This window comes from Setaria viridis, chromosome 8, assembly GCF_005286985.2.
Source record: "Setaria viridis chromosome 8, Setaria_viridis_v4.0, whole genome shotgun sequence".
In the NCBI taxonomy this organism is placed as follows: Eukaryota; Viridiplantae; Streptophyta; class Magnoliopsida; order Poales; family Poaceae; genus Setaria; species Setaria viridis.
This window is the reverse complement of record NC_048270.2, coordinates 772822-907638: the sequence shown is the minus strand read 5'-3', so window position 1 is coordinate 907638 and position 134817 is coordinate 772822. Positions and strand designations below refer to the sequence as shown.

At 46.2% G+C, this 134817-nt stretch overlaps 24 protein-coding genes, 1 long non-coding RNA gene, 1 other non-coding gene and 2 pseudogenes across 59 annotated transcripts in view; 9 read left to right on the top strand and 19 right to left on the bottom strand.

The window, feature by feature from the left end:
* The first annotated feature begins 2563 nt into the window (after positions 1 to 2563).
* Positions 2564 to 4406, top strand: LOC117834712 (methylesterase 17). Its single transcript, XM_034714239.1, has 4 exons — positions 2564 to 2788; positions 3152 to 3292; positions 3739 to 3867; positions 4143 to 4406. The coding sequence occupies exons 1-4, from the start codon at positions 2564 to 2566 to the stop codon at positions 4404 to 4406; spliced, it is 759 nt and encodes a 252-aa protein (XP_034570130.1).
* LOC117834711 (mannan endo-1,4-beta-mannosidase 8-like) lies at positions 2744 to 7592 on the bottom strand (annotated as a pseudogene).
* A 332-nt stretch (positions 7593 to 7924) lies between these two features.
* On the bottom strand, positions 7925 to 8717 carry LOC117834710 (uncharacterized). The gene has a single exon (XM_034714238.2). The coding sequence runs from the start codon at positions 8533 to 8535 to the stop codon at positions 7990 to 7992; it is 546 nt and encodes a 181-aa protein (XP_034570129.1). The 5' UTR covers positions 8536 to 8717; the 3' UTR covers positions 7925 to 7989.
* Positions 8718 to 13419: 4702 nt separating this feature from the next.
* On the bottom strand, positions 13420 to 16085 carry LOC117833311 (root phototropism protein 2). The gene is made up of 3 exons (XM_034712759.2): positions 15710 to 16085; positions 15526 to 15595; positions 13420 to 15206 (listed from the first exon to the last, which is right to left on the bottom strand). Exons 1-3 carry the CDS (start codon positions 15859 to 15861, stop codon positions 13614 to 13616), a joined length of 1815 nt encoding a protein of 604 aa, XP_034568650.1. The 5' UTR covers positions 15862 to 16085; the 3' UTR covers positions 13420 to 13613.
* A 1021-nt stretch (positions 16086 to 17106) lies between these two features.
* On the bottom strand, positions 17107 to 21634 carry LOC117833310 (putative BTB/POZ domain-containing protein At3g08660). Its single transcript, XM_034712758.2, has 4 exons — positions 21142 to 21634; positions 20371 to 20437; positions 18521 to 19666; positions 17107 to 18048 (listed from the first exon to the last, which is right to left on the bottom strand). Exons 1-4 carry the CDS (start codon positions 21225 to 21227, stop codon positions 17476 to 17478), a joined length of 1872 nt encoding a protein of 623 aa, XP_034568649.1. The 5' UTR covers positions 21228 to 21634; the 3' UTR covers positions 17107 to 17475.
* Positions 17837 to 19868, top strand: LOC140223650 (uncharacterized). The gene is made up of 2 exons (XR_011899012.1): positions 17837 to 18356; positions 18527 to 19868. It is a non-coding gene; the product is annotated as an uncharacterized lncRNA (long non-coding RNA).
* A 6999-nt stretch (positions 21635 to 28633) lies between the features above and the next one.
* Positions 28634 to 30783, bottom strand: LOC117834147 (uncharacterized). Its single transcript, XM_034713774.2, has one exon. The coding sequence runs from the start codon at positions 30145 to 30147 to the stop codon at positions 29200 to 29202; it is 948 nt and encodes a 315-aa protein (XP_034569665.1). The 5' UTR covers positions 30148 to 30783; the 3' UTR covers positions 28634 to 29199.
* Positions 30784 to 40156: 9373 nt separating this feature from the next.
* Positions 40157 to 43478, bottom strand: LOC117834007 (uncharacterized). The gene is made up of 6 exons (XM_034713614.2): positions 43185 to 43478; positions 42599 to 42781; positions 42334 to 42459; positions 42047 to 42241; positions 41308 to 41475; positions 40157 to 40805 (listed from the first exon to the last, which is right to left on the bottom strand). The coding sequence occupies exons 1-6, from the start codon at positions 43239 to 43241 to the stop codon at positions 40440 to 40442; spliced, it is 1095 nt and encodes a 364-aa protein (XP_034569505.1). The 5' UTR covers positions 43242 to 43478; the 3' UTR covers positions 40157 to 40439.
* Positions 43479 to 43578: 100 nt separating this feature from the next.
* Positions 43579 to 46206, top strand: LOC117834006 (uncharacterized). Of its 2 annotated transcripts, none has more exons than XM_034713610.2 (3): positions 43579 to 43803; positions 44341 to 44467; positions 44540 to 46206. In XM_034713610.2, exon 3 carries the CDS (start codon positions 44553 to 44555, stop codon positions 46086 to 46088), a length of 1536 nt encoding a protein of 511 aa, XP_034569501.1. In that variant the 5' UTR covers positions 43579 to 43803; positions 44341 to 44467; positions 44540 to 44552; the 3' UTR covers positions 46089 to 46206. The 2 variants fall into 2 exon arrangements, with proteins under 2 accessions (XP_034569501.1, XP_034569502.1); XM_034713611.2 differs by adding an exon at positions 43911 to 44108 and having other exon boundaries at positions 43583 to 43803; positions 44341 to 46206.
* A 544-nt stretch (positions 46207 to 46750) lies between these two features.
* Positions 46751 to 51058, top strand: LOC117834005 (cytochrome P450 714C3). Of its 3 annotated transcripts, XM_034713608.2 has the most exons (8): positions 46751 to 47644; positions 47740 to 47837; positions 47912 to 47987; positions 48157 to 48352; positions 49333 to 49559; positions 49642 to 49889; positions 49964 to 50321; positions 50397 to 51058. In XM_034713608.2, the coding sequence occupies exons 4-8, from the start codon at positions 48250 to 48252 to the stop codon at positions 50820 to 50822; spliced, it is 1362 nt and encodes a 453-aa protein (XP_034569499.1). In that variant the 5' UTR covers positions 46751 to 47644; positions 47740 to 47837; positions 47912 to 47987; positions 48157 to 48249; the 3' UTR covers positions 50823 to 51058. The 3 variants fall into 3 exon arrangements, with proteins under 3 accessions (XP_034569499.1, XP_072151851.1, XP_034569498.1); XM_072295750.1 differs by lacking the exon at positions 47912 to 47987 and having other exon boundaries at positions 47747 to 47837; XM_034713607.2 differs by lacking the exon at positions 47912 to 47987.
* A 238-nt stretch (positions 51059 to 51296) lies between these two features.
* LOC117834009 (uncharacterized) lies at positions 51297 to 55140 on the bottom strand. 29 transcript variants are annotated; one of them, XR_004635651.2, is made up of 6 exons: positions 54245 to 55140; positions 53981 to 54105; positions 53497 to 53592; positions 53222 to 53271; positions 52794 to 52996; positions 51297 to 51666 (listed from the first exon to the last, which is right to left on the bottom strand). XR_004635651.2 is itself a non-coding variant. In XM_072295751.1 (4 exons), exons 1-4 carry the CDS (start codon positions 54635 to 54637, stop codon positions 52933 to 52935), a joined length of 678 nt encoding a protein of 225 aa, XP_072151852.1. In that variant the 5' UTR covers positions 54638 to 55128; the 3' UTR covers positions 51297 to 52932. The 29 variants fall into 29 exon arrangements, 5 of the variants coding, with proteins under 5 accessions (XP_072151852.1, XP_072151853.1, XP_034569506.1 ...); XR_004635652.2 differs by having other exon boundaries at positions 52794 to 52910; positions 54245 to 55139; XR_004635650.2 differs by having other exon boundaries at positions 52794 to 53151; positions 54245 to 55137.
* A 1047-nt stretch (positions 55141 to 56187) lies between these two features.
* LOC117833020 (uncharacterized) lies at positions 56188 to 62982 on the top strand. The gene is made up of 9 exons (XM_034712361.2): positions 56188 to 56668; positions 58135 to 58323; positions 58685 to 58777; positions 58963 to 59145; positions 59261 to 59363; positions 59451 to 59636; positions 59717 to 60816; positions 61135 to 61619; positions 62327 to 62982. The coding sequence occupies exons 1-9, from the start codon at positions 56459 to 56461 to the stop codon at positions 62379 to 62381; spliced, it is 2604 nt and encodes an 867-aa protein (XP_034568252.1). The 5' UTR covers positions 56188 to 56458; the 3' UTR covers positions 62382 to 62982.
* Positions 62983 to 63114: 132 nt separating this feature from the next.
* Positions 63115 to 65652, top strand: LOC117833186 (cytochrome P450 714C2). Its single transcript, XM_072295508.1, is given in 3 exon segments — positions 63115 to 63890; positions 63893 to 64008; positions 64155 to 65652. Coding segments are annotated over 3 exon segments (516 nt in total). The 5' UTR covers positions 63115 to 63763; the 3' UTR covers positions 64428 to 65652.
* A 2146-nt stretch (positions 65653 to 67798) lies between these two features.
* On the top strand, positions 67799 to 67882 carry TRNAL-CAA (transfer RNA leucine (anticodon CAA)). Its single transcript has one exon. It is a non-coding gene; the product is annotated as a tRNA-Leu (tRNA).
* A 410-nt stretch (positions 67883 to 68292) lies between these two features.
* LOC117833391 (uncharacterized) lies at positions 68293 to 69623 on the bottom strand. The gene has a single exon (XM_034712859.2). It carries the CDS (start codon positions 69288 to 69290, stop codon positions 68607 to 68609), a length of 684 nt encoding a protein of 227 aa, XP_034568750.1. The 5' UTR covers positions 69291 to 69623; the 3' UTR covers positions 68293 to 68606.
* A 735-nt stretch (positions 69624 to 70358) lies between these two features.
* Positions 70359 to 73284, bottom strand: LOC117833390 (cyclin-dependent kinase B1-1). The gene is made up of 7 exons (XM_034712857.2): positions 72790 to 73284; positions 72277 to 72338; positions 72076 to 72187; positions 71866 to 71959; positions 71502 to 71571; positions 71019 to 71157; positions 70359 to 70678 (listed from the first exon to the last, which is right to left on the bottom strand). The coding sequence occupies exons 1-7, from the start codon at positions 73144 to 73146 to the stop codon at positions 70586 to 70588; spliced, it is 927 nt and encodes a 308-aa protein (XP_034568748.1). The 5' UTR covers positions 73147 to 73284; the 3' UTR covers positions 70359 to 70585.
* A 756-nt stretch (positions 73285 to 74040) lies between these two features.
* On the bottom strand, positions 74041 to 78469 carry LOC117833389 (uncharacterized). The gene is made up of 4 exons (XM_034712856.2): positions 76590 to 78469; positions 75268 to 75483; positions 75084 to 75175; positions 74041 to 74982 (listed from the first exon to the last, which is right to left on the bottom strand). Exons 1-4 carry the CDS (start codon positions 77925 to 77927, stop codon positions 74268 to 74270), a joined length of 2361 nt encoding a protein of 786 aa, XP_034568747.2. The 5' UTR covers positions 77928 to 78469; the 3' UTR covers positions 74041 to 74267.
* A 2472-nt stretch (positions 78470 to 80941) lies between these two features.
* On the bottom strand, positions 80942 to 84242 carry LOC117833185 (bZIP transcription factor 29). Its single transcript, XM_072295639.1, has 2 exons — positions 84097 to 84242; positions 80942 to 83618 (listed from the first exon to the last, which is right to left on the bottom strand). Exons 1-2 carry the CDS (start codon positions 84240 to 84242, stop codon positions 82676 to 82678), a joined length of 1089 nt encoding a protein of 362 aa, XP_072151740.1. The 3' UTR covers positions 80942 to 82675.
* LOC117833765 (uncharacterized) lies at positions 81026 to 82045 on the bottom strand. Its single transcript, XM_034713365.2, has 2 exons — positions 81869 to 82045; positions 81026 to 81556 (listed from the first exon to the last, which is right to left on the bottom strand). Exons 1-2 carry the CDS (start codon positions 82043 to 82045, stop codon positions 81026 to 81028), a joined length of 708 nt encoding a protein of 235 aa, XP_034569256.2.
* A 2316-nt stretch (positions 84243 to 86558) lies between the features above and the next one.
* Positions 86559 to 87950, bottom strand: LOC117866953 (protein LURP-one-related 8). The gene has a single exon (XM_034751262.2). The coding sequence runs from the start codon at positions 87753 to 87755 to the stop codon at positions 86877 to 86879; it is 879 nt and encodes a 292-aa protein (XP_034607153.1). The 5' UTR covers positions 87756 to 87950; the 3' UTR covers positions 86559 to 86876.
* Positions 87951 to 90006: 2056 nt separating this feature from the next.
* LOC117866812 (protein LURP-one-related 8) lies at positions 90007 to 91218 on the bottom strand. Its single transcript, XM_034751095.2, has one exon. The coding sequence runs from the start codon at positions 90890 to 90892 to the stop codon at positions 90245 to 90247; it is 648 nt and encodes a 215-aa protein (XP_034606986.1). The 5' UTR covers positions 90893 to 91218; the 3' UTR covers positions 90007 to 90244.
* A 6881-nt stretch (positions 91219 to 98099) lies between these two features.
* LOC117834736 (bifunctional bis(5'-adenosyl)-triphosphatase/adenylylsulfatase FHIT) lies at positions 98100 to 100213 on the top strand. Its single transcript, XM_034714261.2, has 4 exons — positions 98100 to 98409; positions 99176 to 99322; positions 99467 to 99565; positions 99651 to 100213. Exons 1-4 carry the CDS (start codon positions 98161 to 98163, stop codon positions 99765 to 99767), a joined length of 612 nt encoding a protein of 203 aa, XP_034570152.1. The 5' UTR covers positions 98100 to 98160; the 3' UTR covers positions 99768 to 100213.
* A 1054-nt stretch (positions 100214 to 101267) lies between these two features.
* On the bottom strand, positions 101268 to 103488 carry LOC117834735 (protein LURP-one-related 8). Its single transcript, XM_034714260.2, has 2 exons — positions 102884 to 103488; positions 101268 to 101942 (listed from the first exon to the last, which is right to left on the bottom strand). The coding sequence occupies exons 1-2, from the start codon at positions 103145 to 103147 to the stop codon at positions 101448 to 101450; spliced, it is 759 nt and encodes a 252-aa protein (XP_034570151.1). The 5' UTR covers positions 103148 to 103488; the 3' UTR covers positions 101268 to 101447.
* Positions 103489 to 105434: 1946 nt separating this feature from the next.
* On the top strand, positions 105435 to 108018 carry LOC117833184 (uncharacterized; annotated as a pseudogene).
* Positions 108019 to 121468: 13450 nt separating this feature from the next.
* LOC117833182 (uncharacterized) lies at positions 121469 to 122428 on the bottom strand. Its single transcript, XM_034712603.2, has 2 exons — positions 122120 to 122428; positions 121469 to 122038 (listed from the first exon to the last, which is right to left on the bottom strand). Exons 1-2 carry the CDS (start codon positions 122426 to 122428, stop codon positions 121469 to 121471), a joined length of 879 nt encoding a protein of 292 aa, XP_034568494.1.
* A 1980-nt stretch (positions 122429 to 124408) lies between these two features.
* LOC117833799 (protein LURP-one-related 5) lies at positions 124409 to 126864 on the bottom strand. The gene is made up of 2 exons (XM_034713398.2): positions 126374 to 126864; positions 124409 to 125561 (listed from the first exon to the last, which is right to left on the bottom strand). The coding sequence occupies exons 1-2, from the start codon at positions 126728 to 126730 to the stop codon at positions 125142 to 125144; spliced, it is 777 nt and encodes a 258-aa protein (XP_034569289.1). The 5' UTR covers positions 126731 to 126864; the 3' UTR covers positions 124409 to 125141.
* Positions 126865 to 129656: 2792 nt separating this feature from the next.
* On the bottom strand, positions 129657 to 131172 carry LOC117833412 (uncharacterized). Of its 3 annotated transcripts, none has more exons than XM_034712883.2 (2): positions 130214 to 131172; positions 129657 to 130113 (listed from the first exon to the last, which is right to left on the bottom strand). In XM_034712883.2, exons 1-2 carry the CDS (start codon positions 130305 to 130307, stop codon positions 129779 to 129781), a joined length of 429 nt encoding a protein of 142 aa, XP_034568774.1. In that variant the 5' UTR covers positions 130308 to 131172; the 3' UTR covers positions 129657 to 129778. The 3 variants fall into 3 exon arrangements, with proteins under 3 accessions (XP_034568774.1, XP_034568775.1, XP_034568776.1); XM_034712884.2 differs by having other exon boundaries at positions 129657 to 130110; XM_034712885.2 differs by having other exon boundaries at positions 129657 to 130107.
* A 145-nt stretch (positions 131173 to 131317) lies between these two features.
* LOC117833411 (ethanolamine-phosphate cytidylyltransferase) overlaps positions 131318 to 134817 on the bottom strand; it is a 5296-nt gene continuing 1796 nt past the window's right edge. Inside the window, exons 3-9 of the mRNA XM_034712882.2 lie at positions 134483 to 134664; positions 133963 to 134034; positions 133651 to 133718; positions 133080 to 133200; positions 132310 to 132375; positions 132090 to 132212; positions 131318 to 131783 (exon numbers count right to left, since the gene is read on the bottom strand). Of these exons, the coding sequence (XP_034568773.1) occupies positions 131712 to 131783; positions 132090 to 132212; positions 132310 to 132375; positions 133080 to 133200; positions 133651 to 133718; positions 133963 to 134034; positions 134483 to 134664 (704 nt within the window). The 3' untranslated portion in view covers positions 131318 to 131711. The remainder of the gene's footprint in view (positions 131784 to 132089; positions 132213 to 132309; positions 132376 to 133079; positions 133201 to 133650; positions 133719 to 133962; positions 134035 to 134482; positions 134665 to 134817) is intronic.

Below are 134817 nucleotides of genomic sequence, written 5' to 3'. Positions count from 1 at the left end.
TTTGACCGTGCTACATGACCTGGACCTCCACTGATTTATGACCATATATATGCTAGATTGCACAGAACTACTCCAACGATAACATTAGAGTGTGTTGCATGATACCTGAAGAAATTTTCTGGCCCATGAACTAGTTCAAGATTATCTAATAAATTTGTTGTTTTGGGATTAGATGGAGAGATGCAAAATAGCATTCTCATTCGTACAGTTAAAAATCAAGAAAGCATACCGTTTATATTTCTTTCTCCTGAAACAGCATAGTGCTCTTCTAGTATTGTGAACTGAGATCTGAATGGGTTAGTGTTGCCTTCGTTTGCTCGAGGGCGGCGGGGGCGGTCGGTGGCGGACGAAGGAGGAAGATGGCAGCGGATGACGGAGGACGATGGGGCCGGCCAGCGGAGGACAACGGAGGAAGACGCGCCGGCGGACGAGGGAGACGGTGGCCGGGGCGGCCGCCGGGCTCGAGGGCGGGAGGGCGGCTGGCGGCGGACGACGGAGGAAGACGCCGGCGGACGAGGGAGATGGTGGCGGGGGCGGCCGCCGGGCTCGAGGGCGGCGGGGGTGGCCGGCGGTGGACGGAGGAGGAGGACGGTTGCGAGATCTAGCAACTGGGCGGTGCGCTTGCGAGAATGAGACGAACGAGCGAGCCGGGCGATCGAGCAGGCGCGGAACCAGAGGAGCGAGCGAGCTAGCCCCTGCGGAACCAGAGGACGGAGAGGAGCCAAGCGAGCGAGGCGCGCACGGAGGCGTCGATCCGCCAGCGGACGAAATCGAGACGGGGCCGCACAGCGATGAATTTGCGGACGGTCCTCACCTAATTTTTTTTCCCATCATTTAGGCCTGTTCTGATTGGATTGGAGTTTTTCCTTTGGAATTAATTTCATCAAAGGGGATTGCCATTCCTTTGTTTTGTTGACACCATCATCATCATCATGTCCGAGTCTACTTTTCTTGGCTGAAACCCGAGGCAAGTGAGAAATTTGAGAGAAAATGGAGGCCTGGCCGACGTCTTGGGACCGCCAGCCGCCCGTCAATGCAAGGATATGGATTTTGTTTTAAGACATACACCAATGGTCCCACGTGCAACAGGCCGGGTTAAAAGAAAGGAAGAAAAATGCAGCAGATAAAATTCACCACTAAGCACTAGAGTCGACACAACATCTTCACGCAATACTTCAATTGACACTACTGTCTTGCTGAGGAAATAAATTGATGTAATTAATTTTGCAAGTAACGTAGGGAAATCAGTTTTGTTACCGACTGGTAACTTAGATATACATATGCCTCTAATGCCACCGTTGTTTTCAGGTAATCTAAGTAGGACACAACAGCGCAGGAGGACTAAGCGTGACCCATGCGATGCATTTGTTCACAGACAAGATCAAGCAAGCCATCTTCATAGCAGCAGCCACGCTCCCGTTTGGCTTCCAGACAGAACAAGACACCAAAGATGTGATTCAAAATTCCCCAGATGCTTTCTAACAACAACTTTGTTTAAATATCCCTCTTATGTCTGCGAGCAAACGGTAGCATGTCCTAATATTTGACTGAAAATCAACAGGGAGTACCTGATTTTTCAGAGTTTGGGGATGTGTATGACCTCAACTTTGGTCTGGGAGAAGATCATCCACCTACAAGCATGGCACTAAGAAAGGAGTACCAGCGCACAATTCTCCAGCTCCTTCATTGTTAACATCTGTGCAGGACTCCACACTTGCTTCCATTCTGCTGCGCCCATTTCCAGCCGTGCTTAGCACTGCAAAGTTTGGTTGCGTCGATGATGATGTCGAGAGCCCTGTAAACGCAGTCCATCGCGTGTACATAAAAATGGCAAATGACCGTACGTTGAAGCTGGAGCAGCAGGAGGCCATGATTCATCGTTGGCCACCAAGAAAGGTGATGGTCATGGACACTGACCACAGTCCTTTCTTCTCTGCACCAGAGCGTCTTTTGGAGCTGATCCTCGAGTCACTGTGACCGGTGGTGGTGAACCGTATCCGCAATCCCAGTGGAGGCTTGACCTGTTCATTAAGTTATGTTATACGCCAATTTGAGTTGTCGTATATCAACAGACTTTTTGTCAGTTGTCCACCACAAAACATAATTTTAAAGACAAATTAGATAAATATATGTATACATTGAAAAGGAATAAGTGCATGTCTTTGTCATCTGTATACAGTACAAGGTTTTTGTGATGAAGCATGAACTACATTTGAGCCTTCAATATGCAACGAGCAACTGGAGTACAGAAAGATAACAAGGAGGAAAAAAATTGATCAGGCCAGAAAGGCCAAACACCAATAAGTCACACACAACGCAATGCAAGGAGAAAAACTAGCTGGTCCACACAATTCATCCACCATCATCTACCATATTTGGCTATTTTGCATGCCAAAATCGTAGACATCGCTTAAGACCCCTCTATTTAGAATAGAACTCACTGGATGCCTGCTTGGTTTGACATTTGGAATTGGCCATGCAAATGCAGTCACCCTGCTGCATGTCCATCATATAGTTAATATCCATGGTAGAAAACTTAGATTGATAGGAAAAGGCCAGACTAATGGGCATGGCAAAGGAACATTTTGTGCTTGTTCACGGTGAAGGTCATGGAGCCTGGTGCTGGTTCAAGCTGCGGTGGCTCCTTGAGGGCTCCGGCTACCGTGTCACATGCATTGACCTTGCTGGAGGTGGCGTTGATCCTACCGATCCCAACACAGTCCGGTCGTTCAAGCAATATGACAAGCCGCTCATAGACCTCATCTCAATCTTGCCAGAGGGGGAGAAGGTATGTGCATTGTTATTCCTTTTTGCTAGGAAACTTATGTTAAATTATCGAGTAATATCTTGGCATATCAAAAGCTCAAATGATTTGTGCTATTTTGAATAAAAGGCATCAGATCAGATTACATGAAAGCAGGTGGAGCTGGTTTCAGCTAAATCTTAAGTGCACTTAAGTATTGATCCTTGTTGTATCTAGAATTATACCTGACGAAATTACACACTTGCTGTACGATATGAATACATGTCAGAAACTATAGTTGCTCCAGCAAAAATGCTTAAGGTAGTTAAGGAGCTTTTTACGACTAATGTTCAAATTGTGAAGAATAGAATTAGAGTAGCATGCTAACTCATTTCAATCTTATTCCAGGTGATTCTAGTCGGACACGGTGCTGGAGGGCTGAGTGTAATTCATGCATTGCATGAATTCGTTGACAGGATCAGTCAAGCATTTTTTGTGGCAGCTACAATGCTACCATTTGGTTTTCAAACTGATGAAGATAAGAAAGATGTAATGTTTTGGATATTCACTTTGTTCTCTTCTTAAAGCATAGATCCCCTGGCAACTGATGATTATATAACCCGTAAACTATACAGCAAATAAACATACATATAGAACAACATGAAGAACACAAACATTAAGATTTTTTTAAAATAAGAAATGTAATAACTCATATGAGCATCACGAAATTGCAATAGCTAAACTGTGCAAGATAAAAGACAGGGTAGATAAGGTGAACACTGTAAACAAGGCACCCAATATTTCCTAAAAAAGCTGACTTATTCTCAGCAAAAACATTTGCATGATAGATATTAAACAGAAAGTACATGAAATTTTGAAAGAAATCTGGAACAGCTATATGAACTTACCATAATACGTGATGAATTTACTATATTTAATTTTCTGTTATAATACTATGTGTAACTAATATATTCTTTGCCATTAACATGTAACAGGGATTACCAACTTTGCCTGAGAACGAGATTGAATTGACATTTGGTGCAGCAGCAGATGATCCTCCAATAACCGTTGCCTTGAGACCAGAATTCCAGCGTGATCGACTATCCCAACAAAGCCCTGAAGAGGTATTATACATGTATATTGTATGAAATGTGCCTTGCGAGAAAAAGTCAACATTTCTGGGCGTCTGCTCATCAAAACCCCTCCTTTACTAAACTCCTGATTATATCACCAAAATCTAAATGCAGTATTACAATAATCCAACTTCTAAACGGATATTGTTCATGATTTCTCGTTCATATTTCTTGAGCAACCATTTCCTGACAAACCAGACATCTGCTCCAATGAAGAGGTGAATACAGATGTAAAATTTACTTATACATATTATTTTATTTGGTAGGAATCAGTCCTTGCTTCAATGCTGATGCGACCGTGGCCTGCAACAGCTATTAGTAGTGCAAGCTTTGAAGGAGATGATGAGAGATTAAATCGAGTCAAACGAATTTTCATAAAGACAGAGCGTGACCATATGCTGGACCCTGAACAGCAAGATTCCATGATCAAGAAGTGGCCACCCAGTGAAGTTTTAGTCATAGATACAGATCACAGTCCCTTCTTCTCTGCACCAGAACAACTCTTTAATTTAATAGTCAAATCACTCTGATGCAAATATGCAGAAAGCTACAGACTAGGCCTTCCTGAATTCTTGTAACATTATCAACACATAATAATCAGCATTAGATTTAGGATCTCACATTTGTGAAACATGTTTCTCAGTAAATATTCAAGGTACATGTAAATCTGAATAAATGGTTTAAGGTTGCAAGTAAAACATGGTCTAGTTCCATTTTAGACATGCTCACATGCCATTAAGATAAAAAAAAAAGCAAAAATACAAATGCCAACTTAGACGCGGTTTTAATCGCAGAGGATTGAGATCCATATAATTTTGGCTGGTCTGTGTTAATCTAACAGAGGGGGTCTTTTATGAATTCTTGCTGCCCTGAAGAACATACGGTTTTATGAATTTTTACATACCTGTAAGGAAGCATTCTGACATCTCTAAATGTCCTCAGATGATGCCATGATCGGCAACAGAACTTTCACTTCAAACAATTTCATGACAGACAACCAACTTATGGTATATAAATGATGAAAAAACAGTCTGTGTGTAAACAAGAGAGTACTCCATTAGGTACAGATATCATTATAATGCAGTTAGGTAAATGCATGATGGAAGGATGGAATTTCATCACACAGTTTAATATTTACCTTTTGTTTACATGACAGAATATTAGTTTCGAGACCAGAGATATCATCAGTGCCTTACAATTTACACATGTAACATTCAAATTTTCAGAGAGATCTTTGGCTTGAAAATAGAAAACTTGGAACATGGACTGTAGTTGGGGAAAAGGGTTTCGCATGGCACCCCCACTTTTCGTCTCACTGGTTTCAGACTGTTTTAGCATGTTTAAGTGAGGATGGTGAATTGGGGAAATGGCCCAGCCCATGAGTATAAAGGGCAGCCCATGTAAAGGTCGGAAGGTCTAGTTGTAAATTTTGTACCCACCAGGGGCTTAGGGGCTAATTGCCACCTGCATCCTCCTCTATATAAAGGATCCATGGGGTATTGAGGAGGGGACTGACCTTGAGCACTCCACACTTCCCCCTAAGTTGTGACTCCACTTCTCCATTATGTCTCTCTTCTCCTGTCTGGTGGAGTCAAATCCCCAACAACTGTGTCATATAAGTAGGGAGGCAGCACATTATCAACATTCCAGACTCCTTAAGTGATTTGCAAGCACATTTAATGTGGATGGTGATTTTGCGAAAATAACAGCATAACCATCATCCATGTGCTCTGCACTTTCAGGAAAGAGCTGCCAAACAAGGCAGCCTCCTCCAACCACTTCACTCTTCCAAGAGCTCAAGAAAATTGTGTAGACTGTCGCCATGAAAGATTCACGGAACTCGTTGCCAAACCTCCCATCCTTAAGTGATACCCCAAACTCACCGATCAGAATTGGCATCCCAAGCAAGTTGGCGGCATCATCAATATGTTATTGCATCCAGGTATTCACAAATTGGAGGTGACTGTCCTCTACAGAGTGAGGCAACCTGGGAAAAGGATCTTGGTCATGATAATCAATCTCATTTCATGAAGTGGCCATATTCACATTGGACTGAACCAGATGACTTACCAAGTGTCAGAATAAATATGAACAGAAGCCAAATTGATTCCCAGTGCACGATGGTTCCTGATAAAGTCTGTTCCAACAGTTCTAGAATAAGCATCTGGGTTCACATGCAAAAGTTCTGGAGTGGACGGACCATAAAACCCTTCAACACCAATCTCCAAAAGGTGCACAGGGTCTATAGACTTCACATAAGACGCCATCTCTTCTATCCATGCCTATGAGAAACGCCAAGTGTTAAAACATGTGCAGTATAAAGAATTAAAAGGAGAAAAAACAATACCAAACTAGTAGAACTAAAGTAAGGACCTGCAATGTGTCGCCCGATGGATCTGAATGGCATCGTGGCTCATTAATCAGCTCCCAAGCAAGAATTGTAGGATCATACTTGTAGACCTCATTTGTAATTGTATTTATTCTTGTCAGAACAGCCTAGGGAGTGAAAGAAAAATGTAACTGTCACGGTAAAGACATGACAGAAGGCGAGAAAACAAAACACAAGAAAATATATACAATTGCCGTAGCAAATTAGCTTTTATTAAAAACTCGAATCTTGAAGATATTAATATAACACGGCCCACTTCTCAATTTTGAGCCACGCGAGCAGAAAGTTTACCTTAACAAAAGCTTTGTAGTAGCTCTTAATCGTGGAATCAGAGAAGAAGTCGTCATCAGAAGTAAGATCCAGCCCAGCCTCCTTTCCCCACCTTACATACTGTCGTTTACCTCCGTAATCTTTCCAGTTATTACACAGCGACAGTATCAACCTCATCTTATGCTTTCTTGCCTCACTGATCACAAAATCTAATGCCTGACAGAAGTGGAGTTCTAAGGTCAGTTATCACTTATTAGTAACTACTACTGCATAGAAATAAACCTTTTTTTGAAGGGGATAGAAATAAACCTTTGATTGATAGATACAGAAAACATAATACAAAACCCCACGCCATGCATACTAATTGGACAAGGGCCATTAACTAAATCAAATGCAAATGCACAGCATGCGCATGAGAAGATTGCCAAATAAAGTGACAAAGCACCGTCACAAACACGGCACTCGGCCACGCATTTCATCAAACAAGTGCCGTAAACATCGCAAGGAGCCCGCGCTCACCTGGAAGACCCTCCTCGTCGTAGGAGAAGGGCTTCAGCTGCAGCGCGCGGTATCCCCCGTCGTTGAAGGCCCAGGTCCGGCACACGTTGAGCCCCGCGCCGGCGGCCTCGGCGAGGGCGGCTGTGACCGTGGGGCGCGTGGCGGGGTCGGCGGCGAAGTACATGAGCCAGTAGGTGTTGAAGCCGTGGACAATGAAGGGCCGCCCCGACGCCCGCAGGTGCGGGCCTTGGCGTTCCACCACCGCCCTATTCCCGGCGTCGTCCGGCGGCATGACGGAGATGCAGGAGGCGAGGAGGATGCAGCAGCGGATGAGCGACACGCGCGGCGTTGCTGGAAGCGGTGGCGCCACGTGGCGAGGGCACGTCGGATTCCACGGCGATTCCATTTCCATGGTGTGGTCAATGGTCAACGCCTCATCGGCTTCTCGAGGCTGTTTATTTGGAGGTTGACAGGTGGGGCCAACAACACAGTGGCAGAGGCCCAACCGCCCCAGGGAAAAGCGTTCATGGCGGCGACGGCGGCGCTCCGCTGCTGCTTCCCTGGCTCATCCCCTATCGGTAATGGCTTCGTCGTCAAGCCCTCCTCATCCAGGCGGGGCTGGTGCGCATATTCACATCTACCTGTAACCTGAATGCTGAATTAACTGAAGATGGGGACATAGCAATACGATTGACACCACCTGAACTGATTGTAGTTGCATAATCTGGTGAACAATCCATGATTGCAGTTGCAAAGGCAATTTTTTTCATCGCATGGCTTAAACTTTCGCTGGATTTCACAGGCACGACAGGATAATAGCAAGGCACAACTCGTCAGATGACATTGTGACCAAAATTGATTCGGCTCACCAGTCACCACCGCCCCAAAACAAAAACGAAATAATTTTTTTTGACAGTTGACACGATTTCAAGTAGCAAAGCTATCGACTAACCAAACTAAAGACGAAAAATTTCCGGCTCCGGCGAGAATAGGTCGTCGAGATCGCCGAGCTCGCCGAACTCCCACTGTCTCGCCGTCGGCGCCGGCGGCAGGCAGAACTCCAACAATTCGAAGGGCTCGTCCTCGAACCACCGCATCCCCGCCACCTCCTCATCTGCATCGACCACCGACGACGATTGGGTGGACGGAGGAGAGGCCGAGGAGGTCTCCGCCTGAGAGGATGATTGCGCCGGAGGAGGGATAGGAGGGATCGTCGTCGAGCCCGCCGGCGACGGCGCGGGCGAGACGGCGGAGGAGGCCACCGACGATGAGGAGGAGGATGTGGAGGCAGGGAAGTTGGTGACGGCCCGGCGGCCGCGGAGGCGGATCGCGGCGGCGTCGTAGACGGCGGCGGCCTCCTCGGCGGTGTCGAAGGTGCCGAGCCAGATGCGTTTCCCCAGGGTGGGGTCACGGATCTCCGCCGCGTACTTACCCCACGGGCGCTGGCGCACGCCGCGGAACCGGCGGCGACCCCTCCCCTGACCCGGCCGATCGTTGTCCATGGGCGACTAGAGTATGAGGTGAGCACGGCGCCGGCGGGATCACGAGGAGTGGAGGAAGGGGAAGGGAATCGGAGGAGGAGCGGGGGTCGGTGGTTTTGGGAGGGTTTTGGTTTGGTCGAGGGAGACAGAGGGTAGGTAGGAATCGTGGGCCGATATTTCACCCACAGGTCAGAGACTCGGGCTGAATTCTTCTGCTGTTGCGGTCCAGCTGCTCTCCGCGTCTCTTCCACGTGATTTTCACTGATTGGTAAGGTCTCGGATAGTTTACCAAGATGAGGTCCAACACTATTATTTGCAGTAAACGATAAATTAGAGATGCATCTTTTTTTTAAATAATAGAGATGCATTTTATACCTCATCTTATCTCCACCCGAGCCGAGTTGACAGAGTCAACCACCAGCGGAAAAGAAGCATCCAATCTTCGAATTCCACCGGATCTATTCTTCCCAAGGATAAATAAGAAATAACCGACATTCCTCACCTTTCTTTACTTGTTTCTATACTTTGTCCACGATCATTTCTGACTGGACTTCTCGAGCATCCATACCAACTTTACAACATATTGTTATCCAAAAAAACTAAACACAGAGCTCTAAGCGCACAACCCCATACTAGAACAAAGTCACTAGGATTATGAAACAGAAACACAACCACAGTGATCATAAGCTTTACATAACAAACCACTGATCATATTACCAAAGGATCCTCCTCAAACTTCACCATCGGTCACTCATACCAATAGTAGACCATCTTTCATTACAACGGGGTGTTTGAAGCGACACCGTGAACATAAAAAAAAAGTATCAGGTACCAACGGGCAAGGCATTGTTTTCATGCAACTCTGAGCTACTGATATCCAAACACATCTGGCTTCCGTCATAGCTTTTTTTTTTAGAAACACATCACTACATGGAGATTTCTTTTACCCTTTCTAGCACTTCCGCAGAGCAGTAGAAGCACTAGCAGCACAAGCTCCTCAACATGGAAGCATCTGAGGATCCTCTTTTTCAGCATCCACAATTTCCTGCAGATGCTCCCCTGCTGCTTGCAACTCATCTGTCTTACCTGCATTTCACAAAACAGAACAAAATCACACGGTGCTTGTGCCTCTGATGGCCAATAAGGCTTAATTCTTCATAACAATTACCACATGTTATACTACTGTTTAAAGTCATTTTTTTTCTTAAGGTTGCATTGATGATTTATCCTCCAAGGTTAAAGATATTTCAAGAAAACACGTTTCCATCAACATATCAATATCATATAACGAGAATGCAGTCATCAAGAAAATAAGGGTGACTTCATTTTTCACAAGATTGTGGAAATATGAGAATGCAGCACTCAAATAACCATCAATATTAGGTTATCTCGCATGGGCCTTTTGCTTTGATGGAAGAAACGCTCCATATTTCAATATGATGTATGTGTTTTATTGCATCTCTGTATGTATAAGCACATTGAGTTTCAAAATAAGGATATTCAAAACCCTGCTTATATATAACTGCACATGTGTATCCTTTTGGTGCTTCACATAATTTCAGACTCTAGTTATCTACTCAAACATTTAACACCTGAGTAAGAACGTACGACTGTTCACAATCTAAAAGAACTAATTCAATTTTGCTGAGAAAAATATCAAGGCACTTCATTTAATATGTTGTTAAAGGCTGCAAGAAAAATAAAGTGTGAACGTGAGTACCCTGTGAGAAAAGCTAGGTTGTTGGGACATCTCCAATCTTCCATGATACAATAGGCAAGGGCGAATAGACCTTCTCATCTTTCATGTCATACACTCCACAAGATGTAGTTGTTTTCTTCCAAGACCAGTCGGTGTAATCATATGTGAAGAAGAGACAGTCACGTGAAAGATCATACAGAGACACACTGAACAGGTCTTGAGCATCCTTGCCTATCGGGGATAAATCCCCAGTACCCGCAAGGAAGGAAGAAGAGTGGGGGTGGGTGGTTTTGGGAGGGTTTTGGTTTGGTTGGACACAGAGGGAGACAGAGGGTAGGAAGGATTCGTGGGCCCATTTCGATATTTTACAAAGGGTAGGAAGGATTCGTGGGCCCATTTCGATATTTGACCCATAGGTCAATGACTCGAGCTGATTCCTTCTGCAGTTGCGTCTCTTCCACGTGATTTTCATTGACTAGTGGGGTCCCGGATGGCTTACCAAGGTGAGGTCAAACGCTATTATTAGCAGCAAATGATAAACCAGAGTTGCATTTTTTTTATAAATAATAGAGATGCATTTCATATCTCATCTTATCTCCACCCGAGTTGACAGAGTCAACCACCAGCAGAAAAGAAGCACCCAATCTTCGGATTCCACCGGATCTATTCTTCCCAAGGACAAATAAGAAATAACCGACATTCCTCACCCTTCTTTACTTGTTTCTGTACTTTGTCCAGGATCACTTTTGACTGGACTTCTTGAGCATCCATGCCAACTTTACAACATATGGTTATCCTACAGAAAACTAAACACAGAGCTCTAAGCACACAACCCCATACCAGAATAAGATCACCAGGATTATGAAACAGAAACACAACCACAGTGATCGCTTTACATAACAAACCATTGATCATATTACCAAAGGATCCTCCTCAAACTTCTCCATCAGTCACTCATACCAAACGTAGAGACCATCTTTCATTACAACGGGGTGTTTGAAGTGACACCGTGAACATAAAAAAAAAAGTATCAGGTACCAACGGGCCAGGCATTGTTTTCATGCAGCTCCGAGCTACTTATATCCAAACACATCTGGCTTCCGTCATAACTTTTTTTTCTATAGGAACACATCACTGCATGAAGATTTCTTTTACCCTTTCTAGCACTTCCACAGAACAGTAGAAGCACCAACAGCACAAGCTCCTCCACATGGAAGCGTCTGAGGATCCTCTTTTTCAGCATCCAAAAAATAGAAGGTATGATCAGATGATGAATAAAACAAGGAGACAGGTGAGTAAGCATAGAAACAAACACCTTACGGGCATAGAGTGAAAGCAAACCAACATTTAATTAAACCCTCTATAATGGCTCTAATAAATGATAGTTCATAGCCTTTTGATGCAATATATCAATCTCACATACACATCTTCTTCAAAGATCACAAGCGCACAAGAAAAAAATAATATAATGGAATCGGGAAGAAAATTTTTGAGTGCATGTGCTGAAGAGACACCGACCACTAAAACAGCAGAGCCGTTCCGATTTCAGACACCGCACAGAGACAACTTAGTGAACAAAGGGAGATGGGGGCTAGGGAAGAGGCGAGGTAGTTACCTGGGGCTCGGCGGCGGCGACAGAGGTAGAAGCAAGTCCAGGACTATAGATGGCAACGGGCACATTACCCGTGGGTAAAGGGTTTACAAACCCGCACTCGTGAGGCAAACCCTATGCCCGCACCCGCACCCACGACCCATCACGGGCACGAACTTGAACCCGCGCCCGTCACCCGTGGGCACACCTGTACCCGCCAGCCAGATCACAGATTCACAATTTCTCAAACCAGTATCCAATCCTTTGAACTTTGATCCGATCCATTCATTTTGTCCTGGATTACTAGGCCAGGATCATCATCCAAGATGCTAAGGAATCCGATTGATTCCTTTGATGGATTCGGCGAGGTCTTGGTACGACCGGCTGGACGAAGGCGGCGGAGCAGAGGAGGGGAGCAGCAGTCAGGTCGCCGAATAGGAGGAGGCCCTGCGTGCTGGACATCTACGTGCACCATGTGCGTGGCATCCACAACATCTGCATCTATGCCAACCAGGACATGTACGCCAGGTTCGCGCTCACCTCGTCGCCTGACGACGACGCGTCCCTCTCCACGCGCGTCGCGGCGAGGGGCAGCGCCAGCCCGCGCTTCGACGAGCGCCTCCCGCCGCTCTGCATTCGACTCGGGAGGGTCAACGTGCTCAAGTGCGAGATTTGGACGCACAGCTGCGCCAGGCGGATGCTCGACGACCAGATCCTTGGCTTCGCGCTCGGGGCGCTCGGGGCGCACCTCAATGACCGGGACTTTGAGCTCGGCGGGGAGGTGGGCGGGTGGAGTGGTGGCAGCGGGGAGGTGGGCGGGTGGAGTGGTGGCAGCGGGGAGGTGGGCGGGTGGACCAGTGGCAGCGGGGAATGAGGGCGGCTGGCGGCCGGCGGGGAGTGAGGGTGGACGACGGGCGGCGCGAAGAGATGGCCGACGGCGGGCGGCGGGGAACTGGCAGCGCCGTCTGGGCGCAAGGCGTGGGGTGGGAGCGGCCAAGGTCGAGCGGAGGATAAGATGCGGCACGGGTCTGCGGGAGGCCGGGAGTGGATTAGTGGAACCCTTTATATACTTGTACATAAGGGTCCACATGTCAGGCGGGTTCACGGGCACGGGTACGGTATTTTTATACCCGCTAATTTTTTACCCGCAGGCATAAACTCAAACCTGCACTCGTATCTGTGGGTATAAAATGGCACCCGTACCCTCGTCCTACCGGGTTTTTGTCCGCGGGCACGCGGGTAATTTGTACCGTTGACGATGGGGTTCCGTAGTTGGACGATGGGGCAGTTGGCACTTGGGCTGATTGTTTTTTTTTTAGCAAAATTTGGGCTGATGATATGGAACGGAACTGTGGTGGTTGGGCTCGTAGCTGCAATTGAGCTTCGAAGCCCAGCCAAATTACAGCCCACACAAAAGAACCTCCTACTCTCAAACAAAAACACCATGAAGTCCCTTAAAAAAAACATCATGAACTTTTTTCCACCTTGGACCGATTCTCCCTTTTCCAAAGTGAATGGTGAAATTACAAAAGTAAAATCTGAAATAAAATACAACAATCTATACAGGTCCGTCCTTAGTCTTCTTCTCCAATGACAATTCGATGAGATAGATCAATGGCTAAAAACTCACAAATGTGATCTTATATGACTCTAATACAATATACATGCAATTTTTGTGCTTTGCTTAAAGCAAGCACACATGGTATAGACTTGTACTAGTATAGCACAACATTAAATAAAAAACAAACGTAATAGTGAAACTACAAACCACACTCTCCTAAGTCCTAAATCAACATGACCAGATGATGATTAGCTTATGGAGAACCTCCTCCTCTTGGGCCTCACAACATGCATCTCTTTCCTGCCGTCACATCCATCGGCGACGCTGGCCGTGTCCTTGGCCCACCCGCCTTTGAACGGGTTCAGCCGGCTCAGCGTCCGCGACACCGACCCCAAGAAGCTCGTCTTCTTCGCCGCCGGCGACGGCGACGACCCGTTCCCCCTGCTGGGCTGCATCCCCGACAAGTACGCCCGCATCCGCGCCAGCTCCGACCGCAGCGCCTCGTTCTCCCGCGCCAGCGACGCGTCCGCCCTCGCCTGCGCGCGGGCCTTCCCGGCGGCCGACTGCGTGTCATCGTCCCCGGCGCCGGCGGCACTGCGGAGCTTGAGCTGGTCGTAGTAGAGCGCGCTGAGCACGGCCTGCAGCGGCAGCCGCTTGTTCTGCGACGCGTGGAGGCGCGCCTGGTACGAGAGCTTGAGCGGGTCCATGACGCTGCACACCTTCTCCCTCTCGATCTCGTCCAGCTCCGGGTGTGTCTTCAGGTAGATGTCCACGGCCCGGTACAGGCAGTCGTGCGACGCCCGCGCCTCCTTGGGCACCGCGCCGGCCACACCGACGAACTTGGAGATCGCCAGCGACTCCTCCGTCGCGATCTCCGCCGCCAGCTCATCCACCATCTTGGCGACCTTCTCCATCGCCGCGCCCGAATCGAGCTCCGCTCCGCCGGACAGCGACGCCCGCCGGCTCCGCCCGCCCTCCGACGCCGCCGCCTGCCGCTCCACAAACGCGGCAATGACGCGACGCACGGTGTCGGTGTTCCGGACGTGCTCCCCGGCGCCGTCGAGCGCGACGCCGATTAGGTCCCCCACGGTGGCCTGGTCCAGCACCGCCGCGACGCGGAGCTCCAGGTCGCGGCACGTCTTGGCGGAGGCCTCGGTGGTGACCGCGGTGTGGAGGAGGCTGCAGAGGAACGCGGCCGGGATGGGCGCGTCGGCGGCGGAAGGGAGCACGTCCACGACGGACTCGAGGAGCGCGCGCTGGTCCTCCCTGTCCCGGGGGTCGGCGAGGACCTCGGCCAGCGCGAGCTCGGCGTAGGCGCTCGCCGCGCTGGCGAGCACCTGGGGGTCCGCGTGGCGGCAGCGCAGCGCCGTGACGACCTTCTGGAAGGACGCCGGCGAGAGCGCGGCGAGCTCGGCGGTCCACCACCCCGGCGGCGACCTGGTCGGGAACAGCGCCTCGTTGCAGATCCTGAGCGCGACGGCGTCCGCGGCCCGCCGCACGACGCCGAGCTCCTCGGCCGCCGGGAGGAGCGCCTCGCAGGAGCGCAGCACGGTCACCGCGGTCGGCAGCGCGCGGAGGCCGGCCTGCGCGAGGAACTCGTCGACGCGGCGGGCCAGGTCGGCCGGGTGCTGCATGTCGAGGAACGCCGCGGCGCAGCGGAGCGCGGCGGCGTTGCGCGCGGTGATCTCGAAGTTGGCGCCGTAGCAGTAGCGCGCGGCCTTCTCGAACGCGTCGGCGCCGCCCGGGAGGGCGGAGAGGTCGAGCTCGACGGCGGCGGAGGGGTCCTTGGTGGCCGCCGCGACGGCCCGGCGGATGTAGCCGCACCTGGGCACCATCACCGCCTGGGAGCAGAGAAAAGCAGAGCTCGTTCACGTCAGTCGTTAGTCCCTGATCGTGTTCCATTGAGACATAGTATTGTTGTGTCGATCAAAATCCGAAGCAGAAGGCTCTAACAGCCTAACTCCTTTCCTTTTATGCGCGAAGCACGATAACCAAAATTCAAAGCAGAGTTTGATCACCGTGATCATCTAGGTGTCGTGCTCAAACGTTTGAAAATTTTCTTTTTGTTGAGATGAATTGTAAATTTACAGAGGTTCATGTGTTTCCCGCCATGGAATGGTGGAATTCATTTTGTGATATGAAGAGCAGCGTAGTAAGTACCTTGTGGAGAGGGAAGATGGAGTCGGCGATGCGGATGGTGAGGTCGGCAGGGATCTCCTGGGACGAAACCCTGCAGACAACACATCATCAACATCACAAGCATCAGCATGATCGCGTTCACCCAGGCCTGGATTATATATTGAAGCAAGCTTGCATGAGTTAGTTATGAGATTGCGATGCATACCACTGGGTGATCCTGTCCATGGCGGAAGCAGAGATTCTGCTGCTGCAGCTGTTGGATGGCGGCGGCTTGTATGAGAGGAACAGAGAGCAGGTCAGAGCATGAGCTGCAGAGCTCACGCTGGAGCTAGCAGGGGCAGTCTCTTTTGGATCCATCTCATCTCATATATAGAGATTCCATTCCGCTCCATGCTCTCTCTTTCGGTTACAATATTACGTATTTTAGTACCAGTAATGGATTTGGGAAAGAAGAAGATCCAAGATCTCATTGGGTCCTACCAGGAATTTTGCATGGCTGGTGTTTATTCGAGCTACTAGTCGACTCGATGGGCAGCTAAAAATCAGGCGTCCTGGTCTTGTTCATCAATGTCTCAATTCTTGGACGAGATGAGCAGACAGGCCTCCGTCTTGATGGCTGCATTCCCAGTGTCTCGTACAGTACCACTAAATCTCCTCACCTTATCCTGCGGCTACGAGCCGTCTGGAAGTTACGTTGTTTCTCAAGAACGCTGTTTCTGTTTGCTTATTAGGTGCAACATCATCATCCAAAGTTAAGGCAAACAGTGCTATCCAGTTGGTTATTACATACATGGTCCCAAATGATTTCCATGCACAGATTCAGAAGGGGGGAAAGGTGATCATGTAACATTGTAGTTACAGCACTATTGCACTAACCTGCAGCTGCAGCCTCATCACACAAACTAATAAAAGGATCGCTACCTTGTGTTTTCCATTCTCAGTTTTTGTTGTTGTTGTTTTGCAGGCTTGCAGCTGCATGAACAACTGAACACGTCAACATCAACGCCAAGTACTCTCGAAGAAAATGCCATCTCATCCATCCAAAGCAACTGAATACGTCCACAGCTTCCATGCTTTCGGCAGCGAAAGAGCACAAGCAAAGCTTCGTATTAGTCTGCGGCGGCCGCGCAAATAAACAAGCGACGCAGCTTCGCTCCGGCCCTACGCCGACGAGACCTCTCGCCGGAGACTCTTCCCTCGCGTCGGACGATAACGCTGCGGGCCCACAAAAATCCGGCCTCCGTACGCTGCGCCAGTGGGAGGTCGCCACGTCGGAGCCACCGGCATCTCGGGATGCAAATGATTTGCACGCACAGTAGTGGATCGGATACTGATTGCTTCAGCTGCTGAAGCTTTCTTCGTTCTTTTACTGGAGGCAGCGCAATCAGATACTGATTCGGGTTCTCTTTTCGATCAGTTCGTCTTCCTTTTTTTTAAAGGATAGCAAACACCAATATTTCGGGTCAAGTGCACCTTAGTATTCACCCTTCACCTTCAAGGCCTTGTTTGGGAGGATCAATCATGACTCCAACCAAAATATCGACATGCAAGTATGCAATAGGATACAAGCACACGAGATACAAACAGCAGTAGAGTGGAATATAGGACCAGATACTGATTGCTTTGGCTGGAGCTTTCTTCTTTCACTAGATGCCGAGCAAAGCTCAAAAATCATGCAATCCAGTGAAGGTGCTACATTCTGTACCTAGCCATGCATTCAGGCAAAGGGAAAACGCATACCCCTATAGACTGCTACTAGTAGTATTACAGTCAAGTACTCGTATGAAGATGCGTACAGGTGATGTTACATGCCATGATCCTGCAGCATTTCCCGCTAAAATCTCGCTCACTACCTAAACTTTATCTCGATCTGCCCTTCCTAAGTACTATGAGTGCTCAACTGAAAACCAGCAGGCATGTACTGCCCCCACCACTGCTATCTGCTACTACCAGTGTTGATTCCAATCTTCTTCAATCGTATGCGAAGGATGCCTTCTGCCGCCTCCGGTTCTTCCCCTCCGAGCCCTGCGAGCTCCTGGAGCTCTTCTTCCTCCTCTTCTCCGCCGCCGTCGGCCCACCGAACATGGTTATCCGCCCAAACCCCCTCGACAGCGACGCCAGGAACGCCCTGCCGTGCTCCCCGGGCCGCCCGTCCCCGCCGCGGATCCCCTGCTGCTTCATCAGCCCCTGCTCCCGCTCCAGCTCCGTCAGCCGCACCCTCATCCGCGAGATCTCCAGCTTCAGCTCCCGGTTCTCCCGCCGCAGCGACGCGTAGTTGTCACGCTGCGGGGACACGCACGAGCTCGGCACGCCACTGCTGACGATGAACCGCTGCGACAAGCCGCCGTCGCCGCATCCGCCGGAGCCACCGCCCGAGAAGGACGACTTCAACCGGAGCTGCTCGAAGTAGAGCACGCGCACCACCATCTGGATCGGGAGACGGTCGTTCTGCGCCGCGTGGCTCGACGCGTCCTGCGACAGCTTCTGGCAGTCGATCAGCTTGCACAGCTTCTTGCACTCCGATTCCGTCAGAGACGGGTGTGCCTAAACAGAGGATATGGTCAGATATAAAAAAAATTGACCAAGCAAGTTTTAATCATTCAGAGAGCAATGTTCTAGTGATCAGCTAAATTTATTCTTTTTGATCGTATAAAAATAGCACTTTTCATCATTGACGACAACGGCAGTAGTTTTTTTTATGCAATTTGCCTTTAAACTTAAAGATTGATCCAGCAATGTTAATCGGACAGAGATCAAAGTCCCGTGATTACCTAGAGTTCATTCTATTTTGTTGCAGATACATTTTCATCAAGAGTGAATAATGCTGTCTATATATGGTAGTATTTACTTAGGTGGGGAAACCTGTCTACTCACAATATGGAAAATCAAATATGCATTCTTTTTTTTTCTCGAAAAGTTGGCAGGAGCGCTGCCATATCAAATATGCATTCAAACCTCTGCATTTCCTGAAACAACTACAAAAATGTGACATTTCTAATCTAATGCCCTTTATTACCTTCAGGTATATGTCGATGGCACGATATAGTCCATCATCAACAATGCGTGCATAATCCGGCAATAGTTCAATAAGAGCCATGAACTTCTGCAGCTTCAGATATGGATCTGGAGCTATCTCTGCTAGATAGCCATCCATTAGTCTTCCAACCTTCAAGACTGAACTGTGACTTGGAGACTTCAGTCCATCTGAATCATATCCACAAGGTGACAACTCTCCTGAATCATCTTCGTCGATCCTTTGCAAGAAGTTCACCAATATGCGATGCACAGTGTCAACATCAAACATTGAGTCGCTTGTCTGCGTCGAGGGGATCAGGAGATCGTCTAGTGATGCCATCTCAAGCTGGAGACCAATCCTTTTCTCGACTTCGATTCTACAATCTAGACTTGCATCAACTTCAATTGCCATCCTCAGCATGCCAAACAAGAATGACAAGGTAACCGTCGTAATATTTTCAGCTGCCAACAGATCGATGAGTGTTTCGACTATCATTCTTTGATCATCTCCGACAAAGGGACCTGAGTCCCATACATGGCGTCTTTCAACACCCTTTAGCGATGTCTGGGCATAGTGTGTAATAGAGGTGCCAATACTCTCTGGCCTCACCCCATTTCTCCTCATTGCAGCAATCACACGCCGATAGTGGTCGATTGTCAGTGCAGAAAGGTCTTCAACCCACCAATCCTGGGAGTGCATATGCAACTTTCCAGATCCCACATTACATTCCAAGTGCGCCAAGCCTGAAACCAGCTGCTCCTTGCTTGCATTCATCGCAATTGCATCAACACACCTATCTACAAGCCCGACTTCCTCCACTATCGGGTCCAATCCAGCACATTTACAAAGAACTTCCAGGGATTTATCAAGGTTCTTGAGCACAATCTCGTTTAAGTAGGTCTCTGTCCTAAAAATGAGGTTCTCCTGTTGATAGTCCTCTGTCATTTCCAAGTACTCTGCAACGCATCGGAGATGAGCCACATTTGCTGTGGTTATTTCAAAATTGCTACCATAACAGAACTTGGCAGCAAGTTCGAATGCAAAAGCTCCCCCTGGTACATTTACAAGCTCCAGCTTTAAGAGATCTGGATCCTTGGAGTCTACTACCATTTTTCGTACTCGTCCACACCGAGATACTAAAGGAAACTGCAAAACAAGTACAGGGGCTTCAGTTTATGTAGTCTAGTAGTCAACATGGACTATGCAGGGGCTTCAGTATGATGAAAAGCATAAAACTTTGCTTCAGTTAATGTAAGCGTTAGTCAACAAAAATTTCCATAGTTTTTGAAAGGTCAACAAGCATTTGTAACATAATTGAAAAAAGAAATATAAAAGGTGGATTCCCTGATGTTTTTGTTAATTGTTTACTTTTCAGCCATTAGAGAAAAGCTCATACTTCAAACCTGTTCTTTTTGCAAATAATTACATTTATGAAATTCTTGGAATGAACCACTAACAGCACTACAAGAACTCTGCTTATATCACTACCAAATTTGCAAGGAAAACCCAATTCTGATGTACTCTGTTTTTTTTTGGCAAGACATTTCTGACATACTTAATTGATAACCAACATTCAGTTCAAACCTCACATTGGTTCTTTCATCAATTTACTGAGAAGTGGCATGCCCGTTCAATCTGGAATTAAGTTTGGCACATCTATTATCCAAAAGTGTAACTTGGGATTCAATTGCTAGGGAAGAGAAATACAACCACCCAACCGAACAAGGCTATACAGGCTGACAATTAAAGTTACTAGATTCACAAGAAAAAACAGATTAAATAAATGTTCTATTAAAAAGGAAACAGTATATAAAGGCGATGAATAAGAAGAAAAGCTATTAAAACAAAACCTTGTGTAGTAGGAAAGATTGTCCGTCCACCGATACCGTTACATCCTCTGCGACATCTGAAAATATCCTGCACAACAGGCAATGTTCCAAAAGTTTCAGGCAGCAAGATCTGTATTTGAATTGGCAATATGTAAACTTGAAGCATAGAGTTTTTAACAACAATACACCACTTTGCCTTTGCTATACACTCCTGAGAACACCAAATGCTGAAGAAACAACTAATGACAACAAATCATTCCAGTCAATGCTGCAAGTACTTGAACTCTGCTTGTACCATAATACTGTTGATGAATTTCTCAAGAAACTTCTTAAATCTTGTGACTTTCTAGGGAGCACAAAAGATTAGGAGTGCATCTGATGACCCTTCGAGGAGCAAAAGCATTTTCAGAGTAGCAGTTTTGTGAGTCCTTCCAAAACCTTCAACCGGTTCAACTTTCACTTGGCTGCGAAAACCCTGAAGATGGCATTTTGCCTCCTCCCCGTAGTTCCGTTCCGGCGTTCCGCTGAATGCGGCGTGTTCGTAGAAACAAACTGGTGGGTGGTGGCGCTAGGGCGGCGTCCAAATCAGTTGAGATTTGAGAATGGAATACAGACTTGAGCCATCGCAGCGAAAATAAAAAAAAATCTCAAACAAGAAAAGCCGCCGCCGCCGCAAATGGTGAGGTGATCTAAGACTATGAAGGCATTGCAATCTGTTTCTCCAAATATGCAAAGCCGATTGAACTCAGGAAGGAAAAAGTGGAAAATGGAGCAGGAGATGGGAATCATCACCTCCTATGGCTGATGGGGTTGCGGAAGCGCGGGGACGTCGTGGTGGTAGCGAAGGGAAACACGGCGTTGTCGCTTCCCATCCCCATTGCTCTGCCGCTGATTCTTCTTCCTTCTCTTCCTCTCCCTCCCTCCCTCCCACTTTCTCTCTGAAATGCGAGCGATGTGGAGGAGAAGAGGACGAGGAGCAAGAATAGTCGGCTGGTCGTCGGCGCGTGGCATTAACAAATTCTCAAAGAAAAGAAAGCAGCAAGGTGAGACGACACGACAGAGCATTCTTGTGTCTTGATGTGGGTGGATTAGCTGAGGAGGAACAGAGAAAAGTGACTCGACGGAGGAATAGTTGGGTGACTAGGGAATAACCCCTGCTCCACTCCACTGTCAGCTTGTGGCTGCTTCATCATTGAAGCCTTCAAAGGGGACTTGATCTTGTGTGGCTGCTTGCTTCGCGTGAATTATGTAAACACAGTAGTTCTGCAGAAACTGTTTAAATTCTCCGAGATTCCTAATAATCATACACTTTAGGAAGAGGCAACTAATGGTAGCATACTTGTTCTATACTCCCTTCATCTGTGTTTACAAGGCATAGTATGACTTGGTACGGTCTTCCAAATAATACTTTGACTATTCATTTATCTCATATTCTATTATTTATGATTATAAACTTATAATCATTGTAGAGTATATTTGATTACGAATTCAACCATATAAAGTTTATATTATAAAAATAAAATTTTAATAGTCAAATTATTGATAAAAAGATTGCAAAGTTTGAATCTTAATATGGGTGTACACCTTGTAACTAAAAATGAAAAATGAAGGGAGTAATTATTAGGGTCGGATCGGGTATCGAACCAACGAGGCTCACGGTTTGGTTACTCCAATACTCCACTCGGTCATGCCATCGGTTCAAAGCGGTTAAATAAAAGTATATATATTTGACACGAATCACAAGCGAATATAAGGTCGGGTGGTGTGTTAGAAAGTCGCAAAATCCAAGTTTTGAATGAATACGGTATGGACCGGGTCGGTCCTTCTGCAATTTTTATTTGATTTGAGAAAACCAATGTTTTAATTTATCACCGGTCATTTCTCGCATATAACAAGTGCAAATATGGAAACAAACACTACAATATAAAAGTTTAACACCTAGTATCCAAACGCCTCCTAAACATCAAACACCACCTAAACATAGCTAGCACTAAATCCACGAAAGCATGCAAAACAAATAAAGTAGCGGTGGTAGTAGTATATTGTGCTACAGAGTAGCTAGGGACTATGGAGTATGGAGTCGGGTAGAAGGCTGGCTGTCTGTCGGTAAAGAAAGGAAATGATGGTGAAGCATGTTGGCTGGCTGCTTGCCCACCCATCGAGGCCGAGAGTGAGAGGACAGTGGTACGCTTTTCCGCTTTCACTTTAGCAGGCCTGCCATCACCAGGAGCTAGCACCCGCGAGAGGTGAGGTGCCAATCAGCTTTTGCAGTTTGGCTCGTGAGTGATCGTTCCATTCACAGAGGGCCTCCTTGGTAGGCTGCTCCACCACCGGCTTCCTCAGGAGCCCTACTTAACGGCACTTTGCAAAACAGCTCCGAGGTCGAAATCCACGTGGAGTGGAGCTCTTTTTTTACTACGCGCAGGAAGCTGAAAAATATGGCTCCCCACAGCTCCTCATCTCAGCATGCACAAGTAAGCAGTTGCTCCTCGAAATTGCAAATACTACAGCCAAAATGCCACTCATCGGAGGAGTGGCGCGCTGAGGCCGGCCACGGGCGGTCCGTGCATCGAGGGAGCAGTATGCCGGGCGTGGAGCGCGGCGGCGGGGAGGCGACATGTCGGTGCCAAAGCGCGGTAGCTGGTCGGCGAGTAGCGGTGGATTTGGCCCACCGCGACCCTGTGTGGCTTGGAGCAGCGTGACAGCTTAAAGAGCGGCGTGTGAGGTTGGAGCAGTGCGTGAGGTCGCCGATCGAAGGTCGGAGCGACGCAGCAGGGTCGGAGCAAATCGATGGGCCGGGTGATAGAGAGCGGCGCGTGAGGTTGGAGCGGTGCGTGAGGTCGCCGGTCGCAGCAGGGTCAGAGCAAATCGACGGAACGGGCGACAGAGAGCGGCGTGCAAGGTTGGAGCGGTGCGTGAGGTTGCCGGTCGGAGCGGCACAACAGGGCCAGAGCAAATCGACGATACGGGCGACAGAGAGCAGCGTGCGAGGTTGGAGCGGTGCGTGAGGTTGTCGGTCGGAGCGGCACAGCAGGGCCGGAGCAAATCGACGGGACGGGCGACAGAGAGCGGCGTGCGAGGTTGGAGCGGTGCGTGAGGTTGCCGGTCGGAGCGGCGCAACAGGCCCGAGCAAATCGACAGGATGGGAGACAGCACGTCAGCGCCTGAGGATAGGGATGTTTGATGAGATTTCGTACAAAATCTTTCAAATAGATAGTGTCTGGTACATTGGTATGAGCTCATATACGGGCGATATGTTCGTGCTATTAAAGAAGATAAGAAATAGAGAGAGAAGTTTTGTATGTGTTAGTTTCATATACGTACAGTTGGTACAGCATCATCTAGTGGCCGGGGAAAGGTACAAACAAACTACACGTATACACGTATCATCTCGATCAACTTGGATGGCAAGCAAATAAAACAACGACTTGCGGATACCGTGGCGTCAAACAAACCCGGCGGCGGCACCCTGGCGCCCCTCCCTGGGTACAGCTGCCTACTTCCTAGCCTATAAAAGGAGGCCTCATGCATTTTTTTCTCTACAAAAGAAACCTGATTTGGGGGGGGGGGGGGGGGGGGGGGGGGGGGGGGCGGCGATCTTGGATCGAAGGAAGAGCCCAAGAAGAAGGGAGCCAGGAGGCCCGGCGTGTTGGAGAGGAGGCGACGGCGGCCGCAGAGCCGCGCCATGGAACGGCGGGATCTTTTCCCGTCGGCAGGCAGCCGGCGAAGGGAGGAGCTGGAGCTCTCATCCATCCATCTAGGCACCCCCAAGACCTACGTGTCCACGAGGCCGGCGGCGCCCTCCACGTCCATTGTCACCAAGCTTCATCCACCGTCGCCGCGCGCCAGGAGCCAACGACCGCGCCGGAGTCAAGTCGAGGCCGGCGAGCGCAGCAGGAAGCAGCCATGGCACCTCTCTGTTCATCTTCGGTGCTTCAGTCGGACGCGCCCGAGATGATGAATGTCAAGAGGGAGCGTGAAGTCTTACATGTGATGGAAGGCACGGCGCCCACGGCCGGTGACGGCGCTACCGCAAGCTGCCGGGAGCGAGGGAGATGCCGCGAGGATGACGACGAGGCGAGCCGGCGCAACGCTGGTGCGCGCCCTCCCCACGCTAACGGCCGTAGGGTTGCCGGAGGGGGTGCCGAGAAGACGATGACAACGCCGCGAGGCTGCCCCGGCGACAACAAGACGGCGCCGCGAACGATGGTGATAACGTCGCATGGCTGCCGAGATGCGCCGAGGACGACAAGACGATGCCATCGACGGAGACGACATCACGAGGCTGCCGAGACGATCACGCTGCTGCCGGAGGCGCCGTGGAGACGACGAAGATGATGCCGCAGGCTGCCGGGAGTGACGGAGCAAGGCGCCGGGGACACCAAGACAACGCTACCGCCACAAGGCGACGCGTGATCGTTCAAGGAGCAGGCGAGGACGGTCTTTGAGCCAGCATCGTCAAGCAAGGCTCGGGAGGCAAACTGGCGATGTCTGTGCACTCGTGCATTTGCATGGGCATGCACTTACAAGACTTTAATAAGCAAGCAAGTAAAGTCCATCACTTGGACTTGGAGACATCACGAGTGGAGCATCATCTGATTGCCCAGCTAGCTCGTGCTCATGCGGTTCTCTTACCGTTCGCAGAGACCGTCCATCTTTGAACACCACTTCCATGACCACACTGTTGATTGCGATTCGGCAATGGCCTCGGCCTCGACGACCAAGCTGCCACGACATCGACTTGGTCCAGCTCAACCTACCTCTACTACGACAACTACATCCTTCGACACCGGCAAGGCGGACGATGCGGGAGGGCGAGCTGATGTTCCAGCTGCACGACGCCCTCTCATGGGCCAGCGAGGCCTCCTTCTTCCGCAACTCCTACCTCGACAATGCTGCCGAAACGTCCACGGCGGTTCAGCTACACATCTTCCTCGTGCATGCTCTTCAACTACTACGACTACATCACCGTTCGTGACCGACGAGGTCGGACGGCATGGTGGGCGGAGCTGATGTCCCAATTGCGCTATACTGGCTCATGGACACCAACGAGGCCCTGGACGACGCCGACGCCCACATCTACACCAACACTACACATGCATGGAGGACGTGAAGCGAAGACTAAGATGACGACCACAACTGCGAAATCGGGATGCTCTGCAAGCTAGACTTGCAGAGGTAATTAATCGAGAGCCTTTCGAGACCCCGGGAACTAGAAGACCACATCGTCCAAGTTGGATTTGCCCAACGGCACGCTATGAAGCGCACATGTGTATTAGGGAACATTTTGTATTTTATTAAATATGAATAAAGTTTCTGTTTCCCTAACTTTGTCTATTTATTTTGTGTACTTCGTACACTGGCACGCTTGCACTATTTCCAATGTTAGAAAAATCTTCGTGTGATTTTTCTCCTCAAACAAGAGACAGGGAGAAAAAGAAGGATTGGATAAGGGAAAATGGAAAGAAAAAGGTTGCGGTACGAAAGAAAGAATACAAAAGAAAGAATGGAACATGATATTGAGTAAAAAAAGATGGGTTTAAAAAATAAATGGTATAGAATAATCTATAATTTTATTCGTTATTTTTTATTACATAGTATAAAATCATGTTATAATTCTATTTTTTATTTTTTTAATTTCAAGTGCATAATAAATCATAAATTGAGGGAAAAATATAAACTTTCATGAGCATATTGGACATTTAACCTCTTCTACCGTATTATAAAAAATAGAAGAAGTCATTTTGCCGAACGTTTTCCATAACAGCTTCAGCTCCACCAGAGAAGCTGCTCCACCAAAAGAGCCGGAGCCATTATAAACCACGGCCAGAGCTCTGCCAAACTAGCCAAAATCCCGTGGAGTGAGTAGTTAAAAAGCGGGCATATGTATGACGAGTAGGCCAAGGAAGCATGGCTTGCCATAGCTGTAGTAGACCACGTGGCAACGTTAGACGACTTGCGTTAGCTGCTTTGTCAACCGTACGTTGCATTTTGATCAGCATCGATGCGCAACGACTTCTGCTGGTGGTAGGAAAGGGCAGGGATAACATGATGATCGAGGGCAGGCAACGTGACATGATCACCGGCCCGGCACAGAACTCGAGAAAGGGTAGTGAGTGCTGGAGAAGAGGCGCGCTTTTAATTTTCTCCTTGTTGCTGTCCCCATCGCCCATCGATCGGCATCTCCTCGCCCTCTCGCGCCCAACGAACAGTTCTTGCAGTCAATGTGAATGCAGATCTCTCCGGTTGCTTTCAGCCTTCAACCCTTTTGATCTCGTTGTCGCCGTCAAGATTCTCGGTTACCAGCATTGTGCATTTTTTTTACAGCTCGGGATCCAAGATTAGGAACACATGCATGGTACGACTGGAGACTCAAAACTTTGCGAAATGGGCTGCTTCGTCGTAGCCCATTCATCAAAGAGAACCGAGGAGGAGCCCAAGTCACAAGGCCCATTAATGCGCCACCAGCCCACCTAGTTGGGCTGTGGGCCGGCCGTGCTGTGAGTTTGTACAGTAAGTGACCGACACATGTACGTCTCCCACTAATCCATCTGCCTTTGCACCCTCTAATTTCCTTTGGTATCCCACTAATCACTGGAGTATCCACCTTGATGAGAATGAGATGATGCCGGCACTGGCACCTCCAGCCTGCACGTGGCCTTCAAACCACCGACCTGTTTATTTTTCTTGTTCCCGCCAAATCAGCTCAAACGAATCTACCACGAGCTCGCAGCTGCCAGCACACATGACCTGTGACCTGGCTCCGTGCATGCTGACAGCAAAGATTCCACTACAATGCAATGCTGCCAGCAATATCAAAAGCCTTCACACAAAACAACCAAAACTTTTTACCCCGTTCCCCCAGCTCCTCATGCCGCTGGCTTCTTCGTTCTCCATCATGGAACAACCTGTGACTGTGATGTGAAGAAACAGACAACGGCAAAGCCCAGGCACCGCAGCTGCTGTTTGATCCAGCCAAGCAACCATACGACACTTGGTTTCCCCTTCCCCATGATGCCCACAACCAGCACTCTGTCTGTTCTACCTACAGCTGAGAGATACTACAAAATCCATTCTGGCTGCCATCCTTGGCATCACCTGTCCAGCTAGGTATCATCACTCGCTAGATGCATACACACGCTTGTGATTGCAGCAAGTGCTACTAATTTTACTAGTGCTACTCAAGGTTGCTTCACATTTCAGCACTATACCATGTTCCTTTAAATAAAGGAACTCAAACTTTGAGACACCACAGCATGTGTACCAAATTCGAAGTGGCAATCATATTCCCAGCCATAATAAGTCCCAAACTACAATCTACACGTGCAAGCCATATCTCAGTTTCCTCATGCTCCCATGATTTCTAAAATGAAACTGAACATGCAACAACAAAGTGCGCCCCCCCAAAAGAACAGTGCGTGCTCAGAAAGTGAGCGGCTTAAAGCTTTTGGCCAGCTCACATATTGATACCTATCACAGATTGTTCATGCCTTCACCATATGCAATATTTTCGACGAAACAACCTAGACTTTAAGAGAATCAGAAGATTCATGCTCCGACTAGAATTTCAAAAGCAAAAGAAACAGCATGGAATTCCATAGGTAAAGGTTCCTTTTCATTACTCAGTATCAGTAATGTTGTTCGCACAGAAAATTCTGTAACGAGTTCAAAATGACTCAATGTATAAATGCATGCATCTACTTTTCTTTGTTGATAGTCTAGGTCCCCACTGACAGCTCTACATTATAAGTAAAATATTTCTAACCAACTTGATGATTGACGACCAAGCCTGAATACTACCAGAGAAAAAGATAAGCTTTGGAACTTTTCTAACAGAGTATTTTTTTAATCCTTCTGTTCAACTCATATTTATTTAATTATTTTGCAAGCTGCTCATACTCGCATCTTTTCTTCATTGATCATCTAGGTCCCCACTGACAGCTCTACATGAAACTCGCAATACTCATAACTAACTTGACAATCGATGACAAAGCCAGAATACTACCAGAGAGAAGAAAAAAGGAGGAGCTTAGGAATTATTCTAACAGAGCATTCTTGAATTCCTCTGCTTAAGTACTATTTATTTTGCCAACTGGTTATGCTTACACTAAACATATCTTCTAGTTCCTACATTTCAACCACTAAAAAAATGGAATTTGACAAAACTGGCATTAACAAGAGCGATGTCAGATCATGAAAAGAAAAACAATTATAAATTAAGTTGCTTCCCAAAAAATTTGCCCGAAAATACACGGTGGATGTAAAAACAAATGACCATGGAATCTAAATTATCAGAATCAGATCAATTACCACAAAACTAGATAAGCAAACATGTACATCACTGCATCATCTTAGCAGTTGTCTAAACATGAAATGCAGAAGGAAAAGAAATGAAGTCAAATTGAAACTGGATGAATGAATTTCTCCGACACAGCATGACGCAATGTGCAATGAATGTTACCTCAGCTTTATTGCCAAGCACATTTTCTTTTGGATACATCAAACCAAAAAAAAATATCTGAGGCTTCCAAATCTGACACGACAAACGTTTCCCCTCCATTGCTTGCTTGGAGATGAAAGGAACTCCCCACATATGAACATGGCAACTATGAACATGAACAATAGCCATTGCTTGCAGTCCAAAATGCAACCTTCTGAACAAACCCACCAAAAAAATGTGCTGAACCCTCATGGAGCAGAACCTGAGCTCTGAAATTAGCCGTTAGCATCACCTTCATGGATATGGAAAATTTGCTGCCTCAACCAACCGATGGATGACCCCCTTGCTAGCCATAACTATCAAGCCTTTCTGTTACTAGACTAGAACTCTGCAAAAAGCTCAAAAGAATACTATGCAGCATAATCGTTCTCAATCACCGGTTGTGTCCGTGTCCCTAAGGCCACAGGTGCTTGCGTCCGCCCAACTTGAGCCATCCGCAATGTCTCCCCAACCTCTGCATTCCGTTCCATAACCTCCAACTTCTTATCCTTTTTGTACCTGACCAAACACAACAAAAGCGCAGCCAACAGCCCCAATGCTACGGCAGCCCCAACCACGCTGACGGCAATCTTCCACGCCTTTGAGCTTCCCTTCTTATGACCTCCCTCTGTCGGTATCGGAGGGGAAATTGTGCCAGGTGGAGCAGGAGCCGGAGCAATCTCACTGGAGTTCACCACAATTGAGATGTGCCCTTGGTGATACGTCGAGCACAGATTGGTTGCCTCCAGGTCCCGGAACTGCGGCACGCCATTCAAATCGAACACCACACACCGCGGCGCCGCACTGCCTGCCGGCACCGACCTGACATCGCTGAAAGTCACAGAAATCGGACTCCCTGACGCGATAATGTCCAGCTCCTGCAGACCCACGGCCGACAGGTTGGCCGCGTCGTAGACCAGCAGCCCGAGCACCGGCGCGAGGTAAGTGTACCCGGGGAGCGGGTAGTAGCTGTCCGACGAGTTGCCGAGGTTGTGGTAGACGAGCACCACCCGCTCGACGTGCGGCTGCACGACGACGCCGGTGGGGATGCCGAACTCGAGGTAGTCCGCGAAGCCCTTCCGGCGCAGGCTGCCGCTGCGCAGGCGGACCGCGGAGACCGCAATGCCGGTGAGGTTGGTGGGGAGGGTGGCGTTGTAGACAATGCCGGTGTGCGGGCGCACTAACGCCCGGTACGCGTAGTCCTGCAGCGTCGCGTCGAGGATCCTCGCAGGCGAGAGCGGCTGCGACTGCGCCGCCACCCCGGAAGAGGTTGCCAAGAGCAGGAGCTGGAGGAGGCAGGCGCAGATCAAGAAGCCCATAGCAGTGGGGCGGCTCCCAGAGCTGAGCCGCCGCCGGAGAGCCTGCCTGGGCAAGAGTAGTCAGGACGAATTTGTCATCTCTGGCTACTAGGATTAGGGAGCGTCGAAGAATCTTGTCCTGCTCTTAATTGGGGGGGAACAAGGACAAGATTTGGAGCGGAGAAGGCTGGGATCCTCCGCACGGACGGGCATTTACGCCTGGCCGTGGCGAGCCCCGACCCGAGCCGGTCCAAGAAAGCAGGCGGCTTTAGCAGAGAGAAAGGGAGAGCGGCAATGGCGATGGAAGCGAGGAGGACAGGTGTGAAGGACGGAGTCCAACAAGAAGTGGTGGGATGGCACCAAATCGGGAAGAAGCAGACGCGACCCAGATGGAAAAGAGAGAAATTGGGAGGAGAAGAGGAGGGAGGCGATTACTCAATCCTGGCGAAATCCAAGCGGAGAGACTGGACGCCACAGAAATTTGGGAAGGGGAGGGATTAAAGCACACCGCAGCACAGCGCCCCCACGAATGATTGCGACGCGGGCGAGAGTGAGAGTGGAGGGGGGTTTGGTTGGGGATTGAAGACGAGGAGGGAGCGAGATTGCAGGGCAGCTAGAGAGAGAAACAGGAGGCTCCTGGGGAAGATTTCCCTGTAGGCGGAACGAGACAGAGCCAAGGGTTTCGATGGAATTCCTTTTTTTTTCAGGGGTTTTACTGGAAAATTTTATTTTCCCGGGAATAAAAGACACGGGCTTACAGTTGGCGCGGCACGCGGAGTTACCGGTTTGCCCCTGGGCGGCTGCTCCGCGTGGAGATGACCGTTTCCGGTCGCTGAAAAGTGGGCCCAAGGAATTATGGGTTTCGTTGTCAGTGTCTGAGAGAGGAGCATGCCTATTGCCTTTTGCCGCTTTTGTCCTGTCACGTCCTCTTTCCTAACGTTTCGATTCTTGCCAGGGGCCTTTTTGCAAGTCAAGCTCCTCTGACTTGTGGGCCCGTGTGCGTGGCAGCTCCTCAAGCGTCCTGCCAGCAAGCTACTCATGCGATGCGACAAGCTCACAAGTCGACATGGCTCACAAGTCACAAGAAGGGAGTGCCTTTCACCTGCCAAGTGGGACTACACGGCTGTGCCCCACCGGCCAGTGAGCACTCACTGACTATTTGCTGAAAAAAAGGCTACGGGGGTTTCCGACAGAGAAACAACTTCAAAACTTTTGTGCAGTTTTTCCAATTTCTTTATATTTATCTATATTTTCTTCACCAATCTAGTAATTTCTGCATCTAAATCCTTTATGAGGGACCATTTTAATTGGTTCACGTGCATGATCCCACTAAAAAAAGAGTCATTCCACAACTCTTATTTGCTACATACTGTTCCTAATATGTGGATTTGATGATCGATGAATAGTACAACACTAGCAACAATGTTGGTTTAGGGAAACTGCTGAGGGCTGTTCGTTTGTGCTACTTTGCAGCGGTTGAAGCTGCAGCTGCAAGCCCAAGTAGCTGAGCTGAATAGGAAAAAACATAAAATATAGCACGGAGAAATCAGGAAAAAAAATCAGAGGATTCAAAATCATAGGAAAAATGTTGAAAGAGGTGTTTGGAACGGAGGAACATAGGAACGCCAAACTAAAACCTGTAGAAATAATTGCAATTCAAAAGTTAATGTCAAATGGGGAAAAAAATATAAGCCCCAGCAGTAAGACACGTAACAAAATGCTCCCATCCAACAATAGCACAGTTCCAATTTTTATCCGTTCGTCTGTGCTCGTGGTGCCGCATCTCTTATTCTCTCTCCTCGCTGTTCTTTCTCCCTTCGCTGCTGTTCCTATTTCATCCATGGCACAACGCGTGATGACGATGGATGTCTAAAGAAATGTTTTTGCTCGTTGATTCGCTTGTTGCCTTGGACTTCCACCAAAACCTGAGATCGGAGTAGATGTTTTCGTTCCCGTGAAATCAATCGTCATAGGAAACTTTCCTCCATTTTACTGTTCGTAGAAAACTTTCCAGAGGAATCAGTTCCTTTACAATTCCTCCAAAATTCCTTTGATCTAGACGGGGCCTTATGAAGGACCAGCTTAGTTGGCGCAAGTACAGGATCCCGCCAGGCAAGCGAAAATCTCTAATTAATTGTTAACTACATTACGTAATGTATGACTCTGCACTAAGATGGAATTGATGACTAACAACAATACAAAGATTTCCCAAAAAGAAAACTACTAAAATTTGGGGAATATTCAATTTTTCAAATTGATTTCTAGTGGACACTGCTTTTTTCGCCTTGGAAATGGGTCATTTTGACGGGCGCTTGTGCACAAGCGGCCAAGCGGGCGATGTAGATGCGCGCTTGCTGCCTCTGCAAATGGCATTTAGCTACCTGTAAAAATATTTTTTTGTTGCAGTGTATAATGTTATATAGCATGACAAAATGATGTTAGATATGACGCGATCCATTTTATTTTGGTTCATTATTATGTGTACTTATGTAATGACTAATATCCCCTTAGAGCTCAAGGGATGAAAAGAGCATCATCTAGAAGAAGTGTCAGGGTCATAGCGCGGTGATGGTCAGTGCCCCATGGCTCATGCGGATTCAGTGAACGGGAAACCCTTACAATTATCGGATATTATAGTGTGAATGGTGATTACACGTGTGAGTGCCTCCAACAATACCAACTCAACTAGCTAAAAGGTGTCAAGATGACAACATATGGATTCATGTCAGTTTTGAAGATCGCGCTTTAGCTAGATCATTAATTTTATCAGTATTTTCCCAATAATAATGTTTGCAATTATAATCAATAGTGTACGATAATATCTGCCTTCACCTGGTCAATCAATGCGATTTTAAGTACCAAATCATTTTTCTCAACAAGAGCAATTATATATAGTCCTTTTGGGAAAACACAAGAGCAGTTCTGATAGTGACATTCCAATAAAGGAGATGGTCATATAACACACAAAATGCAAAAACAGCATGTACTGCCTTTTTGTCCTGCTGAATCTGATATGTAAATAGTAAATTGTGCATAGTGCAAGATGGAGGCGTTGTGACTTAATTATGTAACACTTTCTCCTTTTCTTTTTATAGAGTGTATTAAGATTTTTTTTTAAAAAAATCTCCTGAGTATACTTTGGTCATTGATTTTGCTCACGATATATCATTATCAATTGTGACAAAAATTATCATACTAAAAGGTGTGTGTGAAGTACGAATATATGGATGCATTCAAATTTTATACACTAAATATGCATGTAATTTAACTAATTATTAGTAAAAAAATCTAAGATTAATCTTTGCAAACCCTAATATCTCACTATTGAAAAAAGAGGTGGTATGCGTTAGGTTAAACACACAACAAGTACTCCCTCCGTTCCAAATTATAATTTGGAACGGAGGGAGCAGAGACAAGACGTTTTCTTCAAAGATGGCATCCATATAAAGGGGAGGTCATTGGAACTGCCTTTTTCTTGTATATCTATAAAAGGTAACTATATGAAGGTGTAACTATGGTACTATGTACTAAGTTTCCCCCTCTGATTTTCCTGTGGATCGAACTGGTCGTCGTCAAATGCATACAAAGGTAGGTAGAAATAAAGGAAGTCAAGATCCTAATCGATGGGTGCATGCAAGGCATCTAGTACTGGTCCTATATGTTTGATGGTGGCATTATTGCGCTCATCAATTTGGCATGCATGCATCCCCCAGTGTATCGGAGATGTTTCGTTTGTCTTCTTGGCGACGGCATGCTGGCAAGGACCATGACACATCTATTGCAATTTAATTTAATTTGCAAGGAAATTTATAATTCAAATGTAGGAGAACGCTTCTCCTGGCTGGCAGCTAGTTCATTGTCGATCATCCCGTGCATCTCCTCCGTCAAAATGAACAATAATACAAATATACAATTTCGTCTCTCTTCGGAGGTATTAGCAAACCAGTTTCAATTTCCTCAAAAAAACAAACCAGTTTCAAATTAAAGGTTGTTCAGAGAAATGAAATATGGCTAAAAGTTATTTCATCTAAAAGTTTAAACAGGAACAAAGCAGAGATTACTCGTGAAAAAACAAAAAGCAACGAACTGGTTACTTGTGCACCACTTCTATAATACATGAAGAGAGTTGCATGTATAACTGTCCTTGTTGGATCTTAGCTAGCGCAAGGATCCATCCTGTCCCACAGCCACAAGTTGCATTGTATTTCCACTCGGAACCTTGCTAACCCGTGCTGTTCGTTGTTTGCCACTGCTAGGCCACCATATCTGATTTTGCTCAAGAGTGAAGGCAGCTTCTGCATAGCACTACTACTCCTTTATTTACACATCATCATGACGTGATGATGTTTTGGCCGTGACGTACGCAACATAGGTGTCCCTTTCCACTTCCGTAGGCTTTGTTTCATTCCATACTCCATATACAGTAATGTGTTTGTGCATAGCCTTTTTAATATCATTATTAGTAGCTCTCTTAGTGTTCAAGTGATAAAAAGGCATAGCACTAGTAGCAGCTATCTAGAACTAGAAGGAATGGAAGGAGCATATCTGTAATTAGTGATGACGGGGGACCATGGTCCATTTGATCGACTTGCATTCCATGAACGAGGAATCATTACGCAGTCACCGGAATGTTTATGCTTGATAATCATGATTACACGAGTGTTGGATGATGATCTATGGTCAAATGCAACCGGCCAGTGCAGGCCACAATTCATATGCATCGGCAGATGATTTTGTAGAGCCCCACCACTTTTCTAATAATTTTTTCAGTATTCTCCCACCAATAATAATGCTGTTTGACAATTAATAAGATATCTCATATATATGGTCCTTTACATGGTCAATTATGGCTACTTAATCTTAATACCATACCATTGTACTAAAGAAGAAAAATCATAGTGATAGTGACAGTGCAATAAAGGAGCTGGTCACACACACACACACACACACACATGCCGCAAAAAGGAAAACACCAGGTGCTACTTTTGCCGACTCTGGTGAACCTGAATGAATACCTTATCTGCAAATAACAAAAAGGATCATGGATACATATACGAATGGAGGTAGCATATATATGTACGGTTTATATATTAAGCACAAATAAAATGAACAAGATTTTTCATGGTACACAAAAACTACTATACATCCTGATTAAATGTTACAGTGTGAAGTTGGGTATAAAATGCAGACGGGTAGAAAGTGATGCTGCATATGCGTGGTCCTTTGGGTGAGAAGAAGGGTTGATGGAGGCATAATTTCTGCCATCAATGTTGTCTCCCCGTTGGATGCAATCATCTGTATGTTATGTTTGTCGTCTTGGCCAAGGGATTGCTGCAGGGACCATGTCCGGGGAGACCAAGAAAAAATAAAATTAATTCAGATCGACTTTCTACTCGTTCTTCATGTTTCATGTCATCTGTCAAAAATGCATCCCCTTTCTCTCTAAAAGAAATGCATTTAGTCCCTTTATATTTTGGAGAAATTTTAGAGTGTTGGAAAAAAATGAGAGCCGTCCATCCGGTGAAATTGAACGGTGGAAACAAAGGAAGTACCATGAAGTACCTAAAGAGAAGTACCAATTTGATAGGACCAAGTAAGTGAGAAATTACTATGATGTTCTTTTAAATTATGTGTAAATATATTTAATTCTTTTTTGTAAGAAGGATAAGAAAGGAAAGTACCTACAAGTACCACCAATACTTTTAAAAGCATTGTGACAAAGCTCTTAGATTTTGTATAAAAAAAGTTATCATCATTTTGGAACCTAAGTAACTCTCACCCCACCAAAAAACATGAAGCGCAGATAATGAAAAGGCAGCAATTCGATAATGGTATCTTTACTTGTACACTAGTACCATGGGCCAGCTGAAGCATGCAGATGATCCACGTAGATGCAATTGCAACACGTGGCACAGTTAATTCTTCAGTGATGAGCACTGAGACGGAGCCGGCTGTTGGAGCTGCTCCAGCTATTTAGCACTCAGATCAGATCATCGACCTGCAGGCAGGCACTCGTTGGGTGGAATGGAAGCTGGATGCACCTGCAGCATTGCAGCTGGCATCTGTTTCTTTTCCTTTTTGTCTGATCCAGCCGCGCTGACAGCGACACATTAGTTGGGGACTGGAAAATGTGAGGCACAAAACAACAAGATCGAAAAGTTGTTGCTTGCCAAAGGATTTTTGTCATTGTCTTGGATCTTGCATTGCTTCACCTAACATGGATGAATCGGAGAATGGCCTCTGGGCTCTGGCCTGTGTCATGAACTCATATGATCGTGTATCATCTGAATGCAGGATTGCCGCGGCCCATGGTTAATCCTCACCAACGAACTGTCTGGTAGGTGGACTGAACACCATGAACGATCGGTCGCTTGCATTGCATCAACCCATGCAGCATGCAAAATGGTCCATTCTTTCTTTAATTCTCCGATCCCTCTCTCGTTAATGCAGTAATGCAGCTCGCGACGTCGAGCACGCAAGGAACTTTGATAAATTCATCGCCACAACCATGCAACCGGCTCATTTTGAAGCTCTGCGTGATGTTTTTCCAGCCGCAAGAGAACTGACTGATAATGATCTATTGCAGATTGCTGGCCAAGCAGCCGGTGCCTGATGACTGACGCCGGAAGCATCATTGTCTTGGGTTGCTGTCTATCTTCATGCAAGATACAAACCAGAATGTCCTGGTTTGGAACGTGCGTGGGTTGAACGCACGTTGCCGACGAGACGTTTTGCGTGATGTCTCGCGTGAGGCTAGAGCCACGATCGTCTGTGTTTAAGAAACAAAACTTGCTGCAATTTCTCCATTTCTTGTATCTGAAATGCTTGGAAGTTCCTTCACCTCTTACACCTCCGCACCATCAATTGGGGCTAGCGGGGGGATATTGACGGCATGCAAAGGGCCAGACCTGTCTTGCACCACACTTCACATTGGGCGTTTTTCGGTCACTGTCACCATCAGTACGACTGGCTCTTCCGACCACTGGTGTCTCACCATGTTTATGGCCCACAAGCTGAAGCTGACAAGATCGATTTCCTCGATGAACTTAGAATGGTGCATACTATGGTCACGCCAATGTGGGTTATTGCAGGGGACTTCAACATGGTACTGGAGGCCGAAGACAGAAACATAGAAACAACAAACCGTAGAACATTGGCAAGATTCAGACGCCTCCTTGATGACCTACAACTAAAAGATGTTTACCTACGCGGTCGGAAATACACATGGAGCAATGAACGATCTCAACCCACCATGGCGAGGCTTGACCGAGTGATCATTTCAGTTGAGTGGGAAGCTAACTTCCCCTCCTCTTTCCTTCAAGCTCTCTCTTCAGACATGTCTGATCACTGTCCCTTGCACCTTGCAACACACTCACTGTTCACCAACAAGCGCAGGTTCCATTTCGAGTCTTGGTGGCTAAAATTACCTGGGTACCTGGAGGCCGTGGCTAAAGGGTGGGTCTGCCCGTCAACTGTTACTGACCCTTTCTTCAAAATGCTGCCCAATGAAAAGTCTCCAGGCCCCGATGGCTTTACTGCAGAATTCTACAAATCGGCTTGGTCAGTGATCAAAGAAGACATCCTGGCCGCTTTCGATGCCTTCTACAGAGTAGCTTGTGGTCGACTGCACAAACTTAATGGGGCACTCATCACTTTGTTACCCAAGGGACAGCAGCCAAAGTCACCATCAGACTACAGGCCTATTAGTTTGGTACATAGTTTTGCTAAGCTTATTGCTAAGCTTTTGGCCAACAGGCTAGCGCCTGAACTTGAACACTTAGTGGATGTAAATCAAAGCGCCTTCATTAAGAAGAGATCCATCCATGACAGTTTCAAGTTTGTAGAGCAAGCTGCTAGATCATTACACAAGAAGAAAAAAGCCTCTGTGCTGCTCAAGTTGGATATCTCAAAGGCATTTGACACGGTTTGTTGGCCGTTCATGCTGCAGGTCCTGCAAGCCCTGGGTTTTGGGGGAAAATTTCGAGATTGGGTATCTATACTGGTATCAACAGCCACAACAAGAGGATTAGTCAACGGAGTGCCAGGAGGTGTTATTCGCAATATGAGGGGGCTACGGCAGGGGGACCCCCTGTCCCCCATGATCTTCATCCTTATGATGGAGATGCTGCACCGTCTGTTCAAAAGAGCAGTCCAGTAAGGTGTTTTGGCTGCACCGGCCGATCATGGCATACAGCACCAATGTTCTTTATATGCAGACGACATGATCCTTTTTGCTTCACCGACAATTCAGGACATGGTCACGGTTAGGGAAATTTTACTCTTCTTTGGAAATGCGTCTGGCCTGCACACCAATTTTCAGAAAAGCTTGGTGGCGCCCATAGCATGCTCTCGATAGCAGTTTGAAGCCATCACTGAAATTTTGCCAGCCATGATTTCTGAATTTCCCATTCAATATTTGGGGCTTCCATTGACCGTTGGCAGATTAAGGAAGGCACACTTCCAACCGTTGATCGATCGAGTAACAGCTAGTATGCCCACATGGAAGGCGCCATTGATGAACAAAGCCGGCCGACTGATAACAGTTAGGGTGGTCATGACTTCAATACCTATTCACACACTTATTTCATTGAAAATGCCAGAATGGGTCCTAGAGGAGATTGACAAAAGGCGCCGCGGTTTCCTGTGGACTGGCAAAGAAAAAACCTTAGGTGCTCATTGTACAGTTGCCTGGCCAACAGTTTGCAGGCCTACTGACTATAGCGGCTTGGGTCTATTGGACCTCAGGCTGGGGTCCTTCGCCCTCCGTCTACGATGGCTATGGCTGAAGAAGACTGACGCGAACCGGCCTTGGAAGAACCTGCATTTGGAGTTTGCCCGAGACACTATTCTTCAGCATATGTTCCAGGTTTCCATTCAGATACAACTTGGGGACGGCAATCTAGCGCTCTTTTGGCAGGATGCTTGGCTAGGACAATCTTCACCCTCTATTCTGGCACCAGATCTCTGTAACTTGATCGCGCCGCAGGTGAAAAGAACAAGGACGGTCGCACAGGCGTTGCACCAGAAGCAATGGATTCTAGACTTTGCCAGATGCGCTACAGTGCCTGCTCTTACACAATATGTTCTTCTCTGGCACAAACTAGCCAATGTTCATCTAATCCAGGGAGTTGAAGACCGAGTCTTGTGGAGATGGGACGCCTTTGGAGTCTATTCTGCTCATTCAGCCTACCGCGCCTTCTTTTGTGGAGCCACAAAGTTCGCTGCCGCTAAGCTGATTTGGAAATCATGGGCACCAATGAAAGTGAAATTTTTCATCTGGTTGGCAGTTAAGGAGCGGTTGTGGACGGCTGATAGAAGACATCGACATGGGTTACAGGGAAACGCGGAGTGTACATTCTGTGAACAGGAGCTAGAAACGGCAGTGCACTTGCTAGCTGCTTGCCCTTACACAAAGGAGGTTTGGCACATCGTCTCGACAGTGCTGCACATACAGAACACCATCTCACTGTCTGAAATCTCCTTAACGGACTACTGGGTGCATAAGCGGCGAGCCATGAGCAGATCACTAAGAAAAGGGATGGACTCCTTATTTATGTTGATCTCCTGTGACAACAGCAGGACGACGCTGAAGCAACGGTACCTTAGTGGTTTCTTACCCTGACCTTTGTGTTTAAACGGATGTAAATAAGTTGCCATGTAAGCTCAAACTACATTTCAAAACTGTGTGCGTGAGCCTGGTAGACCCGCGTTGTAATAATTCTACTCATTCTTCTTAATACAAAGGTACGTATTCTCGAAAAAAGTAATGCAGCTCGCCGACAGGAATTCACATGGTTTAATGCAACATCTATTTCTTTAATTTTGACCTGAGATGATACCAATCACGCCTTCTGCTAGCTTATGCTGATTACCTTCTCCATCGGTGAAGCCTGATAGTGGAAAGGAGGCTGGGAGTCAGTCAGAAACGCGGAACACCATGTTCTCTGGCTGCCTCACAACACAAACCGGGCTTCAGATGTCTGTCCTTATTACTCTTACTCGCCAAGAATGATGTACACCCATATAGATGTAATGAAGGCATCACAGCTACAGTCAGATTAACCAATAATCGATACACTGTCACACGAGCCAAACCATACACACTACCGATTTCCCCATAATCACACGAGTCTGCTTTTCACTAAAACCCCGCCTTAAGGAAACCAAACAAACTATACACTTTATACACGAGCAGAGATCTGTAACTACAAAAAATCAATGTGGACAAAGAATGGACAAAATTTTATGCACACAAGAGCACCACCAAAACCACTTTGAAATCCCAAACAAGATGATAATATAATTCACATGCGTCAAGCTGTGTCAGATGTTGATGCATCTGGTTTTGAGGCATTCTGAAAGTTGCTTGATATGGGGGATGATGGCTCCTCTGGGCCGTCCATCGGAGATTCAGGCCTCGAGGGCACAGGGGACAGTTCTTCACCTCCTGAATTTTCTTCAACCATAGGTAACGCGTTCTCAGTGCAAATGAGGTTGCTGTCCTCTTCTGGAACATCGTCTTCCATGTCACCATCATCCAAGGAGACAACATCCTGCGTGGTGCTGAACTGATGGAAATCTACTATCTCACGCAGGAAGCGATTTTCACGGGCATACGTCGAGTTTTCCTGTGCCAGCCTTGATTTCTCGGCCAGTAAGGTCTCCAGTTGCACACGAATCTGTTTCAATATTTCAACAACGGGTTGTTCAGAGAAAAAATTTTCAGAATATCAGAGACAACCATGCTCACATGTTCTATAAAAATGTAGTTAAGAACAAGCTGGCAGCACCAGCAGTTAATAGCTAATATGAAATGAGATAACGGCCTTGACCTCTCATCACTGTACAATATAGTTTCATATGAATGATGTCAACCACACTAAATGTATGCAATTCTGAGTTTTCATCGGGTTTCAAAAAAAAATTCTGAGTTTTCAAAAGAGGTAATGTACTGAAAATTCGACCATTTCATGCAAGTGTTCAGAAATGGAATGAACTAACAGAAATTTGATGATGGATTATCAATTTATGCACATAAGGATCATAAGAGTGTAATTTATCAATTTGGTGATGAATTACCACCCATTCACTATTCTTGGTGTAGTAGAAAATCGAGATGTATGTAATTCATGAGAAGAAATTCAACAAGAAAACAAATAAGTTTGATCACAGAAAGATTACCAAGTCATCGTCCTCTTCAGTTTTGCTCCCTTTCTGCTTTGTTTCTCGCAACAGCTTGTTCTCTTCTTCTAGCTGGGCACATCTCTGCTTTGCAAAAGCTAGATCAGCTTTAACGGATTTCAGTTCACGGAGTAGAAGTTTTGCTTTAGCAGCCATTGCATTAGCAACCTGAAAAAAGAATTAGGAGGCAAGAGAATTAGAGAAAGACATCAGCACCGCAAGTTACACAAAAAAATCATATATTTACTTTCCTGAACCATGGACATAACCATGGCGAAAGGTGCAAGATTGCTTATTCTGGTCGTTCTTTGTGACCAGAGAAAAGCCCTTATGGTGGCAATTAGATGGTCACAGTACTTATATTCGATTAAGCTAGAAATCAAATAAGACAACATTAGGCAACTTAAGCAGCCATTATTATTAATTCTCATCCACACTAATAACCATTAGTCCATAACCAAGAGCTTAAGACTTAGTAAAGGGCAACTGAAGTAGACATATCTCTCAGCAGAAAAACAAATATCCATATTTTTTCCCTTTATTTATACTGAGAACTAATATGCAAACGATTCATAAAATTAACCCATTACATAGGAATTCAACTGAATAGAAGGAACACTAAATGTTGCAGTTTTTTCCCATGTAAAAGAAAATATACTTTCTCTGCATTGAGTTTTTGGTATAATTACAGGGCATAATAACATATTTTTCATCAAGATATAAGCATGTGGCACCTTACGTCGCGGGAAGCTTTCAATTGAGTCTCCTCAGCTGCAGATTTAGCTTGATCCAATGAGAGATTAGGAGTGCTGACTGTATGTACTGCTGAATTCGACACATAAGAACTGGAACTGGTAGGCTTCCTTCTAATTTGAATTTTCTTTGTTTCCTCAATGATACTGGATGTCTTATTATCCACAATTGTGAGTCCCTCCTGTTAAACCAAGGAAGCAACAACTGTTAATTATCCAGAGGGTTATAGGGCTGAAGGAAAATAGCTGTACGGAGGTAAGTAAAAGTCATTACTTCCAAGGCATTTTTTATTCTTCCACCAAGCTGGTTGACAGAAGCAGAAAGAGCCTCCGGCCTGATTCGAGCTGCAGCCTCTCCTGTCTTCCAGTGGTTTTCAAATGACCAGCGAGACTGAGGGGCCTAAAATTACAGAAAGTTACAAGAGATGTAGGCAGAATGCCAGCTCCGAACCTTATATTACTGAAAAGAGAGACGATGCCATACTCGAGAAGTTCACTTGTGACTGTCTGTATGTTGAGATATTCAGGTGATGCCTTACCTGATCTCCACTGGATGAACCGGAGTTGCTGCGGGGCCGTTCTTTCCTGAAGTCCTCAAACTTATGCGCCAAGGCGTCCTCGTCGAGAATTCCCTTGGCTTTGCTTGCCAAAGTTTGCCACAATCCAAGCTTGGGCTCGTTTATGGTTTTGAACGATGTGTAACTGTATGACGAAGCAGATTCCTACAAATTAAAGGCAAATCGACACATTACGCCATCTGGCTACCGCTGGTACTGTGACAGAAACAAGCCGATCGTGCATATCAGATCACCGACAGGGCAAATGCGTCATGATTCAGGACATCTAATCTAATAATCAGGAACTCAACAATCCACAGTATTCAAGAATGAGCTGAAGTAAGGAGATGGCCTTTGATGAAGCAATTTTCTTTTGGTCCTATTTCTGTTCGCGCAATCAAGACAGCGCGAGATGAAAGAGCGGAGCTCGATCAGACTTTAGATTTGACTGTAGCAACACTTTGGAATCGGCAATCAAGAAATGGTACGGTACGCTACAGCCTACAAGGAAGCCAACTAGCAAGCAAACAGGGCAGAGGAGGAGGCAAGGGGAGAGAGGAGTGCGTGCCTGAGGATAGGAGCTCCGGTGATCGTCGGCGGCGCCCTGCTTCCGGCGATAGGCCATGGGGATCGGGGAGGCTTTCACACAGCACAGCAAGCCACGCCGCCAGAGAAGAGAATCTCAATCAAGCAACCGACTTTTGATGAAATCGGCGATCCGTCGTGGCCGTGGTGGTGGTGATGGCCTGGCGACTCTTGATTCTCCCTCCTCCAGTCCTCCTCCAGGGAAAAGGAGGAAAAAAAGGTGGAAGGCTGGTGACAGCGAGGCTGCGCATAACTTCTCCCCCACCACCATTACACACCAACGCGACCTTTCGTCGACGACGACGACGAGTGCAGAAAGCCTGGGCTGGGCTGGTGTTTGGGGAGATGGGCCAACACGAACTGGATGGGCCCAAGTTTACTAGTCGAGCGCGGGGCATGGCCCAAGTTCTCTTCCCCCTCGCGGAATGAGGAAGAGCGGATCGAGCGAGAGAGGCAGGCCCAGAGGCTGAAGAACACAACCACCTCCTCCTCCCAATCCCCAATCCAACCAATCCAATACAGGGAGGCTTCCTCCGTCGTCTTCGCAACAGATTCGCCTGAATTTGATTTGGGTTTCTGTCTCATCGATGTTGCCGCTCAAGGTGAGGAAGTTCCCCTATTGCCCTAGGTTTTTTTTTCTTTACCAATTTTTCTCAAATCTTACCCTTCCTAATCAATTCCTTGTCCATTTCTTACCTTATCTGATCAGTGTGCTGCCCGCGGCTTACTATAATTGCCCCGTCACTGCACCTGCTAGGTCCATTAAGTCGCATGTATATCATGCTGCCTGTTCTTCACGAAATGGAACTGTCTTATGTCCCATCGTATAAAGCCTCAGCGATGTGTGGAATCGAACAACCCCGAGCTGTTTTGTGAAGCTCGATAGTTTTTTACTGTTCAATTTGAGGTCATCAGGCAGGCAAACACTATTACGCTGGACTGTTTCCAAATCTGATGTCTGAATGAAATGAAATGTTTGATTCCATTTTGTTTGATAATTTGGTTGTATATGTGCGTATGAATCTGATTTCATTCTACGCTTGTCATGACCATCTGGCTTAGTGCGTCTGTCATGAAACATTTCAATACCTTCTTTCTTTGCTTGATAACTGAACCAATCACTTCCATTCCTTTGGCAGGTTCACATCGAAGCCAAACTATTGCCATGTGTTTAGTGATGGATATCAATATCATGAACACCTGATCCAGTTATCCAGCAGATCGAGAGCGGTTTCCTGCTTTCCTTGAGTCCAGTTCATGTCTCAAGTTGAGTTCGTATCTGCTCTTTTCCCTGGTACATTGCTATGAAAAAAGTGCCTCACATTTGAGATTTGACAGAACCAGCTTTCCAATGTCTGATCAGCAAAGTCACTCCAGCAGCTATGGACTCCTCAACACTCAGCCGGATTTGCAATGCCTAGTTTGCACAAGACCTTTTACTCTGGATACTGAGATTGCTGATAGCTTTGAAGCTTTAGCCATATGCAGGGAGTGCAAGATGACTGTGCTTAGTGACAACAACAGGGATGAGCCTACCAGAACTAATCAACAAACAAGACGGCGAAGGCAAAGATCCAGGGTTTCAAGGCATGAACCCATAGAGGACGCTTTCTCACGGCAGTTCTCCCAGTTGATCAACTTAGCTAGACAAGGTCATGAAGCAGATGTTGATTCTCCAACAGTCGCACGTCAGCATGCATCATATAGTTCTACGCCAAACCGACCCCAAAGATGGCACGGTTCTGATGATGAGAGTGATGGTTTCAGTTATGCTGATTCTGTGTTTGGTGAAATTGAATCAAATATCAGTTTTGGTGATGATGGTGGGGAATCAGATGCTTCTCTTGAGCACCAAACCACAATGGGAAGGGAGATTGTCATTCAACTTGACAGTGAGAGCTACATGAACACAGATACAGATATTGATCCCATGAATGCTGGACTGGACCAGTGGGATTCAGATGATCCAGAAGATGATGAAGATGAGCAGTCAGAAGAATCTGATTTGGATGAAGCAGGCAACGCCATGCAGGAGCACTGGCAGACATGGCATGATATCGCCCCAAGTGGATTGAATGAGCAGGAATCTGAAGATACTGTGTGGACCTGGAGAATAGCTGGAAACCAAGGAGTAAACGGGACTAATTTGAATGCAGACACAGAAGGGCGAGAAATCAGGAGACATTTTACTGGGAATCCTGGTGATTATGTTGATGCAAGACAGTTTGAAATGCTTCTAGAACAGTTTGCTGAGGATAACAATACCACAAGAGGACCTCCACCTGCAGCGACATCTTCTGTTGAAAATCTTGCATCTGTGGTCATCTCCACCAGCAATGAGATAAATGGTGATTTAATGTGTCCAGTCTGCAAAGATGAGATGCCTATCAAAACTGTAGCAAAACAGCTACCGTGCATGCATCTATATCATTCATCATGTATTTTGCCATGGCTTAGTTCTAGGAATACATGCCCAGTTTGTCGATATGAGCTTCCTACAGATGACATGGAATATGAGAGGTCCAAGCGTGCAACAGCCAATGAGGGAGGCATCCATGGGGTGGAGCGTAACCATCTGCAGGAAACTGTTGAAGAAACTTCTTATGAACCTGAGGTTGAAGGAATTTCTAATACAGCTGGTGGTACAATGGAAGAGACTAATGCACATGAACATGCTGTTTATTCTGCACAGGAGCCAAATGGAGCACATGGGCGCCATAGATGGCTGTTTATTGCAGCAGCTCCAGTTGTAAGTCTTGTCAGTTTAGCTCTAGTTCTATGCTTCACCAACCCTGCTGGCAATGTTAGAAGGCAACTTTGCCATAGATCCCAGATTACAACTACGACACGTGTAGATGTAAGAAGAAGTTGGTGGTCTATGTTCTAATTATCCAGTACATACCTGTTGATCCAAATTGCTGTTTGATGACGTGTGATTGTTGCCAGTGTTGTGTTACTTTTTTGTGAAAAAATTCAAGTTTAATTTGAAGTTCAAACTTTGTGTTTGCTGACGTGATCCATCAAGGGGTTCTTGTAGTTCAGGAACATAATCCCCCCTCCCCAACCTTGCTCAGTTCAGCAAAGCACATACTGGTTCTTGCTGCTGTTCAACTGTTACCTTGTGTTTGGTAGTTTTCTTATATCCGGTTGCTTAGAAGACTGTAAGTATGTAACTAACACTCTGCCTGAAAGTTTGCCCACGCATTCTTCAGCAAGTGCCTAAAAAGATCCATTGTCTCGAAGACTTGATGTGCATGATACTTGCTATGGTTTGACTCATACATATGACTCTGTAAATTCCTATGCTTCATTCTTCTAAACTATACTTATTGCTTAACTCTCCACTTCAAAGTTTAATCCGTGATTAAAAAATCTATTGTTGTTTTTTCTGATGTTTGCCTCATGTTAAAAAGGATACCAATCTCCAATGCTGATAATTCTTCATTTTTTATTTGAAGCTCATGCATAGTGTTTTTTTGTAACTTTGTTCCTTTTTCTTTCCGGTGTACCTCTTGCCACTACAAATCTAGTCCCTTGTATCATGCCAATTATAGAATGCAGAATTATATACTATTGTGTGGAGGTTGTATGTTTTCACAAGGTAAAACAGGAAGGGTAAATTTGCAAGCAGAGTGCCAGAAATCAAGGAGATACAAGTTTACTGATGAATACTTGCCACATTTTCAAGGTGGTATCTGCCCTGCACCCAGGATCTGAAAGCAATCTAAACAATAAGAAAAGGTCAGTAGGTCAGGAAAAGGACAAGCCATCACTCATATGTTCAGTACCAAGTATTTTAAGCTAGAGCACCATACCAGTAGTGATTGCCTTGGATATGGAGCCAGACTGTGTACTGGGCAAAACTTGGCAATGGCAGAGTTGTAGGTGGTTCTTGCATGCCTGCTGACCAAATTCTCATTCTCAATGTCACCCGGGTATCAACACACACCGTCATTTCGGTTGGCCATTGAGCCTGAGTTCGGCATGACCCTCACAGTAACAAGGCTGTCATGATCTCTGTTTTCCTGATGACAAAGTGCTTCCTCTATGTGAACTAAACTTGTACAGCAGTGGCTCCTGTTAATTCAGGGAGACTTACCCCTTTGGTGCCTTGGGGCTCATCAACTGTGCTGCAGTGGAAGTGATCACAAGCCCGCAGCATCCCACCATCACCACCTAATGCATCCTCAATGATACCTGGCTCTGCCACTGTTTATTTAAAGTTCCTCTTGTTTTATTCTATAGTGCCTTCATGACTTCTTGTGATGAAGTGAATCACATATTTTTCCTACAGTTTTCTGAGCTCCGGAAAGCATGTAATGGTATTTGATACCTTCTATTTCTCAATTGTGCAATGCTTATACGCGTAAAGATTCAAGGTGCCTCCAGCTTGTGTTCTTTTAAGACAGGGTAGCATCCATTGGTGGCTGTCTGACTGCTGAGGTAATTATTTTCCTATTCCTTTTAAACTGTTGCATGTGCCTTTTAGTTTCTTTTTTATTTTTTTAAAGCTCTGGAGCTAAATTAGTATCTTGCAGAATGCAGCATGTCTGGAGTGGAACTGAAGACTGGCTCATATATTTTTGTCAGGGGAAACATGGAGGGCATATTTCGAGTAGATTGGCAGAAAACAATGGTAAGTAGCCAATCAATTATTTGATGATATCATACAAAAGTCATCTGCTCAATTGATTGTTAATGGTTACCAAGGTTTAGAAGCAGCCTATAAAAAAAGTGCAAAGGTCAAACAAGACTCGAATGCTCGGGATCTTAAAGAAATATAAAGGTGGTTTCTTGAAGACCTAGTGTACTCTAGCATATCTGGCATTGCGTTATATCTGAATACTTCCACAGATTACTTTCTTCCTCTCTTCCTATGCCTCATGGAGGAGTTGCCTGCACTAACTATTGCTCTTCTTATACTTAGCTTGGCTCTGTCATACTTGTTACACCAGGTATGCCTAAGATCAGAGAACATAAGGAAGAAGCTGAAGCGGCAAGGCATAAAGGGTCCCGAGCCTACTGTGCTCTATGGCAACACCAGAGAGATGAAGAGGATCAAGGAAGGGCTAAAGATTGTGCAGACGCAAGACGCCAACAACTACTTGTCCTCTGTATTCCCTTACCTCCTTCTCTGGAGGGAAACTTATGGTACGTCTGATGCCTGCAAGTGTTTTAATTGTGATTTGATTTTCTGTTCAATCAGACTGATGATATTGAATTATGTCTTTTGAACAATCACATATTGGGGAGATCTGTACAACTGTGAACTGTTGAAGTGTGAATTACCATGCAGAATAAGTTCCAGAATGTCATCGCTATAAACATCTAGTTAACAGAAGCATGGATTGACAACAATCTCTTGAGGAATGAAATTTTAACTGGGCAATTCACCTTATGATGACTCCTTTTTCCTATGAAAAACAAGAATGAATCATCAATAAATTAAAACAGCCTTTTCTTTCTCTTCTTTTAGTTTACCTCAGGTGTGAATAAATGGGAAATTCTTTAAACTAAACATGTGAGGGAAATGGTAGCATGATGCTCTTCTAAGGACGAAACAAATGTTGTGCTGAAAGTCATTGGTAGCACATAACTCTGTGAATAGATTTTTTGGGTGTTTACATGCACCTTCCTAGGAATTTCACCGGAAATAACTGGATTTGATTAGACAAGTCTATCTGTTTAACAATATAGTTTTACTTGGAATGTCAGGTCATTCTAAAATATACAGTGTTGGCCATTTGGGCTTACATGCACCTTCCTAAGAAATTTCCACTGGAAACAAAGTCTATCTGGTTAACAATATAGTTTTTCTTGGCATCTAGGGTCCTCTTAAAATATAATAGGATCTCTTTCTTTGAAAGGGATATCAGTTGACTTGCGGATTAAAATTTCCGCACTGATTCTACATGTTGTGTTTCCTGTGGGGAGATTGTGCTTTTCCTAGCTAGTTGATGCGCAAGATCTGCTATGTTAATGAGAATTATAGAACACCCAAAGTTTGATAAACATCCCATTTAAAAAGAATCATATCTATTCTGGTTCTTTTCCACATCCATATCTATTTTCTGGATTATTTGTGTCAATTCTTCTCACAATGATGCAAGTGAATGGTTAATTTTGAACAGGCCCGGTGTTCATATACTCAACAGGAGCTCTAGAGATACTGCATGTTTCTGATCCAGAAATGGTGAAGGACATTGGTCACCGCACGCCATCAGAGCTGGGGAAGCCTAATTATCTAAAAAGATCTCGCAAAGCCTTATTTGGTGGAGGTTTGTTTACATTGAATGGTGATGACTGGGCCTATCAGAGGAAGCTCATTGCGCCGGAGTTCTTCATGGATAAGATTAAGGTACTGCAGTACAGTTGCTTATTATCTTGAGCTGAAAAACATGGAGTGCCATCATGGATGCAAGAATGCTGTATATGTGCAGGGTATGATAGAGCTGGTTGAGGATGCTACTGCTCCGTTGTTGGAATCATGGGAGAGTTTGCTCGACAATGTAGGAGGGAGTAGGGAGATAGTTGTCGACGATTACTTGCGGAAGTTGTCAGCAGATGTAATCGCCAGGGTTTGTTTTGGGAGTAGTTTTACAAGAGGAGAAGAGATATTTTGCAAGCTTAGGCAGCTTCAAAAGACAGTTTCTCAGCAAGATGCCCTGGTGGGACTCTCTGCGTTTTGGTAAGTACATAATTTGTCGCAGCAAGAAGAAAGAACTTTGAAATTGATGTAGTATATCGTTAACACTGTTACAGGAAGTACCTACCTACCAGGGCTAACCGAGAAATAAGAAAGTTGGAGGAGGAAGTTCGCTTACTGATCCTGGATGTCATAAAGGAACACAATAACAGCGTGGACAATGACCTTCTTCGCGTCATTATTGATGGTGCACAAGGTCGGCAACTGCAGGGGCATGATGCCGAGGACTTCATCATCGGCAACTGCAAGGGCATGTACTTTGCTGGGCATGGGACCACAGCAGTCACCCTCATTTGGTGCCTGATGTCACTGTCCACACACCCTGAATGGCAGGAATGCGCCCGAGCTGAGGCAGTAGAGGTCTGCCAGGGAGGAGCAACGCTCGATGTCGACGCTCTCCGCCGACTCAAAATTGTGAGCGTTCATCCGTTCTCTATCCATCCATTGCATTGCATTTGAACTGCCTAACACTACGAGTTACAAATGCAGATCACGATGGTGATCCAGGAGACTCTCCGGCTGTATCCTCCGGCGTCGCTGATGATGCGCGAAGCCCTGACGGACGTCAAGATTGGCGGCCTGGACGTCCCCGGCGGAACAATTATCCAGGTGGCCAGATCGATGCTGCACCAGGACAAGGATGCCTGGGGTCCGGATGCCGCCGAGTTCCGTCCAGACCGGTTCGCCAACGGCGTGGCTGCGGCGTGCAGGCCGGCACACATGTACATGCCGTTCGGACACGGGCCCCGGACCTGCATCGGGCAGAACCTGGCGATGGTTGAGCTGAAGGTGGTGCTGGCGCGACTGCTGAGCAGGTTCGCCTTCGTGCCGTCGCCCAGGTACCGGCACGCGCCGGTATTCCGGCTGACCATTGAGCCTGGCTTCGGCATGCCCCTGGTGGTGACAAGGCTGTGATGATCAGAGCATGGTTCGCGTGTGGCCTGTGTCTATCAATGTCGCAGTGCTTATAGCTTATTGGATGCGTCTTTGGTTGCAAAGTTAATCAGCGATACATTTTGGTAGCAAGATAGAAGACCCTGCTCCTGCTGTAACCAGATAGAAGATGAGCTTGTTACTATTAGTGATCTGCTTGCAAGAAGCAAGTACAATACATATTCTATAATCCATATATACATATTCTGTTGGTGTTATTAGTGATCTGCTTGGAAGAAGCAAGGATCAGCCTGTATCAGATTATCATTGCATTCAGACTGGATCCGGACTTTCCTGATTAGCATTGTACTACTAGGTAATAGCCCGTGCTTTGCCACGGGCACACAAAATTTGAAAAAAATATCAATTATTATTTAAAAAAAATATCATGCAAAGCACTTTATGAATAGTTCATGGTGAATTCAATTCAAATGCAAAAGCAAGATGCTGACCACAAGCTTAAAACTACGCTGTCATTCAAAAACAACTGTCACCGTGCCTCGAATTATCACTCGACGTACAATACTAATCACTTGTTGACTTGCAGCTAACGCGTCATTGTGACGTGAGTTTGGAATCAAAAGAGCCATTCGCACATTGTTGACACGGTGAGCTGCTCTCTGCTTCGGCTGTTACCTGTCTTCATCGGTCCTGCTATCCGGCGCTCGCTAAGGTAATTTGGGATTCGGTGTTTCCTTCACGCTCTTCTGAAAGTTCTTTTTTTATAACAACGCTCTTCTGAAAGTTCGGGACTGTGCTAGCCAAAGCGCTCGAGTTAAGTTCAGTTAGCTCCAAAGCTGAAGTCCTGAAGGATGACACCCATTCCCTGCACACTTAAAATTATGAGCTCATTAGTTCCAGAAACAAACATGTAAGTGGTGAGAATCCTAGAGCATCAGGCATATGTACGAACATGCAAATGGCCCATTTTAACATGTCAGCCTGGGCTCTAGGAGGAAGATAGATAACCAAACAGTTATACTTTGTAAACAATACAGATATTCCTAGCAAAGAAAAAGACCAGATAATCACACTATCTATCACTAAAGGAGACTGAAAATGTAGCCAGCAACTTGCAAACTCCAAAGCAAGAAAAATCCTGGAAGAAAACTATTGATTTTCCTTCAGACAATTATCATGCTACAAACATTCGAGGACTATTATAGGAGCAGAAGCCAAGTATGTGCAGATTTGTCCACAGATACCCTTACAAAACAATCCAGGCACAGGTAGTATCAGCTTAGAATAACAGGAACAAGGATGGCAAGTTAAGTGAGAATAAGTTGAATGCAAGTTAAATTTGTCACTGTCCTTTGAGAAACAAACACAAAGGAGCAGAAGTATAGCCGCAGACAATGGAAGGGCAAGGGAATGAGCACATGCATTTTTATTTTTGCTTTGCGAATGAAAAACTAAATATGCTCATGGATTGAAATATACCAAAAAAAAATGGAGCTACAACTTCGTATTACAATGTGCCTCAACTTAGAAGCAAAACAAATTTCCTTTCAAAAGAATTTTACTACAGGACAATTGAACAAACACCATGGTCTAGTTCCCACTACAAGAAATCCTATCCAACTACTCAGTGTTTTGCTTTTCATAACCCTGGTACAATCACAGTTTCTAAATAATTATCACAGTACTGCACGCGTTGTCAAATAGAAGATACTTTACTGATCAAATTCAGAACTCGGGTAGAGATAGAGAAGTAGAGATGAGCACTCCCCAGCGTGATAATTGTGCTCAGTAGATTGGTTCTATCTCTATGAATTATCATATGCACGTCAGTTCAAATAAGTTCAGTTGCAAGCAATGACTTTGCCGAATCAGGAGCTAAAATGTAAACAAAGGCAAGGCACTTAAATTTCCATTTGAGAGCTAAGCTACAACTTTGCACAGAGTTCAACTGCAAGCAGTCAGCGTAGCTATATTCCAAAATTCACATTATACCTTTGGTACCTGAAACCACAAGAGATATGTCTGTATGTAGTGTTGACTGCTGGCTTTTAGTTGACCAATCTGCCAAATTTGCGCCTTCCTAAACCCAGCGACCAGCGGAACAACTATCTGTGTTCAAGAACAAGCTGTATTAACCAAGCGTGCAAGTACGCTGTTTCCCCATCCAGGATGAATGAATGCAAGCATATTTTTTCCTGTAAAAATTAAACCCGCAAAGGCTTTAAAATCACAGCTAGAACACAATGCATTAGCATCGACTCCCCAGAAAGTCATGAACTCTTCCCAAGGTTCCACCTTGCACCATCTCCAAATCCCAATCATAAGTAAAGCAAGAGGCAAACAGATTGCTCTGGCAGATAGAATAAGTTAGCATCTCAAATTATCTTAAATCGGAGAGCTGATGCAGTAGTATAACTCACTGGCAGTCAACATGAATATGAATTATACATCCAGGAAGAACTGATTGCCACTGCATATCAAATTAAACCAACCAAGTTGTAATGACCAAGCAAAGGGATTAACATGCAAGGAAGAAATAATAGCGTAAATTGATTAAACCAAACATTCACTAAAATTTATTAAACCAATCATCCATCAAAAGATCAACCAAGGAATAACATAGAGAAAATAACAAGCAGACAAAGACTACCATATACACTGCTGCAGGAAAATGACACTTCACAAATGACATTACCTGAGACTTGAAACCTCGCCGCTCCCTGCTTCTGTGCTACTTACATGCACAAGCTGATAGCTGAACATGCCTGCCGTGGTCAACCAGATACCGTGGCTGAAAATCAGAGAGAAAAAGCCAAGCTGTTGCTGCAATCAAAATGGTACAGAACGTCAAAGCCAATAGGTTGCTACTGTTGCTGACCAGCAAGTAGAGAAATTCAAATCAGACGAGAAGCGAAAACTGAACCACAAAGAAAAATGAAAGAGGTCCAAGAGTGGCTGCCGCTGCCGAGCAGTTAATCAAGGAGCTTAGGCTGCAATTGGTAGTGACAGCAGAACGGAACCAAATCAGTGTTGCAGAGCTGCAGTAACCCAAAGGCAGTGGCTAAAAACCGAGCAGCACAGGCAGAAGATAGTGACAGCCGATTGAACTAAATCAAGCGGAACCACAGCAGAGCACAGGGCTCCTCCTAGAAACAATGCACAGAATGATACATCCTTACATCCTTGGTTTGCTTGAGATCCAGATAGGAGAGGGGTACATGATAAAGAAGTTTTTGCATGCTTGGCTGGAAATCTGGTTATTCAATGTGCTGGCATTAGAAGCCATCAATTTTGCATAGCCCATCTGCAGAGTTAACCAAATTAGAATTCGTTTGATATCTTTGGTTAAACTGTTCACCCGACAGATGCTAATTTCTCAATCGGGCACTTGAAATCATGAACTACAAATATTTGATTCAACACCTCCAAGGATGGGAACTCACCACCGAGATCCCCAAATCTGCACGCAACCCCATCTGAAATCGAAGAAGCGGAAGCGAGACACCCACCTGATGGATGGGCGGGAACATGGAGCAGGTGCAGACAGGGCACTCAAGCAGCTCGTGCACGCTAGTCGCCGACGGCCCCCCGACCGCTCCTACCGCGCCCGCTGCGCCTGTCCCGAGCCCCGCATTCACCTCGCGAAATGCGCGGCCGGCCCCGGCGGAGGGCAGGTGGGCGGGGTGGAGCGGGAGGCCGAGGGCGCTGCGGAGACGGGCAGCGGGGTGCCTGGGCCTGCTGCGGCAGCGAAGGGTGGGCGGCGCAACTTCGGCCCGCGCCTGGTGTCGACGGCCGGGGCGGGCCGCCAGCAAGACCGCGGCGCACCGCGCCTCCATCGGGCCGCGGGTCGCCGCGCCCCCACGTCCTCGCTAGCCGAGGGTGGGGAAGGGGAAGAAAACCAGGAGACGCGCTCCACCTCGGCAACCCCGCTGCCCCCGCGATGGCGCCCGACGCCACTGCGGCCTCCACGAGCCGCGCCGTCTTGTGCACGTGGATGTACTCCAGCGCGGCGAGGCTCACGGAGGCATAACCCTCGCCTTCCATGTTCGCGACCTGCCCCGCCACCCGCCGCGCGGAGGACCGAAGGGGCGAGCGCGAACCGTGGAGGGGGTGGGGCCCACCTGTCGGCGCGCGTGGTGACGGTTCTGCCGGCAGAACCGTGTCGACGACCCCTCCCTGGCAGGGCTTTGCTGCAACCTTCCTCTCCTCGACGGGCTTTTACGCTGAGCACTCCTTCGTCACTCCTACACATTTGTCATCACATCACAATTGAACCTACACATTTGCCACTTTGTCCAACGTGGCGTGACACCTCCTCCCTCCAGCGTGGATCAGGCACAGGAAAAGACCGCGGTGCCCTCCTCCCCAAGCATGTGCACCCTCTTTCTCCTTCCATTGGCGTGTGGGACCAAGATATTAGGGTCATCTTCAACCTCCCGCGGCTTCTCTCTTCAAGTCCTCCGCGCGCACCCGAAGTCCGTGGCTTGACATCCCTGCGCACGAGGCTGGCCTCGTAGACGTAGGCTAGGCCCATAGTGATGTCGGCCGCGTACGTGCGGACATCGCGTTCCCCGAGCCGCCCGCCGCTCCTTGCCGCCGCATTGGTAAGCGTCCCATCAGCGACGCCGCCGACGGGTCGCGTGCGCACCACAGCCGCAGGGGCGCGAATGGGCGTGCGCTGCCGTCACTGCCTGTCGCGCGGCCAAAGGGCGCGAGCGTGCATGTGCCACTAGCGGGGCTGCCACCGCTTGCGCAGTCGTTGTAGTCGTCCACCTTGGGCTGTGCCGGCGACCACGAGAGGTGCCGTTGCTGCCGAGGAGTAGCCGCAGGGCCCCAATCCAATCCTTTGAATTGCTGCAACATCTTCCTCCTCCATTTTCCTTTCTTCCTTTATTGCCGCAGGCTCTCAATCCAATCCCCTCCTGCCATTGATTCCTTTCTTACTATATTGATTTAGAGGAGCAGGGATTTACTGAATCTTGACCGAAGGATGTCGATTCGAGTTCATTCCTGTCCGAGAGGAAATCAATTTTAGACCGACTTCGATTCACGCAGGTTGCTCCCACTGTTGAGCTCGCCAAGGTTGATTTGTGTAAGCCATCGACAGAGAGGCAGCGGCCGCCACAGCCGCCGCGGTCTTAGTGGTGTTGCTCGCGCCCCCATTCTTAATCCGCTGCTTCGATGGCGGAGGCGTCGAGAAGACCTCCTTGCCTGCCTCATCCTCTTCTTCCTCCCTGCCTCGGGGTTAACGGATAAGGGGAGGACACTGATTCTATACCTAATCCATGCTGGAGGGAGGATGTGTCAGCGCCACGTGGCAAATGTGTAGAAACCATTCTAAAACTACCAAATGAAGGAGTGGCAAGTGGCAAATAATTAAATATCCCCTCCTCGACACGACTCCACTCCAGTCGCTCCCGTGCTCCCTAATCCTGCACCTCCCTATTCCATCCCGCTCGCCGGCGGCGCCCAGATCGCGACCTTGCCCGCGCCGATCACCTCCTCCCATCCTCCCACGAGGGAGGTCCCGGCCCCCAACGCACGTCCCTTGGATTGTCGCTGTTTCCGGCGTCGCCTGAAATCGCCTCCTTTAGTGGTTGGTTGCTCGACGCCGCCGGGGAAGAGGTTCTCGTGCGGGGCTTCGGGCTCCGGCGCCCATGGTGGACATCGACGAGTGCTCGTCGGTGCCCGAGCCCGCGCCGGCAAATCCGGACCCCTCCTCGATCTCCCCGGACGCCTGGCGGCGCTTCGAGAGCGCCACGCTCTCTGTGGTGCACAAGATCCAGCCCACCGTCTCCTCCGAGAATCTCCGCGCCGCCATCATCGACTACGTCCAGCGCCTCTTCAGGTTCCACGCCGGCTATCAGGTACTCAGCTTACCTTCCCTGCTACGATTGTTGTTCGGTCTTATTGTTCTGCATCTTAAAGGCTGGGGCTTTATGCATCAATAGCACCGGCGATACACCTAGGTTTTTAATCAGTGTCTGTTGTGCCACCACATTCTATAGATTATGCCAATGGCAGTTTGGGTGCTTCAGGAGGAATCATTAGAGTCTCAGCACCACTGTTCATATTTTAGGAGGTGCCGTTGTGGAATTGAAGCAGGATAAACATGCTAGGCGTGTTCCTTCTGAAGAGTTGGTAGTTGACATGCTTGCTATTCCATTTAGCTCTACTGTAATGGCTGGCATGTGATTTTCCTAACCCTAGCGATTGCTGTGAAACCAGTATATATACAGGGTTTTGCTTTTGAAATTCTTGTCGTTTGTTGCTGGGTCCTTGAGGTGTCAAGCGTTTATTGGTGATGAATACAGATGCATAATCATATTGATGTACTTTGTCAGTTGCGCACTTGAGTCTCCACGTGATTTGGCAGGAAGGGCCGTTTAATGGGAGTGCGAACTGGCGGTTTACACGTGTCAGTGTACCGCATTAAACACCGTGAATTTTTTTTTGGCATGGATTGGAGGGCTGGGCATACCATTTATCTTATGTCTTTTTTTTTTGTGATGTGGCCTTTCATACATTGCTCATGTTACTTGAGAAGGAACAGCTACTTCTTTTTTGTTATGCCCCAGTCAAGGCAGTCAAAACATCTTGTATTCAACTGGAAATAGTCTGTTAGGATCTAATTGTAGGATTGAATCATAGAATTTATGATCCTACCTGCCTGATAATATTAAAATACACCATGTATTCATTTATCATACATTTCTTAAATTGTGTGTTAGAAGCATGTGAACTGTACTACAATTTAATTAAATATGTGAATGTGTAAAAGGTGGAACTTCGGGATTGAAACAGCATTTCTACATAATTACTCATAAATGGTTACTAGGATTGGTTGAATTGGGTAAGAATCATATGTAAATCGCCATGATGGTTGTACCAAACTTGTGCTGCAATTATATAATTGTGATGATCAGACCAAATTAAGGTCCAATCTATGAGTGACTCGACAATAAATCTAGGATTGATGTAATACATTGAGGCTTGAATCAAGTCTTTGATTTGGCTGTGTGGCTTTTTAGGTTATTTTGGATTGTTCGTCATCATATAGCACACATAAGATCTGGCAAACATATGTCACAACTTAAGATAAATTGGCTACAGGATTTATAGGGATGAGTTTAATCATCTAATGGAATGAGAAAGCCACTGAGGTGCTTGTCAATGCGGTACTTGTTTGCTTCTACTAGATGGCATTTCACATGTACACATTTAACTAGTATTGTCACTTCTGCACATGCATCTGAGTGAGATATCGCTATTTTACCAAAGTTTGTGCTACTCTGGTGCTGCAAACTTAACCTTTTATGCTTGTAAAACATAGGTCTTTCCATTTGGATCTGTTCCATTGAAAACATATCTTCCTGATGGAGATATTGACTTGACTGCATTCGGCCCTGCAATTTCCGATGAGAATCTAGCAAATGAAGTATGTGCTATTCTAAAATCAGAAGGGCGGAGGAAAGATTCTGAATTTGAGGTCAAGGATGTCCAGTATATCCATGCCACTGAGGTATTTCAGTTTACCATATTGCTCTTCGTTTTGAATATATATGCAATTTGAGGTCAAACATCAATTTATCATCTTTGAGATTTTTCACTTCAGTGGAGGTGTTTGTTTCATATGTGCACCACTTGTCCAGTGAGCATACTTTTAACTTCCCTAGTTCCCTTTTAATTTCTTGCACTCTACATGCCAGCGCTCATTTCTGTACATTATGTAAAAAAGTGAGAATTTCCCATTTCTGCGTACTTGAATGCAACTCCCTCCGTTTTGCCTATGGTATAAGTTTAACATATGAATGTACCAATATTTCTATATGTGACTTTTTTTCCTTATATTGTTATCCGATGATAGATCTTCCTGATGGCAGGTCAAGCTGGTGAAATGTTTGGTGCAAAACATTGTTGTAGACATCTCAGTTAATCAGATTGGTGGGCTCTGTACACTTTGTTTTCTTGAGAAGGTAATACTTCAAAAGTTGCTTCGTTGTTTCCGTTGTCTTTTCCTTAAACCTCAGATCTGATACCCTTAATAGCATGTTCTCTTATCTACCTACTTGAGCTTGGACTTGCGAGGATTCCTGCCTCTTTTAGAGTTACTTATGCCAGACTGCAGTGTTAAGCTCATCGATACCAATTTTGTTTGTAGGTTGATCAAAATTTTGGAAAAAAACACCTCTTCAAAAGAAGCATAATGCTAATCAAAGACTGGTGTTATTATGAAAGCCGCATTCTTGGTGCTCACCATGGTTTAATTTCTACCTATGCCTTGGAGACATTAGTGCTATACATTTTCCATATCTTCCACAATTCTATGGATGGTCCATTAGCTGTAAGTTTTGGCATAACTTTTGCTGCTGCATGTATAAGTTTTCTTTGTCACCTTATCAAAGTTCTTCAAGATACATAACTTCCCAGAGGTGAGATGACTATCTGCCCTTCTGCAGGTCCTCTATAGGTTTCTTGACTATTATAGCAAATTTGATTGGGATAATAAGGGAATCAGCTTGTTTGGTCCTGTTTCATTATCTTCACTACCTGATCTAGTTAGTAAGTTAATGAACTCTTAATTATGCCGTATGTTGGCTATTTTTGTGACTGAAATTATTGGCCATTGACATGGTTTTTGTTGAACAGCCGATCCGCCTGATACTCATGATGATGGTTTTCTTCCACGGGAGGAGTTTCTCAAAGAATGTGCAGAGGCTTTTAGTGTCCCCCCTAAAAACTCTGAGAAAGATGCACAAGTATTCTCTCGAAAATTTTTTAATATAGTTGACCCACTGAAGCAGAGTAACAATCTTGGACGCAGTGTCAGCAAAGGTTTGTTTCTTGCCTCTAGATCTGAACTGTGGTAGCACTGTAGCAGGATTTCTAGCTTAATTGTACTGTTCCATGCATAGGAAATTTTTACAGAATACGCAGTGCATTTGATTTTGGTGCTCGTAAGCTTGGGAAGATTCTTCAAGTGCCTGCCTGTTCTACTGTCAATGAAGTGAATCAGTTTTTCAGGAACACGTTAAAGAGAAATCGTACCGGGTTAAGACTAGATGTTTTAGTGAGCTCTTCTGATGATGGTCTACTGTCTGATCATGCAACCAATGATTCCTTATCACTGGGCTTGAATGTGGAAAGTATCAAGGGCAGTTCACCTTTATACAGCAATTCCTGTGGCGATCTGTCTTCTCAGTTTAGTCACATCGACACTTCAGATTCCAACAATCATGGCTCAATAAAGCAAAAACAATGTAACTCTGTGGCTGGGCACAAGGAGGTAGTGTCCGTTTCTGGTGGGTTGATAGGTACCAATGCCACAGATTATGCAACTACTGATTCAGGAACTGAGAGGAATGGTGGTGACTTCTATGAAGCTTCACAAATAACTAGTGAAACCTGTACCTTGCCATCTGGGAGACGCTGTGCCCCACATCAATTTTACCAATCAGAAAATGGTAAGGATGTTGATGTTAGAGATGGCACAGATCTGCCACACCATGGGATGCCAGCAAATCAGTTTACAGACAAATCTTACCACTCTTTTGAAGGTGCTAAGTATCACAATGAGTTTTCAAGAAGCTTTCCAGCACCCCTTGAGCATAATGCTTACTCTCCTGCTGGCTTAGTCAATGGTCTGGCCACATCTAATTCAATGTTTACACCTGAAAATTCACAACCTGGTGGTACCATCAATGACATTGTGCCAGACCTCACTGGAGATTTATTTACAAATTTCAATAATCTTCTGTTCGCTCAAGGTTGCCAGCAAGGTAATCCAGTACATCATTATTACTATCCAATGCCTCCTCTACCACCCCCGCAATATCAGAACATGCGCCCTTCAAATGGTCTTGGCAGAAAAAAATCATATGGATACGCTGGCATGAATGGAGCAATCCCTAGTCCTCCTTATCAACCTGGCTATGTTGTGTGGAGGCCAGTTTATCAAACAGATGATCATATTCCTATGAGGGGCCATGGAACAGGCACCTACTTTCCTGATCCGGTATGTTCCCTTCTTGGACATTCTTCTCGTGCTTGTAAAACTTAAATCATCACTTTTGAATAAGCTCTATCTGTCTCTTGCTCATATTTGTTCCACATGATATACATGCGAATGCACACGCTAATGTCTTATAATTCATTTATTATGTTATTGGGTTCCCATTCTTTTTATGCAATAACCTAGAAGATGCCCCCATTATGCTTATGTTTTTACTGCAGAATAGCATTAATGTTGCTAGGTTAGGTGTCATTTTTGTATTATTTGGACAGCTTTATCTAGTGGGCATGCTAATTTGGTCTGCCTTGTTGGATATTGTAGAATTTGCGCAAGGACAGGCCACCTGTTGGACGCGGGGAGAGAGGAAGGAATCATTTCTCTTCAAATAATTATCAAAAGTTTCATCACCATGTCAGAACAGATATGCCTATCGATATGGTACCTCTTCAGGAATCACGGCATGATGTACCACTGCAGATATATGTTCCTGGTGCAAATGATCATGCAATACCATCTCCAATGAATATGCCAATGCCATCTCCATCTTCCCAGTCTCCAAGGGATCCATTGAAGGTACCAGCTCATTCTCCATCTTCCCAGGTTCGAAGGGATAATTTTCATGGCAATGGTTTCATGGTCCCGCAAGACAGTAAACTTGAGTTTGGGACCTCGGGGACATTGCCTTTGGAAGTTACCTCCAAGGACCATGCTAACAGATCAGATTCTGCCTCCAGCAATCAAGTTTCTGAGTCTGTGAGCCGCATGCCTGCCACAAAAAACACCGTAACAGGTTTGAATGGAATGAGGTAAGTATTTGATGGGATGGACATGTAATTTAGTTCCCATTTCCATGTTACAATAATGAGATGTTTTAGCTCTTTGTTGGTTTGGTGTTTATGCAACGTTATTTAGATCCTTTTGTGATGTTCACTGGTGGGCATTAATATTTGTAGTAAATTACAACCTAGGCCCCTAAACTTTCAAGAATGTCTTACTGAGGTCCTTGGTCTTGAGAACTGTGCACGTGTACCCCCTAAACTTGTATAATTGGGCCAGTTGAGGTTCAGTCCTTTTTAATTCATAGTTGCAAATAATGCCAGGCGATCTAATTTGCCATTGGCCGCATGATTATTATCATGTAAAATCTACAAATTAAGTGGTATCCTTGGATTTGGATGAGGCTTTTCAGATGTGTTTGGGCAAATTTTACTGGCTTACTCTAATTTTGCTACCGCCATACATTTACACCATGTTTGGGGATATTGATGTGCATTTCTCAAACACATGGGACATGTCCTACACCATACAGTTATGCTAATTTAAAAACCTACTTTTCTTTATAAAAAGAACCTACTTTTGATATGCTCTAACCACACTTGTTTTCAAGGTAGAAAGCATGCTAGTTCAGCTTGAAAATGTACTCCTTTTCCCTCATGTACCACATTCACCCTGTAGACTTTGCACTCAGTTTTCAGAGTTTACAATGGCTGACCCCAAATTGTAAAATTTACAGGAATGCTCAGCCATACAGCCTAAAGGACAGTGGTGACTTTCCACCTCTACCCTGAGAGGCAGCACAGGCTAAGAGGAAATACTGATGAATGTGTGCACCCATAGCAGCAATGGCAAACACCATGTTGTACATCCTGTCATTTCATCCTCACTCCAGTGGCCTGTCATGTCTGCGGCAATGCAGCATGTGCTTCTGTAACTGCAATTTCACACCCGCATTTGACTAAAAAAAAAGGATGAGAAAGAATAAGAAAAGGAAGAATGAAAGAAAAAAGGGACGCTGAGACTTGATGAGATGTAGATACTTTTTTTGGGGGGAAGTCCCCTTGTTTCTTGTCTACAGATTATGGCGGTCCCTCTGAGGTCGTGAGGGAGAGGATATGTTGGAGAAGATATAGAGATAATTAGTTCTGTTGTTTTGAGCTTAGGATCATTGGAGAACTGGATCTCTCCATGTCCATGTGTAATGAGATAGTGTTTTAGCCACAGTTTGCCTTTGGAGGGAGGTCTTGTGTTGAAAGGCCCCGTTGCTTGAAGTAATTTTAGCTGCTTGAAAAATGGTAGGTATACAGAATGTCTGTTAGATTATAACAGTCTTAATAGAAGCATCTACTCTTTGCCAAAAGAAAATGCCTTTTATTGTGTGTTCCCATGTCAGTAATCTGGAATTTGTGACAGTTTTTCCTCGAGGGAGATTTTGAAACTCCACGTCTCAGCCTTTGGGGTAAAAGAAAACTGCGTAATGTTTAGCCACAGAAAAAAGTTGTTATTCGAGCATAGTAAAAATAATCTAGTATGTGAGCGAGTATATGCATATGCAGATAGGATAATATGGGGTTGTCTTCATTTCCCAACTAGTAAATCCTCCACATACCAGATTGTCTTCTGACTCCTGTCCAGTTTTTCAATTCTAGAAGCAATTCATGGTCACTCTGCGTTGCGTTGTGCGCCTGTGCGTGTCCTCCTTCAGCCAGTAGTGCATGCACGTAGTGTGGCCTTGTGCTTTTGCACGTCTGGCCGTGTCTCGGCTAGAGCGGCGCGGCGTCTCACGAGGGCGACAAAAAGGGATCAACATACTAGATCGGACGGGACACACTCGAAGAAAATCCGTGGTGCGTGCTGGGCTTCGAAACAACAACAAAAATAGTCCACATAGTTATACTTGAGGTGTATAGTATAATTTGGAGGCCCTTGGATTTAGGGGGCCCTGTACTGTCGCACGGGCCAAGGGACGGCCCTGTTCATACATAGTTCACGGTGTCTCCTGGACTCTGTTGTTTGTTCAGGTGCACTTTTGTGAATCTAGTATTTGTTTTTCCATGTCAATCAGGCTCTCACATGTATGAATTTATCCACTTTTGAGCTACTAAACTAGTGCATTACTGTGAAGTTAATATTGACTGTACAATTCAATTGGATATGACTTGGTGAGAAATATATGTTTCATACTATGTCAGGATCCATCTACTTGTATTCAACTGGGAGCATACAAGCTCTGAATATAACAGATCCTGACATGGTGAAGGAGCTAGCCAATTGCAAGTCTTTGGATCTTGGAAAGCCTTCTTCTTGCAAAAAGAGCGTGGAGCTCTTCTTGGTATGGGCATATTGACTTCAAATGGTGAGCTCTGGGAACATCAAAGAAAGGTGATTGCACCAGAGCTCTTCATGGAGAAGGTTAAGGTAAATGAAAGCCTTAAAAATCGGCTTTGGTACCTGTGTGCTGTGAATCCCTTGAGTTTGTCATGAAATTGCCATATAATAAGTTTGTGGTACATGAGGCAATGATTTCAGACTGTTATCTACTTGTTTCCTGGAAATATTTACAGGGCATGTTGCACGTCATGGTCGAAGCTGCAATGCCAATGTTGACTTCATGGGAAAACATATTTGGAAGGGAAGGGGGCAGTGCAGAGATTGTGGTGGATGTGTCCTTGAGAAACTTTTCAGCTGATGTCATATCCAGGACTTCATTTGGAAACAATTTTGCTGCAGGTAAAGAGATATTCAACAAGATTCGGCAACTTCAGATTGCAATGGCAAAGCAAAGCATACTTGGTGTCCCCGGACCAAGGTATGTTGAAGAAATCGATCTTTTGTAACAGTTTCATATCCGAAAGGCTTAGTATTTATCTGTTTACTGCTCATGCTCACCGCACAAATGCTGCTCTAGCACTCATATTGGAAACTCAAACATCGGATTTTGTAATGCAGATGGTAATATTCAGAGCAAGTTAATTATGCTGACAATTAGCTCTGGAAGGTTGTAATTAGCGTTTGCGAATGACTACCTTGCATTACTCTGTTTGCTTAGCTCCATACATGATTGCTTTAGTCCCTCATTTTTTCAAATTGGTGGCATGAGCTAAGCACTTCCATTGCAACTGAGGAATTAAATATATATTGAAAAATACATGGGCTGCGCTTTTTTAAATTTGGTTTATCTCAAGCAAAGTCGCTTACATCTTAATGGTGCATGAGGGCATAGCATTTCCCTCATGCGAGGATTGCTGTAGGAATTGTTTGGAACACATCTCTTGTACCAGCCTATGTAGTACTATGAGCGGTTACTTCTAAGGTTAGAGGAAAGATAAGTTCTTTTTTTTGGATGGGGAAAAAAGATAGTTCTAGTACAGTAGACGCCAACCTTGACTCTCTATTCTTTTTCATCTAATGATGGTTCCTTTTTTGTTTATCATCCTCCTATTCCTATTGCTCGAAAATAAACATCATGTATAAGCTCTTTGAGTCATTCTGCACCTGTATTTACCTTCTTCTGTCTTCAGTACATAGATTTCTAACACTACTCATGTTTTTTCCCTTTCCTAATTCAAACGATGACATCAATCCAGATACTTACCAACAAAAACCAATAGAGAAATCTGGAGTCTAGACCGCAGCATTCGTCGCCTCATTTTAAATGTAGCAATGAAGCACGAGCAGGATTCAGTCGCCTTAGGCTGTCCGCACTGGTACCCGGTACCCGTTCCTGCAGTACAAATATAGCATAAATTTACCTGCACCGCTGGGAGTGTCACAGTAAACAAGCGGATCGGCCCCATCCCTCTATTTTCCGCAGGCTCCCAGGGATACGCCATTGGCCTCTCGCCACCGCCAGCCCCAAACACCCCGCCCTCGCGCCCGTGCTCGGAATCGAAGAGAGGCTGCACCGTCGCTTGCCGAAGGAGGGTGCCGACGAGAGTGTGCCTCCGGCGTCGCAGTGAAGAGGCCGAGTACGACAGCTCCGGCCGATCTGTTTGGCGCAAGAGAAGGGCGCTATCCTAGAGAAGGCGGGTTCTCCCCCTATATACGAGGGCCTCGGAGGTGGGGGAGCGAAGGAGGAGGCCCGGTCTGGCAGCAGGAGTAGCCTGGCAGGTGGAAATAGGCGCGGAAAGGCTCGGCAAGAGGGCAGCTGTCTGCGCAAGCGGTGGCGGAGAGGTTCACCGGTTCAGGCGGGCACATCCGAGGAGAGCTCCACCGCGCGCTCCAGCCGACGTCCTGCCCAACTCAAGTATGTCCACCCTTGCTACCCCCTGTGGTTGTCCAAGATCTAGATTGTTCGGTGTCAAATCTTTTAGGGTTAGCTAGATTGGGTTTTGATGCTTGAGGATATTGCAGCCCGCACAATCCCACTTGCTGCTAATTAACAATTAGCTTGCTTCCATGTTGCATCTCAGAGAAAAGAATATGCTAAGGCAATTTACAGAGGCACATGGGTATTTGCAAATAAAGATCTAAATATTGTGCTTTAATCTAATAGGTACTGAACCTCGACATTCAGCCTGAACACCAGACATGTCATTATAATATGGACCTTCTGCTTCATTACTAGTGCCTTCTCTGAAATGCCTTTTCTTCTGTTTCGTTGTCCAACATAAGTGGCATAGGGATAATGGCATTACTAGTGCCTTCTTTGAGAGTTTTCTTTGTCTTCTGTTCCTGACAAGATATTGCAAGATCAGATAGTGGAAATGAAAAAAAACATGTATAGAGTTAATAAAGTTAAACACTATTTGTCTGAATTTTTCTGCTTATCAGGTCATTTCTTATGCTAAATAATTTTGTATTAGGACTCTGTTTTTCATGAACAAACTTGGTGCGTTTTGACCAGTTACTTGAAAAAAGTAAATTGTGCCCTATATTTAATCTAAACTTGGTGGCTCACGAGACCTTTCCATACTCACATATCATGCTTAAATCATGTCATGTGCTACTATTGGTATCTTTTTTGCCTATGATTTCAGGAAGTCCAATGTTCCTGATGGATCACAGGGAGCTTTTCCTGGTGGCAACAGTTCTCCCTATCAGGCTGCCTGGAACCCATACATGTATGGCTACCAAGGTCCTCCATCCTGGTTCCCCAAGGATTCCAACAGCATCCACCCAATGTCCAAATGATGCATCCAAGTACCAATGGTCCACAAGTGTTTCATCCGGCTGAAATGGCAGATGCATTTGTGCAAAACGATGAGGCAAATGTGGAGGAAGTGCCCGTCCCTCCAGCGCCAGCTCCTACAGGAAAAGGAAGCAGGAAAAAGGTGATCAATAGGACCAAGTTAGGCAACTTCAACCAAACAAAGATGTAAATATTGTGAAGTCATAGCTTGAAATAAGCTGTGACCAATTACAAGTACTGCGCCAAAAAAAGATTGCATGTGGGATATGATTATGCAGCGGTACAATTTGAGGAGGGGGTCCTACAAAAAGGAGTTTGAGGTCTTTACAGAGCCGTTGGGACATAATCAAGGCTGAAGTGGGGAAGTTTTCATCCTTTTATGCTGAAGTGGCATCATACTTGTTATCTTAATTTTTAACAGCCTCTTTAATATGCTTAAACAAATGCCAATGCATCCGGAACCTGCAAGAACACTTCTGATATGAGGTACTAGAAACATGGAATGATCGATATTTGAAATACGCTCAACTTTACCTTCTACGGAACTGCTTATCATTGTAAACATGGTTTGGAGCAAAGTAGTCGGCTTTGATTCTCGTGTGACCAGAAGGAAGGTTCCTCGGCCGAATGACCTTTCGTGGCGCATCAAATCGACAGCGCGTGCGAGAGCTCTCTGCTTGCACTAGGTGGTTGTATGTCGTGGCTTTCGCTTCATCATCATGAACCAAGAAATGAGTGTCATCGTATTCCTCCTCCATCATCCAGTACCTTCGCAAGGAGCATGGGTGATCATCTCGGAACCAAGAACTGCTTACTCGGAGCATCTCGTGTGAAGTTGTCTATGGTGCTTGGCCACTAGATGGAGGCGTGCAAGTTGTAGCTAGCAAGAGCACCGGTTCATATACTTGGCATTGCTGTGTGATCATGCTCCGTGGTTCGCAAGTGCAACAATGGTATACATAAGTGACTATTGCGTAATTAATTGTGAATGATTTGCCGTCACATGCCTGCATTAGAGAATTGGCTATTCAGTATTTTGTAATTAAGTAAAAAATTAATAGGTTTTATTCATGCGATGTCAGGATGGCCGAGTGGTCTAAGGCGCCAGACTCAAGTTCTGGTCCTCTAACGAGGGCGTGGGTTCAAATCCCACTTCTGACAGTTTGTTTTTTCTTTAGTATTTTTTAATATTCAATTATTGTATGAAAGTGAAACTACAATTTCACACTTAAAAAAGTCAAAACAATCTATGATTTGGAATGGAGGAAGTACTATGCAATTCTACGGTTTCATCTGAATCATGTCGTGCGGCTAGGTCAGGCAACAAGCTAGAATAAGAAAATCAGCATTATCTCATCTCCAAGCAAAAGCGCACGAAAGGAATGCAAAACTTAAAAGTTGCATGCCTGATGGCACCAGTATCCCGGTAGTGCGTGAAAAATAAAAAGTTTCTCTTTTTTTCCTCTAAAGCTAAAACTCTCCTAAAGATACGACTAGTTGCAATCAAATGCGGCACCAGTAGTAGAGAAAGAAGAAAAGGTCGTGAGAAAGAAAAGCGTGCCACCAAAATGTAATGGAAGTACAAAAGCAATCCATGTATTCATCCAACACTGTTTATGTACAGAAGCAATGATCAAGCCCATCATTATACAGTACCTCAATATCAACATCCGGTAACAAGGAACCAGAGTTCCTAATCCATCCAGGCATCTCTGCGTACATGTGGTTCTCTAACAGAAAATACAGAATGATCCGTCTATCTCGTATGATCATGAGACGAAGAATAATGTCGACGCGACTCCATATGAGCGAGACAGCTTGTGGGTGCCGACGCCGACGGGGGTGACGTGACGTGACGTGAACCCGCACCGAACAACACGGGCGATCACAGCTTTGTGCGGTCGTGGCACTGCTGGCTCCGCACCCGCATCTCCGCGATGCCGAAGACGAAGCTGCAGTCGGAGTAGGCCACGGCGTGCCTCTTGAAGAGCCCCAGGATGGTGACCCTCCCGGGGATCCTGGTGCTGGCCTCCATGGCCACCGACCCGCTCTCGACGTCCGCCACCAGCTGCGCCAGGTCTTCCGCCAGCTTGTCCGCCTGCACCGTGAGCGCCAGCTTCACCTCCCCGTCGCCCTTGCTGGGGATCCGGCCCGGGTCGATCTCGGCGTCCCCGACGTGCGCGCCCCGGTAGGTGAGGTCCGTGTGGCCCCCGGAGTCGTAGGCGAAGGAGGCCGGGTTGGGGTTGTGCACGGCCACGGTGAGCAGCAGCGTGATGTTGAGCTGGAGGGAGATGGCCGGGAAGGTGAGGCGCGGGGCGACCCCCGCCAGGCGCGTGGAGACGAGGCGGGTGGTGGGGTCCCGGACCTTGAGGACGGTGAGGAAGAGGACGAGCAGGGTGATGGCCAGCGCGAGGAGGACGGCGAGGGTGACGAGGAGGCACACGCAGAGGCAGCGCCGGCGGCGAGGGTTGTGCTTGGGTGGGGGCGGCTTGGAGGACGGCCAGGCGGGGGCGGTGTGGGTGGGGAGGACGCTGCCGGTGCCGTTGCCGGCGGCGGCGGTGGAGGCCATTGGGAATCCGGATCGATGGATTTGATTGATTGGGCGGAATCAAATAGGGAGGGTTGCAGACTTGCAGTTGTAGGCCGGCGGGCGGGAGTTAATGAGGACGGAGGGCGTTGGCAGCTGATTGAACTCCCTTGGACTTGGATTCCTTCCTTTCTCTTGCTTTTCCATGGTGATGAGGACAGCTACCGCGTCTTGTTGTTGCAAACCAACATGCCAGCAGTCATCAAACTGCCACATTCCCCTCTATACACTCTCACTCCTGCTGCCACGTCACAGCGACACAAACAACGGCAAACCTGTTTTTGATACGTCTGCTCAATTGCACACCGCCTCTTCCTCTCCTTAGCACCGGCAGCAGCTTCTCCTCACGTCGCTGTCGGATTCGGCACGGCACCCACTTTCAAGGAGAAGTCCTTGCTTGCCGTTGCATGTCACCCATCCAGCACTAACTCGCAGCATTTGATTCTGGTGCCGACGTTTGTTCTGTTTCCACGCTCGCCCACATCTATCCAAACACGACGCCTCCTCCTCGTCAACCAGACTCATTCACCTCACCTACCTGGACAAGAACACGCACCTACAAATAATTGCCAAACCATCATACTACCGCCTGGATTTTGCAGAGAAACCATCTCCTGCACTGTCCAAGAATCCTAAGACAGACAAGGCATGGTCGCAACAAAATCTTATCTTGGGGCTTGTCAACATCCCACAACACTGCCCAAGTAAACATGCTCCACCACAATTCACAGCTTACCTGATATCCTGTTTGCCTCATCAAGCTGAGCAGCTGACGCATTTTCTCCAACCGATAAATCAAACATCTCCATCCAAGGCCACTACAGAATACTCCAAACATCTTTCCAGCTCTATACTGACAACCTAGTCGATCGATGTTGCCACAACAAACAAAACAAATGGGAAAACACAAGGGAAGTATGTTACGCCGAAGTAACATACAACGATAGCGTATCAAGCGAAAATATGAACACAACCCTTTCGGATATCTCTCAACAAAAAATGGAACATGGAATTCCTGTAGAATCAAAACAAAAACTTTTGCTCAGCTAATTGGGATGCGTAATATCCATTCACTGAGAGGAGGCCAATTCCTTCGCGTCCCAGTGTAGGGACAGCAAGTTGGTACAGGAAAGCATATGGTTCATTCAGTCATACATGGCAATTTTACACTCGGTAATATGTATGAGCCAGTTGCCTAGATGGCAAGTGAAATTCATAGCTCCATCGCAAAGCTCACTTCTTGAGAGTAGCATCTTTGGAATCGCATGGTACAAGGACTAGAACTGGGACTTGTCAAGGCTATCGAAGTAGGGATGCTCCATCGCTGTGACAGCTGATATCCTGTTTGAAGGATCAAGCTGAAGCATTTTCTGCAACACGTCAATCACAAAACCATCAGCTCAATTTTTTCTTTCTTTCTTTTGGACAAAACATCCTAATAAAGCCATAAGCAGACTTTTCTCTTTCAGGGCATAATCAGATATTGATTTAGCTCTGAATTGACAATTTAGCCAATGTTATCACTGACAAACGAATGAACAAACTGATATGAAGCATGTTAAGAACATACAGGGGTAAGACCAAAAGAAAATGTAGATACGACAGACCCATTCCAAATATGAGAAAGGAAATGGATCAAATTCAGGTTAGATATTTGAATAAGGGCCTCTTGAGTGGATGGAATAACCCTTTCAAGTGCAGAGAACTTACTGATAGCAAGTCAATGCCTTCGGGTTCCAGCGTTGGGACCGCACGGGTCAAACTCTGGGGCTTCCACTGTGGAAACTCGTGCCAATCCCTCAAAGCACTCACTCCAGGCCACTGCTCCTCAGAAGGTGTCCCCAACAACCTTTTCCAGAAGCAAATTTTGGTCAATCCATAGTACAACTGAGAAGAAAACCAGATTGAGGTAGAATGTCGTTTATATATGCACAATTCGCTATTTCTTGAAAGTTAGAACAACCAAGGGTACTAGTAGTGTCTATCAGAGAAGAGTGAGGAAAATCAAACTGTCATCACACCTAATAGCACATTTCAGATTATGCCAAGCAAGAACTAATTTAATGCAGCATTCCTTCAACTTGGTTAGAGAACCATAACTTCACGACCAAAAGAATGACACTATCCTAGCAACTAAGCAAGGTATTACTCATATTATGGCACCAACGTCTGAATGCAGAAGGGAAAACATACCTGAAAATGTGAAGCAACTGTTGCAACTCAGAGTCACCAGGAAAGAGAGCTTGTCTTCTGACCATTTCAGCTGCATTGAAAAGTTATGAATATCACAACAGGGTAAAAGTTTTAAGTACAAGTGTAAAATCCTTTAAATACATCATCTCTTTATTAAGCCTAAGCAAAATATGCTATTTGGTTGTTCATAAAGTTAAAGGTGATGTGGACAATGCAGATTATGGGGCATTATTAAGTTCCTTGTACAAGGGCATTGGTTACTGCATTTTTAACTCCGGATATTTTACATATAATGCATCAAATTTTCAGTACAATTGGGAATTGGGAATCAAGAGTTCAAGACTCAAAAGGAGAATTGGCGTACCAAAGATACATCCAACGGACCACATATCAACACCAGTTGAGTAATGTGTTGCTCCAAGCAAAACTTCAGGAGCTCTATACCAAAGTGTCACAATCTACACAAAAACCGAATATGGAAGAGATTACTGGATCATAATCAGAAACTCTGTTAAAATGTTAAAAATTGTGTTGGAGTTGGACCATCCAGCTGCCAGATGGTAACCAGTAGTACCTCATGGGTGTAGCTTTTCATTGGCACGGTGAAAGCTCTACCAAGCCCAAGGTCTGCAATCTTCAGTATCCCCTTCTCCTTGTCAACCAACAGGTTTTGAGGCTTCAAATCCCTGAAAATTGAGCATGAATAACATTAACGAAAATGCTGTTGTATTTTACTGATGAGCTCAACAACATAAATCAGACAAGAGAATCCAACCGGTGAAGGACGCCATGGCCATGGCAGTGTGCAACTCCTTTCAATAACTGGTACAAAAAATTCTAGAAGGAAGTAAAGAAAGTACATTAGTTCAAAAGCAAACAAAGGAGAGTGAACTTGTGCTCAGTCCAGAATCAGTACAGGTTACAGATGTAAAATCCACATTTAATTTCACAGTTAAGTGCTTTGCTTTTACATTTGATTGACATTTATATGGCCCAATGTTTTCATTTTGCTGTCCAATTAGGATTGCACCTTTTTGTCAGAAACTGAATACCATTCATAATGTGAAGGCTAATTTTCTCTAATCACTAAGTGATCAATTGCTCAGATCGATTGGAGAATCAGTATATATAGTAGATAAATTGTTGTTTTTTCAGTCTGATCAGGATTGTACCATTGTGATGAGGATTAAAAATGCTATTTGTAATGCACAGGCTACTTAGTTCTGAATCTCTGATCACGAGGTGCTCAATTGCTCAGATCGCTTGGAGAATCGGTACACTTGGTTACCTTGACTAGGTGCGTGGGTAGCGGCCTTGCGTTGGGCCCCCTTCGGTAGACGTCGAGGTACTTCTTGAGGTCGGTGTCGAGGAACTCGAAGACGAGGTATAGGATGGGCTTGCCGTTCTTGGCGGCCTGCTCGACGGCGAGGAGGCGGACGACGTAGATGGAGTGGGAGAGGAGGTTGAGGAGGGAGATCTCGCGGAGCGCGGTGGGCGGGATGCCCTCCTCGTCCATCTCGAGGCGGGTCTTCTTGAGCGCGACGAGCTGGCCCGTGGCCTTGTCCTGCGCCTTGTACACCTTGCCGTAGGTGCCCTCCCCGACCTTCTCCAGCTTCTCGTACTTGTCCACGATGTTGATCTCCATCGCCGCCTTCCTCGGATCGCGAGAGGAGGGGCTGCGCCGCAAAGGCAAACCCTAGCAGGGGAGGAGGTGGATTTTGAAATTGGGGATAGAGGGAAACGCAGACGAGGGGAGGAAGGAAGAAGAAGAAAGAAAAGGAGCGGCGAGGGGGAATGGGCCGGGCCGGTTGGGTGGCCAAACGGTCGGATCGGCGCTCGGGCCCACTCCGCATAGGAGGAGGGATGCAGGCAAGCGAAAGCTCCTCCTTGGCATCTGGGTTTGGTCTTCTTCGGTTCTTCCTTCCTCCTATCATCGGGAGCTTTCGACAGGATGATGATCGGAACTAATCGGCTCTACACGTTCCTAAACACTTCTTTTCCTCATCTTAAAAAACATTTGTTTTCCTTAAAAAAATTGCTTGTGATGCTCTGGTATTGGTGTTTCGTCACTAATGAACTCTGCGACTCGTGAAAGATGAAGAGATCTACCATACTCCCTTCGTGAACAAGTCTTTAGAATGTTCATTTTGGTTTTCAGGAGACAGCTTTTCACAAAAATGCGTCTACAAGTCACCTTTTATTTGTGCTGTCAACATGGTGGATATGCAACTAATAGCTGCAAACAAAGTAACCGAACGAAATAAAATGTTAGTTTCTTCTCAGTTCCTTTTTTCCCTCGAGAATGAATTCCTTAGTTTTTTTATGCACAATGCTCAAGCATGCATTTCACTATTCTGTACTGAAATAATATACCAGCATGACTGCATGTAAGAACTACCAAAATAGAACTGTGGAGCAAGAAAAACAGAGTTTCGGCAGGCAGCAGAAATATATTGCTGAACATAAGGATCCTATCTTACCACAGTCACTCACTACTCACTACTCACTGACCAGTGGTCAAGTCACACAAAATGCAAACTTAACCATGAAACTGTAATGGCACGATTATCTTCATAACTGTAAACACACAAGCCATTTGAAGATCACAAGTGCAAAACAATGCATATACACAGGCCTTAACTTTATTTTAAAAAAACACACACAACTACTACCATTGTAGCCTACACCACTTTACCGTTGAATTGGATGTCCTTAATCCAAATAAAAAATGATAATCAAAGCCAGCTTCAGAGCATGAAGCACCCCTCAACCCCTAGAGGAAACTGAGACAGAGCTCTCGAACGCAGATCCCATGTGGCTAATGACAAAACCGTATATCTTTCGTTTCAAGCAATCAATCTTCTCCTTGGTTCTCTCTTCCTCAGCAATCTTCCCGACTTGATCCAACCAGTCGCTGATCTTCTTGAACTGTGATAGAACCATTGTTATGCTGTTGCTGTGCTTTCCCCTACTTGCAACGTTTTGATCTTCAAACAAGTGGAAGCCCACATCCAGTGCCTCGTCCACAAAATTCAGGAACCACATATGCATCTCACGCCACAAGGTCTTAGAAAGCTCAACTGTCTCGTACATGCTCTCAGTGTTATTCCATGTGCAGCTTGCTAGAGAGCTCGGTGAGACCTTAGATTGGACCTTTGCAGAAGCTCCAAGTGACTGCTTCTTGGACAGGCTCGTTCTTGGTGGTTCCACTGAAGGCACCTTTGGCCTATTGATGATCTTCATCTGAGAGATGGATTCAGTGGCACCATTCAGTAGCTTGAGGACTCCTAGATCAGTGGCTAAGGCAGCATGAACCCAATCATGAGACGATTTCTCCAAGAATGCCACATCAGCCTCAATAGTCACCATAGACTCGGCAATTGTCTTCCACTTGAGAGTATCTTCATAGACAGCAAGGAAAAGATCGACTGTTGGGAGTGGATTGGAGGTCTTTGACAATGAGCAAATGTTTGAGAACTTGCTGCAGAGAGCAATAGACACAATATTACCACATCATTTTCTGATGAATACAATACATATGTTTTGTCTTCAGATGGGGGAAAAGATAGCTTTATTAAATACCTTAGGTTCCTGACAACTGATTCAGTGACCATCGCCTCTTGCAGAGCACTAGCAGCAGCAGTTGCTGCTGCATCTCTCCGTTCAATAGCTTCCTGCAAATTCAGTTAGGAAATCATGTTGGAGACTCAATTCAAGAACAGCAAATGGGACTGTTAGTCGACGAACTAGAGTGCTTGGTGCTTACCCTTCCAATCTTTGAGAGTTTATCAGAAAGTGCATCCAATGGAATGCTTCCATCAGTCCATTTAGGATCATGAAGTGTAACTTTTGGAACTACAGTTTTTGTCTTTACCAAAGTAGAGTCAATCTTTTTACGAGGCTTTGGCCTCTCATCAACAGAGGAATCATCATTACTGGATTGTTCTGTTGTAGCATCACTTAATCTTCTTGACATTGCTTCCTGTTCATACAGAAGCAGATAAAAATGGTTAATGCACAGGCATACAAATACAAATTTATAATGTACTCTGAACAGGCACACAACTTTATATTTACTCAGACAAATAGTAGCTCTGAACAGCAGAGTGTGATATGGCTACTTTACTGAGATAGGGAAGGTAGTAGATGGGATCTCACCCTCACGCTGGAGGCTTTGAGATTAATCCTCTACTTCTTCCTTACCTTTCATTGGTACAATGGGGTCTCTTTTATAGAGACGACTGACTTGACCCTTAAGCAAATATCCTAACCTCCTAACCAAATCCATCTAACTTATCTCTTTCCTAAGAAACCAACTACTCCTATTCGCGGCACTGTTCACGAGCTGTTGTGCTCGTGGGCCTAAGCCTGTGGCCGGCCCACTTGCCATAACTGAGTGACGCAATGTGCTTGGAGTAAACATGACCTATCATTGTATATGTATGTATCAATATGTTTGAAATTTCAAGCTGATTGTAATTTGTAATCTTCATGGTGCTATGATTACAAATCCTGTTGCCATCACCACATGCACATCCACATATTTGTCAACTATCTATTCCGAATCCATTTAAATGAACTTTGTCAGGTATCCAATCCGCATAGACAAATTATGACCAACACTAGGGACAGTTCCTATGTAAGTAGGTATGATGGCAGTTATCTATTTCTAACCCCATCTGAATGTGCATTTGGTTGTTCATGGGCAAGTCATACTTAGGATTTTCCCTTGTATGCTGTATGAATTTGGCAGCTATCATTTTCTAATTCCATCTGAATGTACATTTGGCAGCTCATGGTCAAGTCAAACTCTGGATTTTTCCCTTGTATGCATTTTGCAGCCATTCAATTCTTGTGCCTCGCAAGATCTTTGATGTGCACAGCAATAAATACATAAATTAATTGTTTTACTACTATTCTAATCACAATGCAGGCTGTAAAAAGGTTTTATTCCTTGAGTCTGTATCTATCACTAGGGCCATACTGAGAGCAAAATGACAATAGTACTACTGGCAGCAATAAGGCTAGGAATCAAACTAAAAAGCACAATGCTCAAATTGTAACGCAATGTAGTAACAGGATGCTGACCTGAGTCCTGAGGATAGTATCCTTGTCAACCTTGGCCTTTGATTTCATCACGGAACCTGCCGCCGCCGCTGCAAGGGCCATTGTTGGATCGTCCCAGCTCTTCCTCCCCGGCTTCATGGCCGACCCATTTCCCAAATCTGTCATCTTGGAGATCCCAGCCACCAGTACCCCAACCTTCTTCTTGCCAGTCCCTTCACCGGAGAGCCGCCGCGAACTAGGGGACAGGGATGCCCGCCTCCCGCCCACCGCCGGAGATGCTGCTCCCCTTCTCCCTCCAGCCGGTGAAGGTTGCCTGTACCTTGACGGCACAACAATCGCTGGCTCCCTGGCCGCCTGGCGGTTCTCTTCCTTGGCCGCAACGAGGCTGGGCACGACGCACTTGGACGGCGCCGGCGACGTCGCCCTGGGCGTGCCCCTGACCGCGGGCGAGGAGGCCCGGGAGGCGCCTTTCACAACCATGGGAGACGACGCCCGAGAGGCGCCTTTGACGGAGGGCGACGGATCTCGCTGCTGCTTGGATGGCGCCGGGGACGAGAACCGGCGCTTGACGGCCGATCCGGCCGGAGGCGGCGCAGGCTCGGCGACGGCGTTCTTGGGCCCAAGGACGGTCCTTTTGACGGGATCAGTGGCGTCAGAACCGGACGAGGACGGCATTAGGGGCGGGGCCGCGTCGGAGGGGGATGCGGCGGGCTGGATGACGTATCCGCGGGTGCAGGCGGCGGGGCGCGCGACGAGCGGCTCGGGGGTGCCGACGCAGGGGAGGGAACGTGAGGACGGGACGGTGCGGAGTCCGACGGCGCGGGGAACGGGTCGCGCGAACCGAAGGCGGTCGAGGTGGACGAGGTGGCCGACGAGGTGCGGGCGCGCGGCGAGGAGGAGCGCGTCGGCGTCGGCGGGGGGCAGCTGGACGTAGGTGGAGTGGAGGCCGTCGGAGAGGTTGAGGAGGAAGCCGTTGGAGGGGACGAGGAGGGAGTCGGAGGTGGAGGCGGTGAGGGCCGGGACGACGGCGGTGACCTGGAGCACCGGGGAGCGGTGCTCGCCCGCGACGCGCTCGTCGGTGTGCATGGACTGCAGGAGCTTGAGCAGCACACCCGGCGCGAGCGTCGCCATGGCTGCTCTGCTCCTGGAACCGGAGCTGGAGCGGGGGAGGTGGGAGGATGGAATCGAAGGGATTTGAGGTGGGGAGAAGAAATCGGGATTTGGGGAGTGGAGTGGGGAGAGATTTGGGGGCGTAGTGGACTGCGTGACTTGAGCAAGAGGGAGACGTTGGAGGGTAGCGAAGAGCCGAAGAGGGGGAGAGAGAGAAACAAGGGAGGTTTCAAATTTCGAACGGCCCATTCGCACTTCAAGTCGCACACTGACAGGTAGGGCTATTAATAAGTGGGGTAGACGCGCCAGTTACTAGTCTTGTTGGGCCATTCTGCCTACTGGGCTTAAGAGGCCCCCACTTTCCACTTTGTCAGCGGCCTATATACATTTCGGCCTGTAAATCACGAGATCCCCCTCAAAAAAAAAATGTAAATCACGAGATTTTGATGGGCTCGACCCTGCATCGGGAATCCAATGGGCCTATGTCGACTCTTGACTTCACAGTGCCGTCAAGCCCGGAAAACCTATCCGGCTTCCGGAAGCTAGGTAGTTACTTAGCACACGGTGCTTTAACATTTGTGCAAGAACTAGAGGTCGTCTGATCCCGCGCGTCGCCGCCTTCTTCTCCTCTTGTCCATGCTCGTGCCGTCGCTGCCTTCTCCACCGCCGCTGCATCCTGCGCCGACGTGGAGGTTTGTCCGGAAGAGCGGGCGGGTGGTAGGGGTGCTCTTGTTGCTGTTTTGATGAGGGGATTACAAGGAGGAAGAAGTACATGAGTTCCTTGCTTCGAGCAGGTCTCTTCCCTTCCACTTGAGGACCCTCCTTATATAATACGCAGAGGACCCTCTACTTGCATAACAAGACAAAAGAGCTATTATTTCTAGTTTTGACTCCTATGTTGTAGAGGTAAATTTGATCTTATCTTGTTCTTTGGTGCATGCACCCTGCCAGCGATATCCTAAATATCTTGGCCATCACGGGTGCTCTTTCTTTATTACCCACATGCATGCACCTCCTTGTTTTTGAATCTTCACTATGGATCATGTTTTTGAATCTTCACTATGGACCAAATGCTCTCACGCTGAGTGAAAAAGAGCAAGTGGGTGAAGAGAGAGAGCATATGGCTGCAACCTTTCCTCGTGACATGTCTTGTCCTTGTCTTTGGGAGGAAACATTTCATCCTCTCGTGTCATCATCAGTTTGACAGACAGCGACATTCAACGCCAGCTGCAAGAGCACTGCTTTCGTGGTGAAGGCAGCTCGCTTGCTCCCCGAGACCCTTTTGAGTGGCGTCATCCCCTGGCGAGCTTCCGGAACCCGGAAGTTAGGTGGGCCTCTCCCGCTAACGTGGTGGTTGAGCGCCTGCACGAATCGCCAACATGGTAGCGCTGACAGCAGCTCAGCCCCATGTCTGGCCGAGGATCCGAAGGTCGGGCGTGGGGCCACTCCTCGCTTGAGGTGGACGGCGCTCCGAATGCCCCCCTACCCCGCCGTGGACGGCTCCGTATCTAGAAGAAATGCCCGCTGTCTTGGTGGGCGCACGTGCCCGGACCTCGTTGTCGAGATGAACGATTGCTGCGCATGGTGGTAGGGAGCGACATAGTGCAGTACCTGTTCACCTTGTTTGGCAGCATGTGTATGTGCGTGCTTGCATGTGTGAAGCAAGCAGTAGTGCACGAGTTTGAACGTGTGTTCATAGCAGTGCTCCGCAAAAATGTGTGGTGTGTAGCCGACCGTGCAGCTCCGATGCACTCGTACACGTGTGGATTAGTTGTCCCAGGACTACGAGCATGGCCGGGGTCACTTGTGACTAAGCCGAACAGCACGGGTGTGCATGCCTACGCGAGTGCGCATGCACATGCAATTTGGATGGTTGAAAACTGGAGCTGCATGCAGTAAGCAGAGAGAGCGGGCATGCTCATTCAACTGGCCAGCGGAGCGTTGTGAGCAACGCGGATGGGTTGCGTGTGTGACCTGAGATACGCAGGGAGAATGGGAGTTGCAAAGGTTCCACCTCCGGCCGCGCGAGACCCCGGGCCCCGGGACAGGCGAGCCGGTCTTGTCAGGAGGAGCTCCCCCGGGGGTTTTTCGCCGTCCTTGGGAGGCCGGAGTGGCCCTGGCAGGAAAAGCTCCCGGGAGCCCCGGCCCCGGGGTTGGATGAGTCGCCTCTGGGCTTAGACGTGCCCGCAGGGGAGCTCCTGACCTGGGCTTGCGTGTCGCAGGGCCTCCTTAGGCTGCTCCGTTTTTCATGCACGTAGAAGCAATCCGACATGCAACAGCCCGGTGCGACTGGTGGCATGACCTGTGTGCTGTGTATACGAGACTTAAATTGCATTTCAGATCGATTAATGGCGAGTCAATGGACTTGAGCGCGCTTGGAGTCGGTTTTCCGCCGGAGTGGGCTACCGAAGTGGACTTAGCGCGACCATCGCGTCGCCTTCGGGGTTGCCGTCGTCTTAGCCCCCGGTGCCGTATGCTCTGCAACTGGCGGCGTCGGCGTCGCCACCGTGCCCTTGCCAAGCCCCACGCGCTGACGTCCCTGTCGCTTGGCGTTGGCGTTGCCGTGGTCGTGCCATTGCGAGGCCGCGGCGGCGGAGCTGTGGAACTTCAATGTCGCGGCGGCATCGCGCAGGGTTGGCGCTGCGCGAGCTCGAAAGCCCGCGGGGTCGATGAGCTGGAGCCTGATCGGCGAGCACGCGTAGCCGTGCAGCTCTGAAGGCTTGCTCCTAAGCTGCCTCGACCGCTGCTGCCGCTGCTCCGAGCTGATCTGAACGCCCGGACCGAGCTAGACAGCGCGGCGCCGAGGTGACATGCGCGTGCGCAGGCAGAGCACCCGCGACGAGCAGCGCAGGCGTGCGTCGAGCCTGCACGTGCCCTCGTCGTGAGCACGTGTATGCTTGTAGTTCATGCACGCGCGTGTCCACGCCAACAGTTAAACAAAAACGGATGGATTAGTGATTAGTAATCAAAACGATTGAATACTTAGATAAACTCCAGCAATAGTCCCTAAATCAGGCCCCCTAATTCCTAAGTAGAGGCTCTCTCGATTTTTTAGGTCTCATTTTCTACACTCAACTCCAGCAAGGAATGAAGTCAACAGAGCAAGCGTTAGGTGAACTGGACTCGCATTCACTTGCTGGGAAAAAAGGCCTCTAAATCTTAACCCCTATTTATTTTTCCTTCTATTTTCAACATATTCTTCATATACGTGTGCTCTTTGTATCACACCACTATAATTCAAATGTAAATATTTCTAAAGCATAGCAATGAACCACATTCAAAATCACAATTTCAAACATGACAATTTAAATTCAAATTTAAATATGGTCAAACTACAAATAATCGTACTAGCTAGAACCATGAAGTGCCCACAAATGCTCCACAAGATCATCACGAAGTCTCTCATGCACACGTGTATCCTTAATCTCCTGATGTATCTTGAGGAACTTCTCAAGAATGAGAGGATCGCGTCGTTGGTACTCCTCCGGCCTTAGTACCTCACCACCATCTTGATCATAGTCGTAATCCTCTTTTTCATCTCTCTCATTTTCAATGATCATGTTATGCATGATAATAGCAGCGGTCATTATATACCAAAGAGTATCCTTATCCCAAAATCTAGCAGGCCCCTTCACCATGGCAAAGCGCGCTTGTAGAACACCAAATGCTCTCTCCACGTCCTTCCTCACCGCTTCTTGTGCTTTTGTGAAGTGGACTTTCTTATTGCCTTGTGGACTCCTATAGCTCTTCACAAAAGTCGCCCAAGAATGGTAGATCCCATCTGCAAGATAGTATCCCATGGTATACTTGTTACCATTGAGCATGTACTCAACAGGTGGTGCAGTCCCTGAAGTTAGCCTTTGAAATAATGGTGATCTCTGCAAGACATTGATATCATTTAAAGAGCCCGGTAGACCAAAGAAAGAATGCCAAATCCATAAATCCTTAGATGCAACAGCTTCAAGTATCATAGTTGGCCCATCCACATGTCCTGAATACTGCCCTTTCCAAGCTGTTGGGCAATTCTTCCACCTCCAATGCATACAATCGATGCAACCGAGCATGCCAGGCCATCCCCTCTTAGTGTTAATGGCCAACAATTTTGCAGTGTCCTCAATAGTAGGTGGCCTCAAGTATTGCTCCCCAAACACCTCAACCACAGCCTACACAAAGTGGTGAAAAGCCTCTACCATGGTGCTCTCAGCAAGCCTCACAACTTCATCCATTGAATCAGCTGGAACATCATATGCCAGCATGCGAAATGACCCAAACACCTTCTGTAATGCAGTGGCACCGAGAAGACCTGTTGCATTTGGTTTCTGCCTAAAGTAGTCATCATGTGCCTCCACACCATCCACGATGCTCATTCATCCTGGCGCCGTAAGTGCTAGCTTGCATGCATGCTCGCATAGTGAGCCACCACGATATTCCATGGAAAAGGAGATCAAGACCAACGATTTGACAACCCAAAAAAAAATATTTTGCGATCTTACTATTACGATATTTCTTTTGAAGCCTCCAGGTGAAGCCACTTGATTCTAAATTACCTATTTATGTTATTATTAATATAAAAATATTAAGTTAAAGTATATACACATGGTGAGTGTCACCATTTAGATCATTTATACATGATTTGTATGCTAAAATAATGTATGGAGGTTTGGAGGTGCGATACAAGATGGAAAAAGTATAAATATGGATGAAAAAGTGCATAGAATAATTATTAATTAAAAATCAATCATAACTGGACAAAGTTAGTTACATATCCATATAAGTATTATGTTGAAGTATTGAAAAAATAAGAGAGCAGTAGGTAATCAATTTTGATTATTAGCTAGAGTTTAATTTCTAAATAATTTTCAAATATAATAGCTTCTAAAAATATTAGTCCATGCGGGAGCACGGGTTCATGGACTAGTTAAATAAATCAAAGACCCCGGTACTAAACATGAGCATGTATGCGAGTGTTCGCAGCGAGTACGTAGCAGTAGTAGCAATTACCTCTTGACGCGCTTGGGGTCGGCGAGGGCCATCTCGGCGAGCTTCTCGTCGGCCATGATCTTCTTCATCTCGACGGGTGTGAACTCGCCGCTGCCGAACGCGAGGCTGAACCTGTTGGGCCCCGGCATGACGCCGTTGGCCGCCGCGCCGGCGGAGAAGTTGAGCTTCCCGATGAGGCTGTCCATGGACAGGCTCCTAGCGTGGCGCGGCATGGGCGCGGTGGCCGCCGCCGGGTCCCCCGCGGCTCTCCTCTTGAGCCCCTCCCGCCTGTCGCCAGCGGCGCCGGCTTCGCCCCAGAGTTGGATCCCGGCCGCGCGGCTGTCGGCGGCGCACTCCTCCGACTCGTTCTCGCTGCTGTCGGCGCCGTTGGTCTTCATGCCGCTCCCGCGGCTGTCCCCGTCGTCGTGGCGTTCGTCGGAGGAGTTGAGCCCGTCCAGCCCCTCCAGATTGAGGTACGCGTTGAAGAGGTCGTCCGCGTCACCGCCGCCGCCAACGCCGTGGTGGCTCCAGCCGGCCTCCACCTTGGGCGGCGGGAGGTGGGACGTCGCCGGCGGGAAGTACCCGAACGGGACGTCGCTGCGGGAGCGGCGGTGCGCCTTGTTACTGCGCGCCGCGGGGTCGATGTCCATGCACACGTCCCCCGGCGAGGGCCGATGCCCGGCGAACGACGCCGGGGGTGGCGTTGGCGGTAGACCTGGCGGCCTCGGCTTGGCGCTGGCCGCGTCGGGCGCGAAGGACGACGTCGCCATCGGCAGCGACACCCCCAGCTGCTGCTGCCCGTGCTGCCGCCGGCGACGTCGCCGATGCCGTTCATGGTCGGCCTCGGCGCGGGCGGCACGCGGTTGAGGGATCCCGAGATCTCCACGGAAGGAGTAGGACAGACGGACGGGCGAGCGTGGCGTGTGCGGTGGGGTTGCCTTTGCCGTGGCCTGCCGCTCCCTATTTCATTCATCTTGGCGTTGGCTTGGTCAAGATGTGGGTTTGAACAAGGCATTCAGCTGGGACCCGATCGATAGCTTCATCTGCCTTCGTCCATTATCTACAGTAAACCAACTATCATATCGATCTACTATGAACAGCTTCTTCCAAAGAATCCATTTCTCCATGGAAGCCCAAAGAATACATTTCTCCATGGAAAATGATAATCTCATTGCAGTGATTCTATGAAAATGATAATCTCGTTCTACAACTTTGCATGTTGGTGGACCAACCATACTTGACAGATTCAAGAACACACGGAAACGGATTCAACCATACTTTGCATGTTATAAAATGTGGTGCAAATAATACAACATTGTATAACAAATTAAAGCAAACTTAATCACCCCCACCCCCACCCCCCCTACGGTGGGCACAGCGGGGGTGTTCGGGACTCTGGAATTCGCAGTTGCCTCCGCCCGGGCCTTTTGGCGCTTGCATGAGCGCCTCGCCGTCGTGCCCCAGCTGCCACCCGCGGCCGTCCCCTGCCGCCGCATCGAGCAACGGCCTCGCCGCTAGGATCACGTTGCAGCACTGCATCAGCAGCACGGCCACCACCACCGCCCTCGCCATCGTCGCCGCCATCGATGCCGGCTATGCTAGTAGTGGAGTTAAGCTATGCCGCCCTCGCCATCACGCAATGCATAGGATACGAGCCGGCTATATATGCTATATACGAGCCGGCTATCTCGCGCTAGCTGTCTTCGTCGGAAGATGCTGTCACGGTACTTTGCCTCCAGTCTGCCGATTGTTGTATCATCCTGGTGATTAAAGTCGCAATGCACTATGAGAGAAAAAGTGACGCTGACTAACTGCTGGCAACTGCCGACATGTTGGCAATGCATTATCATGTGATCGATACGTAGACATGTTGGCAACTGCAGATCCTGTGCGCGTTAGGGCCTTTTGTTGGATTCGCAACAGATGCCTGGCTGACTGCATGCACAGGCACGAATGAAGGCGGTGCATCTGGCTGTTTGGAATGTGCCAAGAGAGCAAGACTTTTCCTCCAGAAACTAATAAACAAAAGCGGCTTTCTGGGGGGACCAGGCCGCCGAACAATACGACCGGTTATGCGGCAACGTGCTCTATCTATCTCTGTGCTACACGCGCCCATTCACTCCTGTCGCACCGGCAGAAATCGCTGCCAGAAAGCTACGTACTGCGTGGTCGAGACCGATCCCGGGCGGCAACGGAATTGCCGATGGATTGATTATTCAGGATGGGGAAAAGGCTCCGTTCGTTTCTTTACTCTGAAAAAACTAGCTCATATGTGTGTAGGTGCTTAAAGCTGACTATCTCCCTGCTTTTCTGAAAACTTGACAATCTCCCTGCTCAAAATCCTTTTTCTGGGATCATCTGGGACACTGGGGGTACTATTTCTTTGCCCCCATCAAACAAATAAACAGAAAAATGCTACATGTGCTTTCAAGGAAAGTGGGCTCGATCGAGGCCCAGTAGTATGTTTCTGGGAAGAAGAAGAAAAAAGCGGGACATGGACACCCCATTCGGGCCCATAAGGAAAACCACAGTCCCGTAGGGAAAGAAGAAGCTAAAGGCCCATCATTCTTAGTCTGCAATTTTACCTCTACAGTGACACTTGTACACCCATCACACGTATGCGTTTTGCACATCCTTTTTTTTTTTGCGCGCACCAATAGCAGTGAATCACTCAAGGAGTCAAGACTGTACTCCGCAATGATTCCAGTTCAGTTACCACTTTAATAAATTCTAAGTGCTACTGAAATTAAATGTTCAAAAATACATAAACAAATAGAATAATACCGCATTGAAGACAGAGAAGTGTAAAAGCACACCAGTAGAGGTCGCACCAACAATAGCAAAAGTTCAGGTACCAGGGTTTTTTTTTCTCTAGCTAGAAAAGTTTTCCAATTTAATTTCGGCTACTTCGAAAAACTAAGAAGTGTAAAAGCACACCAGCAGAGGTCGATCGCACTAACAGTAGCGTCCTCGATCTGAAAATGAAAATATGCATGGTTGATTAGCTAGCTAAGAGTGCACAAAGTTTAATTTGCACAATCAATCTAATTAATAGGATGCATCCTTGCTTGTAATACAATAACATGCATGCAGGAGAATGCTAGTCAACAAAAGCGCGCACACTTTTCCTGAAAAAGTTGTCTCATTTCGGATAGAAAAAAGAGGAAAAGTTGAGCACCTGAAAATGACAATCTGGCCGAGAACAAAGAAACTAGGGGCCGGCTGAACATCACTGTGGCAGCAATCCTCGTATGTCTTTGCCAAATGAGATTTGGCTAGCCTAGTAGTCGTATTAATAGTTTACTAGGAGAGATTGATGGAGAGTACACATTCCATTCGGCCGCATCATCTAGTCTAGTCTAGTCTCTTGGCAGGTCTCTGTCTGTACTGCTTTGCATGATGTTAACGGCCTCCCTCCCAGAGATTCAGAGAAGCAAGCATGATCGAGCAGCAACAATTTCGTGTTTATTTGCTTCACAAGTTGCTGTTTAATACGATCTGATTGCGCACTCTGAATGTGATTCAGCAAATTTTGAGCAAGTCTGAATGTGATCTGATTGCCACACATTACAATCTAAAGTAGACGCGGAGTTGATTGTTGGACCAAGCATGCATGGAGCAATTTGCACGCATTCCTCGTTGCCAATTTCGTTGTTGAAACACAAACAGAGGCGACTAAAACGTGTCACTATGACAGACTGACAGAGACGACGCAGAGTACCTAGGCTGGCATAGGTCGGGTGCTTGTGTTGTCTGATTATTAGGCCAAGAGATTACAAGACGGCCAAATGTTTTGTTCTCTTTCAGTAGCATGCTGTCTTGAATCATACTGTATATATAGGACACTAGCTAGAGACGCATTGCAGTGTGTACAGTACAGTACTGGGGAAGGCAAGCTCAGAGTTTCCAACTGTTATATTGGAGTGTTTCTTAGTTTCTGTATCAACTCTGAATTTTAAAGTTGAATCAACAAACTGAAGCTCAAAACTTTAATCATGTAGGAACAAGACTGACGACCAAGAAGGGAATTGAAGGCAACCAAAAACAAAAGATTCTAGTGTGTGTACTACAAGAGAGAAAATGAGCTAGCTGCGCCTGAAAGCGGCTGACTACAAGAAACAGAGCCTGCCTGCTAAATGCTACTCCACCGCTGCTCACAAGCTGGGATCTCTGTAGAGAGTTCTGTACATGTGGGGTCCCTTGTCAGCGTCGTTGCTGCTACGCCGACCATGTCCTGCGCAGCAGCGACGACCGCGCCGACCTGCCACGGCCGCCGGCGAACATCTCGTCGAGGGCGATGACGAGGCCCATGGCGAGCTGCGCGCCCAGCCGGGGGTCCGCCACCAGCCGGAACACGTCGTCGCCCACCGACTCCTTCCGCCGGACCTCCGCCACCGCGTCCCCGCGCGCGTCGCGCACGGCGCAGGCCCGCTGCCCGTACGACCCCTCCACCACGTACGCCGCGGAGGTAGCTGAGGCGGCGTGGGGCGTGACGTGCGCCAGCGCCTTGGAGGCGCGGAGGCTGACGTGGCGTCGGACGGAGAGGAGCGGCCTGGAGGATTCGTCTTCCGCGGCGTCGCCGTCGTAGATGACCCAGTGCTCCGCTAGGAAGCTGAGCCTCTTGCGGCGGACGGTGAGGAGCGGCTTGCCCGCGACGTCCATGAGCACGACCTCGGCGCGGCGCCGGCCGGAGCCGTAGCAGTCGACGCGGAAGGCGAGGTCACCCTTGGCGTCGAAGACGGTGAAGCCGTCGCAGTTGAAGAGCAGCGACTTGCGCCAGACCGTCAGCACCGTGGGCGGCTCCTCCACCTCTGGCGCCGGCGAGGGCGGCTCTGTATCGGCGGCGTTGGGGTGCACCTTGGCCATTTTCGTGCGCGCCTCTTGTGCGATAGATAGAGGAGAAAGGCCTGTGTGCTCTGGTTGTTGAGCTTGGGGAGAGGGGAGGTAACGGATCGGAGTTGGCGGAGGTGGAAGAGGAGTTGTGGGGTATTTATACGGGGCCGGGACTGTCTTGGTGGGTGCGTGGGCGGCTGCGGACGAGACGAGATGGCGGGCGGGGGCGGCGGCGGCGGTGGTGGGGTGGTTTCGGGAGACCATCCCACGCTGCTCTGAAACGGATGATGGACCAAGGCAAGGAACTTGTTCTTCGCCGACCACACACCACACGCCGGCCTATTGATCCTCACAGTACTCAACAGGCAAAGTGATTCTCGATTGACACACAAATGGTGGGCAAAAGAAAGGGGAAGCTTTGAGATAACGAGGAATGGCTACCGACTAGATTGAAGTGCGTTGTTGGTTGCCTCCAAAGCAACAGGGTCTGCAAAGAGCATCATCGCACGCGTGCTGCTTCTACAAGTACCGTGTCGTGATGCTCTGCAACGTATCCACGCACACAAAATGTTATGTGCACATAAATAACTTAACAGCAAGCTGTAACTCACAAGAAACACTTGCTTTCAACGGTGCATATCCCAAAGAAAATTACGGATAATGCTTGTATTTGTTTTTTCAAAACACACATATGGACAGTGCAACCTATATTTGCTATGAACAATTTATGTACTTCATCCTACCATTATGAACTCTGGACATACGCCTTGGAGTTTGGCATATTTCAGTTTAAATAAAAAGGCAAAAATACAATCACAAGCAATATTTTATGAGATATCCTAAACAATTATGTATTGCTATGAACAATTTATGCACCACATCATACCGTTGTGGATGCCTGTATATTTTGAGATTGACAAACTCAGCACGTACACCTTGAAGTTTGGTATATTTTAAGTTTTTTTTGTTGAAAAAGAAGAAGAAGAAGCAAAAATACTATCACAGACAAACTTTTTATGAGATATTTTTGAACAATTTCAAGCTCTTTTAAAATTTAAATGTGCAACTCCCTTTTTGTTTGGTACCATTCGCAGATTATATTCCCCTGTAGCATCTTTTAATATGGGTCAATGATCATGGGTGATGCTTTCAGCTTTCTCTCGATTGTTTCCTGACGCGTGTATGGTATGGATCCATGGAAATGGCGGAACGTACTCGATTGGATTGGATCTGTGAGTAGTCATCCTTTCTTTGTCTTCTATCTCTATCTCTGACTCTGTATGTTGCTTACCATCAACGTTGGAGGCTTGGAGCTAGCATTGGATCGGAGCTTCCTTCAATCCACTTTATTTTCTTCCCCTTTCTTCTTGGTTCCATTTTACGGCCTGTTGATCTAACAACCATGCATGGACCAAGGCCTATATCTCGATGTATATTCTTCTGTATTATATGGTCAATCATACTTTCAGGTTTGAACCGTGTGTAACGGTTATTGGTCTCTTCCAATGTGACATTGTTTATAGCTGTCTATTTGGTGATAAAAGGTGTGATAGGACATGGTTTGCACTATATCTCGAGTATAATTAGCATAGAAGTTGAAAATTGCAACAGATGAACATCAAGAGACATTTTTCCAGAAGAGACTGAAAAGGGTAGTCTCCACTGAGTTTATTTTGTGCTAAATTTTTGCAAGTCTCTCTGACAACTCAAGACATGGGCATGAGGGCATGAACTGCACGTATGTACAAGAAGAGAAGGCACATCCTCCTAGAATGGTGTTTGGTTGCTTCTGTGATCCATGCATGATTGATCCGGATAGCCATGTATAGAACTCTTCAGAGGAGATATCCATAAATTATGGGTACATTCTTCGGAACTGATCGAGGTAATTTAAACTCTTTCCCCTCTCTGTGCTGACTTGTTATCATCACATGTTGTCGATGATAACTAAAAGCAATGGGATACTATTCCTATATACTATGCACCAAAGACACACACACTCATCCGGTCCGTGAGATTGAGTCGGTAGACCTTGAGATTAACGAAGTCAGCACAGATGCATGAATAGAAAATAATTAAGAACCCCTGAGCATCCAATTCCATGCTAATTAAATAAATCTTTTTTTTTATCACGGGTTGGGGTTGCAAAGCACCTGTTGACTCTTGATGCACAAGTAGCTACAAGCAGCATTTGGCATGTATATCAAATCCAAGCTAGCTCCATGGGTTACTACTGTCAATGGAATGGGTTACCATGACCCGTGACCTGTCGTACGTCTCTCGTATTTTTAGATAAAGGAAAAAAAGATGCTATAGCCCAGTAGCCTGAAAATGAAGAACCAATTAATTCTCCAGAGCCTCCGATCCTTTGGGAGATCTCGATCAACTCAACAATCCAGAGATTTCTACTTCATCTACCCAGTTCAGTGTCAACGTGTTCTTCTTGCTTCGTTCACCTTCTTCAGTTCATTGCATTCTTATCAGTACTTTTCAGTTTATTTTGCAAAAACAAAACTAGTTAACCGATTCGCATGTTTCATTGCATCAATTTTGCACATTGTTTGGAAAGAGCAACACTTGTGCCGATGAATGGATGTGATGCGCACACTAGCTATAGGCTATAGGCCCTCTGCAGTAGCAGCCAGCACGCTAAAACTCTGCTGCATGCCGCTAACAATCGATCGGGTCTGTACATATTGCGTCAGGTGGAGAAGTGGCCCTGGCCTACCCTTGGCTTCGGCGTTTCTAGCTAGCTACGCCGACCATGTCCTGCGCAGCAGTGACCGCGGCGAGCCACGGCCGCTGGCGAACATCTCGTCGAGGGCGATGACGAGCCCCACGGCCAGCGGCGCGCCCAGGCGCGGGTTCGCCACCAGCCGGAACACGTCGTCGCCCACCGACTCCTTCCGGCGGACCTCCGCCACCGCGTCCCCGCGCGAGTCGCGCACGGCGCAGGCACGCCGCCCGTAGGAGCCCTCCACCACGAACGCCGAGGTGCTGGAGGCCACGGGCGTGACGTGCGCCAGCGTCTTGCTGGAGGCGCGGAGGCTGACGTGGCGCCGGACGGAGAGGAGCGGCTTGGATGATTTGTGTTCCGCGGCGTCGCCGTCGTAGATGACCCAGTGCTCCCCGAGGAGGCTGAGCCTCTTGCGGCGGACGGTGAGGAGCGGCTTCCCCGCGACGTCCATGAGGACGACCTCGGCGCGGCGGCGGCTGGAGCCATAGCAGTCGACGCGGAAGGCGAGGTCGCCCTTGGCGTCGAAGACGGTGAAGCCGTCGCAGTTGAAGAGCAGCGACTTGCGCCACACCGTCAGCACCGCCGGCGGTTGTTCCTCGGCTGCCGCTCCGCTGCTTATTGTTGGCTCTAGCGCGACGGCGCCGTTGGGGTGCACCTTGGCCATGGCTCTCCTCTGCTCTGGTCTTGCTATGGAGGAAGACGGAAGCAGTAGGCTAGCTGTGCGTTGTTGCGCTTGGAGCTGGAGCTTGGGATTGATTGATTTGAGGTGGGGGAAGATGGCGGCGAGAGGGGTGGGGAATTTATACCGGCACGGCTGGTCCGGGTGCGTGGGCGGCTAGCTGAGCGGACGCGGAGGAGACGGCGGGGATCGCGTCGCATGTGCTGGCCTCTGCTCTGCTCTTGGACGGGGACTGGGCGTGGTTGCTGCTCTGCTCAAAAGTGATCTTTTGCTGACGACCTCAGCGCATGGGGAAAGGTGTGATGTGTAGACCTCAGCAGCTTGGAAATCTTAAGAATCCTTATCCTGGGAACTTGTCAAGCCGCTGCATGTGATCGAAATATAAATATTTGTTCATCTGCTCTTCAATTTTCCAAACCGGTTTTCAATTCATCAGGCGTGTAGTCTACGTGCAGGAATCAGGATATTCGTAAACTAGCTAGCTAGAGACAATTGATAGCTGGGCATTTTCGGTGGAAGAACTTATTCCTCGCCGCCCAACACCTCATTCCGACCTGTTAATCCACTTCCGTCACCGAAGCTGCAATGCAAAGTTATTCTCCCTCCATTGACAATGGTCGGCAAATATAAAAGCAACGAAGAAAGTTTGAGATAGCGGAAATGGTACGGAGAGACTAAAGTTGTTGCCATCCGAATCAACAACACGGTCTCATCTTCTTATGGGTACTGCTTGTGCAGTGATACTATCACATATATACCTTTTTACCTTTTCATGATCGAATAGGTCATGACTTTTGAGATTCGTTCCTCCTTATGCAAAACATAGCATAGACACATGCGCTTTCATACACACATGGACACTCACCAATACGAATGCACACGTGTATATTTTACCTTTACAAGTGTCTACGAGACTACAACTATAAGAGGTTGAGCCGACAAATCTTAAGGTCGGGTAAGGATTCGATTGTGATATGTCGACTTGCACCGGAGGTTAGGCAAAAAGTCTATGAATATGCTAGAGTGCAAGCATTAACATGCGTGTATGTTGTAAAAAAAAAAACCCTCCTAGCTTGCATGTCAGTTTTCCAATATTTCGTATAGTCAGTTAATTTTGCTAAATGTTTCGCTTATACAATTTACCCCTATGAGTATGTATAATATCCATACATGTTGGTTTTCTAGAGTGGTATTAATCAGAAATAAATTGATTTTCCTTTTTCAGATGATGATGGAATAGAAAAGGTATCCTAACATCTACATCCTATGATGCATGTGGCTAAGAACATGAGAATTTGGCATCTCCTGTACATAGCAAGGGGCTGGAGTCCAGAAAAGATAAGAAAAATGTGTTCAAGGTGGCAGCTCGATCCCTTTTGTTTTGTAGCACTCGCAGATCATCCCCTGTATTAACTTTTAATTTGGTCAAGGAAAATTGATGCTACTTTGAGCTTTCTCCTGGGTCTTCAGTGACGCGTGTATGATTACCAAGAGTCGTCCTTTCTTTTGGTTCCTATTAACCATCACATATAGTTAGGATGTGTTTAGTTGGAAACGTTACAGTTTCATTCTAATTCCCTCTCTGTACTTTTATTTTCCTTCCTTTTTTTTTTTCTTGGATTGCTTTTCGATCATCAGCTTGCATATGAATGCACCAAGCTAGGTCCATCTGGGCACAAGGTACAACTTGTGCAATATAGTATACACAGATAGTCTGTCATGCATTCATGTTTGAATAATTCCCTGCTGATCCGGTGGCCTGTACCAATTTTATAGATATATATAATATATATATACATATATATATACTGTTTACCTATATATTGTGGACATCCTTATTTTGCTGATGATGCATAGCAACTGAAGACATGGGCATCAATCAGGGCATGCATTGCACCTAGAAGGAAAAGGTTTTGCTCTACAATGATTAATGGTCATTTTTTTACTTCCATTATTACTATTATCTTTTCCACGATTAATTGGTGATTGTTCTACTTTCTTCTCTGGATATGGATGCATATGTTGGTCTTAGCTAAAAATATTATCCAGTGTTTTTAAAGAATGTTTGAGCAAACCAATCAGCCACAGAAAAGGTCTTGCTAGCCTAACTGCTACAATTCAGATAAGAGTATTATACTGTTCAAGGATGAATCTTTGAAGACATTCAGATGCTGCTCCTATATATATATCGGGCACTTGAAACAAATTTTGGGTGTAACTCTCTCATGAAAATATGATAAAGTTTAGGTTTGTTCTCGGGTGAAATCGGATAATAAAAAAAATAATTTTTTCTTGGAAATTCATTATAAACACGCATAAGTTCTTAAGATTTCTAAAACAAAATTTTGAGTACGTCATTGCCTTATTATTTGTGAGAATATTGTGTTCTACGCCCATGCAAATTGAAATCTAACATGCATGATGCATGCAGCTCCCTTGCACTGCAACTTATGGAGACTTGAGTTGGGAGTACAAGGTACTCTGCGCCGTCGTGTAAAAAAAAAGAAGAAGAAGAGGATGTGTATCGGTGGATATAATCGAGACCGGGGCCTGGGGTGGCTACACATTTCCAGGTTAAATATACTTCCTAGCCTTCCGATCCATCCTCCGACGATCCATTCTATCGTTACATGCATGTACTCCTACGTACATCGAATAGAAGCTGCCTCGATCTGATGTACAGGAGCACGATTTACGTTGTCTGCTAGCTAGTTAATTTGACACTTGCTGTGACACTTTGTTCCCTTGTAAGCAAACATGGCTTAATCTCTTGTCTGCAAGCAGTGAACAGATTAGCACACTGATCGATCACATGAACCTGCCAAGTACAGTACGTAGTGTGATCATCATATCGTTTCTCAGAACCTGGACGAAGATCATTAGAACACAAAAGGTTACAAGAGATTAGTTTGCACGGTTCGTACTTGTCCCCCGTCCAGCTTACTGTTATTTGCAGAGCTACAGATTACCTGCATGTCGAATCTTGTCATCATCGTCTTCTGCTGCGTTCCATGAGGGGGCTATATCTGTGGGAGCTAGCAGTTCGCGTACAGTGTTACTTACCTTGTCAAAAACTATGTCATGCATGGGCACGACTATAATGTTCAAAAAGAAAAAAGGGCACGACTACGGAAAACATGCAACTCCTAGGAGATTGTGGAATTTCTTACCATGGACAGGCACAGGCCTGATCTCGCATGTTTTGCAGGCGGACACCCACATGTAGGACAACAATAGAGACAGGCACGCGGCATGTAAAATTGGCAGGGAACACAGCTGAGCTAGCTGACGGCCAACGACGCTGCAATCACTGTCACAGCGCAGCATCCAAACAAGCACCATCTGCAGCAGTGTAATGCCCACAGTTTTCTGAATGTAATGCAATGATACTATTCTCTGCTTGTATTCACAGGACATTCCAATTAATTTGAACATGCTTCATCACTAATCTTACTATTACTAATTGGAGGCTCCTTTTGAAGCCTCCAGGTGAAGCCACCTAGGATTCCTAGGTGGACACCCTAGAAAAAGAGAGAAATCCTAAAAATTCTCACAAAAAAGCAAAACATCCAACCATCAATTGATAAATTCAAATCATCATAGCCATTAAATCTATTATGTTTTTTAAAAAATTACCCACTTACGCCATTATGAAAATAGCCTAAAGTAACCCCCTAAATCTATATATAAATTACCCACCTCTGCCATTATATAAAATAAACTAAAGTAACCCCTTAATCTTCATCAAAATTACCCACTTATACCATTATAAATAATATTTAAAATAACCCCCTAATTTGCAACTGAATTGCCTACCACTATTACTTAAAGTAACCCATTAAATTTGCATCTATATTACCCACACATGCCATTATTAAAAATAACATGAGGTAACCCTACGTTTTAATCAAATAACCTTAATTAAAAATATACAACAATATATGATTCTAAATCGTCTATATCTTACACTATTGGTATACGATATAATAATTAAGGTCTGTACGTATGATGTGTGTCACCATTTATAAGGATATAAAATGATGAGAATATAAATTTCTATGCTAAAATTGTATCTCAAAATTAGGGTTCATTAAACAAATTCAAGCGCATACCTGCGATGCAAAGTGAAAAGTTAAAGATTATAAATGTGGATGAAAATATTATAGAGTAATTACTAACTAAAATCTATCATAATTAGATGAAGATATTAAGTATATATCTACATAAGTATTATATTTGAATATTTAACAAACGAGAGGTAGCTTATGGTAATAGTTTTGTAGCAATGTAGTCTTATTTTGTTCCATTGGAGACTCTGCATTAGTTCCCACGAGACAAGCTAGAAAAAAGAGATCTATTATATTTTCTAACCACGAGACAAGCTAGAAAAAAAGAGACAAATTCTTATAAAAATTAAAAAATATCAAACACCAATCTTGTAAACTCTAATAATCATAGCCATTGATCTATTATATTTTCTAAAAAGTTACCCACCACTGTCATTGTGAAAATATTCAAAAATGAACTCTAAACCTATATCTAAATTATCGAGCTCAGCTATTATAAAAATAAATCTAAAGTAACCCCATAATATTCATCCAATTTATTAATACACATCATTATAAAGCATAACTTAAAATGTCATTCAAAAATTTTATTTATGTTACCCACGAATGTCGTTATTAAAAATAACCTAAAGTAAACACCTAAATCTTAATCTAATTATCTTCATGTGCATCATACAGAAATGTCAAAAAGTAAACTAATATATGATTCTAAATTACCTATTTATGTCATTGTTAATATAAAAATACTAAGTTAAAGTATATACACATGATGAGTGCCACCATTTAGACCATTTATACAAGTATGTGAGGAATCGATGAAAAATATTGATTTGTATGGTAAACATAATGTATGGAGGATTGGAGGTGTGATACAAAATAGAAAAAGTATGAATATGGATGAAAAAGTGCATAGAGTAATTATTAATTCAAAATCAATCACAATTGGATAAAGATAGGTACATATCTATATAAGTATTATGTTGAAGTATTGAAAAATAAGAGAGTAGTAATTAAACAATTTTGATTATTAGCTAGAGTTTAATTTCTAAATAATTTTTAAATACAATAGCTTTTAAAAATATTAGCCCATGCGGGAGCACGGGTTGATGGACTAGTAAGCGAAATTCGGTCTCCAATCCATATGCTCAAATAAAGTTGTATTTTTTTTCTGGTTTGCGCGTGAAAATGACATCTGAACTTCAGCACCAATGATTTTCTTCTAAAGTTTGTCTCATCTGACTGAAGACAATTGGGGAGGAGCTAAGGTAGCTCTTGCTGCAACAGTGAGGAGACATGTACATGTACTGCTGCATTTTGCTTTGATTTGCAAATAAACTATATATAGAGCACCACAAGGGGGAAATGCATGGGTCAACGCTTCACCTATCCAGAAGGTGGTTGAATGAAATAGATCAAACAAATCACGGAAGATTAAGAGACATTCTGTTAGGGTGTGACTTATCAAATGAAAAAGAACTCCCAGGTGGATATGGGAGAAATCTGGTGCTTTTACTGTAAAATCTCTGTACAACCATTTGTGCAGCTCTGAGATAGATAACCCTCATAAAAGAATCTGGAAGGCAAAACTTCCCCTGAAAATTAAAGTGTTTATGTGACTGGTGCAGAATAGTGCCATCTTAACCAAAGATAACTTGTGCAAAAGAAACTGGCAGGGGGATAAAAGATGCAGCTTTTGCTCTGCAAATGAAGATATCCCTCATCTCTTTTTTGATTGTCCCTTAGCCAGATATGTTTGGAGCTTAATTGCTATGGTTTTAGGTGGTAATTGTAGACCAATTTCTGTTGATCAATATTGGGTTTGGGTAAAAAGCATTCTACCCCGGGCTCAACAATTTCATATGGTTGGGTTGTCGGCTGTATTTTGGGCAATATGGATTTCCAGAAACAAAGTGTTCTTTGAAGCAAAACAGTGTAGATCTCCTACCGGGATTATATGTTTAGCTGCTTCTTTTTTGTCATACTGGGCAGGACTGCTAAAGCCAGAAGACAAGGGAGACCTGGCAGCGGGAGCTGAAGCACTTAAGGCGGCGGCACTCCACTTCCATCCACAGGAGGCCACACCTGAAGATGATGGGGTGGTGTTGATTCAGTAGATGAAGGCCAAAAAAGCTTCGTGGATTTGAAGCTCCCCAACTGATGGTAGACAAGTCATGCAGATGTTCTCTTTTGAAGGAAGCTGTTTGTGCAGTGCAATGCATTTGGGAGTCGACAGTTTCTTTTCTTTTTATTGCTGTTGTTGGTCTGTTGTTGGGCTATGAGAGCATCTACTTTACTTTCTCTAGTTAAACTCTTGTACCTCCGGGGGGTAGGCCCTTTGTGCTGCGCTTCCTGGAGTATCTAAGTAGACTCCTCTTTTTTTTTTTCTCGAAACTTGGTCTGTAATTTCGTTGCTTCGTGGAGTAATTAGCAACCCATAGTCGAAAAAAAAAACCTATCCAGAAAGGAATAGAAAAACCTTCCGAGCATCCAAGTGCTAGACTAGGGGCCTACAAAAGCTTCCCTGGGATAATCTTTTTAATTTTATCGCAGCCAGTTCCTGATGGATTGCTGCTAACTGTTGACTACTTCACCTTGACCTACACTTCCATTCCATATCGCACAATCCCATGCATGCAACTATATATAGTGCTTCTCGTATGTGTCATGTCAAAATTAATCCACGATCCAATGGAAAACCGACGCGGCATGCACTACCATCATAAATCACTGCAACTTGGATAATGTTAACCTAACAAACCATCAGTGAAGCTTGCCTTTCTTTGCATGCATGCCTCCAGTTAGCGGATCGATGTCGCATCGTGAATCATCATGCCACTACCCTAGCTATCTAGATTGACTTCGTTGCGATCACAAAGTCAATCTAGTTCCTTCTTTGCAGCAATATGGTAATCACTTTTGAGCTTGCATGATTTTAGCAGCAAGTCAACGGATGCATCGTCCTGCAATGCTTGGGCTGCAAATTTACATAGAGGCGGGCCGCGGCGGGCACTGCAGGCAGCCTCTGGTCAGCCCAAGCATAAAAGCTGGCTGCCAGCAGAAAAGCGCGCGAGTGGGCCTCTAAGTCGAGGCCCAACCCTTTTCAAAGCCCACAACTGTGCCCTCCTGTCCTTTGCCGGCACCCTTGCTTTCCTCTCCGTCTCCGTCGCCGACAGCGCTTCCATCCAGATGCTTGGTGGTTTCTCCGTGCTGCGCTCGCGTGCCGTCCTCCCACTCTCACTCGCTACGCCTCCTCGCTTCCTTCGCCGCCTACCCCACCCGCGCGCCGTCTCCTCCTCTTCCTCCCCCCCGCTTCAGCCGCCGCCGGGGATGGAGGCCTCCTACAAGTTCGGGCCCTACAAGATCGACGCCAGGGAGGTCTTCTATGCCACGCCCCTCTCCTACGCCATGGTCAACCTCCGCCCCCTCCTCCCGGGTATTATACTGTTATTCCCTTCCCTCTTTTCACTTCGCCTTTGCCGATGCTTTGCTTGCCTGCTGTACCCGCCGCCACTCCGCCATATCAATCATTTTTGGTTTGTGGTTGCTATAACATTAGTCATCGCGAGAGAAAGGGGGAAAAAATTCCAGCTTTCTTGCGGAAATGTGGCTGATGAAAGTTACATTGATCAAACAGCGAGTTCCAAATGCTAAATAAAGATTTTGTGTTGAGAGCCATTTCTGTCCTAATAATAAATTCATCCAGGCACCAGTGTACCATCGTACCATTACGGGTTGTTTCGGTAGGCTAGGAATATGGGCAATGTCTTATGCTTGGCTGGGAATTTGAACTAAGTTCCCTGCAAGCGGATGCTACTTGATTCAATCTAACTACTGAGTAGTGCTTGTCGTGGGCGTTGCATTCAAGCTTTGTAAAGCTTCAAACCATGCCACCACATCGCATTTCTTTTTTACCAGTTTGTGCTCTGCAGCTTTTTCTTAACCAGACAAATCTTTCTTATGCAGGTCATATCCTTTTATTCAGCAAAGCGGCTTCTGTGCTTTCTTGGAAGTTAGATTTGGGCGGTTTATTGTGGCTGTGGAATTGGAGCTGCGAATCTATTTTCTTTGTGTTGTCATCTGGTGCAAAGCTGTCATAACTCATAACCCCACCAGAATAAACTTATTTCGCTCAAAGTTTGATACATCACATATTGACAAAAATGTGTTGTTCTATATATCATTTTTTCCTTGACAATACATACATGTTCTTGTGTGCCCCAAGCGTGAAGTGAAAAGATTCGCTGATCTCAGTTCTGATGAGACAAGCGACTTATGGGTTACTGCAAAGGAAGTCGGTGTACGTCTTGAGCAGTACCATAAAGCATCTTCACTTACCTTTGCTATTCAGGTGTAGTCTGCGCTTCAATTTTATTGTTGTAGTGTGCTCATCCTTTCAATACTAATAACCCAAATTTGTTATGGACTTCTTAGTTGTTATATTCTATGCTGACATACATGAAGTTGCTTATTAACAAGTGATATTACTTATCAGGATGGTCCTGAAGCTGGCCAAACAGTTCCACATGTCCACATTCATGTCATGCCGAGGAAGAAAGGGGATTTTGAGAAAAATGATGAAATATATGATGCGGTAAGTGGCATAGTTTTCTATCAATCATGTTATTTTATTATGATGTCTGATCAAATAAAGCTTACCCTTTTCCTTGGTATAATAGATTGATGTGAAAGAGAAAGAATTGAAGGAGAAGCTTGACCTGGACATTGAGAGGAAAGATAGAAGCATGGAAGAAATGGCTCATGAGGCCAATGAGTACCGTGCTCTTTTCTCCTAGAATGACATCTAGTGTAGGAGTTGGTTTCTAAGTTGAGCTGCCTGTTTGCCATGAATAAGTCTTGCTACTTCTTGTTCTCCATTGTCGGGATTCAGTTATCATTGCAGTGACATGGTGATGGTGTCCAGTGGTGCGAACTGGAATGGTGGCATGTTATGTAAGATGGAGAAATGGTCATCTTGTCTAAGGACTGCATTCTTACTGGCAAACCTTTTAGATTAGAAACTAGTTTTTGTGTACTGAGGAGTGAGGAGGATCAGCTGTTTGTTGGAAGTATGCCTTTACTACAAATCTTTTCTTTGTGTAACTGTAAGAGAGGAGGTACCATTTTCTGTTATCAAATCTAGACAGCCGTTAGGGATTGGATGTAGACTAAGACTCACAAATCACAATTAGTGTACAAAACTACTATGTCATTTATTACTTTGGCTAAATCATTTTCTGAAGCCCACACCCTACCAAAAAGGGAAATTTATACTTCAGGGTTAAGTAGAAAATGTATGGTATCTTACAGAATCATATAACCTTGCACTGCATATCTATAGTTCACGAATTGAGATTGCCTACACCCATCAAATTTTTCAAAGGCAATATTCTGTTCACTCTACTTCTAAGTATATTGTTATTATGTAGTTAGATCTGCCCCATCATTCCTTTTACTGAAAATTTCTGTCTTCAGTATGCTTCACGTCTGAAACGAATCAGGTTGCCTAGCATTCTGACGTATGCTGAAGTTTTATTCCTAGTGCCGACTCTCCATTATGTTTGTGCTTTGGAGAATCTTGGCCGGCAGTGACCTTTTCACTGAATAAGTTGCTTATTAGCATGGTGCTTCTGCGGAAACATCAAAAGTTAAGCTAATTCGTGGATGCAAGAATTCTGACGATCTCTCGCTGACTTGGTTAAAATTTTATTCCATGGCCCCATGCTGATGGTTCTGATTGTAAGTTCTTGACAACCCAGATGTTCTGTTTGAAACTCATGCTGATTGTTTTAGATGCCAACTGATGCGATAAGAATGTCAAGAAGTCACTGGTTTCGCTTAGTCTTTGAATGTTAACACTTGGGGCTTGCTTTACGCATAGGTGAAGGCATCTCTTGTAACTGGTTAGATTTTAAATATCCCTTTCACTGATTTGCATCTTGGATTTGATCAACTTTAGTCGCTTTCATCCTTTTCATTGTGCTCTGCTTGGTATCAGGACTTTGAACTTTGTTTCAAGGGATTCCCCTTGCTGGAGGCCATTGCCCACTATCATGATAGGATGCCCTGCACTTGAATTACTCTGAATTCGTCTAGGTCTGTGTCATGAACTTGCAGTATGGTATCATGATATCATCGTAGCGATGAAAACATACATGTGCACTAGGTAACCTGCAACAAGCAATTTCTGGTTTGAATTGTGTCCTTGCCCTGGAGCATGCGACACGTATAGCCAACAAGTGGTTGCTTCTGCCATTTCTGTGGTGGCGAGACTATTGCGTTTGTGGTACGTGTCGTTGAAAATGTTCTTGGAATAAGTATAAAGTAGGTGCTGTCAGGTGTATCCTCCACTAGGCACTAGCAAATACATGTCTTTTTCCCCTGTCCTTTGCATCCTGAGGCCACACCATGCGTATCTGTATCAAATCAAAATCTTGTAAACGTTTCTCCTTGCTGCCTCTGCGCTACTGCTACAACTACGGTTTTACACTACAACTCTGCTGTGAAGAACACACCATGGGCGTGTACGGTTTGTGACAGATCCTATCCATGACAACAACGATAGCCATGATCGTCGCCGCGTCGACACCCGGCCGGACGACGAGGCTGAACACGTCGTCACCGAGCGTCGCCACTGGCCTGGACGCCACGCCGGCGTTCTTCCTCGTTATCCGCGCCGCCTCCTTGCCGTCGCTGCCATGACGGATCTTGCAGCTCCTCCTGGAGAAGGAGCCCTCTATCCGGTAGCCCGAAGCGGCGGCCTGCGGGTGCTTGCAGCCAAGGCCAGATAACGATGACGACGCAGCTGTGCCTTCTGCTGACATGTGGACCTCTGCTTCGTCGCTGATCTTCAGAGCTGAACACCTGCTCATCGTGAACACTTGCTGCTGTGACGAGGCAGACGGCTTCTTGTCGACGCCGCCTTCTTCCGTTGCTGTGTAGCAGTTCCAGCGATCGTGCAGGCTGAGAAGCTGTTACAACGAAAAAAGAACAGTTTTTACGCTGATTAGGAGCTGTGGTTTTGCTTAGTCAAAAACTAATTGCGGAAAGGACAGTAAAAACCGGTTTAGGATCATGCTTGTGCTTGCCTTGTTGCAAGTTGCAACAAAAGGTTTGAATTCTTTTTAGAAAAGGAGAGAGAAAAGGTTTCAATGATAGTAAGAATAATAATAAGATACCAATATATATGCAACAACAGAATAAGATCTCATTGTATATGATTCTTTTTCCTTATGAAAGCATTTTGTTTGCTTGTTTTTGTAGGCGACGGCATTAATTTTCCTCGGATTTTGTCCTACTTGTTTGATCCTAAATCTTCACACATGTCACCAAATCTTTGAATTAATGTGGAGGTACTAACCCAGTAAACAAAATTAGGGCAAATGCATTTCTTCTGACGACGGCCTCAAAGGCGCTGTCACATTCCGAGAGAGGACAATAATAAATAAATGGGACAGTGAGTACTAAGGGAGATAGCAAAATATAAAATTGACATTTGTGATTGATCACTACATGTTGACTGTAAATAATTCTTTGATCCAGTCTTCGATCAAGCTTTAAGGACTGCTAATGAATTTCGTATACTTTTGGTATTACTTTATGTTGCTTCCAAGAATTTAATTAACAAGTAAGAAAAGAACACCGCAAAGGATAACCTCAAGAAAAATCACTGGGTCTGTTTTGCTGTATTGCCAGTAATTGTTTTATTTTTGAGGTCTTCATATCAAGGCAGCAGAAACCGATTCTTTATAGTTGAGGGAAAATGCATGCATGTCCTAAACAAGCAGAAAATTTCCTCTCTTTTTAATATAGCAGCAGCTCTCCTGCTGGCTCGTTTCAAAAAAAAAAACAAGCAGAAAGTCATTTGCTGCCCTAGATTATGCAGAAACGTTAAGTAGTAGCAAGTAATCACCTGTGGCCTGAGGGAGAGGAGCGGAGAGCCCTGTCCATCCATGAGCAGCAGCTCGCCGGCGCAGAGCTTCCGCCGCCGGGAGTAGTTGTCGACACGGAACGCCAGCCTGCCAGCGTCGTCGTAGACGCAGAAGCCGTCGGTGCCCTGGAACCCCATGCTGGACCTCTTCCATACCGTGTACACCGCCGGGCAGCGATCTGATGCCGCCGCCCGACGAGCTCGGCCGCCGCGGCTGGCATCCGACGGGTGTATTCTATTGCTCATGGTTTGCTGCTGGTCTGAGAAGTAAGGGTCTCCTCCCTGGAACGAGAACGTGAGGTACAGAGATCAGAGATGGATGGGTGGGTTGGAGCTTGGAAATGCAAGCTAGCTGAGGAGAAAGGAGGCGGCAGAGGATGGGAGTAGAGTTTTGACGTGAGGGAGCAGGCAGGCGTCTGAAACTCTGAAAGCTGTGGCTTTCACAATTTATTTTCATGGCGTACGTGAACGGATGCTTTGTTGAAATGAATCTTGAATGCCTACCTTGCATTGCATTGCAATGCCGGATAACGCATCTGAGAATGACCGCGACGAAATGGGAAGCATCTGTTTGTGCAAATGGTCGTCGGAGTACGACTCTGCCCTACGTGTTCAAATACCGGTTTTCTTTTCAACTGCAATATTTGTAAGCATCTAACAGGAGCACTCATGTATCGTATACGCGTGATCTATCGTTTTGTACTTTGTATTGTAGCCTCGAGAAAGAATCCGAGGGGGTGTTTGGATCCCCGGGCTAAACTTTAGTCCCTGTCACATCGAATATTTAGATACTAATTTGGAGTATTAAACATAGACTATTTATAAAACCTATTGCACAGATGGAGGCTAAACGGCGAGACGAATCTATTAAGCCTAATTAGTCCATGATTTGACAATGTGCTGCTACAGTAACCATTTGCTAATGATAGATTAATTAGGCTTAATAGATTCGTCTCGCCGTTTAGCCTCCATCTGTGTAATTAGTTTTATAATTAACTCATATTTAGTCCTCCTAATTAGCCTCCGAATATTCGATGTGACACGGACTAAACTTTAGCTCCAGGATCCGAACACCCCTCGAGTGAACAAAACGATTACAACACACCCGTGGTGTTGACGCGACGTGTGTATCATTTTGCAACAATCTCAAGAAAGGAAATGACTAAAATAAAAACTATTTCATTAGCACAAAAGCAAAATTGTAAAAACTCGCATGCAAGTTAAGGTATCTTCAAATACTTATATGCATCTCAAATTCTCAATGTACATTTACAAGGTTTCAATTCTCCCAATTATCGTCCATTCATCCTTGTGCGGTTCACATTGAACACCACATAGGTCGGTGGTCATCGGCATAGAGGAGAATCTAAAATATGTACAACGTAAGCGATTTGAATTTTAAATCTGAAACTTGTGTTGATTATTTGAGCACCAAGATGATATCAAATGAAAAAATTTTGAACTATAAAGTTATAGATCTCGTTGAAATCTACAATTTTTATATAAAGTTTATCTCCATCCGAGTTCATATAAATTAGTTATGATTTTTTAAAAGTGTGCTGCCCAGAGTTATAGATCTCGTCAAGATTTACAATTTTTATATAAAGTTTATCTCCATCCGAGTTCATATGAATTAGTTATGATTTTTAGAAAAGTATACTGCTGAGAGTGGGGAGATTCCACTAGTTCAACCGGTGGTAAGGTTACTACAATGCACCTTCCGCCGTTTCATTTGACTATAGCCGTTTCAAACGGCGGTACATGTTTCTAAATTTTTATTAGGATTTATATTTTTGAAAAATACTAAAATAAAAAAAATATAAAATAAAAAAATTCGCTACCTGCAGGTTTCTGCAGAAAAGCCTGCTGGCTGCTGGCCGTGAATTTCCATTTCCTTGATGCCAACTCTATTGTACATTTTGTTGAGTTCTGCACCGCGTTACCTACCATTATTCACCTTTTTGAAATAAAACTAAAGTGTGCTACATATTGAACCTATTGAAAACTGTACTATCACAAGTTTGAATGCACTACTGAACATGAACTCTCTTTTTTTCAGTACATGCCTGTTGTATATTGCATCTAATTCTTTCTTGCTGGAGGACTGTGGTTCTTCCAGATGCAAATCAATACACATGGAGACCAATCAAGTACGTGTTCGTGTTTCTTTTCTTCCCTTTCAATTTCAAACAATCGGTTGTATGAACTGCCGGATATTTTTTCACCCATTCCATTCATAGAATGGAAATCCCACAAGTTACATGAGAAACGGCCTCGCGCAACGGCTACACGCGGCGGGCACCACGCTTGCCATGATCACGCCCATGCTCGCCATGCCGTCCGCTCGCTGTGCTCGCTTTCGTAGGACTCGATCTAGTTGTTAGACATACTGTGCTTGTATAAATGTATGATGAGATGATCAATACAAGATGCGGTTCTTATTCTATCTTGAGTTCTCACTCTCTTCATGGTATTAGTGATTGAAAGTTCTGATCTTGTGAATCCCTTCGCATCCACCTCTACTTCCACTCTCATGGCCTCCCCAGCCACCTCCTCTGATTCCTCTGCACCCTTTGCTTCCACTGTCCCTGCTGCGCCTCAACCTGCGCCGACGTTCGTGGTCCAGACCGTGAATATCCGGTCACATGTTCCAGTGCTCCTCGACATGGTGGAATTGAACTACACCTAGTGGTGGTGCATCTTCGACTTCGTGCTCGGCAAGTTCGGCCTCGACAACCACATCCACTCACCACTGGCGCTCGCCCAGCGCGACGGCGACTTGGTGATGAACAACCACAGTGTCGTGAATTGGATTTACACCACCATGAACAAGGCGGTCTTCAACACCGTCTACAAGCCGCACGCGTCAGCCTTCACTATCTGGACTGACGTCGAGGGCCTCTTTCGCGACAATGAGATGCAACGTGCCATCTACCTCGAGGCTGAATTCCGCAAAATTCGCCAAGGTGACATGTCCATCACTCAATACTACACCAAACTCAAGACTTCACCGATGCGCTGCGCGACGTCGACCAACCCGTGTCGGAGCCTAGCCAGGTGCTGAATCTCCTTTGTGGCCTCAACCCCAAGTACCACCACCTGAAGCCCATCATCGCCGACAAATTTCTGCTGCACACATTTATGAGCGCCTGCTTATACCTGTTGATGGAGGAGCTCCACGACGAACACGATGCCAAGAAGGACGACGGCTATGCCCTCTTTGTCAGCCATGGTGGATCCAACTCCGCGCCGACCCCCTCGTCTGACGGATCCTCCTCATCTGGCGGATGGTACAAACCTATTGAGTTGCATGCACTAACTAGTTTAACCCAAAAACTTAAGCTGATGAGAAGAGGTGGGCAATTCACTTATACTCCAACACTCTCCCTCACATGTAGGCTCCCTCAGGCCGCATACGTGGAGATTGGAGTGGGCTGCAATTATTTTATTTAATCGCGCCCGCCAGGATTCGAACTCGAGATCTCTGGCTCTGATACCATATTGAGTTACATGCACCAACCAGTTTAACCCAAAAGCTTAAACTGATGAGGAAAGATGGGCAATTCACTTATACTCCAATACTCCCCTCACGTGTAGGCTCCCTTAGGCTGCATACGTTGAGATTGGAGTGGGCTGCAATTATTTTATTTAATAGCACCTGCCAGGATTCGAACTTGAGACCTCTGGTCCTGATACCATATTGAGTTGCATGCACCAACTAGTTCAATCCAAAAGCTTAAGCTGATGAGAAGAGGTGGACAATTCATTTATACTCCAACAAAACCCAAGCAGAAGAAGCGGCCCAAGTCGAGTTCCTCCGACGCCCCTGCCGTGGCTCCCGGCGGCGGCGGTGGTCAACAACAGTGCTCCATCAACACGCCCAACTGGGCGGCCAACTACAACCCTTGGACTGGCCTCGTGCAGTCCTGGTCCGTGCCGTTCAGAGCCCCTGGCACTAGGGTCCTAGGCCCTTGTCCTCCATTCCAGCTCAACAATGCGATGTTGGCCCAGCAGGCATCTTTAAGCTTCCTGCCTGCGCCCCAGAACGCCTGGGACCAGAGCGCCCTCCTCGTCGCCCTGCAGTCTGCTGGCATTCCAACCCAATCGCCACCAAGCTCTGAGTGGTTCCGCAACTCCGATGCCTCCTCCCACATAGCTTCAAACTCCAATAACCTTCACTCCCTACGGGCTCTGCATCCTTCCATTTCAATTACAATCGGAAACGGTGCCAAGCTGCCCATGTCTCACTCGGCTGTTGCCACCATTCCCACATCCTCCTCGTCTCTCTCCCTTAATAATGTGTTGATCTCTCCTTCCATTGTCAAGAATCTTATCTTTGTTCGCAAACTTACTCGTGACAATATTGTATCCATTGAGTTTGACCCTAATGGCTTTTCTATCAAGGATATTCCCACATGAACGTTGATGCTCCGATGAGAGAGTTTCGGCGAGGTTTACCTGTTACTCCAGCCGTGGAATCTTTCACTCAACGCGTCGGTCAACTCTATTGACCTCTAGCATCAACGCTTGGGCCATCTAGGGAATAATTATTTGATTCAAATTTTGCGCACTTTTAATTTCCAATGTAATAAATCGACTGCCCATGTCTGCCACTTCTGTCAGTTGGGCAAACATGTTCGACAACCATTCTCTGATTCTGATTCAGTTACATATTTTCATTTCCATCTTGTGCATTCTTACGTCTGGACATCTCCAGTTCATAGCAACTCCGACTATAAATACTATCGTGTTCTTCTGGATGATTTTACTCACTACGTCTGGACATTCCCTGTCCGCAATAAGTTAGATGTTCCAGCGCTCCATCGTTTATTTCATGCTTATGTCCATATGCAATTTGGGTTGCCTTGGTTAGTTTGCAGACCGATAACGGCGGAGAGTTCGACAACACGGTGATGTGCAGTTTCCTCGCTACCCACGGTATCGTGCTGCAGCTCTCCTACCTACATACCTCGCAACAGAACGGGAAGGTGGAACGGATCCTCCGCACGATCAACGACTGCATGCGTATGCTGCTCCTCCATAGCGGCGCACCAACGTCTTTCTGGGCGGAGGCCCTTACCACCAGCACGTTCCTCGTCAACATACGACCATGCTGAGCGACCAGCACTACAACGTCGTTCGAGATCCTCTTTAGCGTCCCTCCCTCCTACACCGAACTGCGCATCTTCAGCTCACTCTGCTACCAAAACCTGACGGCAACTTCAGCGAACAAGCTGAGCCCGCGATCCACAGCCTGCATCTTCCTCAGCTACCTAGCGGATCATCATGGATACCGCTACTATGACCCAACGACGTGACGTGTCTTCACCTCTCGTCACGTGGTGTTCGATGAGGTCGGATTCCCATTCTGATGGTTGCGGTCCACATCGACCTCGCCGCCCCCACCGCCACATGACGATGATGACGATGTGCCATATGGACACCCCTCGCCCACAAGGATGGAGACAGCACCAGCACTATCACCATCGACGTTACACCGGCGTGTGGAATCGCGTCCACGACATTACCTGCCGCCACACGCACGCCATCGCTTGCGACTGCGTCCACGTCATCATCAACGATCCCGCCGTCCTCCTGTGGCGGAACCGCCCAAATTAACCTGACTAAAATGCATTGAAGTCGCCTGACATGCAATTATGCACTTTAAGCAAGTCAACTTGGTCGGCCGTCGGATTTCCTCCGATAAACCACGTAAATAGGATCGAGAAGCATCGCTCACGCGAAGGTGAGTAGCACAGAGATTACAACATTCCATCATGACAACATAGATCAACAATTTATTACATTAGAGTTTTTGGAAATTCAAACCAAAATTTTGCATGGTTCGAGGTCAAATTAAAACTAGCGGAAGCTAAACGTCGATACAAGAAATCATGACGGAGCCGATCATGACATCAAAAATTCCTTCCTTCGCCGTCCGAGGAAGGATCCCACTCGACGGTCCAGCTTGGAGGAAGCTGGGTCGGCCAAGCGGTACCAACACCCAAGCTACTGACATTACCTGAAAAAGATTAGCCACAACAAGGCTGAGCAACTAATACTCAGCAAGACTGACCCGTCGGAAAGACACGACCGAGACCTAGACATGCAAGGCTTTCTGGTTCTGGGGTTTTCTTGCCAAAAGCGTCTAAAGTCAGTCCTTACTTTCAACCTTTTAGCTCATGTTCTATGTTCTTTATCCATTCTAGATTAGCAACTTATACTAAACAAACATGGTTTCCAAGCAATTACTTGACAAACATCAAGATTAAAATCATCATCATGTTCCATCTTTACTCAGTGCAGAATAGCAATCAAGTAGTCCCAATCTGTGAGAGGCAGACGAATCGATTCGAATTTATTAACCATGCATGGCAAACCTAATCTCACGACATCCGCGCACCACGAAGGGTCGCTTCATTTGTCAGCCGTCCCCATCGATCCCTTAGGCACGTGTTAGGGCCAACTTCCTCTGGCATGCAATGCTCCACAGTCCCGGCCTATTGCTGCACTGTGACCGCACTTGCACCCACATGATGCACCATGGGAACGACGTTCCAAGGACAGCCGGAAGGTATGCCACGCCCCAGTTCAATCAGGTACTAGGCTTCCCCATCCCATACTAGGTATGAGATTAGTAATTTCAAACACTTGATCACGAACGCCGACACGTTTCGACCTTAGTTCATTTTCATTTAGACAGACGGGGCAATCCACCAAGTATCAAACACAAGCCTGACCCCGTCCGTCATCCTTATAGTTGCGACAAATCTGAAACAGTCAACTCCTATAACTCGCGAGTGACAGGAAATCACTCGACTTTTACCGAAACCTATTAAGCAATGCAACTACTCGGCCTTAGCAACTAGTATCCAAAAACAAGGTACTAAGTTGTGCATCTAAGGTTCCATTACAACTCCTCGAAACGTAAATGCGCAATCAAGTAATCAATAAGTGGCATGAAAGCAAAACAGGGAGTTCATGCACCGGGGCTTGCCTTCAGAAAAAGCTTGCGGGTCCTCGGGGTCTTGCGCTGGTTCGGGCTCTCCTTCGAAGGGGTGCAGTTTCTCGGCGGGGTCTTCTTCCAGTGCTAGATGAAGCTCGTATGTTCCGTCGGCGAGATTCAACTCTACACGGAAATGCAATGCAGGGGTTAAACATTTTAGATGGTTACTTCACACACTCATGTTTTAACACGGACACTTGTAGCAAAGCTACAGAGAAGGTGGGGGAGTTCAACTTCTGTAGGTGGAGAGCAGGATGGGAGGGTCGGATTGGGGAAAACTCAGGGTCTGACCCTCAGGTTTAAGGAAAACCGTACCGAGGTCCTCAGACTTAACACAGAGGAAACCCCGAAAACATTTCACCGATACCCTCGGGTCAAAGAAAAAGTTACAACCGAGCCCTCGGGCGAGGCGGAGAAAGGGTCGACGAACTTGGCAGGGTCGGGCGAGGCGAACGGGAAAAGGTCGGGCGAGACGAATGGGAAAAGGGTCGGGCGAACCGAAACAAAGGGGTCGGACGAACCGAAACAAAGGGGTCGGACGAACCGAACGGAGAGGGGTTGGACGAACCGAACGGAGAAGGGTCGGACGAACCGAAAAAGAACAGGGGTCGGGCGAGACAGAAAGACAGGGGGTTAAGTAGCTTACCTCCAGGTCTACCGGCGAAGCCTTGGGGCCGAGCAGGAGCAGGCTGGGGCGGGAAGGTTGTACGCACGAAGGCTTGGGCGGCGGCGAGACTTCGACGGTGGTCCGGCGGCGGCGGTGCTTCTGGTGGACACAAGCAAGCTCTAGTACCGCGTGGAGGAACAGGCGGCTGTGGGGTTGGGAGAAGTGGCTTGAGGGTGGCGGCGAAGTCGCCGGAGTGTGGGGGTGGCGCAAGGGGGTGAGCTCCACGGAAGCTCAGCGGCGGCGCGGGAAGAAAGCGGTGGCTCAGAGGAGAAAACAGGACGCAGAGGAGAAAGCGGCGGCGCAGGTGCGGGCGGTGGCAAGGGGTGGCATTGCCGGTGAGGGGGTCCCCTTTTATAGGGCCGGGGTGGCGCGGAGGGTCGAGGCGGGGCTCCGGTGGGGAAAGGATAAGGCCGGGAGCGGCGAGTGCTTGGGCGAGGCGGCCATTGGCCGACGACGCCATTGGGCAGAGGAGGCGGAGCTCCGGGTGGTCTTCGGTGGCGATTGGCCTTGGGCGGCGCGCGTCTGGGGCTTCCGGTCTGTCGGGCGGGCGAGGCGGAAAGGCTACCGTGGGGGTTGGGCGAGCGGGCGGAGGCGCGGGACGTCGGGGGCATCTCAGCTTTCTCGGCGAACGGGCGGAACAGGGTTGGCGGAGCAGAGCCGTGGCAGGCGGAAGGCGACCTGCGCGCGGCCGTCGATTGGCTAGCCCTGCGCGTGCTCCGTCCTGTCGCGGGCGCGGGTTGGGCGCCGGGGCTCTCGTCCTGTCGCTGTCGCGCTGGTGATAGGGCGCCGGCGGGCTGCCGGTGGCCGGCGGCCACGCGGCGCGCGGCGCGCGAGCGAACATGCTCGGGCGCGCGGGCGTCGAGGCTCCCTTCGGGCAGCAAGCCCGACCAGCTTTGGAGCGATCCTTCTCCGAATCTTTCAACACAACTCCCGAAACTCCCTTAAACAAACTTGTCCAACTCTGATCGTTCTTCAAACTTTGTTTAAGGTGTCGGTTTTGATTGTGAGAGGATTCGAAGATATTTTACGCCAAAGTTAGCCAAAAATCTGGAATTCCAGACTTAGGATTTTTAAGCATCCGTTGCGAGTTGACTGGTTTACCTCACTTTGACCAGTATTCGGAACAAGCTCGGGTCCGATTTGGATCTGGGTCAGTGTAACAAAGTTGGAACACTCTTGAGGTACTACAACTTCTATTAAGGCTCTGACTCAAGTTTAGATAGGAAAACGGGAGATGAAAGCTTGCAAAGATGGAGGAAAACTCGAATTCCAGGACTTAAGAAATTTTCAGGGTCCTTTAGGAAAGCCGGCTTTGGTTGCTATTTTTGACTCCTTTCCACTCCAAATTAGTCAAAGTGCCTTTAACAAAAGTTGTTGGGATTTCAATGTTTTACAACTCTTATTTGGGCAGAAACTTAAGTTTGTATAAAGAATTTCAAGCTTTAAATCAAACTCCAAAAGAGCTTCTTAGGTTAATAAAGGTCATTTCACTTCTTAACTTAAGGATTTATCACTGGTTTATAGTTAAAAGCACTTAATTTAGGTAGAGGTGTTACACCTCCACTCCGTCGAATTTGGTAGCGCTGCCGCACCAGTCCACACCGGCCACACCATCAGCCGCTTCGCTACCTACAGCGCCTTCGACCAAAGCAATCCATCGCCATCCGATGACCACATGGGCACGTGTCGGGGTGTTCAAGCCGAACCCCAAATACACCTTGACGTCCTCACTGTCTCCGCCACCGCTCTCTCCGATTCCAACATCGGCGCGTGCGGCACTCAAAGATCCCAACTGGCTGGCAGCCATGCATCTGGAACATGACGCAATGCTGGCCAACCGTACCTGGAGGCTCATCCCTCATCCACACGGTGCACGAATCATCTCCAGCAAGTGGTTGTTTAAACACAAACTCAACCCCGATGTCAACCTCGAGCACTGCAAGACAAGGTAGGTCGTGCGCGGCTTCAACCAGCATCCCGGCATCAACTTCGGCGAAACTTTCACCCTGTGGTAAAACCGGCGACCATCAGAACGGTGCTCACAATCATTGCTTCCAAGTAATGGCCGGCGCATCAGTTGGACGTCTCCAATGGCTTCCTTTACAGCCACCTCGACAAGCAAGTGTTCTGCCAGCAGCCAACGGGATTCGTTGACCCTTAGCAGCCAGATGCGGTTTGCATGCTGTCGCGCTCACTCTACGGTCTACGACAAGCACCGCGTGCCTGGTTCACGAGCTTCGCTACCTTTGCCACATCCATCGGCTTTCATTGGGGTCGATCCGATTCATCACTATTCATGCTACGGAATGGCACCGATATGGCGTACATCGACGACATGGTTCTCACTGCCTCGTTAACCAACCTCCTCCACGACATCATCACGCGTTTGAAAATGGTGTTCGCCATCAAGGACATGGGCCCTCTTCGGTTCTTCCTTGGCATCGACATGCGACAGGATCATGACAGCTTCTTCCTCTCCCAGAGCCAATACGGCGTCGACCTACTGGAGCGCACCGTCATGGCGAACTTCAAACCCGTCTCCAACCCAGTGAACACGCAACCGAAGACCTCCAGCTTAGATGGGCATTGCGTACGCCGTTCTACAGCTGTGTCTGCATATGTATGTGCCACGAGACTGCCATTCAGCTCTGATGAAATGGGTGCTACGGTACATCAAGGGGACGACCACGCATGGCCTCAAGCTCATCGCCTCCTCCATGTCTTTGATCTCAGCGTACTTGGACGTGGACTGGGCGGGCTACCCAGACACTTGTCGATCGACTGACTTCCGGCTTCTGCGTCTTCATTGGTGACTCACTGGTGTCCTGGTCCTCGAAATAGCAACTAACGGTGTCCCGTTGAAGCGTGGAGGCTGAGTACCGAGCCATCGCCAACACTGTTGCCGAGTGTACCTGGCTTTGACATCTTCTCGGCGAACTCCATTGCGCTGTACCAAAGGCCACTGTCGCACACTGTGACAACATCTCGTCGGTATACATGTCCAAGAATCCGGTTCATCATCGCCGAACCAAGTACATCGAGCTGGACATCCATTTTATTCGGGAGAAGGTGGCACTAGGAGAGCTGCGGGTCTTGCATGTTCCCAGTGCACGACAGTTCGCTGATATTCTCACCAAGGGTCTGCCTGCAGCTTTGTTCGACGACTTCAGGGACAGCCTCGCCTTCGACAAGCCTGCCGTCGAGACTGGGGAGGGTGGGGGTGGGGTTGTTAGCGTGATCTGCAGAGTCTGGGCTAACGGCCACGCGCCACGTGCGCTCGCCATGCCGTCCGATCGTTGCGCTCGCTTCCGTAGGACTCGCTCTAGTCATTAGACATCCTATGCTTGCATAAATGTATGATGAGATGATCAATACAAGCTTCGGTTTTTATTCTATCTCGAGTTTTCACTCTCTTCATAGAGCTTATCAGGCTAGTCTATCTATCCTGATTCAGGGAGATAAACTAGTGAAATTTTAGACCCCCAGGACTCCCAGGGAACACTCAGTTCAGCGTTGACACTTAGTTTTGACTCATGGACTGTCAGATTTGAATGGCCTTTCTCCTTTCGGCTTCAGCAAAGGCTACCTCCAAAACTACCCCGCGGGTGCTGGCCGTGGAAGATATAACTTGCAAAATTGTGAACAAATGGCAAGGCCCTTTCGTCTTCCTCATCTGCGTCCACGGTCCGGCATGCGCTAGCAGAGCTCCTCTTCACCTCAACACCCATGGCTTCGTCGATGCTCGGGACTACAGTTATCTTTCTTTCTTTGCCAGATCAATCTGCAGGGAAATGGAGAGCCTCATCACCCATGCTTTGAATAATGTACAATGTATTTGTTTATCTAGAATACATAAGGATGATTTAAAATCTGCAATTCTGTAATGCAGCGATGATGAATTTGAGCTGCCATCAAAGCAACAGTTTAGAAAGGAAGTTTCTATCCGCTGCCCATCGGCTCCACGATCCCCAACGACCGCGCCGTCCTCATGTGCAAAAGGGAGCAACGTATGTCCTGCCATGTCATATGCTACGGTAGAGGAGGACGCATCGGATATTTGGATGAGACGAGGGGTAAATCCATTAGCTGGCTCGTTCCTCCTGCAGTCCTGCTCCTGCCATGGTGCCTGCTTCGTCCAAGGGCCGGGAGTCAGACCGCCGGCTGTTCACCCTTAGAATCCTGTGCGTCAAGCGATCGAGAGAGTCTGGCCAGGTTGCTAGCAAATCGTTGCGCGAGCCGAGCCTCCTGGGCGGCGGCCGGCGGCGGCGCTGGTCAAGCCGTGCTTACTGTCACGCTGGGCTAGCCGAGCCGTACGAACACGCAAGCCATTCCTGCTTCCTTCTCAGACGTGCGTCCGATCCCGCGAAGCGCCACGCGGCAAAAATCAGGGACAGGGCTGCACAGGCCGCACTTTGCAGCCGTTCTGCACCTAATTTTTTGCCGCGCTGGCCCTAGCTTTCCGCCGCCGTAGGCTGCCGCGGTCAGCGAGGAGACAGAGGCGCGCTGGCTCCCATGTCGTCTACCCTCAACAACCGGCGGCGCCTTTCCACCACCAGGTATCCATCCGAAGTTCTCTCGAGTCCACAGTTTCTTCCTTTCTTTTGTTTTTGGAAAATTCCGTCCACAGTTTCCACCAAAGCTCCTGCTGCTCATGCATTTCCTAGTGCAAGATAAAATGGAGTGTGCTAATAGTTTACATCAATGCAAAATGGCAGCATCACAATCCGCAGAACATTGTGCACGACATGCAATTTTTGCAGTGCATGTCTGATGTCTGATGTGCATCTGCTTCTCTCTTGCTGGAGAATCGTGAATCTTCAGAAGTGCAATGCAACGAGCATAGAGAACAATCAACTAGAAAATAGCATGTCGTGCACAATGTTCAGAAGTGAATCTTCAAAAGTGGCATCACCACTTGGAAGGCAACAATTATGAAGAACAAACCAAAGATTTGTATGGCCTCCAGCAGGTTCATAATGATAACGAAAGCCATGGTCATTGTACAATCGCCATTTCGCATGACAGTAAGGATGAAGACATGTGCCCATAGCGTCACTGACTCCAATGCTGCTCCAACCTTATTTCTGAAGCTAGGAACTTGGGCATCATGATCTGATGAGGTGGTAAATCTTGACATACCCTGTATTTCTGCTTCGTCAGTGCTTTGTACAAGTATGCATTTCCTCAGCGCCTTGAGCATGATATACCCTTTCTTTCGCAGTACATGCCTGATGTAGAATATTTCCTCTATTTCTTTCTTGATGGAGGATTGTGGATATTGACAGATGCAATGCAACAAATATGGACAGCAATCAAGCATGCATTTGTATTTCTTCCCTGTCAGTGTGAGTAGCCTACTGTTCTAATTAAACTGCCAAACGATAACATAGCTGAGAATTGAGATCATGGTTCCGATCTTAATGAATGTCCAATAAGGCAACAATGCTTGCATAGACTGTCGAATTTGGCTGATCTTTCCCATTTCGGCATGTAAGCATGAGCCGGTGATAGTCGATTCAGCATCAGCAAATGCTATTCCAAAATTGCCCTACCGGCGCTGGCCGTCGAATACTCGAATTGAAGACAACCTGCAATTAAAGATGCGATTGTGCGAACTAAGAACCGATCAACCTAGCTGAAAGGCATCTCGAGCGGCTGCGCCTGCGGGTCTGTTGTCATGGAAGCAGCCCGTCAGGATCTTTCGCCTTCCTCTTCAGGCACCGTAGTCCAACACGCGGCTCAGCTAGCAGAGCTCCTCACCTTACCCATGTCTTGGCCGATGCTTGGGGCTCCGGTCCTCTTTCCCTAGAAGATCTGCAGAGAACTGGAGAACCTGAGCAGGGTCGAGAGTGAATTGGGGCCTTGCGCTTCCGGCCCAGCTCGGAAGGTGGAGGCGGCTGTCGGCGTAAGCCGAAGGGCCGGAGGACCCGGCGACGGAGAGGAAGGGACGAATCAGGGGCCATGGTGCTAATTTCTTATCCAAAACAGGGGTCATTTTGAAAATAATTGGATCACGATCAATAGTCACGAACCAAATTAGGAGGTTATTTGTAAAGTTCAAGGCCAAATCGCCATCGATAGTCGCGATCCAAGTTAGGGGGTCCACCAGGTATCCATCCGTACCCTGAACTCAATCCAGACGTCTCCTTGATGCAATTGCATCTTTCTTCATGGTGACCTCTATAACGTACTGCCACCTATCCACCTCGTACAACGGAATGGACTGTGCTACTTGTTGTATCAATCGAAATGGCACTATCATAAATCTTGGCGCACTGAACAAAATAGGATATGCTCTATTTGCAACATGTGTGATGTCTACTGCTAATTCTTTCTTGATGGAGGATTGCTAATCTTCAGAGATGCAATTTAACATGCAACGGGAGTAGTCGATCGAGCATTTGCATTTGAGTATATATACACCCAATTGCTATGTACTGCCACATATAGCTGATGTCACTGATCAGATCTTAAATCTATTCCTTTTCTGTTTCCTCTTTTAGGATTCGACACAATTTGGTGAATCTCGTCTTTTGCATTGTCCTTACTAATTCCACAAGTTGCATCTAGGGTGTAAACCATTAGAATTTTAAGATGGTACTGCCCTACAGGAACAATGGGAAGCAGCTCATGCCAGAGTTGGTAGCTAGTTGATTCTTTTTCTTTCTTAACAAATAGCCAGTTGATTCATGGAAGCACATGAGAAAGTAACAAACATTGCAAGTTGCAAGTAGGACAAGGGATACATCTGCCTACTTGTGTCATTCCCTTTTTTCTCCCCTTTCCCTTTCAATCTTTCTTTATAAATTGTGATCGCATCTTTGTTCTGAGCATTAAACAACACTGACGAACTTTCCCTGAAATTTACATCACGGGAATCCAGTATGCATTGCAATGTAAGATTCCAGTTAAATTCTGAATTTTGCTTTTAAAAAAGTTAGGACATGTTACATTGTGGCTTCAGTTAGTTTACAGCTGCAATCCCTACCTATCTAAACTTTCTGACTCAGCCCTTCTTGAATTTCAGTGTTCACCACTTCCAGCATGTTTGTATGGCCTGGAAGCTGGAAGGCGTGAACTACGTAGAACACATCAAAGGTTCGTATGGCCTCTGGCAGATCCGGTCCAAAATGACAACAAAAGCCATGATCATTGTGCGATCGACATTTGGCATGGTGGTAAGGCTGAAGACATCTTCGCTTAGTGTCACCGTCTCAGACAGAGCTCCGGCCTTCTTCCTGGTTACCCTAGCCACCTCCTCACCGTTGCCTTTTCGGATCTTGCAGCTTCTCCTCCAGAAGCTACCGTGCACCCTGAAGCTAGGAGCTTGGGCATCATGATCTGATGAGGTGATGCATCCAGATATGTGCACTTCTGCTTCGTCATTGCTTTGTACAAGTGAGCATTTCCCCATGGAGAAGAGGTGTTGCCGCCTGGAGGAGCTCTTGTCACTGGCTTCTTCTAATGCTCTGTAACAATTCCATTGGTCGCGCATGTTGACAATCTACCACAGAGTAGAGGGAACATTGTTAGCGGCCACAATGTAGCAAAAAGGTCACCTTAAGGCAATGATTGTTTTCTTAAGGTTAGCATCAAACATTGTGATGGAAGAAAAGTTTACGATGCACCTCAAGCTTAGAGTGCACCTTAAGAAAATAAAAAAATATTGTTTATCTCTCCTCTCCATCCCATCCTTTCTCCCACCTCAGATTCCGTTGTAAGGAAATAAAGAATTATTGTTTATCTCTCTCTTCATCCCATCCTTTCTCCCACCTCAGATTCCGTCTCCTGGCCATTCCCACCTCCAGAAAGGAAGTACGGGGCTCAGCTTAATGCCAAACCATTGTGCCAATTGCAATTGTTACAGCCTTGTGACCTGGATCCCACACCTAAGGTTAGTGTCATTGGTACCAGCAAAGTTCTTTTGCTTGGTAAAAACTGGTGGGCCCAGAAAAATTAACCAGGGGAGATACTACTGATGCTGTAGTATATTTATTATTTTATTTTGCAACTGTTATCAAATATGTTAGCAAATTACAGGTGCAAGCCTGTAACATGTTTTCCGAAGCATGAAGAAAACAACTAGGGGTAAAAGCCATAACAGAGGAAACAAAGCATTTTGTTTGTTTGGAAGCTTTAGTTTGAACTTGCATGCGTTGCATTTTGCCGGAGGGCTATGAAATCTTTGAACTTGAAAACAAGAGAAGCATGTGATTCAGATTTCGGAGATCGCTTTGCAAGATACAACGTATGGTTTTTGAGTGGATTTTGATTGCATTGCTTGATCTAAAAGAAAGGAACACAGTAGAAATGTTTGTCCACCTAACAAGAAATGGTACGCGTTTCTTCTCGGGAATCAGGATTTAGAACAAGATCGTGAATTTGCAATGGGGATGTTAACAATCCGTACTAACGCAATCAATTTTCAGTTAGCGACGCAAGCAATGAATGATCTGTGGACGCAGGGCCAGAAGGGGCGCGCCTTGGCCGTCCATGAGCAGCAGCTCGCCGGCGAAGAGCTTGCGGCGGCGGGAGTAGTTATCGACGCGGAAGGCGAGGGCGCCGTCGGCGTCGTAGACGGAGAAGCCGTAGTTGCCGTGGAAGCCCATGCTGGACCTCTTCCACACCGTGTAGAGCGCCGGCTGCACAAGATGATGATCGTCATCCGCGGCGCTGTTGTGGTGAAGGGCGTCGGAAGGGTGCACCCTCGTGGTGACGGCGGCGATGTTGGGGCTTGATCGCGGAGGCACTGGATGCATCGTCTGCTTTGGTGGATGGACAAGGACAACAACGACAAGGTTGCGATCGGTGCGCGTGCTCCTGCTCTTATATACTAGTCATTATAGAAACGAAAGTAACCTCATAATCTTCGAGTCCAATTTACTCATGCATATCATTATAAAGCATAACTTAAAATGTTATTCTAAATGTGTATTTAAGTTACCCACATATATTTGTTATTAAAAATAACCTAAAGTAAATACCTAAATCTTAATCTAATTATCTTCACGTGCATCATTCAAAAAAGTCGAAAAGCAAACTAATATATGATTATAAATTACTTATCTATATCACTGTTAATATAACTAAGTTAAGAATTACTTATCTATATCATTGTTAATATAACTAAGTTAAGGTATGTACGCATAATGAATGTCACCATGTAGACTATCTATACATGTATGTATGTGAGAAAGTGATGAAAAGTATTGATTTTTATGCTAAACACAATATATGGAGATGCGATACAAAAAGAAAAAAGTTTAAATGTGGATGAAAAGTGTATAGAGTAATTATAATTAAAAATCAATCATAACTGACAAATATAAGTATACATCTATATAAGTATTATGTTGAAATATTGAAAAATAGAAGTTTATTTTTTAAATAATTTTTAAAAGCATTAGCCTGTGCGGGAGGTCAGGATGGACTAGTTCTAAATAAATAAAATGGAATCAAGTGATCCTGAGCTGATCCCGAAAGATGCATAGAGTGCCAATCAAAACCAACTGAAACAGCACCACCAAATTGATCAGCAGGCTGCACTCCACAACAACATGCATGCGTGTTCATTGATTGATTGTAGGCGGTTTAGTTTAATTAGCATCTCAATTATGCCCTGCAGCACGCTGATGATCTTAATGAGAGGAGTTAGGCCCACGATGCCGCAGGGAGTTCTGAAGAGCTCCATCCATTTCCTTTCATGTGGTGAGCGCCAGCTGCAGGGCGAAGCACAGATCATCAGAGCGCGTCTTGCTTAATTAGTGCGCTGCCTGCGTGATGGATGGGCATCTAGCTACTACTAGATACACATATAGCAACGCGTGCAGATGCAGTCATCAAACAGCTTCCTGACAGGCAACGATTGCATTGGGCGGCCTTGAACCAAGCACCCTCGCTCCATACACCTCACCTGATGAAGGATGATGTGAGTAATATAATCGTGGCTCAAACAAATTCATGCATGATTAGGGTGTGTTTGGTTGGGCTGTGGCTTTTGGAAAAGCTGCTGTGAGCTGTGGGCTGTGAAAAAGCAGCTGTGAGAAAGCAGCTGTGGGAAAAGCAGAAGACCGTTTGGTTAGAGGAGCTGTGAAACTGTAGGCTGTGTAAGAAATACCTGTAATGCCCCTAAAGGTCTGTGAGTGTGTTTATATGCAAATTGCTCGTAACAAAATAATGCGTTCACTAGTTCAAATGTAAACCACTATTTTAGGGAAGAAACAAAAAATAAATTTTAAATGTTTTTCATCCATTAAAGTAATTGGTCCACATAAATAGAACTATATCGATCAAAAAGTTCTATACAAGGATGCCAACCCTCAACATTACTCTCCTCCTCTCGCACTAACCAAAGCATCAGCTATCCTAGTGCGAATGGTATTCATGGTATCCTCATTGTCCACATCGTCACTATCATCTCCTTGTGTTTGTGTCATACCACATGTATGTTGTACCAAGTAATCCTCATCATCATCACATCTCTTGAACTCCTTATCACACAAATTGCTATCACGAATAAAATTATGCAATGCAAGACAAGCCATAATGATATGTTTCTGAGTACGAGGTGAGAAACTTGGCATGTCCTTCAAAATACGCCACTTCTGCTTTAAGACTCCAAAAGACCTTTCAATGACATTACGAAGAGATGAATGCAAAAAATATCTTTGCCCTCCTTTAGCCACATCTCCCAATGTACCATCCATCTACATGAGACATTAGTACATTAATAATCAAATACAACAAATATCTTTGACAATACTAAATGAAAAAGCTCAACATAACACACTAATAGATAAATAATGTTTCAATATAGGGTAACAAATTATGGTTCAACATAGGGAAATTGTTGTCACATATGACAATAAATACTTTGACAAACAGGCAATACAAATCAGTGGCGTTTCATCATCTCCTTTTCTAGCTCCCTCTCAATCAAATCCAGTCTGCCTTTAGTTGTTTCTAGAGAGCTAAAGAGCTCCCTAAATTCAGGTTTCATAATTAAGGAAGCGGCTGTGTGCATTAGAGCAGTTCCTTCTTGCACCCCACATTCTTTCACCATCTTCATAGTCTCTGTAATGGTAGGAACTAGGTTAGTTGGAGGAGCTGATGATGCTTCAACACTTGTGGAGATCCTCTCTGCAGCATTTTCTATCTTCAAACAAGTGGACTTGTACAAACGAAAGAATGGGCTCTTCTCATCCTTCTCTTCAACACCAATAGAGGTACCCTTGCGTTTCCTTTTTCCTAGGTTCACTGTCATATCCTTCTGCGTAGGTTTCACTACCTCATCCACATTATCATCACTTGCCTCATCTAATGATATATCTCCAGGACAGGATGCAGAAGACCCAGTTACATGTGCCTTGCCAAACAAGATATGCAGGTCATCGAGGAACTTGGGTCCTTGTTTTCGAAACTTTATATGGTGGCATTTGATTCCTTTCTCACGATTGTTGCATCTCTACAATTAGAAAAAAAATTAGCAAGGCACACCATAAGAAAGAATGGAAAGAATATAATTATAAAGAAACATAGTTCTTACAGCAAGGTGTTCGTCCCACCATTCATCTGAGCAGTCAACAGTTTGTTTTGCCTCATCCCATCCAAGACCAGTTGCACAATTCTTGAACTCCATAAACGTGACATACTCCTTTTTCAGAAGATCTAACTTGTTCTTCAATTGTTTTTTTGTTCTCGTATCACCGGATTTTTCTGCAAACTTGGAAACAACGTTCTTCCAACCGGTAGTAGTGAAAATTCCCATTGGCCTATTCCCTGCTTCAATCTCTTCTTTGCAAGCATCAATCAAATGCCTTAAAAAAGTATCACCCCAATCCGCCTTATCACCCATTCTTCAACCAATCAAAGAAAACTCATAAGAACTAAGCTAAGTCATAACTATGAATCCAACTATCCAACTATTAAACAAATGGGAAATAAATAAGCATAGATGTCAAAGTACAAACGTTCATCCATTACATAGTTTTGAATTATCATTTTGCATTTAACCATACTGATAGTAGAAAAGTGATTGATCTCATAAGCAGGCTATAGTGGATGTTGATAGGTAATTCATACCAGTACAATTGATTGTTCATACCTCAAGAAATTTCTTTTCACAGGTAGCTTCCTATTTGATTTTGTGTTGTAATTGTACCTGACAACATAAAACAATTGAATACCTAAGCATACCAGTATTATAAAACAATTTAATACCTAAACAGAAAAATGTGTTACAAATTATAAAAAAAAAATTCATACTTACCTTTATATGCTCCTGGTCATTCACCAGGAGCAGGGGCCGTCGGGGGCGCCGGCGATGGGGGGCGCCCTCCTGAACAGGGGGCGGCGGACGGCGGGAGGTCGGGGGACGGCGGCGGCGGGCGCTCAAAGGGGCGGCGGCGGGCGCTCAAGGGGCGGCGGCGGCGGCCGCTCAAGGGGCGGCGGCGGGCGCTCAAGGGGCGGCGGCGGCGGCCGCTCAAGGGGCGGCGGCGGCGGGAGCTCAAAGGGGCGGCGGCGGCGGCCGCTCAAGGGGTGGCGGCGGCGGGCGGTCGAGGGGCGGCGGCGGCGGGCGGTCGAGGGGCGGCGGCGGCGGGCGGTCGAGGGGCGGCGGCGGGCGGTCAAGTTGCGGCGGCGGGGGACGCGGCAGGACGGCCGGCGGCGGGCGGTCAAGGGGGCGGCGGACGGCGGGGGACGCGGCAGGACGGCCGGCGGCGGGCTGAACAGGGGGCGGCGGCCGTCGGGGGCTCTAGGGGCGGCGGCGCGAGGCTCGGCGGCCAGGGGCGGCGGCGCGAGGCCCGGCGGCCAGGGGCGGCCGACGGCCCGCCGGCGGCCAGGGGAGGCGGACGGCCGGCCGGCGGCAAGGGGAGGAAGGCCGGCGGCTAGGGGAGGCGAGATGGGCTGTGCAGGTGAAAGGAGGAGAGGGAGAGAAAAATTAGATGAAAGGGTACATCATAACCAGTGGCAGGTGGGTAATTTTTTACCCCAAAAGCACTTGAAAGCAGGGGGGAAGGTGCTTTTGATTTTGTACTAGAGCAAAAGTAGCTTTTGGGCAAAAGCACGTAGAGTTTTTGCGCCCTTTGGTTGGCTTTTGACTTTTGCAAAAGCAAAAGCAGGTTGGAAAGCCCAACCAAAGGGACCCTTTAATCACCCTAGAAACAGCACAAACACCAAAATGCATCAACAATTATATTGATGACAAGATTAGGTGCGATTCTTAGCTAGATTTCTGATTACCCACTTCCACTCTAGCTTGCACACTCATCATCATCCATAATAATCTATTAGTGGTAGAGTTAATGGTGGGTTTGGTGTCCTTGCTTGTTATGAGTCAAGTTAAGGATGGCGTGCGTGAAGGACGAATTATATATAAGCGTCTTGATTTGCAAGTTGCTACTTAATTTAGATGATAATCGATCTCTTGCAAGTTGGATGTACTATTTATTTATATTTTAGTGCTGCTTATATCACTCAGTAATGTGCGTGTTGTTTTGGTTTATGGATAAAGCAGTGTTATTTGGCCATCAAATGTAACTTTTACTAAATGGCTTGCTGGAAAATCAAATTTAGCGAACGCAAAACGTATTGAAAAGCCAGCTTTGCTATATGTCATTTATATGTTTACTATGTGACTAAACTTTTTGCCTTTTTGTGCGACAAAACGTATTGAAACGCTTGACTTTCTATGCCGTACGAAACGGGTTAGCTGAAATGCTGAATCAAGTTCCTTCATCAGCAAACTTCTCCTTTCAGGATTCGACATTGGTCACTTTTTTCTTTTGCATCTCCAATGCTGCTTCTAGGTGGAAACCACTAGCATAATACTGCTGTGTTACAATTGACAAAGTTGCAACTCTTTTTTCCACTAAGGGCCGCGCCCGAATTTCGTTAAAGCAACGAAATTACAAAGTTTTGAAGTCCGCCGCAAGTCTAAAAAGCAAGTAAAGCTACGCAGTTGCTCCAGGATCACAGCACACAGGGCTCGTCTCCCGAAGGTACTAGAAATTACAAGTCTGATAAAGGTGCTACCTTAAACCAACAGCAAAATGAGCAAAGTTGCAACTCAGATTACTCGCGAGTTGCATTGCTCATAGTGATGTTACTTGTTACATATTGTCCAAAGTTCCCTTCTCGGAAAACTAAAATCATGAGTGCCTTACTGCCTACAAGTTATATCTGCAGAAACTTGACAAGTTTTTTTTAAAAGAAAGCGGCACGAGAGTGTGCCTATTTCATTGATAAAGAAGGGAGGTTATATCCGGCTAACCGGAAAGAAAACAAAAGGTAAAAAACGGAAAAGAAAAAACTGAGCCGCTAAACATGCGCAATAAGACCCGCTAGACTTGTCGCTCCCGCTTGTATCCAAAGGTTGGCCGATGACTTGATTTTGGTCATCACCGATGGCGCCGAAGAAACTTGACAAGTTAGGTCTTAGTCAGTTGCAGTCAATTTACGTCTGCATTTCACGAACTATATTTTCTATCTGTCTTTCTTTTGTAAATCACTGTGCTCTCTTTGCTTCAGTGATCATGCATAGTAGTCAGAAAGGGCTTCATCACCAAGGGCTATGAGGAGCAGATTATGGGTGTGTACGGCCTCCAACAGATCCTGTCGAGAACAACAACGAAACCCATGATCACCGTGCAATCCACGTTCGGCTCGACCACAAGGCTGAACACGTCATCGCCAAGCGTCCAAGAGTTTGATGCGGCTTCAGCCTTCTTCCTCATTATCCTGGCCACCTCCTCGCCGTCACTGTTGCGGATCTTGCAGTTTCTTCTCCTGAAGCAGCCCTCAACCAAGAAGCTGGGACCTTGGCCAGGATTGTCAGATGCAGTGCTGCATCCTGACATGAACACTTCTGCTTCATGACCATTTTGCAAAATAGAGCACTTTCTCATTGAGAAGAGTGGGTGTGATGTCCTCTTGCCTTGGCCTTCTTCTGATGCTTTATAGCAATTCCACTGGTCGCGCATGCTGAAGATCTGTCACAAAAAAATCTTAGCTTTGTTAGCTTTTGCTGCTACTAGTTCTAGTGAATTTGCTGGCCAATCAGAGACCAATATTTGTTTTCATCTGTTCTACCGGAGAAAATTAACTCCATCCGAAGAAAGAAATGAGACCAACGCTTATTTTTCAATGTACTTCTACATTGGATTTAGTCACACTAGAGACTATAGTGAACTTTCAAGAAAGCAACCGAGTCTGGCAGTGGCTGGACACGACGAAGACTACAAAGCTAGCATTTTGTCAGTTCTGAGAACATTTGGTATTTTGTTAGGTGCATTTTTCCTATGGAGCTAACTGACTGAATTTGCTGTAAAAAAATGTCGTTTTTCATTTTGTCTGAATCTTGTGGGGAGCTACCAAATGTTTGCAGTAGTGGTACTATGTGAAATAGACTATGTAAAAAATTGCATCCGATTGGTGAGAATTATTCTAGGAATTAAGAAAAAAAGGTTAGAGAGATAACAAACTCTCGTTGAAAGACCAGAATTATTTCTCCAGATGCTAGTACAAAAGAATGAAGCTCTGGATAGCCATTTCCCTATCTGAAAAAGAATACCCTGATATACATATACATAAAAAAGGACTAACTGCAACTAGAGAAATTAATTCATAGATGATGACCATATAATTATTATTATATAAATAGCATTATATTGTGGAATGCCTCGGACCTTATTCATTGTAACAGTACTCGATGGATGAACATCTGAATATCATGATGGATCCATCGATGCGACTGGATCGTGCACATCAGGGATCGGGCAACGGATGGATGGATCACCGGTACCTGTGGCCTGAGGGCGAGGAGAGGCGAGCCTTGGCCATCCATGAGGAGCAGCTCGCCGGCGAAGACCTTGCTGCGGCGCGAGTAGTTGTCGACGCGGAAGGCGAGGGCGCCAGCGGCGTCGTAGACGGAGAAGCCGTCGGTGCCGTGGAAGCCCATGCTTGACCTCTTCCACACCGTGTACTGCAGGGCCACCGGCGACGGCGACGTGCGGCCGGCATCTTCGCCGCGGCGGTGGGGAAGAAGAGGCCGCGTCGTCTCGGACGATGGGTGGATCCGGCTCATCGTCATGTTGGACCGATCGGGGAAGGCCGCCGTCATTGAAGAAGCGTTTGCCGGCGCATCGATCGGTTCCCTCATTCCATATAAATAGCAGTTTCTGTGTACTGCATGCCAGTTTGCCGCAGTTGGAATTTGGTTTTTGTGGTAGTAGGTTGTGACTCGTGACCTTTATGATTGTGTTGTGTGTGCATGTGCATGATGAGCCAGAGATCAAGATTCCCATGCCATACCTAGTACAAGTTGTAGGCAGTAGCCCCATAATTAAGGAGAATGAGAAGATCATTATTTATGGAATTACTTACTCCAAACTCAAAGTTGAATATTTCATCAGCGGTCTAAACCGAAAGAGAAGTAATACCACGTAGCTTAGGTGGAAGCCATGAGACTACACTGTTGCACATCCATGTCATCTATAGTTAGGTTTCTTCCACCTAATGTAGCTAGTAAGGTATTACAGTACAGCAAATTAAGAATTCCAGCTGATCGATTAAATGGCCGAATGAAAGCCCGAAACGAGTGGAGACGCCTGCTGGCATGCATCAAGAGACACGGACTCGTGAGTTTTCAGTGATCGATCTCTAGCCAATGCCCAATGAGAAACCTACAATGTTTGTCACGTTGCTGACAACATTAGGGAGTAGATCATGCTCGCTACTAAACAAAAACTGTTTAGTATGGCAAGCCTAGCCTAATGGTGGGTTCGGTGTTCATGTGAAGATCTGCAAGTTAATTATTTTTTTTCTGCAAGTTGCAAATTTGATTAGCTGGTTCATCATCTATCACTCGATCAGCATCAAACTTTTGGGCGTTATGCAATGACATGAACTGTAGCTAACCTATAGATTCATATTATTCGGTTGGTGGCAATTGAGATCAGCTAGCGCATCCAGTTTAGATTCATATATATAGGGAGAGTATACTCTACGACCGGCCATACATTGTTCATTGTTTTGGGGAAAAGCTTAAACAAACTGTAAGCTAGCAAGACAAATGAAGTTACCAGCACGTAGGTATGAATGTATGATGCCACTACTCTATACGTACCGAACTCCATGACGATTTGCATGTATTGTCTGAACTCCAAACTAAATTGATTATTACGAAAGCCATGAACAGGAAACAAAGCACAAAAAGGGAAGCGCAAAATGTACGTGTTTCAGCTACTGCATGTTTGTCTGTATGTGTGTGCATGCTGATGTTGCTTTTCCGGCGTGATCGTCAAGGCTTACGTTCGCCATCCGCTGTGACGCACTAGCTTGATAGCATATCGCATAAACTTTCCATGCAGCTTCTTTGAGCGGCAGTTTTGCATACATCAGCTAGTAACGCGTGATGACTAGGTAGGTCTAAGGTATAAAATATAGCAAGATTGCAATTTGAGCCAAGTTTATTACTCCCTCCGTTTCAAATGGTAGGTTGTTTTAGCTTTTTTATGTTCACAAATTTATTTGTGCATCTACACATATACTATATATAAGTACGTAGAAAAACTATATGCACCTAGAAAAATTAAAACGTCCTACAATTTGTGAACGAGGGAGTAGTCATCGGTGGTAACTAGGATTCAGTGCAAGTGGGTACAGCAATGGGTAGTTCTAACCTGTTTTTTTTTGTTCTACCCGTTTTCTTTGAAAATTGAATAATTAAGTTATATGAGTTTTGGGTCAACCAAAAGACTCTAGAAAAAAAAATAAACTTGCATTGCTACTGGCATATGTAAGAAGACTATCTATGAATCACTATATCAAATATAAATATAGCATAGATATTAATTAATCCCCCTTGAAGTTTTATTGAACAAAGATCATACTGCCAAGTTTTTTTTTTACTGAATACTTCCTCCATTTCAAATTAGTTATAGTTTTAGTTTTGTCCAAAGTGAAATGTTTCTATCTTTAACCATCAACTTCTAGAATTTGTTTAGTTTAACAACATACTATTTATAAATTATAAAGATATTTTTCATGGTGAATCTTAAGACATAAATTTATGATATTAAAATATATGAATTTTTAAAAATTAATGATGAAAGATAAAAATATTTGATTTAGGAAAAAACTAGAATGGTGATACAAGCTATATCCGTTTCAAATGGATACCTGTCATCAAAGGATACAAGTTTATATTTGATAAAATTTGGATCATTCCTTCTCGGATGAGTTGGGCCGTATTCATAGAGTTGAGCTCAGCTGAGGTCGACTTTTTTACCACCACCAAGGCACCAACAAACAGACGAACGAGCTAGGCTGGGCTTCAACATATTTGGGCTCCGAAACTGGGCTATCGGAGAATCAACGTCTCTCCCAGCAGAGGACAAAATATAGTCTGAAATTGACTAAACTAGCTGCTTCATCGGGCTATATATAGAGGAAATGCATTGTTTATTTTATCATTCCTCTGCAGAAAGAAGTCCACAAAGTACAGAGATGCTTTCCTAGGGTGAGCTGCATGCCTGACGGACAGAGTATCTTGTAGTTGTTTAACTTTAATCCTGCAAGCTGAGTGAGTAAACTCACGTGCGTTATAGATACTACCAATAGTACACTTTGTTTTATATTTTTAATAACTGTAGCAGGTTTAACTTAGACCTTCAGTAAGCACACTTGAATTAAAAACCAAACTCATCTCGTTGTCTAGTCAGAACTTGATGCCACTCGATCGCGTCAGAAACCTGCAAGTTTGCATTATCGTTCTAAACTACTACCGGTAGTAGATGTAGAGCATGAATCAAAATTTAACTGAAATTTAAAATTTTGGTTAATTTCATCCGAATGGAATGTCTAAGCCAACGACGGCGCAAGGTAGTTTTAGGGACCCAAGAGCAGCTCTATACCGTCGGGTATAGAAATCGTAGAGAAGTTGGCTGAGGGTGGACTCTGCGAGTCGAGGGGAGGCAGTGGCGGTGGAAGGAGGATGTTGCTAGCGCTGATGGTAGAGGTGGAGGTGCAGGTGCAGGTGGCGTCGATGAAACTGCTACGAGTATTGGAAGAAAGGAACACCGATGAGATCCAAGAGCTAAAATTGCATCATACCACTCTTGCAATTGCATCATCAGAACATTGCATCCAATTGGAAAGCCCTTTTGTCAGACAAGGAATGAGGAAAGCAAAGGTAAGGATCGATGGATCAGGAGGGTTGGGTGCAGTTGTTGGTGCCGGCGCAGCCGCAGGTTTGGGGCGTGAAGGCGCAGGTGCCGAAGGGCTTCCCCGGGAGGTTGCAGTCGATGGAGTAGCAGCAGCTCGTGTCCACGCAGCTGCTCGAGTTCGACGTCGAGCAGCACCTGCACCCCTCGCACACGGCGAACGGCTCGTACCCCACCGCCTCTGTCTTCGCCGCCGCCGCCGCCGGCAGCGCCACCGACGACCGCGACCGGTACACCACGCTACGCACCGGCAGGTACTCCGACGACGACGACGACTGCCGTTTCTCCTTGCCGCTGCCCAAGTTGCTGGCTCCTGCTGCTTGTTTACCCACCATCACCAGGGGATTAGGACTGCATCAAGAGCATGATCCGATGGATCGACAGCCAGCGATAGCTAATTGATACTACGTACTACGTACCTTGAGCTTGCAGGGAGGCGAAGAGGAGGGCGAGGGACAGGATGGTGAAGCCGGTGAGGGAGATCATCGAGACACGGAGATGATGACGAGGCATGGTTTGTGGGTTTTTTTCCGGCTTGGTGAGAATGGAAGAAAGAGGGACAGATCACTATGGCCGAACCATCCTGATGGAAGTCAATATATTAGCACTGTACGGTGGCTGCTTTCAGCAACAAAAAACTAGAGTGCTCCATGAAACTCTGGAACTCCAAGATAATCCAAAAGCTCTGTAACTAAAGCACAACCGGTCCAAAGAGTTTAATCACTCTTATTGGAAGAAAAGAAAAGAAAAGAGAAAAGTTTCGGTGTTGAAGAAAGTTGTGTGGACGGCCATCGAGCAATGGACCGGACAGATGAAAAGTTGCCAAGATGCATGCATGGTGATGATTTGGGTATTTAGGTGTCATTAATCCGTCCGTTATGTCCTTTACATTTTCCTTTCGAATGATCGCCCACCAATTAAAAGCATCATTTGGATATGACAGGATAAGGTAGCTGCTGTAGCTACCAACCTGGATTCCTTACCGGCCGGCCATCCTTATGAGTCAGACTATGAATGACCCAAACGGTGACACTTGTTTGGTTGCTGCGTTCCATCTGTTTTGTGCTTTCCATGGATTATACAATATGCTCCCCTTCATTATCAGCCCGGGAAATAAAGCAGAAACACTTTATTTGCCTAGGCTTAACATCTGGGGCCTTCTTCTCTACCTCACAGGCGACACCACGTAACGCGAGTGATGATGGGGACGGTGACCATGGCTCGAGGTGCACACCATGACACCAGTGTTCAAACTACAAAACATCTGTCTGCCTGCGCAGGTTCTCGATCAATCAACAGCCATTTGTCACCAACCATTTGTCAACTTGAGTTACTCACGGATCCATCATACTATCAGAGTACCATTAGATCGCAACGTGTCACCAACCCACGTTCGATTCATCCAGCTATCCAGGTGTACTATCAGTCACGGTTGCTATCGCCAACAACAGACAGTCCATGTTCATTCAGTCCAACCACAACGGAACTCGGCCTTGCGATTCCCGGATTTGATGCTCATACAGTGAAACAGATGGGAAACATCAGCATAGAATAGTTAATCACGCTAACATTCAGAGTTCCATACTGTGCCGCACAATTCCGAGGGCAAAAGAGTAGAGATCTCAAATGCAACTCAGCTGGTAACAACCACCGAAAAAGGAGCATGTACAGGGGGAAAATAGGCTGGAGACAATGGGGAAAACAACGGAAATGCCTCTAACCTCACCCAGGTTATCACCTCTGCTAGTCACTCACCAGTGCTGCCCCTGATGCTTCCTAAGCTATGTCAGCAGAACATCAAAGATGCTGAAGAAAAGGGTAAAACTTTGGACCACCCAACTGTTGCCTTTGCCAAACAAGGTTGTGGTCTAAAATGAACCGGGCAACAATTTTCATGCAACTTCTGCTACTCATAATTCACTCCCCATTGACAAAGCTTTTACTCTCGTAGTACTTCTTCTCACTGGCTTCCTTCTTCTCGTTCCGCTTCTGTAACAAGCAAAAGGGAACAGCAAAAATGAATACAAACAACACCAGATCGATAGACCAGAATAAATAAAAACCACACCAACCCCACATCAAAGAACATGTTGCCAAGCATAATATAAGGGGGAAATATCGGTACTCAAGCAAAAATGCATCAGCACAATATCAGTACACAATAGCTCCCATATGCGCATCACTGATATGAAGAAGACAAAATCAAACCACATGTGTAACTGTGAATATATATACTATACTACATGCTGCATACTGCATATAAAAGACCCATAACCAACCGATCATGTTAGCTACCTGGTAAGCTTCATGGTTAGCAACAATCCTCCTGATAATAGTACTTGTAGTGATATCCAAAGGACTCTCCAGCCTACAGTAAATGCCCATAGCTATTGGAACAGCATATGGATTTGAATCATCCTGATAAATGAATGAACAACGATTAGTTATCAATGTTGTGTCATTTTTGTGTTCAAAAGAGAAATGGTTCACATAAACAAAAGTAAAACTTAATTACCTCCATAAAGTCCATGTTCTCAGCAATTGTTCCATGAACAACTAACGAAATATTGAATGTGGTAATCTGCACATAGAAAAAGGAAGCTGGAGAACTCAGGCCACACACATACTAGTCATAACAGAAATTGCATCAGGTATACCTGACCTCAATCAATACATAAGAGGGCTCAATTGTTAACCTTAAAAAATATCTAAATAGTATGTGCCTTCTAGTTGTTTTATGCAACCAGCGTGGACAAACTGAGGACACCAAACCTGTTCTGCCGTACAATGCCAACAGTTTCTCATTATACTAAGCTATAATGATGCCTTTGGTTGGGGCAGAAACTCAGTCATTGGTAGCTTAGCAGAGGCCTAGCAACCATGGTGTTTCATTTGCAAGCTGCTCAGATGAAGACCAAGTTCCTCAGTTTGATACGAGGAACAAAATAGTAAAAAAAATTGGAGGACTGCACTTTGTCAACTTCATTTTTGTCTCTTCTTTTGTAGTGAAGTAACAATAACATTGCCTATAATCACTCTACAAAGGTATATTGTTTCGTACAGGTTCTATCTTTGTGTTTCCCGGCTATTTGAATCTCAGAGATTTATCTTTTACATTTTCTTAGGCTATGGTATGGCTTTTCAATGGGATAAAATAAACGCAACCTTACAGATCTTACAGCAAATGCACTGTCTCTTAAGAATACCATGTACAAGGAACAATTGCAGACAGTTGCATCATGGATTCTATACAAAAGTCAGGTAATGTCATGGCTGAAAACTCACCATGTCTTTTGAAACATCCCATGGAGCACCAATGATCACCTCATCAACATAACGACAAGCCAAAACACTCAAACTTCTTTCATGGAGATTCATGATTGGGCGATGTCGTCCTCGTGTTGAACTGGCAGGTATAGTAAACACCAACAGAAAAATAGGCTGAATGTCAGTGTTAAGAGCATCTCCAGCAGTTCCCCAATTCCCAATCCAACTATCGTATTGGGAGAGTTGGTAAAAAAAATAGTGCTCAGCAGACTCCCTTTACTTTTCCCTTTTCTCAATAATTATTGGGACAACCCAATAATTCACCCCCAACTCTCCCTAAATAAAGGAGGGTGCAAAAGCAATTCTCCCAATAATAATGAAATGGATATTGGGATACCCACGTTAACTAGTTATTGGGAAATATTTATTGGGAGATTGCTGGAGATGCTCAAGGGTATTGTTTAGACGTATTGCATCAAAAGAAATGCATCCACTAATAAACAAGGACTACTGCAGAACTGAATTAACTTGAGCATCGTAGCTTGTAAAGAATTAATAAAGGAGAGTAAAAATGCAACCATCATATTACCTTATGGTCTGATCCGTGTGAATGCCCACAAGCAAAAAGTCCCCAAGTTCTCGAGCAAGTCGCAAAATCTACATGGAAGAAACTATAAATACAAGATAGTCGGAATCACTATGTTTTGGAGGGTTAAATCAGTTTGCTCCCATGCAAAAACAGAAAATGGAAAACAGAAGTACAGCTAACAGCCCAACACAAGCATAAACAGGCATTTGTCTCTCTATAAGCTGACTTGTTAGCTGATGTCATGGTTTTCTCCTTTTTCTTTCTTTTCCTCCTTTTGGTTGGGTTGGCATGTGGAAGGGAATTCACATTTACCTCAACATGTCCAGCATGGAACAGATCAAATGCACCATCTATGTAAACTATCCGAGAATCTGGACCTGGGCCCTGCATTGAGAAAGTCTACAGTCAACAGAAAGAACACGTGGCCATATTCAAAATTCAAGTATAGAATTAAGAAGCAATAGTTGTACCAAGTAAACTAAATCAATTATTTCCAGCTTCCAATAAATGAAACTATACTATGGCCAACTAAATTTTACATTCATTTAATGAACAGCTTTCGAATGCTTTTAAGAAACAGTTGGTCTCCCAACCATATGGACTTTTCTGATAATTCAAGGACTTATCAGCTTCTACTCCCAATGTTTCACTTCTAGAACACACCGACACTATGGACAAGATAAAGTCTCAAGCAAGCAATTTTGATCATCAGTTCTTGTAAAATAATTTAGTAGTAAAAAGTACAAAAAAATATATATTAATTTATCAGCAGACTATTCACAAACCAGAAGTAAATGATAAATTAATGCATGTGGAACTGTAGAAGTCATACCCTGCTATTTGAGAACTGAACTATTCGCCTAGATGTTGGAAGGAAATGAGATACTCTAGTTCCACTTCCAGATCCACTATCATCAACTTTCTGACCATGTCCACTACTGAATTGCCTTTGTAGCGAAGAGTGATTGTGGGCATCAGAAGATGATCTCTCTCTAACACAAAGAAGCATCCGTCCTATCATGAAGCAATACTTGATCAACATGAGAATAAAGCCTTTTCATCGCCACAAAAAGTGTACTCACTAGAAATAACCAATTTATTGGTCCCCAAAAGGTTGAATAAATTGGAGTTCTAAACCAGAAAATGGGTATAACAGAAGATTTATGG

Bases quoted from the DNA above. Each gene is read 5' to 3' on its own strand.
- LOC117834712 (XM_034714239.1), top strand. From the start codon at position 2,564: ATGGGCATGGCAAAGGAACATTTTGTGCTTGTTCACGGTGAAGGTCAT. The intron at 2,789-3,151 runs GTATGTGCATTG...ATCTTATTCCAG, and splicing joins TCTTGCCAGAGGGGGAGAAG to GTGATTCTAGTCGGACACGG. The intron at 3,868-4,142 runs GTATTATACATG...TTTATTTGGTAG, and splicing joins CCCAACAAAGCCCTGAAGAG to GAATCAGTCCTTGCTTCAAT.
- LOC117834710 (XM_034714238.2), bottom strand. From the start codon at position 8,535: ATGGACAACGATCGGCCGGGTCAGGGGAGGGGTCGCCGCCGGTTCCGC.
- LOC117833311 (XM_034712759.2), bottom strand. From the start codon at position 15,861: ATGGATCCAAAAGAGACTGCCCCTGCTAGCTCCAGCGTGAGCTCTGCA. The intron at 15,596-15,709 runs GTATGCATCGCA...TGTTGTCTGCAG, and splicing joins ATGGACAGGATCACCCAGTG to GGTTTCGTCCCAGGAGATCC. The intron at 15,207-15,525 runs GTACTTACTACG...CTCTGCTCCCAG, and splicing joins CCATCTTCCCTCTCCACAAG to GCGGTGATGGTGCCCAGGTG.
- LOC117833310 (XM_034712758.2), bottom strand. From the start codon at position 21,227: ATGGGGATGGGAAGCGACAACGCCGTGTTTCCCTTCGCTACCACCACG. The intron at 20,438-21,141 runs GTGATGATTCCC...CCTGTTGTGCAG, and splicing joins AACCCCATCAGCCATAGGAG to GATATTTTCAGATGTCGCAG. The intron at 18,049-18,520 runs GTAATAAAGGGC...TCCTCTGTTTAG, and splicing joins CCATCGACATATACCTGAAG to GCACACCCGTCTCTGACGGA.
- LOC117834147 (XM_034713774.2), bottom strand. From the start codon at position 30,147: ATGGGCTTCTTGATCTGCGCCTGCCTCCTCCAGCTCCTGCTCTTGGCA.
- LOC117834007 (XM_034713614.2), bottom strand. From the start codon at position 43,241: ATGGCCTATCGCCGGAAGCAGGGCGCCGCCGACGATCACCGGAGCTCC. The intron at 41,476-42,046 runs GTAAGGTGCCAC...TTCTTTTTTCAG, and splicing joins AATTGAAAGCTTCCCGCGAC to GTTGCTAATGCAATGGCTGC. The intron at 40,806-41,307 runs GTAATCTTTCTG...ATATTGAAACAG, and splicing joins CTGAAGAGGACGATGACTTG to ATTCGTGTGCAACTGGAGAC.
- LOC117834006 (XM_034713610.2), top strand. From the start codon at position 44,553: ATGTCTGATCAGCAAAGTCACTCCAGCAGCTATGGACTCCTCAACACT.
- LOC117834005 (XM_072295750.1), top strand. From the start codon at position 47,748: ATGTCTGGAGTGGAACTGAAGACTGGCTCATATATTTTTGTCAGGGGA. The intron at 48,353-49,332 runs GTACGTCTGATG...AATTTTGAACAG, and splicing joins TCTCTGGAGGGAAACTTATG to GCCCGGTGTTCATATACTCA. The intron at 50,322-50,396 runs GTGAGCGTTCAT...TTACAAATGCAG, and splicing joins CTCTCCGCCGACTCAAAATT to ATCACGATGGTGATCCAGGA.
- LOC117834009 (XM_034713615.2), bottom strand. From the start codon at position 54,637: ATGGAGGCGCGGTGCGCCGCGGTCTTGCTGGCGGCCCGCCCCGGCCGT. The intron at 54,106-54,244 runs GTGAGTTCCCAT...TTAACTCTGCAG, and splicing joins CAGATTTGGGGATCTCGGTG to ATGGGCTATGCAAAATTGAT. The intron at 51,667-53,496 runs GTAATGTCATTT...TTAAGTGTGCAG, and splicing joins GGCGAGGTTTCAAGTCTCAG to GGAATGGGTGTCATCCTTCA.
- LOC117833020 (XM_034712361.2), top strand. From the start codon at position 56,459: ATGGTGGACATCGACGAGTGCTCGTCGGTGCCCGAGCCCGCGCCGGCA. The intron at 56,669-58,134 runs GTACTCAGCTTA...TGTAAAACATAG, and splicing joins GGTTCCACGCCGGCTATCAG to GTCTTTCCATTTGGATCTGT. The intron at 59,364-59,450 runs GTAAGTTAATGA...TTTGTTGAACAG, and splicing joins TTCACTACCTGATCTAGTTA to CCGATCCGCCTGATACTCAT.
- LOC117833391 (XM_034712859.2), bottom strand. From the start codon at position 69,290: ATGGCCTCCACCGCCGCCGCCGGCAACGGCACCGGCAGCGTCCTCCCC.
- LOC117833390 (XM_034712857.2), bottom strand. From the start codon at position 73,146: ATGGAGATCAACATCGTGGACAAGTACGAGAAGCTGGAGAAGGTCGGG. The intron at 72,339-72,789 runs GTAACCAAGTGT...ACTTCCTTCTAG, and splicing joins TACCCACGCACCTAGTCAAG to AATTTTTTGTACCAGTTATT. The intron at 71,960-72,075 runs GTACTACTGGTT...GTTTTTGTGTAG, and splicing joins TGAAAAGCTACACCCATGAG to ATTGTGACACTTTGGTATAG.
- LOC117833389 (XM_034712856.2), bottom strand. From the start codon at position 77,927: ATGGGCCGTTCGAAATTTGAAACCTCCCTTGTTTCTCTCTCTCCCCCT. The intron at 75,176-75,267 runs GTAAGCACCAAG...CTGAATTTGCAG, and splicing joins AACTCTCAAAGATTGGAAGG to GAAGCTATTGAACGGAGAGA. The intron at 74,983-75,083 runs GTATTTAATAAA...TGCTCTCTGCAG, and splicing joins TCAGTTGTCAGGAACCTAAG to CAAGTTCTCAAACATTTGCT.
- LOC117833765 (XM_034713365.2), bottom strand. From the start codon at position 82,045: ATGAGCATCGTGGATGGTGTGGAGGCACATGATGACTACTTTAGGCAG. The intron at 81,557-81,868 runs GTAGAGGCTTTT...AATGTCTTGCAG, and splicing joins GGCTTGCTGAGAGCACCATG to AGATCACCATTATTTCAAAG.
- LOC117833185 (XM_072295639.1), bottom strand. From the start codon at position 84,242: ATGGCGGCGACGATGGCGAGGGCGGTGGTGGTGGCCGTGCTGCTGATG. The intron at 83,619-84,096 runs GCAAGCGCCAAA...TGAATGAAATAG, and splicing joins CACGACGGCGAGGCGCTCAT to GGAGCGGCAGGCCACGGCAA.
- LOC117866953 (XM_034751262.2), bottom strand. From the start codon at position 87,755: ATGGTCTCCCGAAACCACCCCACCACCGCCGCCGCCGCCCCCGCCCGC.
- LOC117866812 (XM_034751095.2), bottom strand. From the start codon at position 90,892: ATGGCCAAGGTGCACCCCAACGGCGCCGTCGCGCTAGAGCCAACAATA.
- LOC117834736 (XM_034714261.2), top strand. From the start codon at position 98,161: ATGCTTGGTGGTTTCTCCGTGCTGCGCTCGCGTGCCGTCCTCCCACTC. The intron at 98,410-99,175 runs ATTATACTGTTA...TGACAATACATA, and splicing joins TCCGCCCCCTCCTCCCGGGT to CATGTTCTTGTGTGCCCCAA. The intron at 99,566-99,650 runs GTAAGTGGCATA...TTGGTATAATAG, and splicing joins ATGATGAAATATATGATGCG to ATTGATGTGAAAGAGAAAGA.
- LOC117834735 (XM_034714260.2), bottom strand. From the start codon at position 103,147: ATGAGCAATAGAATACACCCGTCGGATGCCAGCCGCGGCGGCCGAGCT. The intron at 101,943-102,883 runs GTGATTACTTGC...TCGTTGTAACAG, and splicing joins TCCTCTCCCTCAGGCCACAG to CTTCTCAGCCTGCACGATCG.
- LOC117833182 (XM_034712603.2), bottom strand. From the start codon at position 122,428: ATGGGTGATAAGGCGGATTGGGGTGATACTTTTTTAAGGCATTTGATT. The intron at 122,039-122,119 runs GTAAGAACTATG...TTCTAATTGTAG, and splicing joins GGTGGGACGAACACCTTGCT to AGATGCAACAATCGTGAGAA.
- LOC117833799 (XM_034713398.2), bottom strand. From the start codon at position 126,730: ATGAGGGAACCGATCGATGCGCCGGCAAACGCTTCTTCAATGACGGCG. The intron at 125,562-126,373 runs GTACCGGTGATC...TTTTTGTGACAG, and splicing joins TCCTCGCCCTCAGGCCACAG to ATCTTCAGCATGCGCGACCA.
- LOC117833412 (XM_034712883.2), bottom strand. From the start codon at position 130,307: ATGCCTCGTCATCATCTCCGTGTCTCGATGATCTCCCTCACCGGCTTC. The intron at 130,114-130,213 runs GTACGTAGTACG...TGGGTAAACAAG, and splicing joins CGCCTCCCTGCAAGCTCAAG to CAGCAGGAGCCAGCAACTTG.